General features: G+C 42.1%; 1 long non-coding RNA gene across 1 annotated transcript; it reads left to right on the top strand.

Moving 5' to 3' along the window:
- Nucleotides 1-5,830: 5,830 nt before the first annotated feature.
- On the top strand, nt 5,831-102,370 carry LOC115831242. Its single transcript, XR_004026768.1, has 3 exons — nt 5,831-5,965; nt 8,905-9,039; nt 101,607-102,370. It is a non-coding gene; the product is annotated as an uncharacterized LOC115831242 (long non-coding RNA).
- The last annotated feature ends 5,137 nt before the right edge of the window (nt 102,371-107,507 follow it).

Below are 107,507 nucleotides of genomic sequence, written 5' to 3'. Positions count from 1 at the left end.
CCCAATGGGGTGGGCAGAAAATTAACCTAGGTGGAACTCATCTATGAATACTTGAGTGTCTACTTCTTACAAATCTGTCTCTTTGTCCCTGTTTCTGACATAGGCATCCTAAGGGGCTCCTAATTTCTCAGTGTTCACAATATACTAGACACGTAGTGTAATAAGCAATCTATTTATATTATTTCACTTGATTTTTGACAATCATCACATTAAATAAATAGGGTCCAAGATTATAAATTAGGAAACATAGGAAGCAAAAGCTTAGAGTAATGACATTCAAAGTGTGATCTAAACGCTGTTAACAATCCACAAATTGGGTTCGGTGTATACTGCTCGGGTGATGGGTGCACCAAAATCTCACAAATCACCATTAAAAAACTTAATCATGGAACCAAATGCCACCCATTCTCTTTCTTTTTTTTTTTTTTTTTTTGAGACAAAGTCTCACTCTGTCACCAGGTTGGAGTGCAATGGCATGATCTCAGCTCACTGCAACCTCCAACTCCCTGTTTCAAGTGATTCTCCTGCCTTAGCCTCCTGAGTAGCTGGGATTACAGGCACGTGCCACCATGCCCAGGTAATTTTTGCATTTTTAGTAGAGACAGGGTTTCCCCATGTTGGCCAGGATGGTCTTGAACTCCTGACCTCATGATCCACCCACCTTGGCCTCCCAAAGTGCTGGGATTACAGGCATGAGCTGCTGCACCCGACCCACCCATTCTATTTCTAAAAAAAAAGAAAAAAAAACTGTTAACAGTCGACAATGAATTTAGAACAAAACTTGAGAGTTAGTATTGAGGAATATTTATAGCAATTTGGCATTGCTAAGATATTTTTATTGCATTTTGCAAAAGTATTGCTCCATAACAGATAGGAAATAGCAAGAAAGGAAGAACAGAAGAAGTGAAGGAAGGAGAAAAAAGCAGGAACAAAGGTTAAAAAAAAAAACAAAACTCTGATCCTTCACTGTAGACAGCTTGAGAAACAGGGGCTTAAACCTTTAATGATGAGTCCAAGTTCCACATCAAGCACATTCTAGAACCAAGATTTACACCCTATCCTGGCTTCAAAGCCCTTGCTCTTTAGCATACCACTCTATTACCTACTTGATAACAGTGATGATAAGTCAAGAAAGAAATAAAACAGCAATTTGATGACTATCATTATCCTCTAAAGATTCAGAAACTCAAACTTCAAAATTTGGGAGACTAAAATAAGAAGAGAGTTTACACCTAAGTCAAGATTCTGGCCTACAACCATCATCATTATTTATTTATTTATTTATTTTATTATACTTTAAGTTCTAGGGTACATGTGCACAATGTGCAGATTTGTTATATAGGTATACTGTGCTATGTTGGTTTGCTGTACCCATTAACTCGTCATCTACATTAGGTATTTCTCCTATGCTATTCCTCCCCCAGCCTTCCACCCCACGACAGGCCCCAGTGTGTGATGTTCCCCGCCCTGTGTCCAAGTGTTCTCATTGTTCAATTCCCACCTATGAGTGAGGACATGCAGTGTTTGGTTTTCTGTCCTTGCTATAGTTTTCTCAGAATGATGGTTTCCAGCTTCATCCATGTCCCTGCAAAGGACATGAACTCATCCTTTTTAATGGCTGCATAGTATTCCATGGTGCATGTGTGCCACATTTTCTTAATCCAGCCTATCATTGATGGACATTTGGGTTGGTTCCAAGTCTTTGCTATTGTGAATAGTGCCGCAATAAACATACGTGTGCATGTGTCTTTATAGTAGCATGATTTATAATCCTTTGGGTATATACCCAGTAATGGGATGGCTGGGTCAAATGGTATTTCTAGTTCTAGATCCTTGAGGAATCATCACACTGTCTTCCACAATGGTTGAACTAGTTTACAGTCCCACCAACAATGTAAAAGTGTTCCTATTTCTCCACATCCTCTCCAGCATCTGTTATTTCCTGACTTTTTAATGATCGCCATTCTAACTGGTGTGAGATGGTATCTCATCGTGGTTTTGATTTGCAACATCTTTTTGACTGTCATTATCATGGTTAACATTAATTGGGAGCTAAGACCCAAGAATTGTCCCCTGTGCTTCACACGAATTATCCTATAATCCCCAAGATAACCCAGTGAGGCACTATGATTTGGCTCTGTAGCATCAGAGCCAGGATGCAAATCGAGTGTGCTTGACACTGAGCCCTTAACCACTAGGTTATAATTTTCCTGTCTATAATCCATGATAGATTCACAAGAAGGTTTGGCAAGGCACTAGAATTTATTTGTTAATACCAGATGCTGGCGGCCGGGCGCGGTGGCTCACGCTTGTAATCCCAGCACTTTGGGAGGCCGAGGCGGGCGGATCACGAGGTCAGGAAATCGAGACCACGGTGAAACCCCGTCTCTACTAAAAATACAAAAAATTAGCCGGGCGTGGTGGCGGGCGCCTGTAGTCCCAGCTACTCGGAGAGGCTGAGGCAGGAGAATGGCGTGAACCCGGGAGGCGGAGCTTGCAGTGAGCCGAGATTGTGCCACTGCACTCCAGCCTGGGCGACAGAGCGAGACTCCGTCTCAAAAAAAAAAAAAAAAATACCAGATGCTGGGTTTGAATTTCATTCTAGAGCTGTGTGATCTTGGATCTGTTACTTAACCTCTCTGTGTTTCAGTTATCACTGTAAAATGGGCAGAACAAGACCAGCCTCAAAGGTTTATGGCAAGAATTTAATTTTTAAAAATGCATATTTGCACAGTCCTTGGCACATGGATAGTGCTCCATAAATGGTAGCTACTGGTAATATTAAAATAATAAATCAGTAGTTTTTAGGTTAACTCCAGAGTAAAAAAAAAAGTGGCATTTGATAATTTGTGGATTTTGATCCTCAATCATAGATTTTACTAAACTTTGCTTTTCACATTAATGTGTGGCTTTAAGGGGTTCTTTTATATTATGGAAGAGTGAAATTAACTTAATTCTTCCTATTTGCTATGATGCCACACTATTTCAAATATTCCCACTTAATTAAATTGCTGCTCCTTTAAATATTAAAATATGAAGACTTCAATAAACATTAGGAAGGTCTTAATTCAGGGAAAGGAAACCATCAGTTATGTGCGTTTAATTAATTATCAAGATTACCAAGATTTATGATTTGCATTTTAAGAATGTAAGTTCCGGGCCAGGTGCGGTGGCTCACGCCTGTAATCTCAGCACTTTGGGAGGCAGAGGTGGACGGATCACTTGAGGCCAGGAGTTCGAGACCAGCTTGGCCAACATGCTGAAACCCCATTTCTACTAAAAATACAAAAATTACCCGGTCGTGGTAGCACACGCCTGTAATCGCAGCTACTAGGGAGGCTGAGGTAGGAGAATTGCTTGAACCCGGGAGGTGGAGGTTGCAGTGAGCCGAGATCGCGCCAGTGCACTCCAGCCTGGGCGACACAGCAAGACTCCGTCTCAAAAAAAAAAATTAAAATATGATGTAAGTTTCAGAAAGCAAGAATATTTGCTTGTTTTGTTCCACAATGCCTAAAACGGTGTCTAGTGCTTAGCAGGTAGTCAATATATCTGTTGAATAAATGCATCTTATTGGATAACTCAGTCACAGCAATGCGTTCTTCTTTGAATTGGATTTAAGTTTGCCTTTTTAAAAGTGTATCTTTTAAAAAAAATTCACGTTTGCTCTTTCTCTGCTAAGAAAAATCAGCTTTACTACACTGGAGGTGGGACGGAGGGAAGGAAACAAAGGCATTCTGTATTCACCTGCATGAAGCAGAAAAGCCAGCCCGAAGCTACTGGCTGAGCTTCTGCCCTAGGTGCGTCTCCTGTGTGCAGCGTTGCTTCAAGGCCTGGCAGCTTCTAGGAGCCTACACCTCTGTCATCGCCTTCGGGGAGGGATAGGGCTAGGAGCTCTGTGCGGAACCGCGTCCAGCCACCGAGTCACTGACACATCACGATGAGTCAGGTGCCCTGTGCACCGGGCAGATTTGTCAGATCCGCTGCTGCATTATGGCTCGGCAGAGCTCTCTGGGTTCTCAGTGCCGTCCTAGGTCTGCAATGCAGTGCGGGAGAGGAGGAATATGGGCTTGTGGGGGCAGGGGCAGCGCCTGGACTCCTCCTGGGGCAGGACTCTCAGAAATGCAGGAAGCGATGACGCTGCTCAGATAAACCCTGGCGCTCTGCGCTGGCGTCCTGGCCAGGAGCTCCTCTGCCAGGGACGCGCCTGCCGTTTCTGCCTCCATTATCTATTTACTGACCTCTCATCTCCCCCGAAGATGTTCTCAGTTCTCAGCAGTCAGTGCTTCTCCTCCAGCTTCACTGACCTTTTTGTGGGGGTAATAAACTAAAGAAAGAAGTCTATGTTTAAGTAGATAAAGTGTGTTATGCCAGTGTCCTGGGAATCCGATACAGCTGGCCCAGGAGGGGCCTGGGGTTCTGCTTTGCTTTGTCTTCAGATAGTGGCTAGTTCTCTTGTCAGGCTGGAGTGCAGTGGCGAGCCTAGCTCACTGCAGCCTCTACCTCCCCGGATCTAGTGATCTTCCTGCCTCAGCCTCTTGATTAGCTGCAACCACAGGTGCCTGTCACTGCGCCCGGAAATGTTTCTTATAGGGGTCTTGCTGTGTTGCCCAGACTGGTCTCAAACTCTTGGACTCCGGGGAACCTCCCATGTCGGCCTACAGAGTAGCTGGGATTACAGATGTGCCACGGTGCCCAGCTATGTCTATTCTTGAAGGCTGTCCATGCCATTTCCATGGGCAGCCAGGTTTCCCTGTCACCAGACAAGATGATTTTCAAGAGCCCTTGCAACTCTAAAATTCTATGAACAATGATATTTTTTTCCCAACCTAGTCCCTTTGAGCCAAGAAAGGAACTCATTTATTGTATTAATTTAGACAAACCTACAAAGGTAGAAAGATTCTTATAATTTTATTTCATTAAAAATGAAATGTTTATATGCTTGTTTTTAAAGCAGAGTCACCTGGGAAAGTACAGAGCTGTTTACACTTAAATTCCTATTTGTAAGAGGGATATTCTATTCCTCAACTTCCAAATTGAACAAAGTCCTAATTTGGAGCCCAGTGCTTTGTGGCCTCTCACGCCCTGGCAGGGCCAGGGCCCCAGGGGAGAGGACCTGGCTGCTGGGTCAGCAATGTTTGAAGGCTCCCGTTTTATTTGCAGCCACAGCCAGCCAAGTTCATTGTGAGCAGCACTTCCTGCCTTGTTTGTGAGCTGCAGGCTGCATCAGGAAATAAAGTTTGTAAAATTGCATTCTCTGGCTGTGTTTAGCCCTTTGTTGAAATAGCCACATTATCTATGACGACAGTGACAAGGCCAAAGGTGAGAAAATCTACATGAATTATTCTCTCAAAAGTATTCAGATAAGGGTAGAAAAGACCAGATGTTTCCTTTCTAAGTGACAAAGGGCTTGAGAATAAAAGGTAGGAAGAACAACTTGAAAGATTTACTTGGGCTTCTTTCTCAGTACCTGAGAATATCACTAAGTTCCCCAAAAGCATTGCACCCCTGGATTCTAATCTGTTTTATTTTTATGAGACAGGGTCTTGCTCTGTCTCCTAGGCTGGAGTGCAGTGGCATGATTACAGCACACTGCTGCCTCGAACTCCTAGGTTCAAGTGATCCTCTCACCTTGGCCTCCCAAAATTCTGGGGGTACAAGCATGAGTCACCATGCCTGGCCATCCCTGGATTCTAGATCAGGGCCTGGCACATAATAGATGTTCAGTAAATATTAAACAGATGTATGAATCAGACAGTCCTGGGCGTCTACGTATCTTTATCTACCAAGAGTTTTGTGGGTTTTTTTGTTTATTTTTTTGAGACAGAATCTCACTCTGCAGTCACCCAGGCTGGAGTGCAATGGTGCGATCTTGGCTCACTGCAAACTCCACCTCCCAGATGTAAGCGATTCTTGTGCCTCAGCCTCCCCAGTAGCTGGGATTAAAGGCATGCGCCACCATGCCCAGGTAATTTTTGCATTTTTAGTACAGACAGGGTTTTGCCATGTTGGCCAGACTGGTCTCGAACTCCTGGCCTTAAGTGATCTGCTTACTGAGAGCTAATTCAAGAAAAACTGCTAAATTATAAGCTCCTGAAGGCAGAGATTGGGTCCTTATAGGACCTGGCAAAATTATCAGCAAAGGTTTCTTGAAATGAATTTGCCAAGAGCTCTTCTAGACAGGGGGAAAGTGAGGAAACATAAAAGCTAATAATAAAGATTGGAAAAGGACATATGTATGTATTGGACAAATCCAGCATTTCTTGAAAATTCATGTATTGATTCATTGATGACATATAAGCAAAGATAAAGTCATCTTTAACCGTCAATGTTAATACTTATTCAGTAAGAGAAACAGCATGACTCAAGTCAATGGATTTAGGGACATTAATTTGGCAGTTTTAGGGCAAAATTCTAAGTGGTTGATGATAGTGAAAAATTGAATTGCCTTAAATGCCTAACAGTAGGGAACTTGTTAAATAAACTATGATGCTTTCATGCAATTATGTTTTCAGATAAAATCATGTTTTCAAAAACTATATATGGACATGGAGAAATTTAAATGTGTTAAGTCAAAAAGATATGGTGGCTGAAACTGTTGACTTCCTACCCATACCACTTCCCTCTCCTTCCTAACACCTCTTAATTTTGGTGGGCTTTCTATTCTCTGCACAGCTGTGTGCTTCAGGGGAGGCAGTCGCCAGCCCTGCCCTGGGGAATGAATCATCAGTGAGTGGTGAATGTGAATTCCCCTGGCTAGTGATCTTCTGAGTCCGGGGAGTATGATTCATTCCAGGCCAGTGAGGTGGATGAGAGTGGAGAGGCTTCTGGAAAAGCTTCCCTCTATCTTTAAAAGCAGGAAACAAAGTCATGCTTCCATTAAATGTTAGGAAAACTTCCCTCTATCTTTAAAAGCAGGAAACAAAGTCATGCTTCCATTAAATGTTAGACTCTACATGTGATAAAGCCACCATGCAGCCAGGCCTGAGGCTGAGCTGACAGGCCTGGGAATGTGGAAAAATGCAAAGGCCCCAGCTGATTGATCTGCTGCTCTGTTGACTTATTATCCTTGGAGGCTGCAGGTCAGTGACCAAACACCCACCCACTGCAAATCAGTTTCCACTACGGCTGATTTGCTGGATTTACTCACTTCTTTTAACTATTTAGATATTGTTGACTGATTTTCATTTTGTCTTCATAACAGCATTTAAGGAATATTAAAATTGTCTCAATCCTAGCTCCTTGTTGAGTAACTGGAGACTGACTTTTGATGAGTTGTCCAGCTAAGTAACTCATCTTATTTCCAAACTTATTATGTGAGCTAATTGTTTCTTATAGTTTAAACCAATTGCAATATTGAGTCCAGGTTTTCTCTTAATTACAACTAAAAGTATACTAATGGGATACGTGTAGAATAAGAGAGAGAGAGAAATTGGGGGGTGTGGAGAGAGAGAAAGAATGAATTATTTCTGGGTTGTAGGATTGGGAATATAGCTGATTTATGCCTTTACTGTATATTCATCTTTGTATTTCTCTATTTTCTAAATTTTCTGTAATGAACATATATTGCTGTTATGAACAAAGTGGAAAGTTGTTCTTTGTTTTGAGATGGAGTCTTGCTCTGTTGCCCAGGCTGGAGTGCTGTTGCTCAGTCTGGGCTCACTGCAACCTCTACCTCCCTGGTTCAAGTGATTCTCATGCCTCAGCCTCCTGAGTAGCTGGGATTACGTGCATGTCACCACATCCAGCTAATTTTTGTATTTTTAAGTAGAGACAGGATTTTGCCATGTTGCTCAGGCTGGTCTCAAACTCCTGCCCTCAAGGGATTGGTCCTCCTCAGCTTCCCAAAGTGCTGGGATTACAGGCATGAGCCACCATACCCAGCCCTGAAAGTTGTTCTTAAAAACTGGTTTGAGGGCTATAAAAGGTATGAGTGCTAATCTCAGAGGATTGCAGAATCATTGAGAACTGACATCTAGAGCTTAATAAAGTGGTGGCTGGGCTGGTGAGGCTTCACAAACAAGGAGTGATTGAATTAATTCTAGAAGACTGAGTATGCGTAGGATGAGTAGGAAGAGGTGAGGCTTAGGACCTCTCGATCCATTGTTTGTGATTTGGTAGGGGAGGACTGAAAGGCCATATTTACAATATTTAGGCCAGGCGTGGTGGTTCATGCCTGTAATCCCACCACTTTGGGAGGCCGAAGTGGGCAGATCACGAGGTCAGGAGTTCGAGACCAGCCTGGCCAACATGGCGAATCCCCGTATCTACTAAAATACAAAAAATTAGCCAAGCGTGGTGGCGGGTACCTGTAATCCCAGCTAATCAGGAGGCTGAGGCAGGAGAATTGCTTGAACATGGGAGGTGGAGGTTGCAGTGAGCCAAGATTATGCCATTGCACTCCAGCCTGGGCGATGAGAGCAAGACTGTATCACACACACACACAAAAAAGCCACAATATTTATTGTCTCTTCCATGCATGATGCTTTACAAATACGTCATCTCCTTTCATCATCACAATTGTGAAAGTAGGTAGTATTATCTTCATTTTGTAGAGGTAAGAAGTGAAGCTCAAAGGTGCACAGAAGTAATAAATATTGGACCTATGATTTTAATGCACAGCTGGCATTAAACGTTGTGTGCAACACCCCTCACAGATGAGCTTACTGGAAGTGAAAATCAGAATATCAGAGCCAAAGAAAAGATTCTGACAAAAAGCTGTTGTGATTGTAAGTGACAGGAACCCAACTCTTAAGTACTTAAGAAGTACTTAAGCAAAAATGGGAATTTATTGCCTTAGGTAGCTAGAAAAGAATGGAGTGAAACCAGCAAAAGGCTTGACTGTGCCTGGGGTGAAGGAAGGTGTAGACTGTACAAGAGGTATTGAAGCATCTTTTTCCACCTTAGGAGACAGCTTCCCAAGGCTGGAAAGAGGGGAGTGCGGAACATGCCTCCACCATACCACTGCCCACCTCCTGTGACCTCTGCAGCAAAACCTGAAGACCCAAAGAGGCAGCTTCTCAAAGTAAAAGTGGAATGAAGGTCAGGTTGGTCTAAAAACCCATCCAACAATTTGTGGAAAGTGTTTACATCATTTTGTTATTTATATGTCATTGCTTTTTGCATCATATTGTTTGTCCTTACAACAAATCTGGACACAGCAAGTTGTTCATTTGCAGAGAAAGACACCTTACTCACACTTCCTGTCATCCAGCAGCAAAGAATACTGACCATAGAGTGACCTTTAAGTGTAAGGCTTTAATGAGCATTAGGCTCAATGCCTGTTTTCCAACCTGGTGCAAAATATTTATATTTTAGAAATTGTGATTTTTAACATTACTGCAAGAAAGAGGGGCTTCTATTTCCTTTTTCCTCTATTTAGTCCCTAGATTAAGGGTCGGCAATTTTTTTCTACAAAGGACCAAATTGTAAATATCTTTGACTTTGCAAACCATGTGATCTCTGTGGCAACTGCTCAACTGCCTTTGTCTTGCAAAAGCAGCTGTGGATGATATGTATGCAAATGAACATGGCTGTGTTCCAATAAAACTTTATTTTCAAAAACAGGAAGTCAGCCAGATTTTGTTCACAGGTCTTGGTTTGCCCTAGATCACTGTTTTTTACCCCCCAGTTTAAAATAATCATTTTTTGGTTGGTTTTAAACCCATGCCAGAGCAAGAGAATTTCACAATTTTCTATGGGTATACTATGTTTTAGTTGTTTGAATGATTGTCCAAAGAATCAGTCCACAATAGGAATTATTGTTACTTGTTTTGTGTTTCTGTTGGTTCCAGAGAGGAATAATCTTATCAAGTCATGTAAGTTAAAAAATTAAAATTAGTAAAACTATAGCAATAGAAAAATAAATTTAATGTTTTTAAACCTTGCATTTAAAAGGTAAATTTGGCTGGGGGCAGTGACTCACACCTGTAATCCCAGCATTTTGGGAGGCTGAGGCCGCTGGATCGCTTGATCCCAGGAGTTCAAGACCAGCCTGCACAACATGGCGATACCCCATCTCTACAAAAAATACAAAAATTAGCTGGGCGTGGTGGCGCACACCTGTAGCTACCTTGTGGAGCTGAGGTGGGAGGACCCCTTGAGCCCGGGAAGTCAAGGCTGCAGTGAGCCGAGATGGTGCCACTGCACTCCAGCCTGGGCGACAGAGTGAGACCTTGTCTCAAAAATAAATAAATAAATAAAATAAAAGGTAAATCTGATTAAGAAAAAGAAAGATGCAAAGTGAACTGTGAGTAGATGGAGGGATCATAAATTTGGGGGACCAATAAATATTTTCCTCACTGTGGTGGGGAAATTGATAGGTGAAATAATAGAGTAGCTGTTATTTTAAGTCTGTAGGAATTTTTGCCCAATGACAAATGTGGAATTCAAAACGCATTTATAGGTTGTGCCTGACTAGTTTTCTTTTTCTTTTCTGATTAATAACAATGTATTACTATGTGTTTAAAAAATCCAGACTTACATAGCATTTTAATAATTGTTCATATACAGCATTAAATGCACAACTATCTTATTTAAACTTAAAAAGAAACTCCATTTTGGTGATAGCTATTAGCATCTCTTATAGCATGACTAGAAAACATCCTCAGAAATATAAGCCTACCTCACATGTACATGGTAACCTTGGAAATTAGGGTGTGTTGGCATTATTATTCTTACCTTCAGATATAAAACAACATGGAGACTGATTTTTCCCAAGTCATATATCTAGTGACCTGCAGATTTTTGGACCCCAAGTCCACATTCTTATACTACACCACAGTTACCAAATTGCCTTTGTTGACATGTAGACTTTTCAATTTGCAATTGCTTTACACATTAAAAAAAAATTGTGAATAAGAGAACAAACTATTTCAGTTTTCAGTTGCAACTTAGAGAACAATTAAATAATAACAAAAACATAGTATGTGTTTTGGGTGTATCACTTAAATCAGTAGAATAAAGGGGTAGAAATAAATATGTATGTGGACTTTTTCTTCTTTTCTTTTTCTTTTTTTTTTTTTAATTTGAGATAGGTCTTGCTCTGTCACCCAGGCTGGAGTGTAGTGGTGCCATCACTGCTCACTGCAGCCTCAACCTCCCAGCCTCAAGTGATCCTCCCACCTCAGCCTCCGGAGTAGCTAGGACTACAGGCATCTATGTGACCACGCCTGGCTAATTTTTTTTGTATTTCTTGTAGAGTCTGGGTTTCGCCATGTTGCTCGGCCTGGTCTCAAACTCTTGGCCTCAAGTCTCTGGCTCAGCCTTCCAAAGTGCCAGGATAACAGGCGTGAACCACGACACCCAGCTTGTTTTGTGTACTTCTAGGGGCTCAGGTGAACCACATGAGTTCCTGGATGTGATTCCATGTTTCACAGTGAATTCATGTTTTTGACCCAATCATGACCATTTAGACTGTTTAAGAAGGCTGTGTACCAGCTTTAATATTGTATTTTATGATATTAGTGATCCCTGAATTTTATATGAAAAAATATTATTTTACTGAGTGATTTAGTAGGCTTGATCATTTTCCTTGCAGCTTTCATATTTTGCGACACACTGATTTAAGGACCAAGTCTATATCTGAATGTGAAAAATCTGCAATGAGGATAGCAAACAATTACATTGTTTTCATAGAAAAATTATTTGATAGTTTCCATGTATTGATGATTTCAGTCGAATCTATTCTGCATTTAACCAACAATCAGTAGTTCCCAAGCTACTCCTTAGTTTTAGCTTAAACACATAGTACATGCTTAATAAACATTAGTTGAATGAATGAATGAATAAATGAATGAATGAATGACTAAAGACTTTCAGGACCTGGAAGGGAGGATGTAAAGAACCCAGGGCCAAGTGTCATGCAAGCACCGGAGCATCTAGATCCCCTCCGGACACCAGCTTCCTTTCCCACAACCCAAATGTTCTTTTCCTTTTATGAATTTTCTTTAATCATGGCAAAATCTATATAATATAAAATATATCATTTTAACTGTTTGTAAGTGTACAGTTTGGTGTTATTCAGTACATTCACATTGTTGTACAACCATCACCACCAACTATCTCCAGAGCTTTTTCTTCCTCCCCAACTGACATCCTGTACTCATTAATCAATAACTCTCCATTCACGGTCCCTCGAGGGAGACTATTCTTGTTATTTTCTTTTTTTTTTTTTTTAATAGTTGCCATTCTAAGGGTATGGCCTAATTAGTTTTTAACTGGGCAAGAAAATGAAGCAAAAAGAGAGCAAATGAGCATGAGAATCCAGTAACAACCAAGCAGAACCATTCTACTTTTGTCTCTCTGAATGTGACATTCTAGGTACCTTATATAAGTGGAACGATACAACATTTGCCCTTCTGTGTCTGGCTGATTTCACTTGGCATAATGTCTTCAAGGTTTCATCAACATTGTAGCATGTGCAAGACTTTTAATTCCTTTTTTTTTTTTTTTTTTGAGGCAGAGTCTCACTCTGTCACCCAGGCTGGAGTGCAGTGGCGCCATCTTGGCTCACCGCAACCTCCACCTCCTAGGTTCAAGGGATTCTCCTGCCTCAGCCTCCCGAGTAGCTGGGATTGCAGGTGCCCACCACCATAATTTTTGTATTTTTAGTGGAGATGGGGTTTCACCATATTTGCCAGGCTGGTCTTGAACTCCTGGCCTCAAGTAACCCACCCACCTTGGCCTCCCAAAGTGCTGGGATTATAGGCGTGAGTCACCATGCCCGGTCCTTCATTCCTTCCTAAAGCTGAATGATACCCCACTATGTGCCATTGTATGTATGTACCACATTTTGCTTATCCATTAATCCATCAGTAGACATTTGGGTTGTCTCCACCTTTTGGCTATTGTGAATGATGCTGCTATGAACATGGATGTAGAAATATCTGCTTGAACCCCTACTTTCAATTCTTTTGGGAATATACCCAGAAGTGCCATTGCTGGATCTATGATAATTCTGTTTAACTTTCTGAAGAACTGCCATACTGTTTTTTTGTTTGTTTTGTTTTTGTTTCTTGAGACAGAGTCTAGCTCTGTTGCCCAGGCTGGAGTGCAGTGGCTCCATCTCAGCTCACTGCAACCTCTGTCTCCCACGTACAAATGATTTTCCTGCCTCAGCCTCCCCAGTAGCTGGAACTACAGGCACGCTTCACCTCACCCAGATAATTTTTGTAGTTTTAGTAGAGACGGGATTTCACCACGTTGCCCAAGTTGGTCTCGATCTCCTGGGGTCAAGCCATCCACCCGCTTTGGCCTTTCAAAATGCTGGGATTACAGGTGTGAGCCACCGTGCCTAGACTGCCATACTGTTTTTTTTGTTGTTGTTGTTGTTTACAGCGGCTGCACCATTTTACATTTTCACCAGCAATGTGCAGGGGTACTGATTTCTCTACATCCTCATCAACACTTGCTATTCTCTGTTTTGCTTGTTTTTTTCTTAAGAGTTTCCATTCTAAGGGTATGACCTAATTAGTTTTTAACTGGGTGAGAAGATGAAGAAAAAAGAGAGCAAATGAACATGAGAATCCAGTAACAACCAAGCAGAACTAAAGACTCAAGACTTTCTATAAGCAGCCACGGACTATCCCTTTGCCTTGGCCTGTTATGGTTATTCCTGAAGCAGTGAGATCTCAATACACTAATAAGAAAACAGAGGCACGCACCAGTTATGTTTTATGTCATCTAGGTTATGACTTCAAACTGTTATTCTCTGGAGTCATAAATAGAGCCTTCGGGTGAAATAACCTTATAAAAAGTCTTTGGGATTCAATGTTAACTATTTTTTTGCATAGAATCCAGGATCACTTCCCAAATCCCTCTCCTTCACAAAGCATACTCTTTCTGAATATATATAGCAATTTATATATAATTCCAAATATATATGGCAGTTTAAGAACATACAATAAGATCAAAGAATTCAGAAAAAATAGAGGAAACAAGCATTTAGATCAGGATTATCACATGTGTGAATTGATATTACTTTATACTATTTTTCTCCAAAATCGGTGGAAACTCCCCAATTCCAGCACTTGTTAAGAGTCCAGTGTTTAATCATTCCTTAAGTGCTCCCTTCCACTGCCCTCCCTGACACCTAAGCACACCCTTGGGCTCCCATGTCCTCAAAGTGCCATCTGCCTGACTACCACACCTGAGAGAGAACAGTACTCATATCAGAACAATTTAACCTTGCTATTGTTTCTCACTGACAAATGGAGTTTTGCTGCATATTTGTCATCCTCTGGCAACAGATGGTGCTGGTCTACTTCACAGCAATTCTGCTCCATCCAGGTGCCCTCATAATCCTCCTGTAGGGAACAAGCTTAGCTGTGTGTGTTCCCAGCTCAAGTTCTCTCTTCAGTGAATACAACCATGCTCAGCAATTGTTCCCAGGACATAGGCACTATACCCATCAGAATAGCTGCATTTGGAGGAACTTTTATAATAGCATCAGTTTTGTGCTAGTCCAAACCAGCTCTCTTCCACAAATTCTGGGGGCTGGGCTTTAGTCTTGGTTACCAGTTTGGACACCCATTTCCTCAAGATAATTTTTGAAATAGACTTTATTTTTTAGAGCAGTTTTAGGTTCATAGCAAAATCAAGCAGAAAATAGAGAGTTCCCATCTAGTGGTATACAGAATAGTTTACTGCTCCCAGAATCTTTCTATGTGCTGCCTATTCTTTCTCCCTCCCCACTATCTCCTGATCTTTTTATCTCTTTATAGTTCTGCCTTTCCTAGAATGTTGTAAAATTGCAATTATACAGTATTTAGCTTTTTTGGAGTGGCTGCCTTCACTTAACATATGCATTTAAGTTTCTTCCATGTCTTTGTTTTTTGAAACAGGATCTTGCTCTGTCACCCAGGCTGGAGTGTAGTGGAATGCTCTTGGCTCACTGCAATCTCCACCTCCTGGGTTCAAGCAATTCTCCTTCCTCAGCCTCCTAAGTAGCTGGGACTACAGGCGTGCACCCCCACGCCCAACTAATTTTTGTATTTTTAGTAGAGATGGGGTTTCACCATGTTGGCCAGGCTGGTCTTGAACTCCTGGCCTCAAGTGATTCACCCATCTCATCTTCCCAAAGTGCTGTGATTACAGGCACGAGCCACTGCATCCAGCTTGATAACTCATTTTTTTGGTATTTGTGGACCTAAGTTTTAAACTTTTTTGGGTAAATTCCAAGGAGTGCAATTGCTGGAATGTATGGTAAGAGTATGTTTAGTTTTCTAAGAAACTTCCAAACTGTCTTCCAAAGCGGTCGTACCATTTTGCATTTCTACCAGCAAGGAATGAAAGTTCCTGCTGCTTCACATCCTTACCAGCATTTAGAGTTATCTGTATTCTGAGTTTTGGTCATTCTAATAAGTGTATAATGGTATCTCACTATTGTTTTTGGCAATTGACTAACGAAATTTGATGTTAAGCATCTTTAATATGTTTATTGGCCTTCTATATATCTTCTATGGTGAGGTATCTATTTGGATCTTTTGCCTATTTTTTTAACTAGGTTGTCTATTAGTCCATTCTCACATGCTAATAAAAACATACCCAACACTGGGTAATTTGTAAAGGAAAAAAGTTTAATTGACTCACAGTTCAGCATGGCTGGGGAGACCTCACAACCATGGCGGAAGGCGAAGGAGGAGCAAAGGCACATATTACATGGTGGCAGGCAAAAGGCACGTCTTACATGGCAGCAGGAAGGAGAGTGTCTGTGCAGAAACTCCCCTTTATAAAACCATTAGCTCTTGTGAGATTTATTCACTATCTCGAGAGCAGCACAGGAAAGACTTGCTCCCATGATTCAATTACCTCCCACCGGGTCCCTCCCACAACATGTGGGAATTATGGGAGCTACAATTCAAGATAAGCTTTGGGTGGGGACATAGCCAAACCATATCAGGTTGTTTGTTTTCTTATTGTTGAGTTCCAAGAATTCCTCGTATACATATTTTGGATAGCAGTCCTTTATCAGATAGGTCTTTGCAATTACTTTTCTCCCAGTCTGTTGCTTATTGTCTTCTCTCTGCAGTGTCTTTTGCAGAGCACCTCAGGATAATTTTACTTCTGGAAACTCACATTTCTTCTATGCCACTGGGCCTTAGTATGGACCAAAATTACTCTGTTTTAAAATTCCTTCCCCAGAGACTGCATTCTTCTTAAGCAGATTGAACCACATCCTCCCTAATAACCAATTTTGAATAGTAGGGATTCAGGTCAACTCTACTTAGTCACAGAAGGCTCTGTTACACCCAAATCTGATGACATGCTGTCTAGACACCCACATTTGCCTGAAAGGGTCACACAGATGACCCATGACAGGAAAAACATCTGACTAAAAAAATTTCTTGGGGCCAGGCACAGTAGCTTATGCTTCTAATCCCAGCACTTTGGGAGGCTGAGGTGGGCAGATTGTTTGGGGCCAGGAGTTCCAGACCAGCTTAGCCAACATGATAAAACCCTGTCTCTACTAAAAGTACAAAAATTAGCTGAGCGTGCTGGCATGCACCTGTAGTCTTAGCTACTGGGGAGGCTGAGACAGGAGAATTGCTTGAGGCGGAGGTTGCAGTGAGCTGAGATCCCACCACTGCACTCCAGTCTGGGCAACAGAGTGAGACTTCATCTTAGAAAAACAAAACAAAACAAAACAAAAAGCAAAAACATTCTTGATTAAAATATATAGTTCTAAAACTATTCTGTAGGACACTGTAATGATGGATATATATAATTATGCATTTGGCAAAACCTATAGAATGCATAACACAAGGAGTGAATCCTAATGTCAACTATGGACTTTAATAATAATAACGTATCAATATTAGCTCATTAATTATAACAAATGCATCACACTAATTCAAGATGCTAGTAATAGGTAAAATTATGTGTGTGTAGTGGGTATATGGTAATGCTCTTTATTCTGTGACCAATTTTTCTGTAAATCTATAACTGTTCTAAAAAAGTCTATTAATTAAAATAAATACACTGCCTCAAATATATGTTTTATTTATATATCAATTTAGTTCATTTGTTTGAAGAATATTTTGCAATGGTAAAAACAACCATTAAGGTACTATCTTACATTTAATAAATGTTGATCAATTCATTAAAGTGAAAGTTTAATTATTTGAGTAATTACATGTGGTATCTTTTTTTTTTTTTTTTTGAGACACTTGCTTTGAGTCTTTCTTTGTCGCCCAGGCTGGGGTGCAGTGGCGCAATCCCGGCACACTGCAACCTCTGCCTCCTGGGTTCAAGCGATTCTCCTGCCTCAGCCTCCCGAGTAGCTGGGATTACAGGCACGTGCCACCACACCCAGCTAATTTTTGTATTTTCAGTAGAGACAGGGTTTCACCGTGTTGGCCAGGCTGGTCTTGAACTCCTGATCTCATGATCCACCCACCTCAGCCTCCCAAAGTGCTGGGATTACAGGCTTGAGCCACTGCGCCCAGCCTAAATGTGGTATCTTAAACATACACCTTTGATATTCTGCCTCCCCACCATCCCCCTCCCCCACCAGTTCTTTATTAAAGCAACTCAACAAACATAGAAGGAGAAATTCTATCTGCCCTCCCCCACTAGTTCTTTATTAAAGCAACTCAACAAACATAGAAGGAGAAATTATATCTGCCACTGGAAACTAAAAGGTATTCTTATACTTCTGAGATTGTGGAAGGCAAAATTCTTTTTTTTTTTTTAATTTAACTTTTAAGTCCAGGGGTACATGAGCAGGTTTGTTATATAGATAAACCTTGTGTCATAGGGGTTTGTTTTACAGATTATTTCATCACCCAGGTAGTATCCATTAGTTATTTTTCCTGATCCTCTACCTCCTCCCACTCTCCACCCTCTGATAGGCTCCAGTGTGTATTGTCACCCTCTCTGTGTCCATGTGTTCTCATTTAGTTCCTACTTATAAGTGACAACATGCAGTATTTGGTTTTCTGGTCCTGCATTAGTTTGCTAAGGATGATGGCCTCCAGCTCCATCCATGTTCCTGCAAAGGATATTATCTCATTCTTTTTTATGGCTGCATAATATTCCATGATGTATACATACTACATTTTCTTTATCCAGTCTACCACTGATGTGCATTTAGGTTGATTCCATGTCTTTGCTGTTGTGAATAGGCCTGTGGTGAACATACGCATGCATGTGTCTTTATGATGGGATGGTTTATAATCCTTTGGGAATACACCCAGTAATGGGATTGCTGGGTTGAATGGTATTTCTGTTTTTAGGTCTTTGAGGAATCACCACACTGTCTTCCACAATGGTTGAACTAATTTACACTCTCATCAACAGTGTGTAAGTGTGGAAGGCAAAATTCGAAGCGGGTCCCAACTCCCAACCCCAGATGTACATGGTTTATTTGTGGAAGAAATGCGGGAGTGTGGAGGGAATCTGTGACTATGATGGGATAATTGCTCCATTAATTAGACTGCATCATATGGCACATGGTGGTGGCATAATCACTCCCTTGATTGCATCACATTTTATGAGACTCCCATGGAGCAGATTGGAAGAAACTTAGAAGTCAGAGATTTGCTTCTGCTGACCTGGAAAAGAGCAAATGAACTGCCTTTGAAGGCCATGTGGCAAGAGACTGCAAGTGGCCTTTAAGAATTGAGGGTAGTTCCTAGCAAGAACACAGGGATCTCGGTCACACAGCCGCAAGGAAGTGAATTCTGCCAGACACCCAAATGAGCTTGGAAGAGGACCTGGAGCTCCATATGAGAACTGCAGCTATGGCCAACGCTGATTGTAGCCTTGCAGGGGATCCAGCTGTACCTGGACTCCTGGCCCGTGGGAACCATGAGATAACAAATGCATGCTGATTTAAGCCATTAAGTTTGTGGTACTTTGTTCCACAGCAAGAGGAAATGAATACAGAGGGTGTAGAGCGGAAATCACATTACAGAAAAGACCATGTGCTCTTGCTCACCTTTGCTGGGGAAGCCCGTGGACTCCATGGTCAGAAGCCTTGTTTGAGGGGGTCCTCTCACTGCCTCAAATCTCCTCAGGCAGTCAGAGGAGCAGATTCAGTGAGACTTGTCACTGACCCACTGCTGCCTGCCTCGATGGAGAGGAATTAGCACAACCGGAAGAGGAGCCCTGTTCACCTGCTGTGTGCCCTCACCCCCAGCCCCGCTGAGAAAAAGCTCAAGCCCTCCTGTTTATCAACTCTCAGACCATTTCCTTTGCGGAAATCCCAGAGCCAGAGCTCTGCAAGAACTTAAGAAACTTGTTTCAGCTAATAATACTAAATAAGCTAGACAATAATAACAAACCACTAGCTACAAGGGTAGAACTGTCTGGTGAAAACGAGGGCACCAGATTGACCACTCAGAACAAATGAACCTTTCTGAAACAGGAACCAGGAGAGAGTTTAGAAGAAATATTCTAATTCACATTCACAATGATTGGAGAGATCACTTTAAAAAATGTCTTTCATGAAAAAGAAATACTCTGAAATAATTCTTTGAAAAGAAAACCATAATTGTCAAAATATAAATCTAAATAACAACAGTGAATAATATAATAGACAATTCCAAACACTGAATGATATTGACAGAATGTGCACATAAGAGAGAGGTCATGAGAAAGGATAAGTATCTTGGAGAACAGATTTGGAAGTCCAATCTAAAAATAACGGGAGTTGTAAATGCAAGAAAAAAATGCAATGAAGAACAAACAATCAGTGAAATAGTAGAAAATACTTCCTCAGAGCTGAAAAAAGGGCTGTGTCTGTAGATTGAAAAAGTTCACCAATTTGTGATGGCCTTATTTTTCAAAAGCCCATTTCTAATGTCAAGAACTGTGAAGGCTCTGAGAGTTAACCATAGTGGCAAGTTAACAAAGCAAAGGAGTCTAACTCACCATCCTAGATATTCAGGGATGCAGAATGTAAATGTATAGCAACCATGTGCACTTTTTGGATAATTATACCTGTGAAAATACTCTAGTTAAATAAAAACAGAGTAAAATGACAAAAAAGAAAAAACCCACAATATACAAGTAGTAAAAATTTACAAGTAGTAAAAATTCAATGAAACATAGATTAAATCTAAATAAATTTTCATAAGTGAAATGTGATGCAGTTAAAAATAATCTTGAAAAAGAAGAGGTATATTATAAGAAAATAATTTTTTGAGCATCTGAAAAATTAGGCAGATTATTCACTAAAACCTTGAGGCAGGAGAGAGGGAGGGAGGAAAAAGTAAAAGCTTGCAGAAGGTCCCAATCACATTTCTTTGTTAAAATATAATAATAGGCTGGGCATGGTGGCTCACGTCTGTAATCCCAGCACTTTGGGAGGCCGAGGTGGGCAGATCACGAGGTCAGGAGTTCAAGACCAGCCTGACCAACATGGTGAAACCCGGTCTCAAAAATACAAAAATTAGCTGGACGTGATGGTGCATGCCTGTAATCCCAGCTACTCAGGAGGCTGAGGCAACCGAATTGCTTGAACCCAGGAGGTGGAGGTTGCAGTGAGCCGAGATCACACCGCTGAACTCTAGTCTGGGTGACAGAGCGAGACTCTGTCTCAAAAAAAAAAAAAAAAAAATATATATATATATATATAAAATAATCTACTGGTAGAATGAATATATAGAGCTGTCTAGTCCATGAAAAAAAAACAAAAGAAGAAGATATGAAAACTGGTTTAATGAAAAATAAATCAAGAGGGGAGAAATGAAATAAACAATAGTAGAAGGCCAGAAATAGTGGCTCATGCCTGTAATCCCAGTACTTTGGGAGGAAGGAAGATTGCTTGAGCCAGGAGTTTGAGGCCAGCCTGGGCAATATAGTGAGACCCTGTCTCTACAAAAAATAAAAATAAATTAGCTGGGCATAATGGTGCACGCCTGTAGTGCCAGCAACTTGGAAGGCTGAGGTTGGAGAATTGCTTGAGCCAGGGAGGCTGAGGCTGCAGTACAGCCTGGGTGTCAGAGCAAGACTGTCTCAAAAAGAACAAAAAAACACCAAAAAACAATGGTAGGAGAGGAGAGATTTCTGTCGTGTTTCCTCATGCGAGCCTGCCTTTAACCAGGGCCTTCCCTACAGGGAAGCAGCTTACGGGTGTTAAAAGGGAAGAACTCATGGTTGACTCCATCTCACTCATCTTTTCTTTTCCTGCATTTGGTGGGCAAATGAACTCAGGGCTTGTCTCAAGCTGTTTGTACTGCTATAGCAAAATACCACACACTGGGGCATTTGTGAAGAACAGAAATTTATTTTCTCACAGTTCCAGGGGCTGGGAAATTCAAGATCGAGTTGCCGGCAAGTTTGTTGTCTGATGAAGGCTGCTCTCTGCCTCCAGGATGGAGCCTTGTTGCCACATCCTCCAGAGGGGAAGAATGCTGTGTCCTCACATGGTAGAAGGTGGGAGAGCAAGAGAGCTGAACGCTGCCTTAAGTCTCCTTTATAAGGGCCTTTATCCCATTCATGAGGGAGGAGCCCTCATAACCCAATCACCTCTAATGGCCCTACTCCCACTTTTTAAAAAATAAACTTGTTTTTAATTTTTTATTTTTTTTGAGATGGAGTTTCACTCTTGTTGCCCAGGCTGAAGTGCAATGACATAATCTCAGCTTACTGTAACCTCCGCCTCCTGGGTTTAAGCAATTCTCCTGCCTTAGCCTCTTGAGTAGCTGGTATTACAGGCATGTGCCACCATGCCCGGCTAATTTTTGTATTTTTAGTACATACGGGGTTTCTCCACGTCAGTCAGGCTGATCTTGCACTCCTCACCTCAGGTGATCCACCCTCCTTGCCCTCCCAAAGTGCTGGGATTACAGGCATGAGCCACTGCGCCTGGCCAAAAAATCAGCTTTTATTCTAGGTTCAGGAGGTACATGTGCAGGTTTGTTACCTGGGCATGCTGCATGATGCTGAGGTTTGGGGTATGAAAGATCCTGTCACCCAGGTACTGAGCATAGCATCCAATAGTTAAGTTAGCCAATCCTTACCCCCTGTCTTTGCCTACCACTTCTAATAGTCTCTAGTTTCTATTGTAGCCATTTTTATGTCCATGAGTATCCAATTTTTAGCTCCCACTTATAAGTGAGAATATGTGGCATTTGGTTTTTCTATTCTTGCATTGATTTGCTTTTTTTCTGGATATATACCGAGTAATGGGATTGCTAAGTTGAATATTAGTTCTATGTTTTTTGAGAAATCTTCAAACTGCTTTCCATAGTGCCTGAACTCATTTACATTCCCACCAACAGTGTAAAGGAGTCCTGTTTCTCCACAGCCTTACCCATATCTGTTGTGGGGTTTTTTTGACTTTTTCATAATAGCCATTCTGACTGATGTGAGATGATATCTCATTGTGGTTTTGATTTGCATTTATCTGATGATTAGTGATGTGGAGCATTTTGTTGCATGTATGTTGGCTGCTTGTATGTCTTCTTTTGTAAATTGTTCATGTCTTTTGCCCATTTTTAAATGCAGTTATTTGTTTTTTGTTTGTTAAGTTGTTTAAGTTCCTTATAGATTCTGGATATTAGACCTTTGTTGGATGTGTAGTTTGCAAATATTTTCTCTCATTTGGGAGAAATCTGTTAATAATTTCTTTTGCTGTGTAGAAGCTTATTAGTTTAATTAAGTCCCACTTGTCAATTTTTGTTTTTGTTGCATTTGCTTTTCAGGATTTAGTCATAAATTCTTTCCCAAGGCTGATGTCCAGAATGGTGTTTCCTAGGTTTTCTTCTACATTTCTTACAGTTTGAGGTCACAAACATTTAAGTCTTTAATCCATCTTGAGTTAATTTTTGTACATGGTGAAAGGTAGGAGTCCAGTTTTTTTATTCTGCATATAGCTAGCCAGTTATCCCAGCACCATTTATTGAATAGGGAGTTCTTTCCCCATTGCTTATTTTTGTCAACTTTGTCAAAGCTCAGATGGCTGTAGATGTGTGGCTTTATTTCTGAGTTCTTTATTCAGTTCCATTAGTGTATATGTCTGTTTTTGTACCAATACCATGCTGTTTTGGTTATTGCAGCCTTACAGTATAGTTTGAAGTACAGTAATGAATGTCTCTGGCTTTGTTCTTTTTGCTTAGAACTGCTTTGGCTATTCATGCTCTTTTTGGTTGCGTATGCATTTTAGAATAGTTTTTCCTAATTCTGTGAAAAATGATGTTGGTAGTTTGAAAGGAATAGCATTGAATCTGTAGACTGCTTTGAGCAGTATGGCCATTTTAATAATGGCCATACATATTGATTCTTCCAATCTATGAGCATGAAATGTTTTCCCATTTGTTTTGTCATCTATGATTTCTTTTAGCACTGTATTGTAGTTCTCTTTGTAGATATCTTTCACCCCATTGAGTAAGTGTATTCCTAGATATCTTATTTTTTTGGTGGCTATTGTAAATGGGATTGTGTTCTTGATTTGGCTTTTGGCTTGAACTTTATTGCTATATGGAAATGATACTGATTTTCATATATTGACTTTGTATCCTGAAAATTTATTGAAGTTGTTTATCAGTTCCAGGAGCCTTTTTGTGGAGTCTTTAGGGTTTTTTAGTTATAGAATCATATTGTCAGCAAAGAGAGACAGTTGACTTCTTTTCCTATTTGGATGTCTTTTTCCTTCTCTTTCCTGATTGATCTGCTAGTACTTCCAGCACCATATTGAAGTACTGGAAGTAGTGAGAGTGGGCATCCTTGCCTTGTTCCACTTCTCAAGAGGAATACTTCCAGTTTTTGTCCATTCAGTATGATGTTGGCTGTGGGTTGTCATAGATAGCACTTATTATTTTTAGGTATGTTCCTTCTTTCTTGAGGGTTTTTTGTCATGAAAGGATGTGGATTTTATTGAAAGCTTTTTCCACATGTAATGAAGTGATCATATGGTATTTTTTAGTTCTATTTATGTAGTAAATCACGTTTATTGATTGTGTATATTGAACCAACCTTTTATACCAGGAATGAAGCCTATTTGATCACGGTGAATTAACTTTTTGATGTGCTGCTGGATTTGGTTTGCTAGTATTTTGTTGAGGATTTTTGCATCTATGTTCAGCAGGGAGATTGGCCTATAGTTTTGCATCTATGTTCAGCAGGGAGATTGGCCTATAGTTTTCTTTTTTTGTTGTCTCTTTGCCACATTTTGGTATCAGAGTGTTGCTATACTTCATACAATGAGTTTGGGAAGAGTCCTACCTGTTCGACTTTTTGGAATAGTTTCCATATTATTAGTACTAGCTATTTTTGTACATCTGATAGAATTTGGCTGTGAATCTGTCTGGTCCAGTGCTTTCTTTGATTGGTAGATTTTTTATTATTGCTTCAATTTTGGAACTCGATATTGGTCTGTTCAGGGTTTCAATTTCTTCCTGATTGAATCTTGGGAAGTTTTGTGTTTCCAGGTATTTATTAATTTCCTCTAGATTTTCTAGCTTTTGTGCATAGAGATGTTCATAACAGTCTCTGAGGATCTTTTGTATTTCTGTGAGATCAGTTGTAATTCACCTTTGTCATTTCTGATTGTGCTTATTTGGATCTTTCACATGCTCATCCATAAAGCAGGTCTCAATAAATTCAAAAAAATTAAAATCAGACTAACCATATTATCAGACCACAGTCAAATAAAAATAGAAATACCAAGAAGATCTCTTAAAATTGCACAATTACATGAAAATTAAACAACCTGCTCCTGAATGACTTTTGAGTAAGCAATAAAATTAAAGCAGAAATTTTATTTTTTTAATTTTTTTAATTTTTATTATACTTTAGTTTAGTAATTGCACAATGTGCAGTTGTTACATATGATCATTGCATGTTGACTTCTGCAATTAACTGTATTAGCATTATATATTCTAATGCTGTCCCCCCCCCCCCCCAAAGCAAAATTTAAATGCTCTGAAATAAATGAAAACAGAGACACAATATACCAAAATCTCTGGGATGCAGCAAAAGTAGTGTTAAAAGGACAGTTTATAGTGCTAATGCCTACCTCAAAAAGTTAGAAGCATCTCAAACTGATGATCTAACACCATCCCTGGAGGAACTAGAAAAACTAACCCCAGTGCTAGCAGGAGAAAAGAAAGAACTGAAATCAGAGCAGAGCTGAACAAAATTGAGACCCCAAAACTATACAAAGAATCAATGACATTTAAAATCAGTTCTTTGAAAAGATGAACATGATCAATAGACCAGTAGCTATATTAACAAAGAAAAAAAAGACCCCAACTCTTTAATACCACCACAACGACCATTAAATTTCAACACCTGAATTTTGGAGAAAACACATTCAAACCACTCTGTCTCTGCATTTTTTACTGAACATGCTCATCATCGCATAGTGACCAGTTGGAAAGTGAGTGAGAATCCCAAGATTTAGATTTGGGCATGAGCCCAAAGGTGTCTCTTATACCTCATGTCTAAACCATAGTCTTGATACGAGCTTTTACAGAGCTCTGTATTTAGTGCTTGCATAGCTAATCATGGAGTGGACATTGTTTTTCATTTGCTGGCTGTGGAAAGCCCATGGGAAAGAGAATGATGAGCTGGATCACATGATACATCTGGGGAGGGGGTCTCTGACCATATTAGCGTGATGACTAAACTGTTAAAATGTGAACACGTCTTAATAAGTACAGCTTCAGCAGCACAAACAATGACAACAGTGACAACAAAGAGAAATGGACACTTATACAATGTGGTGTAGACTTTGACCCAGAAATTCCTCTTACATAACTTACCTTTGGGAAAATACTTGCTCATGTGTTTCATGAGTTTGCAAAATCCCAATGATGTTTACTGCAGTGTTTTCTTTAATAGAGAAACACCACTGGGAGGAATCTTTCATCAAGAGATGACAGCTTAAATAAATTGTGGGATATTCAGTCAATGACTTCAGCCCATGGAAAAAATGAGATCGATCTCTATATAGTAATCATAAAATTCATTAGGTAAGGAAAGTACATTGCAGAACATTATCTATATTGCGATCATGTGTGTGTGTTTATCCTAAGAAAGAGGTCTGGCAGAGGCTGGGCATGGTGGCTCAGGCTTGTAATCCAGCACTCTGGGGGCTGAGCAGGAAGATCTCTTGAGGCCAGGAGTTTGAGACCAGACTGCTCAACATAGTAAGACCTGCTGTCTCTACAAAAAAATAAAAATAAAAATAATAATGAATAAGTAAAAATTAAAAAAAGAAAGAGATCTGGCAGTATATTATCTCTGGTCTCTGGAGACTGTGGGACTATAAGGGGTATTCACACTTTTTTGTATTCCTGTATTGTTTGAATTTTCTACAATGAGAATGTTAAAAAAAAATTAAAGATAGTCTAATTAATGATAAAGTAGAGTGTATTAGTCTGTTCTCATGCTGCTAATAAAAACATACCCAAGACTGGTTAATCTATAAAGGAAAGAGGTTTAATGGACTCACAGTTCCACATGCATGGGGAGGCCTCACAATCATGGTGGAAGGCAAGGAGAGGCAAAGCCACATCTTACATGGTGGCAGGCAAAGAGAAAATGAAAACCAAGCGAAAAGGGCTTCCCCTTATAAAACCATCAAATCTCGTGAGACTTATTCACTACCATGAGAACAGTATGGGGAAAACAGCCCCCATGATTCAATTATCTCCCACAGGGTCCCTCCCACAACATGTGGGAATTATGGGAGCTACAATTCAAGATGAGATTTGGGTGGGGACACAGCCAAACCATATCATACAGCAAGTCCTCGAATAATGTCTCTTTTCCTTTCATTCAACATCATTTCCTTATAATGTTGATGAGAAGAAAAAATTGATTCCCAGCCAGGGCCACTGTCTGTGTGATGTGTGTGTTCTCCCCATGTCTGTGTGGGTTCTTTCCAGGTACTCCGGTTTCCTCCCACATCCCACAGATATGCACATTAAGTGAATTGTGTCTAAAATTGTCCAGGTAAGGGTGAGTGGGGGTGTATGTGAGTGCGCCCCATGATGGGATGGCATCCTGTTGTGAGTGGGCTCCCACCTTGGACCCTGAGTTTCTGGGAGAGGTTCTGGCCACCAGTGACCCTGAACTGGACTAAGCAGGCAAATCATGTTACTTGTTTCGATTCATCTTTCTTAAATGTTAGGTAGACCTTACATGTATTTCAATGTTTAATATTAGAAGTGCTTTGGGTCTCTATTTGAAAGTTGGGTTATGTTTTTGTGATCAGAAATATGCCAGAGGATCTTAACTCTTGTTTATATCAAGTAGTCTATGATCAAATTGATTTCATTATATATCCTTTCACCTAAAGTTGAAATTTTCAAGAACCTATTGACAACATTAAGTGCGAAACCACTGTACCAGATTTTTTTTTTTTGTACACAAAGAAAAGCCTATAGTGTAATTACTTGGTTTCTTCCATCATTCTGTGTCATTAGCAATGTCACAGAGGCATTTTCCTAGTTGGTTTCTGTAGGATAGATACTCCTTTTTTTTCTTTTTTTGTTATGGAATCTAAGAATAAGTTCATGGGCTCCCTCTGGTTATTTTGTAATGTTTAGATTCCTCATATTATATACTTATTATCATCTGATAACAATATATTATATATAATTGGATACTGATCATCAGAGCATAATAGGCTGTGACAGAAAAGTCTAAAAAATGAGAAGATATATATTTCTTCCAAGTGATTCAAAAAGCTTTATGGGGATAATCACAGAAAATATTAATAGAGTACTAAAAACAAAGTAGAGACAGATGGTATGATTATTTTATGAGTGAGAAAGTGAGGTTTTGGGAGCTATGTGCAATCCAGCAAAATGGAAGTCAAGAATATGTGTAAAAACTTTCCATTGTTTTCCAAACATTCATCCAAGTCCTTTCCCTCTTCCTGAAACATATCTGGTCAAAATTCTTGGTAGTTCTATTTTTTTTTCTTTTGCCAGTAACTATGATGTCACAAGCATCAAAACAATTACTATATGCTTATTAATCATTTCAACTTGTCAGCAAGGTTGTCTTATGTCTGTGGCCTATATCTGCATTAAATTTTTTTAACATTTATTTATTTATTTATTTATTTAGAGATGGAGTTTCACTCTCGCCACCGAGGCTGGAGTGCAATGGCATGATCTCAGCTCACTGCAACCTCTGCCTCCCGGGTTCAAGCGATTCTCCCACCTCAGCCCCCGAAGTAGCTGGGATTACAGGCGCCCCCCACCAGGCCCAGCTAATTTTCGTATTTTTAGTAGAGACGGGGTTTCACCATGTTGGCCAGGCTGGTCTTGAACTCCTGACCTCAGGTGATCCGCCTGCCTCAGCCTCCCAAACTGCTGGGATTACAGGTGAGAGCCACTGTGCCGGCTACTTTTATTTTTTTAGAGATGGGGGTCTCACTCTGTCGCTCAGGCTGGAGTGCAGTGGCTAGATCATAGCTCACCACAGCCTTGAACTCCTGGGCTCGAGGGATCTTCCTGCTTCAGCCTCCTGAGTAGCTTGGATTACAGGGGCATGCCACCAAGCCCGGCTAATTTTTAAAAATTTTTACGTTTTGTAGACGGGGCTCACTTTTTTGCCCAGGCTGGTCTCAAAACTACTGTTTCACGTGATGCATTATTTTTTAACCTACAGCAGTGCTTCAAAGTCACAGAGATTTTTGTCTTAGATCATTAGCTAAACTGCTTCTATTTAGAATTTTTTGTTGTTGTTTTCTTAAAAAAAAAAAAACAAATCTAGAAATAAAGGTAGGAACATTTATCGTTATTTTTCCCCCAAGGTTGAGAACAGTCTCTTTCATCTGTTTTCCAGAATTTTAATAACTGCTTCACAGCCTCTCCTGTGGGTTAGATGTCCTGAGTGTGCTGATGTTTGCAACACTTCCCTTTTCTGCTGTTTGAATCATCTGTAACTTCACAGGGTTAGTAATAAAGTCGGCTGAAGGGCAGATTTCATCCTGACCCTGGCAACAGTCACTCTTACCTAATGCAACTGACTCAGGCTTCTCCTGGGCTCTTTTTTTCACCCCACTAGGCAGATTTCTCTCTATATATGGTAATAATGCTCCCAAGCAGAGGCCGCTGGCTTCCCCAGGAAAACTGGAAAGTGAAATCACATACCAGAAACTTTGTGGTACTGTGGCCACGGTCGTTTTTCTGCTACTAAGGGTGAAAGTCGATTATTAAAGCAATTGCATCTTCCGAGAGCGATTTTTCCGCATCCCTCCGGGCTTAGGGGCTGCAGGGACCCAGCCCGCACACTCCACACGCCCTGCGGATGACTCACTGCGTTTGCATGGCCGCAGGCGGGCTCGGTGGTAGTGACGCGGCCCCGGCAGCCCGGGAACGCAGGCGGGCTGCACCCTCTGGAAGCCAGCTCGGGTCTCCGCGCTGTCCTTCCCAGCATCAGAAATGCTGCTCCTATTTGCATAGTGCTTGACCTTAATTGGAGTCCTGTTACCGCCCGCGATTCTCATCAAAACTTAGTGAAGTGTGGGTCAGTGATCTAGGCCCTTTACTCATCGGGGAAACTGAGGCTCAGATGAACGTCTTGCCCAAAGTCACACCTAAATCGCACAGCTTAGATGTAAATACAGAATTGCAGGGGAGGCACTTTGCTTGTGTCGCTCCATGCTGCGTTTCACGTTTTCTTTACAAGGGCCAAACACCATCTGCTTTCATATAATAAACTTCCATTCCACTTTAAATATATAGAAAGCAGCAGAGAGGAAGTTCAAGGGAGGGAATGAGCAAGCATGTATGGGAGTCCTGTTTGTGGAAACATCACTCCAAATCAGTTAGCTTTTTTTCTAGTGAAGTTGATCAAAAGAAAGCCCAAGTTATTCAGAATGCTGAGATTTAAGGAAATGTGTAAAAATATTTATTTCTATCTTTTTAATGTGATCTCATTAGTTTTAAATATCTGGTCTTCCTTGCTTTTTTGGGAGAGGAAAACAACGTATCTTGGAAACAGTTACCTAAAAATAGTAGAAGCTTTACCAAGGGAGCTAGGCGTGGTGGTTCATGGCTGTAATCCCAGCACTTTGGGAGGCAGAGGCGGGCACATCACTTGAGGCCAAGAGTTCGAGACCAGCCTGGCTAACTTGGTGAAACCTCATCTCTACTAAAAATAGAAAAATAGGCTGGGCATGGTGGTGTGCACTTGTAATCCCAGCTACTCAGGAGGCTAAGGTTGCAGTGAGCTGAGATGGCGCCGCTGCACTCCAGCCGGGGCCACAGGGCGAGACTCTGTCTCAACAAACAAACAAAAAGAAACTTTACCAAGAGTGTTGTAAATAGAGGTTTTTCTTCAAATTTCATTTTCAAACGCAGCAATATTTATTTTGCTCTCTGGATATTGTTAGCAAGTGTGTAGGAGAAAACTGAATGTTGTTAGAATATTTAAAAATATGCAGCAGTCTCACAAGCTTCAGTAAGTTTTAAGTTCCTTTGGGTGGGTGGGATAGTTATGACATCAATTCAAGAATACTCACTGTAGAGTATGTTAGACAAAATACACACTCAATGGATGTTGATTAAAACCATTCTTACTCCACTGTTCAAAGCAATTCAATTGTTGTTGTTGTTGTTTTTGTTTGTTTTTGAGATAGAGTCTTGCTCTGTCACCCAGGCTGGAGTGCAGTGGCGCAGTCTCGGTTCAATGCAAACTCAGCCTCCTGGATTCAAGAAATTCTCCTGCCTCAGCCTCCCAAGTAGCTGGAATTACAGGCACACACCACCATACCCAGCTAATTTTTGTGTTTTTAGTAGAGAGAGGATTTCACCATGTTGGCCAGGGTGGTCTTGAACTCCTGATCTCAGGTAATCCTCTTGCCTTGGCCTCCCAAAGTGCTGAGATTACAGGCGTGAGCACCGTGCACAGCTGAAATTCAATATTAGAGTCAGGTTTGAAGCCCACTGTCAGCTTCATTGTACTGTTGATTTAAGAATAGTTCTATCCAGAAGAAGAAGAATAAACTAGATGTCTCCATAAAGTAACTTTTAGTCATGTTTCTCAGCCCTGTCTGGATTGCCAAGGCATTTCTAAAAGGGGCCAGGTGCAGTGGCTCTTGCCTGTAATCCTAGCACTTTGGAAGGCCAAGGCAGGAGGATCACTTGAGGCCGGGAGTTGGAGACCATCCTGGGCAACATAGCGAGACCCCATCTCTAAAATAAAGTAAAAATAGGGCCAGGCACGGTGGCTCACGCCTGTAATCCCAGCACTTTGGGATGTCGAGGTGGGCGGATCACCTGAGATGAGGAGCTTAAGACCAGCCTGGCCAACATGATGAAACCCCATCTCTACTAAAAATACAAAAAATTAGCTGGCTGGGCATGTGATGGGCCCCTGTAATCCCAGCTACTTAGGAGGCTGAGGCAGGAGAATCACTTGAACTCAGGAGGCCGAGGTTGCAGTGAGCAGAGATTGCGCCATTGCACTCCAGACTGGGTAACAAGAGAGAAACTCAGTCTCGAAAAATAAAATAAAATAAAATAAAATAAAATAAGCCAAGTGTGGTGTTGTGCGCCTGCAGTCCCAGCTACTGGGGTGTCTGGGCTGGGAGGATCGCTTGAGCCTGAGATGTTGAGGCTGCAGTGAGCCATGAGCCATGATCGTGCCACTGTACTCCAGCCTGGGCAAAAGAATGAGAATCTGTCTCAAAAAATAATTTTAGAAAAGGGTGGCAAAGGCTGTATGGCCTTTGGAAACAGTCTCATTGCTATTTACCTTGATCATATCTTCCACCTGCACAATTCCCACTGCCCTTCCCACCCGCACTCCCCTTAACCCTAAATGCAAAAAATTAATGAATTAATTAATTAAAAATTAATACATTGTAATCAATATAGCCTCACTTTATAACACTATCATTACCACCTTCATTATCTGTTCCCGCCACTATTTTTCACCTGGACAAAACACAAAGACGTCAATCAAGCAAACAACTCCAAAAAAAACAGACAAAAAGCAAAAGTACCTGTACCCCAATTCATTAGTCCGAAAACCCTTCCGGCATTTTTCAGTGGACTACAGAGCGATATTAGGCATACAAATTTGTGTTTCCTTTTCTAAGTTCAGAAGACAAATAGAAATGTATGAGCCACGGTGCTTAGTTTTTCCATATTGTGGCTCTTATTTTCCGAGCGGGATGCAGAGAAAGTAGTTCTTGTCTGCCACCTAGTGGACAAAATTGGATTTGCGCCTTGCCACTACGCTCTGGTAGCTAAACTTCAGAAAAATACTGCACTGATTCAAATAAAGATTGATGGATTCTACGAGATGATTCTACTTTCCGAGCCTCAGAGCTCCACAGGTTGAAAAAAAAACAAGATGATATAATGCTGAAAATTCGTTGCAAAACAGAACAGGAGTTGATGCAAAATCAAGATGGGAAGAAAACCACACGGAACCACGTAATAAATAGCTGTGCTTGGTGAGGGAATATTATTGTCATTCATATGAGTCAATTGCAATCAGAATACTCTGGGGAACAATGGCTTTAAATGGCCCCATCCTCCAATAAAGCAAAGGAAACAAGAACGTATGCTGACTTTCAAATGAGCAGAAGTTCTTGTAATCCCCCTGCTAAAAAATTTGAATAAATTTAACCCAACTCTTTCCCTTATATCTAGTAAGTCATCTAGTCTTACCAGTTTTTTTCTTACTGCTACTAAGAGTGAGCAATAGATGCTTTTCCATATCAGTTTCCATCTTAGCTCTGATCAGACTACACACACTGTCGTTAGATTCATCTTCCTTAAACTTCTGTCACTATTTTTTGAAAATACCCTAGAACTCAATTTCCCTTTCTTTCCAAATACCTCCTCCATCGGATTTCACTGTTACTTTAATCCAGTGTCATCCTATCCTTACATTTTCATTTCCCTGGCCCATTGAAGGAGTGTTGCTCATTGCAGCCTTTGAGTCTTCAGATGAGTTCCTGTCCTTCCCTCCCTTTCCCAGACAAAGCCTTTTCATCCTGTAGGATCCGGCCCAGCTGTTGCCCTTCCATGTCACTCTCCCTTGTCTGTGTAATCCTATGGGGGTTATAGGTTATATTCTATAACTGTGTGCTTGTGCAAATACTTGTCAAATGGTTTACTATTGATACACAGGCTTTAGTCTCATCTTATCCAAAATCTATTGGGAAATATTCCAGGCCAGATACCATTTCTTATCCCTTTGCAAGCCCTCATCGGGGTCTACATGTTTGGGAGCACTGTGAACTCAGTAAGATACTTGTCGACTGGTTTTATCAGCTCATAATTCTGCAAGGAAGATGGAGCTGGTATTGTAATTCCTGTTTTACAAATGAGGATGCTTAAGTCCAGAGCATTTTCAAGACTTGTTCTTGGGAATGGCAGTGTCAGGACAGGAGCTCTGGGTATTCTCTCCTTGTCTAGTCCCCTTCCCAGTGCACCCCACGGTCATCATACTGATAGAGTGATGCACTAAGCCTGTATTTATTTTCAGATCGATTTCTAGATAACGAGCACAAGTTTACATGGTGAGGAGCAGCTAGACAACAGATGATAATCAGGGTGTGTGCTTATGCAGCCTGTGTGGCAATTTCAGTTCTTTCTGGGTGGTGATGCCACACTTTCAGCCCACACCCATTTGTCCTTTTTGAAAACCACAAATGAGTGCTTGGGCATACATGACATTCTCCAGCACAGCCCTCTGTACTCATCCAAATACATGAACTGGCTTGTTTACTCCTTTAAACCACAGTGTCTCCAACTGCTTCCCACCCTCCTAGCCTGCTGAAAGGTCTCCTGTGGTTTTGGAGCTCACAGGCCCATGAGGAATAATTAAAAACCACTGCTGTGCGAAAGGATGTTTTAACAAGCGTTGTCAGTGAATGACCGGAGTTGGGGAGAATTTCTAGGTAGTTCCTCCTCTGGCCACAGGATGGATTCATTTTCCATCTGGAATTGCACCATGAAGCCTCCTTGGATGCTTTTGTTCTTCCATGCCTGGCTTGGACCCTGAGGCTTGGGTGTGCTGGACAGGAGCACAGGGAAGTAAAATGAAAATATCGTGTCTACACTCAGGGAGTTCAGAGGGATGGCCTTGATGAAATCAGTCCATTAAATACCTAGAAAAAAGATGTTAACAAGATTGTTATGCAATGCTACTGATTTAGAATGACCGTGTTTATTAATCAAACAAAAGCAGTAGAGAGAGGCATAAATTGATTGTTTAAGGAAAATCTAAATGCATAGTTGTAACAAGTGACTTTTTTTTTTCTTTCTGCTTTGAGACAGGGTCTTCCTCTGTCACCCAGGCTAGAGTACAGTGTCTCTATCACAGTTCACTGTAGCCTTTATCTCCTTGGCTCAGGTGATCCTCCTGCCTCAGCCTCCTGAGTAGCTGGGACTACAGGTGTGCACCACGACACCTGGTTGATTTTGTACTTTTTGTAGAGGTGGGAGTCTCACTTTGTTGCCCAGGCTTGTCTCAAACTCTTGGGCTCAAGCCAGCCTCCTGACTCGATCTCCCAAAGTGCTGGGATTATAGGTGTGAGCCACCATGCCCAGCCACAAATGACTTTTATAATTGCAACTAAAAGTGTCATGAAATGCAATATTAGTACTTCTATTTTATGATAATACTATTGACATATAAAGAAGATTGGTTTTCAAATTTACAAGAAAAAAAACCCCATTAAAAAGTGGGCAAAAGACATGAACAGACACTCCTCAAAAGAAGACATACATACGGCAAAAAACATATGAGAAAAAGCTCAACATCACTGATCATTAGAGAAACGCAAATTGAAACCACAATAAGATACCACCTCATCCCAGTCAGAGTGGCTATTATTAAAAAGCAAACAAACAAACAAAAAACAGATGCTGGCAAGATTGCAAAGAAAAAGGAATGCTTTTACATTATTGGTGGGAACGTAAATTAGTTCAACCATTGTGGAAGACAGTGTGGTGATTCCTCAAAGACCTAGAGGCGGAAATACCATTTGACCCAGCAATCCCATTACTGGGTATACACCCAAAGGAACATAAATCATTCTATTATAAAGATACATGCACGTGTATGTTCACTGCAGCACTATTCACAATAGCAAAGATATGAAATCAACCTAAATGCCCATCAGTGATAGACTGGATAAAGAAAATGTGGCACATAGCCCCATGGAATATATGCAGCCATGAAAAGGAACAAGATCATGTCCTTTGCAGGGACATGGATAGAGTTGGGAGCTGCTATCCTCAGCAAACTAACGCAGGAACAGAAAAGCAAACACTGCATGTTCTTGCTTAAAAGTGGAAGCTGAATGATGAGAACACATGGACACATAGTGGGCAACAACATACACTGGGGCCTGGCACGGGGGTGCAGGGGGAAGGAGAGCATTAGGAAGAATAGCTAATGGGTGCTGAGCTTAATACCTAGGGGATGGGACGGTCTGTGCAGCAAACTACCATGGCACAGGTTTACCTATGTAACAAACCTGCACATCCCGCACGTGTACCCCTGAACTTAAAAGTTGAAGAAAAAAGAAAGAATATTGGTTTTCGACCGAGTTATAAAAAAGTTTCATGATAAAAGTGGCAAGAGATTTTAAAATGAGAATTGAAACCAACTAGGAACTTGCCATGTAATGTACCAGATACAGAGGACTCAGGAAGAGCCCAGAATTATTCCCACTGGGAACTGCCCAGATGGTGACGACAACACCAAGTACAACTGCAAACCTCGTGTTCTTCTGTTCTCCCAGCAGGCCGGTGGGAGGGAAGACCAGCTATTCAGAGCCCTCTTTTGTAGGCTTAGAAAGTCAAATGTCTCCCCAACCCCACATTCCTCATAGCTTGGTGGTTGTGGTGAGGGTGGGCGGGTCCCGGTTCTGAAGCCAAGGCCGTGTGACTTCGCTATCCACTGAATATCCATACACCAGTGTGTTAAGATACAAACTCCAGGCCGGGTGCTCATGCCTGTAATCCCAGTACTTTGGGAGGCCGAAGCAGATGGATCACGAGGTCAGGAGTTCAAGACCAGCCTGGCCAAGATGGCGAAACCCTGTCTCTACTAAAACCAGAAAAATTAGCCAGGCACAGTGGCAGGCGCCTGTATTCCCAGCTACTCGGGAGGCTGAGGCAGGAGAATCGCTTGAACCTGGGTGGCAGAGATTGTAGTGAGCCGAGATTGCACCACTGCACTCCAGCCTGGGTGACAGAGTGAGACTCCATCTCAAAAAAAAAAAAAAAAAAGATACTAACTCCACCCATGTCATAATAATATTGACCATTCAGCCCTTGGAATATGTGTGCAAAAATATTATTTTTCTAATCTTATGTAAATTCAAATGTTTTCTGAACAAGTTTCAATGGGAAACCTTGGGGAAAAAATCCACTGGGAAATGTCTTGTGGGCTGGGCGTGGTGGCTTACCCCTGTAATCCCAGCACTTTGAGAGGCCAAGGTGAGAGGATTGGTTGAGTCCTGAGTTCAAGAGCAGCCTGGGCAACACAGTGGTACCCTGTCTCTACAAAAAATTAAAAAATATTAGCTCGGTGTGGTGGTGCACACATGCAGTCCTCGCCACTTGGGAAGCTGAGATGAGAGGATCAGTTAAGTCCAGGAGTTGGAGGCTGCAATGAGCTATGATGGCGCCAGTGCACTCCAGTCCGAGTGACAGCAAGACTCTGTCTCTCTCTCTCTCTCTCTCTTTTTTTTCTTTGAGACAAAGTCTCGCTCTTGTACCCCAGGCTGGAGTTAAATGGCGCGATCTTGGCTCACAGCAACCTCCGCCTCCTGGGTTCAAGCACTTCTCCTGCCTCAGCCTCCTGAGTAGCTGGGATTACAGGCGCCTGCCACCACGCCTGGCTAATTTTTGTATTTTTAGTAGAGACAGGGTTTCACCATGTTGGCCAGGCTGGTCTCGAACTCCAGACGTCAGGTGATCTGCCCGCCTCGGCCTCCCAAAGTGTGGGGATTACAGGCATGAGCCACCATGCCCAGCTGACTCTGTCTCTCTTAAAAAAAGTCTTTTACTATAAATTTCATTGTGTATGAGTTAGTTTAATTTTAAGGAATCTTCCCATCACTTCACGCAAAGCTTAGCTAATGAGGAAGACAAAAGACTAGAATCATGCCCATGGTTTTTTAGCCTTTTATCAGCCAACGACATCTGCAAAGCCACTTGCTGTGCTAAGTAACTAGGATAAGAACCTGTATGGCCTGGAATGTCTGTCTAGTCAGTAGACCTTGGACACAGACATTACAAAACCATATAACCAGAAATGACAGGTTGAAAAACATGTTTGAGGTTGTTGCTTATCTTTGATTTTTCTCAAACCTATCAGAAACTATATTCCTTAAGTCCTGGAAGCAAACCACATCTTTTCCATTTAACATGACAAGCTTGGACTGATAGATGGTGTTGCCATCCCCATGAAACAGTGGAACATCAGGTTTCCTGCTGACAGAAAATTCTGGGTGGGTTCATAAGACCAAGTCAACTTAGTAGAAAATCCTGTGTCGACTTTTCGTGTGCAAGGCTCTAGTTTCTGATTTCTTGAGTGCCAAGGGGAAGATATTGCCATAGGAAATGAAAGCTTGATTGATTAGAACAGAGTTCTGCATTTTAAAAGATTCAATTGCTGGACTTAAAGGACTACACTGAACTCTCAAGGGGGAGACTGCTCTTCTAATTCTTTTCTCTCCCTAGGCAGTGGTGACTCTTTTTCCCATGCCTTGAAAGAGCATGTTGTGGACAGTCATACTGTGGGAATAGCTTCATGTAAAACATCCCTCGGGTCTTGGTCTAACCATGACCATCTATTAGTCATCTATTAGAAAAGGAAAGGCTTCAGAGATCCACAAACTACAGACAAAGCAAGAAATGTTTTCTCACTTCACATGACTTTGGCAGGAGTGTACTCTCAGTAGCACAGCTCCCACTTCAGTTAGAAAAGTTAAAAATTAAAGTGCATTTAGTAATAGCCTTGCAGGCTGCACTGGCAGGCTCCTGGACACACCATACCTCTGTCTAACTACAACTGTGATTTTGGTGTCTCTCTGTCTGGTTGGCACATGGCACAACAGTGGGCAGTCTCTAGCCTTCTCTTGAGGCAGGCCCTGGGCTGCTGATCTAGACTGTTTCTAGTTCAGACGGTGATCCCTGTGTCCAAGTCCCCTCTAAGTCAAGCCGTAAGTGGCTCCAAGCCAAACTGAAACCTTAACTCCCAATGGGACCCAAAAATAAATTGGATACTCAGAGATGTTCTAGGCAGGAAATTATTCTGGGTCAAACTTCTTCATTCCCAATTCATTATAAACTGCACTTGCATAACAGGCTTATATTAGTCCGTTTTCCCACTGCTATAAACAACTACCCAAGACTGGGTAATTTATAAAGAAAAGAGGTTTAATTGACACAGTTTCTCATGGCTGGGGAGGCCTCAGGGAACTTACAGTCATAGCGGAGGGGGAAGCAAGACCTTCTTCACAGGGCAACAGGAAAGAGAAAGTGAGCAAGAAAGGGAAAACTGCCTTATAAAACCATCAGATCTCGGGAGAACTCACTATCGCGAGAACAGAATGGGGGAACTCTTTCCTGTGATCCAATAACCTCCTATCAGTTTCCTCCCTCAACACGTGGGGATTATGGGGATTAAAATTCAAGATGAGATTTGGGTGGACAGAGTTAAGCCATATCAAGGGTCAATCAATTGGTAAGGTTATTTTTGCCTTTTATAAGTTATAATATTTAATTTCTGTGATTTTGACTAGATAAAACCTGCACACGTACAGAATCCATAAACCACAGAAGAGTACACAGCGAAGTGTTTCTTTCTTACCCCCATTTCCCAAGGACCCAGTTTCCCTCTTTGGGGACATCTGTTTTTACTCTTTCTTTAAGCTTCCGGGGATGATAATACATGCCTACACCCACACTACACATACACAGATAAATACATATGATTTTTCATCAAATGATTGTATACGGTACAATGTTAGTCCTAAATATTATTTTTTAAACCTAGCAATATTACCTTGAAGCCATTCTTTTTGACTGCTGTATAATATTCTGCTTCATAGATATGTCATAACTAATTCAATCAGTTTCCTATTGACGGACTTATAAATTGTTCCCAGTATTTTGATATTACAAACAATTCTGCAATCCACATCTTTGTACCTACATAATTGCACATGTATATATTTGTAATATAAATTTCTAGAAGTCGATATGGCATCTTATTATAATTAATGATTTGTTACCTGTTTTTACTGATGCATTAATTTCTTTCACTATGTAGTCAGTGTTTTCTTTTTCTTTTTTGTGATAATGTGAAAAATTAAATTTTCTCTAGTGGTCTGTTTTTATAAGAATATAGTATGCCTTATATAATGACTCTATTTCTCTGATTATCATTTGTGTATTTCTTACTATAATCAACGTTGAATTCAATGATTTCTACTTAACTCCAGCCTTCCCTCTACTACATGATTTTGTTTGATTTTTGCTATTTTTCTTAGTATTAATATTTATATATTTACATAAACTTAAATTTTTTGGTTTATCAGCATTGGTGCTTGGCTATAGGATATAAGGAAATCTCCAAACCTACATTGTTTTCCTCTTTCTATCCTCTTTCTCTCTGAAATTTTGTTATTTATGTAGTATTTCTGTTGTCAAGAATTCTTTCTTTATCTTTGGTATCCATTAGCTCTACTGGAATATGTCTCAGTGTTGATAATTTGATAAAATGCTTTTCCTAGAATAAGAGGTGCCATTTAAGATTTAGACCCAAGCCTTCTACTAATTCTGGATCTCATTAATCTATCATCTATATTTGTTATTTTTCTCTAACCCTTTCCAGCTCTCATCTACTCCCATTTCACCTCCTCACTCTTCTCACTCTTGTCCTCCACGTCTCTTGCTATGTTTTCAGCGGTGTCTAGGCCCATCGTGCTATTTCTGAAGTCACCTTCATAATTCTCCTATTATTCCATCTAATCTTTCCTTATCATTTGGCTTTAAACTCTTGTGAGTTTGTGATGAGATATTGATGCTAGTTTTTAACTGGTCTGTGGCACACTGTTTTCGTGATATTTGTTTTCCCTTCGCCTACCGCCATGATTGTAAGTTTCACTGCTTTTAAATTTGTCCATCTCCTCCACCTCCCCCAGCTTCTTTTCCTCCATTTCTTTCTGCCTTTCTTCTTGTAGGGTCTTTCTACAGATCCTGTGATACTTCCGTAGCACTCGTCTTCATTAGGATGGGCTTCCTGAACCAGCAATTACCGGTGGTGAATGTGGGGCGGGGGACAGAGCCATCTAACTTTGCTGTGAAGTTCCTCTTTGCAGAGTGGTATGTGTGAATGAGCTCTCTTTTCCTTCTCTCTGCCCAGCAGAGATTGGCAGCTGCATTGCCATTGGCCATGCACACCCCCTTGCATTTACCCTGCCTTGTGGGCAGATGGGATAATGGTGATCCATTACTCAACTCTGCCTCTTGTGTTTCTGGAGGACAGAGGAAAGGAGGCATTGATAGCTTTATTCTGCCATTTAAATACTGGAAGTCTGCCAGGCATGGTAGCTCATGCCTGTAATTCCCAGCACTTTGGCAGGCCAAGCTGGAGGATTGCTTAAGCCCATGAATTTGAGACCAGCCTGGGGAACATAGCAAGACCCCATTTCTAAAAAATTATTTTTTAATTTAAATATTGGAAGTAAATTGGTAAGTTTTTATTAAGGTTTGGTAATATGGAGAAAAGAGCAATGGTCTTGAAGCAAAATGAGCCATCCCGCCTCTTACTAGCTATGCAACTTTCAGCCTCTCTGAGCTCATACTTTGTTGTCTGAGATGGTAATGAAGCCTTTGTAGCCTGGCTCCTGGGGTTCCTGTGGGCAAGAACAGCAAAATGCATGTGAAAGTACTTTCCATGAAATTCACTGTATAAATGTGAGAAAATTTTAAAATTATTATTAATCATAACTTTAAAAAAAAGCAAAACCATCATCTCTTAAGGCCTATTTTAATGCTGGTTTCAAATTTACAGGCCTCGAAATGCAGGAGGTTCATAAAAGCATTTTGCTCACGCTGAGACTTCCATTGTTTGTCAAGGGAACATTTCAAATTTTAAAAGCACCCGCCCTTCTAAGGAGCCATCTTCATTTTTAAAGAGCCCCAAGTAAACCCTGCATGATTTTATTATCCATGTTTATCAGTGTTTCTTCCTCATAATTACAGCTTTAAAATAAGCTCTCCATTATTTGTAGAAACTCTTTAAAGGTCCAAAAATAGCTTATCTTAGAATTCACCAACAGCATCCCAGAGCCAGCCTGAGGGAAAGCTCTAAAAACCTAGGATAAACTGCCATGTTCTTGCTCTGAGGTGGGGTTCTCAAAGTGTCTTTGATTAGAATCTAAATCTGATTCAATTTCACTGACTATCTACTACCAAAAAGAAACCCCACTGGTGAAGAGTTTCTTACAGTTCCAGCACCCTGTCATATGAGAAAACTTTTTGGAAGAGCGAGAAATTTTGTGCAAAAATATAAACTGGTTGTTTTTAAGCTATGCTTCGCAATATGTTTCCTCAGTCCAGATAGTTCAAATATAGATCAAATATGTCACTGACAATTTACAACATGTCTCGTAGGGTTTATAAAAATTAGAGAGATGATTTTCCTTTTTTTATTGATTATTATTTCTTTTTATTTTACTTTAAGTTCTGGAATACATGTGCAGAACGTGCAGGTTTGTTACATAGGTATACATGTGCCATGGTTGTTTGCTGCACCTGTCAATCTGTCATCTAGGTTTTAAGCCCCGGATGCATTAGGTGTTTGTTCTAATGCTCTCCCTCCCCTTGCCTCCCACCTCCGTGACAGGCCCTGGTGTGTGATGTTCCCCTCCCTGTGTCCATGTGTTCTTATTGTTCAGCTCCCAATTATGAGTGAGAACATGAGGTGTTTGGTTTTCTGTTCCTGTGTTAGTTTGCTGAGAATGATGGTTTCCAGCTTCATCCATGTCCCTGAAAGGACATGAACTCATTCTTTTTTATGGCTGCATAGTATTCCATGGTGTATATGTGCCACATTTTCTTTATCCAGTCTATCATTGATGGGCATTTGGGTTGGGTTCAAGTCTTTGCTATTGTAAATAGTGCTGCAATAAACATACATGTGCATGTATCTTTATAGTAGAATGGTTTATAATCCTTTGGGTATATACCCAGCAATGGATTGCTGAGTCAAATGGTATTTCTGGTTCTAGATCCTTGAGGACTTGCCACACAGTCTTCCACAGTGGTTGAACTAATTTACACTCCCACCAGCAGTGTAAAAGCGTTCCTAAGATAAATAATTTTCTATTTTATTCACCTTATTGAACTTTATAAAACTTTATAAAAGGTGTAAATTTCGATAATTCACCTTCAATAATTCAATAAATATTTAAGAATGCTAATTCTAGAGCTGCGATGGGCAAATGATGCTATAGAGAGGACACCAGTGACAGGATTTAACGTTAATTTTGAACATGGGATGTGCCAGGCATTGTACTAAATATGCGTGACTGCAATAAATCCTCAAAATATTATCAAGTATTAACTTACGTTGTTGTAATAAACATCTTTGATATCTCTGTGGATTACAACGAATATTGATTTGACACTCATACTACATTAGGACTGAGGATCAGCTGCAGCTCCCCTGAGCTGGGCTGGGCTTTTCTGATCTTTTCATTCCAAAAACCAGGTTGAAGCCACTCCCTGAGACAGCAAAAGAGCTGGCTGCAATGCCTCTGAAACCTTCTGCTCAGACATGAAAAACATCCCATCCAATCTTGTACCATTGGCCAAATCGAGTCACAAAAGAACGAGAAGGAACAGTACATTCCATCTGTTGAGAAGGTTGGCAATGGCAGAAAGAGTTCAAATAATTGTGAATAAAGAATGCAATCTGTGGTCAGGTGCAGTGGCTCACCCCATAATCCCAGTACTTTTCGAGGCTGAGGTGGGCGGATCACCCTAGGTCAGGAGTTCAAGACCAGCCTGCCCAATATGGTGAAACCCTGTCTCTACTAAAAATACAAAACTTAGGCATGGTGGCTAATTGGGTACAGTGTTCACCATTTGGGTGATGGGTACACTAGAAGCCCAAACCTTGCCGTTACACATATACCCAGGTAACAGACCTGCATAGATACCACCCGAATAATACTTTGGGAAAAAAAGAATATAAGGACACTGGGAATGAATGGGCAACACCCCTAACAACCTCTGCTTAGACGAGGCAAATCATTTACCTGCTTGTGCCCCTTCTTGGCAAGTGACATAGCCAAACCCAAATCAGTGAGATGAGGGTAATTACAGGGAAATCTCAAAAAGAGGAGAAGAAAATGAATACTTATGAACAAATGATATAATCTTCATGCCTCATGTAGCAGATACTGTTATGAGTCTTTTGATGAAGGAAATGGAGGCTGGGCATGGTGGCTTGTGCCTGTAATCCCAGCACTTTGGGAGGGCGAGGCGGGTGGGTGACCTGAAGTCAGGAGTTTGAGACCAGCCTGGCCAACATGGCGAAACCTTGTCTCTACTAAAAATACAAAAATTAGCTGGGCATGGTGGCACACTCCTGTAATCCCAGCTACTCGGGAGGCTGAGGCAGGAGAATAGCTTCAACCTGGGAGGTGGAGGTTGCAGTGAGTTGAGATAGCGCCACTGCACTCCAGCCTGGGTGACAGGGCGAGACTCCATCTCAAAAAAAAAAAAAAAAAAGAAAGAAATTGAGGCACAGAGAGATTGAATGGTTTGCCCAAGGTCCTACAACTGCTTAGTGGTGGAGCCAGGTTTTTATCTAAGGCAGTCTGTCTGACTCCAGGATGTTAAATTGCAGATTATTTCCCAGATTCCTCCTCCAGAGCACTCTCTCTCTCTCTCTCTCTTTCTCTCTCTCTCTCTTTTCGGAATTTCCCATACCATCTTGTCTAAGTCTTCAATAAGCTATTAATGAAAAGAACTTTAGTAGAAGATTCAAAGATGGCAAATCATAAAGGCTGTGTGAAATGATGTTACGGGTTTCTTCAAGAAAGAACTCATTAAATTGATGCCAGTTGTAACTTGTGAGATCATAAAGCTTAACATAAGAATATTGCAGACAGGAAGGTGATCCAATCACAGCGTGTTCAGTAATTACATTCCTTTAGAGGAGCTCCCAGTTTCCTCGGAATTGCTGTGCTACGCTTTCACCCAGAACCTGGGAATATAAAAACCTGAAGTATCATATTGTGGAAGGGATTCAAATTTCTGAATCTTACACCCAGATAAGGAAATATTTTAGGACCAATCCTAAACGATTTGTCAGTATCAGCCTAAGTCTCTGGATTCAAAAGTAATCCGGCTCTCGTTAAATATCACATTCAGGAAAACAGCTTTTAAAGCCACATGTTACAAACCCATCATGGGCAAGTGTTAAAATTCCAAATGAGCTTTCCTTCTCATCCTTGACTTTTCATTGTTTTACTACTCTCATTTCTTCACATCTATCTCAGATGTGCCTGGTAGAAGAATTTCCTGTAAATCGCATTCCGATTTGTTACCAGGAAGGCACTGAGCTTAGATCTGTTATATATCGAGGCTCCCAAACATTGCCTAAATAAATGTATTACCATATAGATTAAATCAAATTTAAATAAAGTCAAGAGTGGCCTTGGGGAGAGTCATATACAAACATAGCTGACACCCTGAATGATGTGAATGGGAAGAGCAAGGGGAAGAGTAGCAAAGACTGAGCCTCAGAACCCTTCATATTCTTAGAGGCTCCTCCCGGCTAGGGGCTGTTCTGGTCCCAGCATACCAGCTGCCATGATTATTAGGGGGAGTAATCAGGTTGTCAATACTAAAAGGGGTGTTGCTAATGAATCAGAAAAATGATAAATGAGAAGTTTAGACTGTTGTCACTGTATTGGCTAAAGAGAAATAATCCAACGAGGCTAATTTGTAGACTGTGCACAGTTGTATCAACTCAGATTATGTAATTCTTGGAATATCACATCACTGGTAAAAGTATTATTGTTGGTTTGATAATTTTTAGCATTGAAGGAGATCTGCATGCTGTACAGAGGTCTGTTGTGGTGGCTTACGTCTGTAATCCCAGCACTTTGGGAGGCCAAGGCAGGAGGGTCACTTGAAGCCAGGTTTTGAGACTAGCCTGGGCAACAGAGCAAGACCCCATCTTTACTAAAAAATAAAAATAAATAAATAAATAAATTCCATATCTAATCTAGACCATAAGTATTAGACACCATTACTAGTAGTGCTAGGCCTGCAGCAGCTTCACAGGCTGTGAAGACTGGAAGAATGATTATTATCTTGGTGGCTAGGGTGAAGTGTAAATTTAAGATGATGAGAGTCCCATGATAAACATTGATAATATTACGCCTTTTAGACGTAGTAGTGAAGATATTAGGTGGAATTGGTAAACTAGTATCTTTAATAAAGATATAATGAAAGCTAGAATAATATTATTATAAATAGAAGGCCTATTGGTAATTATGAGTAATTATAATTTGAGTCAACATAATTTAATTTAAATTAATTACCCTATTCAACTCACTCTAATCCTCTATGGAGCCATTTATAGGCAAGTCCCAAGGCTAGAATGGAGACTAAATAAGTGCTATAATAAGTATTAGTTTTAGGCTGCTTCTTTGGAAGTCTCAATCTAAAGTCAGCCATGATTAGGTTTTAAACATAAGCACATTTACATTCTAGACTTTCTTGCCCTAGGGTGCTGAAAACAGGAAGGAACTTCCTAAGGATGTTGATCTGCTTTTGATGGAAGCAAGAACTGAGTATTCTGTGACCCTTAGGAACCCTGCCTGGAGACCTGGTTCTTTGGAGCTGGCTCTGTACTGCCTTATGGAAGTAGTCAATCAGGGCTGGGAGAATGAGAGGACCATGGTGCACCTATGGCCAATGAATTGGGGACAATCTGGTGCTATGGCTTGGGCAGGACTCCCACACCCTCCTGGAGAAAAGTGAGCAGGTGTCATTGGTTTTTATCCCATTGGGATACCATTGGCAAGCAGCTATCTTTTCTCTGAGAACTTCCTCGCCTATTGAATTAGTGGATGGGTTAACTACTATCATGAACAATCTCCAATTTTTAATAGCTTAATGGCATATAACTTTTCCTTCCTTCCTTCCTTCCTTCCTTCCTTCCTTCCTTCCTTCCTTCCTTCCTTCCTTCCTTCCTTCCCTTCCTTCCTCTCTCTCTCTTTCTCTCTCTCTCTCTCCTTCCTTTCTTTTCTTTTCTTTTTTTCTTTTCATTTCACTTCTTTTCTTTTCTTTCGCCTTTCTTGCCTGGCTCTGTCACCCAGGCTGGAGAGCAGTGGTGCAATCTTGGCTCACTGCCGGGTTCAAGCGATTCTCCTGCCTCAGCCTCTCGAGTAAGTGGGATTACAGGCATGCACCACCATGTCCAGCTAATTTTTTGTATTTTTTAGTAGAGACAGGGTTTTACCATGTTGGCCAGGCTGGTCTCAATCTCCTGACCTAGGTGGTCCATCCACCTTGGCCTCCCAAACTGTTGGGATTACAGGCGTGAGCCACCATGCCTGGCCAGAACATTTATTTCTGACTCAGGTCAGAGTTTGACTGGCTATTTGGTGGACAGCCTCCCATGCAGTGGTCATAGGACCCCATGATTCTTCTACCTAGTGCCTCTGCCATTTTGTGGAGTCCTAGTGGTCTTCACTGGAAGATTCTGGAAGTGGTGCCCATTGCATTGCTCACATTCATTTGGCCAGAACTTAGTCACAGTGCGTCCATATAATTGTCTGAGAAGCTGTGCAATGTAGTCCTGCTGGGTGCCCAAGAGGAAAATGAATGGGTTTGAAGAACATGATAAGAAGGACTATGGGGCCCAACACACCTATAGGTAAGAACCGAGTGATGCCCACCTGCTGTAAAGAATGCAACTGTTAAGCCAAGCAGTTTCTCTTCTCTTAGCAAAAGAAGTTCTGAGCCCTTGGCAATGTCTACGACACTCTACACAATCCAGCCCTCACCTACCTTTCAGGTTTCATCTCTTGCTGCTCAGCACTCAGCCTTCTCGCCTTCTCTGCCCTGTGCACTTAACACTCTGACCACACCGGACTACTGGCTATTCTTTGAATGTGTCACACACGTTCACACCTTTGGGCCTTTGCAAATGTCATTTCCTGTCTGAGACTCTTTTCCTCCACCATAAGACCAGCTTTTCCTCCACCATAAGACCAGCTCAGACATATCTTCTCTGTGAACACCTTCCTTGAACTTCCTCCCCCAAACAGAATGAGTTACTACCTTATTCATGCACCCAAAACCTTCTTGATGGTATTTTATTATAATACGACATTGCATCTTTTTAATTTGCTTCCCTGTTTGCCTCTCCCCCTATACTGTAAAATGTTGGGAGAAATAATTAAGTGAGATAGATAGGTTAACTACTTGTAAGGAACAATATGCAATTTTTAGTAGCTTAACGGCACAGAAAGCTTATTTCTCACTCAGATCATAGTCCGATGGGGTATTTGGCCATGCAGCAATTCTGGTTCCCCAGGTTCCTTTCATCTAAGGGCTCTCTGCCTTACTGTAAAACATTGGGAGAAATAATTAAGTGAGACTGATACCCAAGAGTCCTTAAGGATATCAGCATCTCAGTGAATAACCTCTTAGCAAGTATAAGTTAATAATCAGGCAGAAATTCTTGCCTACGATATAGTAAAAAACCTGAGTTTTATTTAAGAGAAGTTGTAAACTATTTGGGAATGTGTTCTAGATGTATCATTCATCCCTGGAGAAATATAAAAGCTAAAAGAAAGCATAGGTAATCCATTTCTGAGGCCAAGACAACCATGATACTGTATGCTTTGCACTGCTCTCCACAGCGGTGGCTGACATACACAGAAAAGAATAAAACTGAGATCGGTGAGGGTCTCTGATTAAATACAATTTCCACAGCATTTGTACCGAGGAACCCTTTAGTTTTGGAGAAATGCAGGACAGAAATGAGCTTTCATGAACATTTCATTGCCTGGTCTATGTGAAGGAGGTCCTGTCACAGGGGAATGCGGGAAGCTCTGGGCTGAGTTACTTTGAATCTTTCTTTCTCAGTAAATGAGCCTGAATTTCCACCTTATCAAGGTCAACATGGATAGCTACAGTTCAAAGAAGATTTTTCCATTACCATAATGGATTGCAATAAAAACCATTGGCCGAGCCTCTTCCTCCTCATCTTGGCATTTACAATCCTAGGCTTAGTAACTTTCAGAGTAAAATGAGTTCACCTTTTATTCAGACTTTTATTTTATGCAGTAATTTCATGTGCTTGTGCTTATACAAGCTCCCCATCTCTCTGGTTCCCTCTCTCCTGGCTCTGATTTCCCTACTGCCTCAGGCCAGACCTTCTAAGACAATCTTTCCTAGCAGCCAGTGCCATGGTTGTTGCTCCCAGGACTGTTAAAAATAGACCCTGGTCTGCTGCTTCGATCCTTAAAGAAAAAGAGACGAGATCATTTTCCGCTTGGAGAGTAGATCCAGACTGTGAGTGATTGGCATTAGGGCATTCAATTGCAGAAGAAACAGGTGTTAAAGAGACTTCTCCCATCTTATTAAGCATCCTTTTCACACTTTGATTCACAGACTTGTTTCAATTCTCATGACTGAATAGGCAACCCTGTAATTTGTCAGCTACATCCATTTTTCCACCCCCTGGCAATAGTTTCTCTTCAGTTTCTGCCAAGACTGTCTATTGTCTCCATAAGTTTCTGCCCAAGGTAAGTGACAGAAGGATGGCCGTATGAAATTAAACAGCAAAAAGCAACAGGCATGTAATTTAACAGAACTACCAGGCAGGAACATCAATCTGTACTTTTATTTGCATTCTGGTAATGGGGTTCCTCCCATGGCTTTTCAGGTGTTTTCTGACAATAGCTTAAAGTCAATCAACTTTTAATCTTTGGAAATGACCCTTTGACAAAATAAGGAGCAAGGTGGCGGTATGTATAAAAAGGAGAGAGAATCCTAAAGTGAAAATACTGAACATCAGAAATCAGGAAGATATTGATTGAATTCCTTTCAAATCTTTCAGCCACAGTGTAAAACATTTTTAGCACAGGAGGGGTGAAAACCACAAAACATGTTTATACCTGAGTAAGCTAGAGGTTTGCAAACACCCTGTTACAGACATCAGGATCAGAAGGCAACTTCAGTTTTAAATACCCCAACTGAGGAAACAACAACGGCTGTTCATGGAAAGATAGGTATTTCAGAGAGATCCGAGTCCTAATTCTAGTTCTAACATTGACCATCTCTCTAACTTTGAATAAATTTCTTTATTTCTCAAGACCCCAGTTCCTTCATCAGCAAAGTAAGGAAATGGAACGAGATGATCACCAAGATAACTCCTAGCTCTAATGCTCTGTGAATGCCATTGTCTACTCTGTGTCATGTCATCTGGAAAATCAATTCTGTAGAGTTATAGTGACCAGCTTATGCCACTGGAAAATGGCAACAACTGTGAAATGAATCCCTTGTTGATTTGCCTTAATATTTTCAATTTGGAAAGAGTCTGTGTGAATATGTGTATATACCTTGGTATGGGCCACGTGCCTGTTGTAAGGTGTTATATTCAGGTTTAAAAACCTTAAAGCAACCAAGTAAAGCCATTGCATTTAGGAGACCAAAATCTAGAGGATCCACCCTATACAGACATGATACCTTTCTTTCTCTCCTTTATTATTTTTTTCCTTTAAACTATCCTTCCCCTTTTCTCACTTCACTTTCAGAATCCAGGGAGGACTCCTTCAGACTAGTGCACTTCTGTGTAACAGATTTCTAGTGCTAAGGTTCTACTGAGGCCTGGAGGGACTGCCTTCGTCTTCTCAGGGAAGATTAGGGCCAAAGGAGAATGGGAATGTGCCAGTCTGTGATAAGGCTCGCCTGAAGCAGGGGCAGCAGGTGATGACACCCAGGAGGTGAGTGAGCAGTTTTAAGTTCTTAGGCCAATAGACTTCTGGTAGCCTTCAGAAGTTACCCTGAGCAAGTTTCTTTCTTTCTTTCTTTCTTTCTTTCTTTCTTTCTTTCTTTCTTTCTTTCTTTCTTTCTTTCTTTCTTTCTTCTTTCTTTCTTCTTTCTTTCTTTCTTTCTTTTCTTCTTTCTTTCTTTCTTCTTTTTTTCTTTCTTTCTTCTTTCTTCTTTCTTTCTTTCTTCTTCTTTCCTTTCTTTCTTTCGAGTTTCATTTTTTCACCCAGGCTGGTGGAGTACAGTGGCATAATTTCGGCTCACTGCAACCTCCGTCTCCCAAGTTCAAGTGATTCTCCTGCCTCAGCCTCCCAAGTAGCTGGGATTACAGTCGCCCACGACCATGCCCAGCTAATTTTTGTATTTTTAGTAGAGACAAGGTTTCACCATATTGGCCTGGCTGGTCTTGAACTCCTGACCTCAAGTGATCCACCTGCCTTGGCCTCCCAAAGTGCTGGGATTACATGTGTGAGTCACCACACCCAGCCCTGAACAACTTTCTTTAATGTGGCCTCCACCTTAGATAGCGAAGACCAAAATGCTTCTAAACCCTAGAAGGTGGAGGCCAAGCAAGTTTCTTTAATGTGGCCTCCACCTTCCAAGGTTTAGAAACATTTTGGTCTTTGCTATCTAAAGTGCAATATGCAAAATCAGTTCTTTTCCAAACAGATGTTTTTGCAGAGCTTATTATTCTTCAAGCTGGTTGTCTGAACTTAGATGTGCGATAAATTCCCCTATATGTGTTTTAAGTAACAGACATTATTTTCTTTTTAGTTTCACTTTTATAACAGAGACGAAGAGCAGAAAAACAATTTCAGAAAAGAAATTTTATTTATTTTCTATTTGTTATTTTTATTTTTGAAACAGAGCCTCATTCTGTCATCCAGGCTGCAGTGGCACAATCACAGCTCACTGCAGCCTCAAGTTCCTGGGCTCAAGTGATCCTTCCACCTCAGTCTCCTGAGTAGCTGGGATAACAGATGTGCACTATCATGCCTGGCTAATTTTTTACCTTTTTTTTTTTTTTTTTTTGTAGAGATGGGGTCTTGGCCGGGCGGTGGCTCATGCCTGTAATCCCAGCACTTTGGGAGGCTGAGGTGGGTGGATCACGAGGTCAGGAGATCGAGACCATCCTGGCTAACACAGTGAAACCCTGCCTCTACTAAAAAAATACAAAAAATTAGCCGGGTGTGGTGGCGGGTGCCTGTAGTCCCAGCTACTCGGGAGGCTGAGGCAGGAGAATGGCGTGAACCTGGGAGGTGGAGCTTGTAGTGAGCCGAGATAGCGCCATTGCACTCAGGCCTGGGCAAAAGAGCGAGATTCTGTCTCAAAAAAAAAGGAAAAAAAAAAAAACGAGATGGGGTCTCACTATGTTGCCAGGGCTTGTCTTGAACTCCTGACCACAAGGCCTCAGCCTTCCAAGGTGCTGAGATTACAGGTGTGAGCTACTGTACCCTGATAATTCCAGGACTTACTTTGGAAGGTTTTTTTTTTTTATTACTGCTTCAATTTTTCTTTTCTTTTTTTTTCTTTTTTTTTTTTTTTTGACACAGTGTCTCACTCTGTCAGCCAGGCTGGAGTACAGTGGCACAATCATGGTTCACTGCAGCCTCAACTTCTCAGCCTCCAGCAATCCTGCTGCCTCAGTCTCCTGAGTAGCTGGAACTACAGGCACACACCACTATGCCCGGCTAATTTTTGTATTTTTTTTTGTAGAGATTGAGTTTCATCATGTTGCCCTGGTTGATCTCGAACTCCTGAGTTCAAGCGATCTGCCCACTTCAGTCTCCCAAAGTGCTGAGATTACAGGTGTGAGCCACTGAGCCTGGCCCAGAACAGGAATTTAAAAAATAAAACTCCATGGCCCAAACTGAACCTAATGCCCAGGATTACCTTGATGTCTGCTGTTGGACTAAGATTGTTGGTCTATTGGTCTTTGGCTAGTTTTTATGTGTGAGCCCAGCAGAGAGCCAGGCACCATGATGCGTTCAAGAATGTGAAGCCGGGATCCAGCTTGCAGCTAAGCGGATGCTGGCACTGGAAATGCGGTGTGGCTGCTGCACTGGTCTGAAGCTCATTAGATGTCTACTTGCTTGAGGCAGTGAGGTGACTGGAAGCAAACCCAGCCAAAAAGAAAGAGACAACCAGGTTTGCAGACTTAACCCAGCAATCAAACCTTGCCTACAGGTTGAATGAGATGATTTGGAATCTGTCTCTCTGATTCTTTCTTTTTTAAATTTTTTAATATTCTATTCTATTCTGTTCATTTTATTTTATTTTATTTTATTTTATTTTAATTTTATTTTTGTATCCCTCTGATTCTTTTCCTGGCTGTCTTCCAATGAAGTCCTATTTTATGAACAATGTTTCCCTAAATAAGGACTGTTTTCCTATAAGCTCTCATAAGACATTGGAGACACAAGAAACAGGACTCAAGGGCCCCATCCAGTGAGATGACGAGCAGTGGTCATGACAGCCTTCAGGCAGAGCAGCAGGTGTGCTGAGCAGACGATGTGGGTGACAGTGCCAAGTGGAAATGCCTCAAGCAGCATGTAGGAACTGCAGGTGAGGCTGTTTTCAGCAGGCATAGCAGTGCTCAGCAGGGGCTGATACTGCAAAAGGGAAATATATATATTCTAGAGACAGGGTCTCACTCTGTGTCCCAGGCTGGAGAGCAGTGGCATGATCATAGCTCACTGCAGCCTGTAACTCCTGGGCTCAAGGGATTCTCCTGCCTCAGCCTCTCACATAGTTGGGACCACAGGCATGCACCACCATGCCTGGCTAATTTTTGTATTTTTTGTAGAGATGGGAGTCTCACCATGTTGCCCAGGCTGGTCTCGAACTCTTGGCCTCAAGTGATCCTTCTGCCTCGGTCTCCCAAAGCGCTGGAATTACAGGCAATGCGCTACCATTCTTGACCCAAAGGGGAAATATTAATGAACCCTGTAGACACATTCTGAAGCCCCCCAGAAATATTCAGGGCAAGGACTGAATGCAGGGAACAGGTGAGGCCATGAAGCACCAAAATTTTCGTGACAGAGGTTAAGGTTTTAGTTTGTCCTTCTGGAGTTTATAATCTGGTTGAGAAGGCAAGACCATCACCCCTGAAAAACTTGAAAATAATGAAATATAGGAAGTGATCAAACACTAAATTGCTTTTTAGATTTTTTTCAGCCTAATCACAGCAGTCTTTGAGAAAGAGGTGGAATCTCACAAAGACTTAAAGAGAGGGTGGGATTAGGGAAGGTAGAGGGTCTTCCAAAAGCATTAAAAACTGTGGGCTAGAAACAAGTACCTCTTACAAGCACACTGAGCCCTTGCCATGTGCCATAAACTGTCTTAAGACCTTTCTGCCATGTGCGTTTAATCCTCACAACAACTAATACGGAAGGTTTTATTTCTACCATTGCACAGAGGTGAAGATTGGAGATTCATATGGAGCGATGGCCCATGCCCATGCCGTTAGGATGGGAGAGCTGAGCGAAAGGCAGATGGCAGATCTGTCTGCTCCCGGAGAACAGAGGGGACAATGCAAGACAAGGAACAGGGATGCCACAGAACAGGCAGGAAACCTTGGGAGCCATGCCCAGAGGCTTGTGAGCAGTTTTGTAGATAAGGGAAAGTCACTGGGGATGTTTTTGGAGGAAGGCTAATATATTGATTGTGGTTGGGCTGATTAATTAGGAAATGGGAAGGAAAAGCCTGAAAATAAAGGCAGTTTAGCAAGAGCATAAAATTAATAATCTAGATATCACGGACTATGAAGGAATGGTGAATTGAACATTTGAAAGGAAGAAATGACAGGCTGTGGTAACTCGTTCTTTTTTCTCTCTTAGAGGCAGTTTCTTGCTCCGGCACCCAGGCTGGAGTGCAGTGGCCCAAACACAGTTCCCTGCAGCCTCAACCTCCTGGGCTCAAGCAATCCTCCTGCCTCAGCCTCCTGAGTAGCTGGGACTACAGGCAAGCACCACCATGCCTGGCTAATTTTTAAAATTTTTTTATAGACACAGGGTCTCACTCTGTTGCCCATGCTGGTCTCAAACTCTGCGCCTCAAGTGACTCTTCTGCCTCTGCCTCCCAAAGTGTTGGGATTGCAGCTGTGAGCCACTATGCCCGGCTGATTTGTCCTTAATAAGGACCACACATCTTATGACACCAGAAGACTCTCCAAGGAAATGCTGCCTTCTATCTGGCGGGCCAGGTTATGGCAATGCTGGGCCAAACTGTAAGTCCAGGCCAGCACCAGAGGCCAGGGATTTCCCCAATCACTAATCTGAAATGGAAAGTCAAGCTCAGAAACTCATTACAAAAATGAACCCAGACACAGGTGGTAGTAAAGATCTTTCTGGGACGCCAGAGTCCTCCTCAAGTCCAACCAAGGGTGTGAGCAAAACAGAAGACCTCTGTAGACTGGAACCAGGGGTCCCCAAAGTCTAGCAAGCACAGAACTCAGACAAGGTCTAGGATTTTGTGTGTCTCTGTTTCAAGCAAGGAGATTAAAGGATGCAATTAGTAGCCTGGCTCTTAGAACTGTAGTTTTAGCTTAGCTGTATTTTAGAGAAGTCTCAGTCTTTGAAAGAGGCTAGCCTCTATTTTACATATGTCGTATTCCTGGGCTAGAGTGATCAATAAGCGATAATGCCCTAATTCTCATCCTGGAATATATGTGAGTGTGTGTATGTAAAATTGTCTGATGTTAAAATGTATCATTAATTTATTTTCCAGCACCTAGGTTAGACTATAACTATGTGATATATATCAAATGAATTTCATGGCTACAATCCAAATGTAACAAATGAATCATTTAAAATGATCTGCCTATTGGTGATGCCAAATTTTTCATTTTCTTCCATTTTATAAATGCATCCTATCTCAGCTCAAAATCAATCTATTAACCTTGAAAACATTTTGAGCTGGAACAAAGGTTAGCAGTGAACTTTCCGACCTTCCACATGATATTAGTCATAGTTAGCAATTATTATTGGCTTTGAGCGATGAGGAACCAGATGAGACAAGACTCGTAAAGTGGCAATGACCAATAAACTAAACTTCAGAGACTGCAGGGAAAATGAAGAGCATGCAAAATCTGGGTTTTAAACCCCAAGCCTGTCTGCTACAAAGCTCCTGTCTTTTTAAAACAAATTTGAAAGTCTTGGCAGCTATTCTGATAAATTACACGTAACATACTCATCTAAAATCCTTGTGTTATGAGATAAGGAATTCTGTTTACTGGATTTGAAGGGTAACTGAAGTCTGAAAAAATAATGTGTCTGCTCTCAAAGCTTCCACTGGGATGAGTCTGATGGATTTCCCAGGTGCTAGAATTATTTTCTCTGCCGTGAAACAGGAGGAACAAGGCGGATAGAAGCTTAGCATTATTTTTAAAATTAAAGTCAAAATGAATATCTCAACTAAAATTGCCTGAGGAATACATAAATATATTATCCTCTGGATGAATTTTGTATTATATTATATAGATTTTAACACAATATAAAACATAATATAGATACTTTTGGATTCATGACATGAAAGAACAGTTAATGTTTTGCCCATATGGGACATAGGAAAATACTTCTCTTAAATTCCTCAGCCGTGTTTTATAGATATTCTGCTTCTGTACCACTAAGAGTATGGAAACTTGTTACTGTAAATGGAATATTTTTCCTCAATTGTTAGTTAGACATGAAAAAAAATAGTGCCATCTTTCCTGTAAAAGAGCCTCACTTCATGGAATTTCAAAGTATTTTCTGTTGTATTATTTTTCTTAATTTAAAAATATTTTCCCAAGGCAGGCAGATCACCTGAGGTCAGGAGTTTGAGACCAGCCTGGCCAACATGGTGAAACCTTGTCTCTAGTAAAAATACAAAAATTAGCTGGGCATGGTGGCTGGCACCTGTAATCCCAGCTACTTGGGAGACTGAGGCAGGAGAATCACTTGAACCCAGGAGGCAGAGGTTGCAGTGAGCAGAGATGGCACCATTGCACTCCAGCCTGGGTGACAGAATGAGACTCTGTCTCAAAAATAAATAAATAAATATAAATATGTTCACATGTGCACCATCTCATTTTATTTGCTGTCCTTACATATGAAATATCTATTATATATATAATTTTATAGTATTATCTACAGAAGAAAAAAAAAACACTAGACTGACTTCTCAGGCCAAATGATAAATATCTTCTACTTCCAGATTTAAGTACATTTTTTTCTCTTCTTTTCTTTTTATTTTCTTTTCTTTTCTTTTTTTCTTTTCTTTTCTTTCCTTTTCTTTTTTTTCTTTTTTTTTTTGAGACAGAGTCTCGCACAGTTGCCCGGGCTGGAGTGCAATGGCACAATCTTGGCTCACTGTCACCTCCGCCTCCCGGGTTTATGTGATTTTCCTGCCTTAGCCTCCCGAGTAGCTGGGATTACAGGCGCACACCACCAAACCCGGCTAATTTTTTGTACTTTTAGTGGAGACGGGGTTTCACTATGTTGGCCAGACTGGTCTTGAACTCCTGACATCTGAGTAGTTATAACAGGAGAGGTGGGTGGACCTATCTGATATACTTTCCATGGGTCCTCTTAAATATTTAATACATCATGAGGTTCATTGTAGATTCTCAGTTCCTCTTGAATTGAAAATTCCAGTTCCAATGGAACTCCTCAGAAAATGGAAGGAGCCTCCATTTCCAGAAAAGACCCAAATAAGGATTATAAGAATGAGCAATGGACCTAAGCTATTGAGGGCACAGAAATACATTGGTCTCTGTCTAGGAAGAGGCTACAGGGGCCAAGTCAACTATAAGGATTTGCAAATACAGCCTGGGCACCATGTTGAGACCCCATCTCTACAAAGCATTTTTAAAAAATTAGCTGGGTGTGGTGGTGCGCACCTGTGGTCCCAGTTACTTGAGAAGATGAGGCAGGAGGATTGCTTGAGCCCAGGAAGTCGAGGTTGCAGTGAGCCTTCAGTTCATGCCACTGCACTCCAGCCTGGGCAACAGAGCAAGACAATGTCTCAAAATTTTTTTTTTTTTTTTTTTTGATACGGAGTCTTGCTCTTGTTGCCCAGGCTGGAGTGCAATGGCCTGATCTCAGCTCACTGCAACCTCCACCTCCCGGGTTCAAGCAATTCTCCTGCCTCAGCCTCCCGAGTAGCTGGGATTACAGACACATGACACCATGCCCAACTGATTTTTGTATTTTTAGTAGAGACAGGGTTTCACCATGTTGGTCAGGCTGGTTTCAAACTCCTGACCTCATGATCCACCCACCTTGGCCTCCCAAAGTGCTGGGATTAAAGCGTGAGCCACTGCGCCCGGCCTAAAATTTTTTTTTTTAATTAAAAAAAATTTGCGAATAGCTTTGAGTCCTATTGTGAAAGAGGATTAATCCTGGGTACACTCATGGAAGACAGGCTAATCTATTAGTGTTTTACCCCTGCAATTCTCAGAGAAAGCAATAGAGGATTAAATTCCAAACCTGTCTGAAGTTAGTGTTTTACTAGGAACATGTTTATAAAAAAATACTAGAATTTCCTTTTACTATCCCTTTGTAACAAGTAATAACGTATATGCTTTGCTTAAACTCTTTGGATGTTTTGAAATGCTTTGGTTTAACTAGCAAGTACTTTATTAATGGCAGCTCATCCCGTAGATCTTTTAATGATTTGGCCTAAGAGCAAAATTAAACTTCCTGGATTTGATTTCTCTAAAACATATCCACCAAATGCAATTGCCCTTTCTGTCAAATAAGCCCTTCCTGGTATATAAGTCTGAAGTGATTTTTTTTTTCTCTCTCATTATGGTTGTTCCAAGATTCTTGACATTCTCTAAATCATCTTTCGCTGAGTACAAGAGGTCCATGAGGAAGTCAAGATCGATGATAGACTTCATCTGTCTTGAATTTTAATGCAAATGTCTGTTCCCCTAATCAAACAAAGGTTAAAAAAGGAAATCAAATTAGCTTATTACAAAAGCCAGCATAACTGAGCTGACAAGAAAAATGCTTTCTGCATAAAAAGTCTTTAATCAATACCTTAAATAAGAATGTCACTGGAAAAGAAGAGTTCATATGTGGTCAGTTTTAATCTGCAAATCAATACGTTCTTTTAAATAAATATTTGACCACAGTTGCTCAATAAGGCATGTCCATTAGAATTTCTTTCTTTAAACCAAAATGAAACAAAATTATAGCATAAATGTAATGTTCAGGGCATAACCTAAACTTGTGAGAGAATTCAAGGTTAGGGTTATTTCACCATTTAATCGTTGGGTATTAAATATTGGTGAGATTCTCTTTAGTACCTTGTCCCAGATACTAGTAGTCTACGTAATTTAGCTGTTCAAAAGTAAAATGATGTTGGAAAATACATTACTTATTAGAGTTAGGTCTAAGGTGCAATTTTCCTAGTCTAGGTATAGTTTACCTACCTGAAACTGTTTAATCAAATAACATACAAGCAATATAGTCCAAACATCAGCAAGTTTTTAAACGAAGTCTACAAAAATACAGTCGTGGCAGATGACTTTTTATAAATAAGTATACTTTCATAGTATTCTATCAAAACTATAATTACTAATATCTGATAAGCATTTTTTTTTTTTTTTTTTTTTGAGACAGGGTCTCTCTCTCTCTGTTGCCCAGCCTGGAGTGCAGTGGCATGATCTTGGCTCACTGCAACCTCTGCCTCTTGGGCTCAAGCGATCCACCTACCTTAGCCTCCTGAGTAGCTGGGACTACAGGTGTGCAACCACCATGCCTGGCTAATTTTTGTATTTTTGGTAGAAACAGTGTTTTGCCATGCTGCCCAGGCTGGTCTTGAACTCCTGGACTCAAGTGATCTGCCTGCCTCAGTCTCCCAAAGTGCTGGAGTTACATGCATGAGCCACCGTGCCTGGCCAATGGCACTTTCTGTAAGCATAGTAGCAGCCGTATATGTTGGTAGGTCGTTTGTAACACTACCGATGGCAGTGGCGGCCCAACTGGAGCAGCAGCTGCAGGGATGCCAGTTGCAGTGAGGGAGATGTGGCCAGGGCTGTGTGCTCAGTGGAGCCAGCGGGCGCTGGAAACAGGCGGAAGCCCTGCCCCCTACCGAATTGGTGGGGCGGGAACCCTGTGCTCCTGGGTGCAGCTGCCCAGCCATGGCTCCAGACCCAGACATCCCTGCACTCTCGGGTGCCCAGGAAGCCTCCCTGCCCTGGCAGGCTCAGAAGTGCCTGCTCCCTCTCTCTTGTCTCTTCCTGCTTCCGGTGCCCACTCTGATCTTGAAGCAAAGTTGAAGCCAAGCCTGGGCGCTGTCGTGACCTAGCCGGGTGTGCACACACTCAGGGCTGCAGTGACACACCATCCCCCTGGCCTTCTCAGCCCCCTCTGAAACTTCGGGCACTGACAAACTCTGAGAGGGAGGCCCGGGGGCTAGGGAAGCTCAGCATGAACAGCCTGCGTGTTGTGGATGGCATGTTTATGGTGGCAGGAGGCAGACAGGTTCCTAGGTGGGAAGGAGAGGGTCCCTGGTGAAGCCTCACCTTCAAGCCAGGGATGGCCTAAAGCCTGGGGGCTGGAATGCTGGTTCCAGATGGAGTCCAAGACCAGGAGTGAGAACTCAAGGTGCTTTTTCCAGGCCCAACCATGGCCACCCACGGACCAGTCAGCATGCACTTCCTCCCTTCTGAGCTCATATAAACCTCAGACTCAGCCAGACTCATACAGTCGTTGGTGGGACCTGCTTGTGGAAAGGGGCTACCCACTGTAGGTCTCCTGAGAGCTGTTCTGTTGCCAGTAAAGCTCCTTTCTACCTTGCTCACCCTCCAGTTGTCTGCCAACCTCATTCTTCCTGAGCCTGAGACAAGAGCTTAGAACCCCCTGAATGGCGGACTGAAAGAGCTGTACCACAAGCAGGGCTGAAACATGCCTCCCTGCTCGTCATGTTGTGGACGATGAGGAGAGAAGAGCTGTGGCCCTTCTGGGATCCCAGACCTCCTTGAGCCAGGGATGTGATCTGCTGAAACACCCTCTTTGGGGCTCTGTGGTTCCTGGTGTCTCTGAGCTTTTGGGCACCATCATGTTAGCCTTGTCCAGACACTGGTGCCTGCAGCAGAAGCCGCTTGTTGTATGTCTGGTCCAGCCGCAGCCTCGCACAGAGCTGGCACCTTGAGCTGCCCAGCCTGCCTCAGCCAGCACACCTGGTTGTATGCAGTGGCTGGACCCCCAGCTCACTCGCTCTCACACCCCTTGCTGTTCTGCACCTGACTTGCCCTTGGCAGGCGTGGGATCCGGGCCGGGAGCATCAGCCAAGAAGAGCCTGCTGGGCCGAGTAGGCAGAAGGAGCCCAGGGGGCGCGAACAAAACCCAAGCAGAGGCGCTGCCTGCCACAGAAGTTTCGGGGTGGCAAAGCAACACCCAAAGGATCCTGTGACACTGCCAACATGGTATGGAATCTTCTACCTATTGGATGTGTAACCTTGTGCAAATCAGCTAGTTTTCCATACTAGAAAGTACGAATGCAGATGGTGTCTACTTCAATGGTTGTTTCAGGGATTTAAGGACATAATGTATGTAAAGATGTTAACATAGTGCCTGATCTATTGTAAATGATGGCTGGTAACTCTTATTAATGGCTGTTACTTGAATTGTAATAGTAAACATATAAAGAAACAAAATTTAATACACAGTGCTGACTTTAACAGCCCAGTAACAGCAGACAATATAAATAAAATACGCATTGGAACAACCCATCATACCATTAGAGATACTTAACTTCATAATTTACCATCTTTCTTTGCTTTGCTTTCTTTCTCTTTTGCCATCAAATGAGATAGTAGAACATATGCTTTAAAAAATACTCCATATCAAATAGTAATTGTAGAAAGACAGCATAATAGCTTATTAGAGAAGTCAAAATAACCAAAATACACAAAGGTAATAAAATTGTTCCTAGATTTCTGCATTTAAAGTTGTTTAAAGATGTTTAAAGTTATTCTAGGCCAGGCACGGTGGCTCATGCCTATAATCTTAGCACTTTGGGAGGCTGAGGCTGGAGGATCACTTGAGGCCAGGAGTTCAAGACTAGCTTGGGCAACCTAGCAACACTTCATCTCCACAAAAAAATTAAAAAAATTAGCTGGGTGTGGTGGCATGTGTGTGTAGTCTCAGCTACTCAGCAGGCTGAGGTGGGAGGATCACTTGAGCCCAGGAGGTTGAGATGAAGTGAGCTGTGATTGCACTGCTGCATTCCAACCTGGGTGATAGAGCGAGATCCTGCCTCAAACAAAGAAATAAATAAAATAAACTTGGTTTAAACATTGAATACATAGCTTTTCTCCCTTTAATCTCCTTCTTTGAGATATAATTTCTTTTTATTCTATTATGGGAATTTCTTTCTTAAAGAAGTTTTACAAAGCAGATTCTTTAAAAGCATTGGGTTGCTTAGTCCTGACATACACAATCAATGAAGATGCAAAATTTATTTCCTTGAAAAAAATACATACCCTTCTCATTTGGAGATAATTTTGAAGTGGTTTCTGCATAGAGTAGGAGGTCTTTCTGTAAGTATCAATGAAACAAACAAGGAAAGCCCAAGGTAAATTTACACAACAAATACCTGCCTCTTGGCAACATGAGGAAGCCTCTTGCCACTGCTGCTACAGCTCTTTCATTTAATTATTCTTAGGTGACCATGTCAGGATTTCTAGACAGTATCTTTGGATGCTAAGTGCTTTGAATGTTTGAACTGTATTAGTCAATGTAAAACTCACGCTCCTGAGTATTAGAGATAGTGCTCCAGTGAATTATAAAATATGCTAATTAAACAACAATGTTTTTAAATGGGACCCTTTTCTGATCTATTAGGGTACCTAATTTAGGGCCATGAATACATTGGCATTATGACTTTTTAAATGAAGAAAGCAATGTTCATGGCCAACATATGTGCAGTCATTTCTAGTTGACAATGTGCTCTATTTAATCATCTCCACATGTATTAACTGATTTAACTCTCACAGGTAACCTGTGAGATAGGTTTTATTATTCGCATTTTACAGATGAGAAAAATGAGTCTTTGAGAGTTTGTGTCCCCAGTTCCACAGCTAGAAAATTGTCAGAACAAGATTTTAACCTGGGCTCTTTAGCTTTAAGTTTCTTTCTTTTGCATTACATACATTGATGAAAATTTCCCAACTTTTCCTCATTTGTATTTGAAAAAGCTGAATATAACAGAGGTCAAAGGTAGAAATGGCTCATTCAAGATCAGGTGCGGTGGCTCACACCTGTAATCTCAGCATGTTGGGAGGCCGAGGCAGTTGGATGGATTAAGTCCAGTAGTTTGAGACCAGCCTGGGCAATATGGCAAAATTCTATCTCTACAAAAAATACAAAAATTAGCTGGGCATGGTGGCGTGCGCCTGTGGTCCCAGCTACTTGGGAGGCCCAGGCGGGAGGATGGCTTGAGCCCAGGAGGTTGAGGCTGCAGTGAGCCAATATTGCACCACTGCACTCCAGCCTGGGTGACAGAGTGAGACCCTGTCTCAAAAAACAAAAAACGAAAACATAAAACAGGAAAGAAAGAATGAAAGGAAGGAAGGAAGGAGGGAAGGAAGGGTGGGCTAATGCAACTGTCTTTATGGTTTTTCAAGTAACAATATTTTTAACTTTCATGTGTATGATTTTGAGGTACTGGCATTGGAGGCCTCTATAGTTACAAATGTTCTGTTTCTGCTTTGAAACGGCAAAATTCAGAGCTGAAAAATAGACAAGTTTAAGTTGCTCGGGAATAAACTTTCTGTAATAAAGTATTTTGTGAATGATCATGATGTTCAGGACTTCAGCATTTCCAATTGTCTTGTAAATGTAAGATGCTCCCAAGTAATGAAGGGTGACCTATTGAGGCTGGCAGATTAGATATCAGGTAATTAGATTTGTTCATGAGCTTATCTAGTACTGAGCAACAATTGCAAGGTTAGTCCCATCTGGGATGAATCCCATTTGCTTTCTGGCCGCTAACTTGGATAAGTCAAGGTCACTACATTCAGCCTCCTTTCTTTAAGCACATACACTTCCTAGAAGGGCATTGCTTTCTTTCACATGGGAGCACAACAAGTAAGTTATTATTAGTTAAGGTTTTCATTATAAGATGCCAGAGATGCTACCTATTCATAGATTTGGTGTAGAAATGAAGCTGTTTTGATGCCAAGGATAGAATTACATAGTGTTTCAAATATTTCCATGCTGGGCATAGTTCTGAGAGCAGAAAGAAAACGAGAGAGCTGACCTCTCTCTGGCCTAGGCTCTTTCAAACAATGTGACTCGTGGAATTAGTTGCAGTCTTCAATCAATCAATAAACAACCAGTAACTATTGATTCCTTCGTAAATCATGTTCAAGGCTATCATATATATGATAAGAAAAAAACTTCTACTCTCAAGGAAGCTATAAGCTAATAGAGGATATTTGAAAATATTTGAGAGCAGTCAGTGAGCTGACCCAAATCAATGGTGTTTGAATCTTTGCTTTAGGAACTCAAGTGAGGGAAACAGGGATTTCAACTGAGGAGACTCGGGTGACCATTTATGGATAGCATTGAACTAGGTTGGGTGGCATGCGAATAAGAGGCAAAAATAAAGGATAGTCCTGAGAAGGAAATCCACAATAGAAGGGAAGTTATATGAGTTTGTTTTGAGGGACTGGAGAAAAGGTTCCTACCTAAAATAAAAATCTGGAATATTAGGATGAACCCATTTGTGGAGGGACTGAAATTACAGGCTGAAAAACCTGGGGTTCGTGACAAAATGCTACCAGCAATTTTTTTTTCACCAGCAACTTTTGAGGGAGCAGATGCCCAGCTGAAGGTGACATGTCAGAATGACTGAGCTGGTGGCAAGCTGATATGAAAAGGGAGGTGATCGGAGCTTGCCGCTGGAGGCAAGGAAGCCTGCCAGGAGGTGTGGCAAAAATTCAGGACTGTTTTTTTTTTTCCTGTATGGTTATAGTTAATGAAGCTAGAGACTTAATTGTATCCAAGGTCTCTCAGCACAAACTTTGCTTTGGACCAGTAAGCTCTCTGCACTCTCTACTTCAAGGGTAAGATGGAGAATTGCCACAGATTGCTGACTCCTTCCTCAAATCCGGAGATACCATGTCAAAGAAAGAAAACTAAGTGAATTAAACAGCTGTGACTATCAGACAGTGGCAGTCAGAAAGTGACCAAACCTTCCTGAAACCTGGAGAGTCAAATGGTGGGGTGTGGGGGAGGGCTAGTTTGGGAAGAACAGCAGTTGTGTGAAGGTTGCCTGGAGTGGGAGAGGGCCAGGTGGTATGAGAGGGAAAGGGGCTGAGAATAGTGGCAGAATTGTATTCTCTTCCCTTCTCTAAAGGGGCCATTGTTAATCTGATTGCTGCCAGGTGGCAAGAAAGCCAGCCTGAAGCTGCAAGGTTAGGCTGCCCCAGGGCAGCTCAGGAGCTCAGCTGGTATGGGAAGTTAATAGATGAGAGAGGGAATTAGCAGGCCTGGAAACTTCACACTTCCCCCAAGGGCAAAGCCATTATCACAGGGACAGAAGATGGCACACTACAAATCAGTGCAGCTCACAGCAGTCCCTGATTAATTCTGAGGTTCCCTGGGGAGAGGGATGGCTGGAAGAACAGGGAATGTTTGAGCCCAGATTACAATTCTAGGGCCTCTCTAGCCTAGGCCTATTAATACCTATGGGACAGAAACTAGATCCTAGGTTTTCATCCACCTCTTCAGGTAGACATTACTAGCAAAAGCAACTGTTAGTCCTATAAGAATAAAAAGCAAAGATGGCTGAGTGCGATGGCTCATGCCTATCATCCTAGCACTTTGGTAGGCCAAGGGAGACCAGCCTGGAAAAGAAAAAAATTGGAAAATTATCCAGCTATGATGTTGTGCGCCTGTAGTCCCAGCTAGTCAGGCGGCTGAGGCAGGAGTATCGCCTGAGCCCAGGAGATTGAGGCTGCATTGAGTGTGATTGTGCCACTGCACTCCAGCCCAGGCAACAGAGCAAGATCCTGTCTCAAAACAAACAAACAAACAAACAAACAAACAAACAAAGCCCAGCAAAGACATAAGGGAAATTCCCAGGCATCTGAGGAGTGTAAATATAATGAAAGGCAGCAAATGGGCAGAACTCTCCTAGAGGAAGTAAAATCAAAAGTAAAACAGATTGAGAAGGTAAAATAAATACAATTAATATCACCAGAGAAATAAAAGAGACTATTTTAAAAAATGCCACAGAAACAAACAGGTATAAAGAAGCAATTTGAAATATCAACTTTAAAAATATAATTATTGAAATGAAAGATTTATTATTTAATGGATGATTGCATAATGAAATTGATAAAGCTGAAGAATAAATAAGATGAAAGACTGGGTCAGGAAATTACAAAAGTGGCTGCGCATAGTGGTGCATTTCTGTAATACCAGCATTTTGGGAAGTTGAGGTGGGTGGATCGCTTGGTCCCAGGAATTCGAGACCAGCCTGGGCAACATAGTGAGATCCCTTCTCTCTTTCTCTCTCTCTATATATACATATATATTTTTTTGAGATGGAGTCTTGCTCTGTCGCCCAGGCTGGAGTGCAGTGGCACAATCTCGGCTCACTGCAAGCTCTGCCTCCCGGGTTCACGCCATTCTCCTGCCTCAGCCTCCTGAGTAGCTAGGACTACAGGTGCTCGCCACCACGCCCGGCTAATTTTTTCTATTTTTAGTAGAGACAGGGTTTCACTGTGTTAGCCAGGATGGTCTCGATCTCCTGATCTCGTGATCCGCCCGCATCGGCTTCCCAAAGTGCTGGGATTACAGGCGTGAGCCACCGCACCTGGCCTTTTATTTTTTTTTAAAGAAAACATTAGGAACGCATACAAAGAAAGATTGAGAGACTAAACTACAGGGAGGCAGAAACAGAAGCATCAACACCCATGTAAAAAGAGACCCCAAAATAGTGAAAAAACAAATGGAGGGGGTGAAATATTTGAAGGCATATCAACAAATATTTTCCAAAACTAAAATGTTGGAACTGGGATTAGAACCCAGGAAGTCTAGCTCCACTATTTGAGCTCTTAACTATTCAGTTTCACTCAATTAATCAATGAGTAAACTTTAACTGGAAGAGAATTCAGCCAGGTTCTGAATGGAAGCTGTGTGTAGTATTGTACTATACCAGCAATAACCAACAAGCTTGTAGTAGGAAATAAGATACTATTTGTAATAGCAACACTAATCATATCTCAGAATTAGCCGTTAGGGAAAAAAATAAACTGTTCAAGGACTACTTCTTAAAAGGTTTGGCCTGGAAATGGTGCATATTGTTTCTGTGGGGCTTAGTGTGAAAGAGGTTGGTAGACATTTGCAAAAGTACTGTGAAAAATTCAGCTAACGATGATTATCTACATAAAGTTAAACATCCGGCTATTTCTAAATATCTTTATGAATTATGTCATAATGCAGATAAAGAAAGATGAAAAATGGGCATACATGCAGACCTGTTTGTGCAGTGTTTGTTAAGGCTTGGAAGTCAGAACACATTGGAGCCCTTTCAGTTTAGCCACTGAAACCTCCAAAGGTAGACTCATCTTCAAGGCAGTTATAGAGGATGCCCTGGAGAATTAATTTATGGCATGAAAGAGTATTTGGAGGAAAATCCTGCCAAGTACCTAATGCAAAGTTCCTAACTATGTATGTCTATGAAAATTATACTATATGCAGACATACCTGGAACTTAAGAAATATGTGAATGAACTCAAATAGAATTGACTAGAGGTTCTTAAGTGTAGAACACCCGGCAGAATACTCAAAGGAGAACTGATCACCCTTCCTATCCTTTCTGTTAGGTTGTGGACTATGCATCCATAGCACTTGGATAATGATTAATAAAGCATATGCATATTCATTGCTTTTTAAAAAATTTTCTTAGCAGTCCTGGAAATGATTATTTTTTATACTGAAATTTAGAAGTGTAGAGTTTCAAAGTTGGAAGAAACCTCAGAGATTCTAGAACAGTCCGCTTGTTTTGCTGATGAGAAAAGATAAATTGCCTGTCTGAGTTCACAAGGGAAGGTAGTGGTTGAGACAGAATTTAAACCTAGATAATCTAAACCCACATTCCGGTATTATTAATACCTTCTGCAAAACAGGCCTTTTGTATTGTTAGGGGCATTGCTGGAAGACAGGGTATGGAGGGGAGGTGGGTAGTGCTGGCAAAAAGGAGGTATTCATTGGCAGAGGGAAAATTCCCAGTCAGTTTAGTGCATATTCAGTGCAGTTTGGTGCAAAAAGTAGGTGCCTATTCTTTTTTTTTTTTTTTGAGACAGAGTCTCGCTTTGTCACCCAGGCTGGAGTGCAGTGGCACGATCTCGGCTCACTGCAGGCTCTACCCCCCCGGGGTTCACGCCATTCTCCTGCCTCAGCCTCCCGAGTAGCTGGGACTACAGGCGCCTGCCATCTCGCCCGGCTAATTTCTTGTATTTTTAGTAGAGAAGGGGTTTCACTGTGTTAGCCAGGATGGTCTCTATCTCCTGACCTCGTGATCCGCCCGCCTCGGCCTCCCAAAGTGCTGGGATTACAGGCGTGAGCCACCGCACCCGGCCCAATAATTCTTAATTATTTACAGAAAGGAAAAAAAAGACAGACGTTCACTATGTGCTGTGTGGCTCAGGGTGAATAGTCACATTACATTCAAGGCTCAAAATACTCTAAAGCACCAACAGCTTGGCCAGGCATGGTGGCTCACCCCTGTAATCCCAGCACTTTGAGAGGCTGAGACAGGCGAATCACTTGAGGCCAGAAGTTCGAGACCAACATAGCGAAATGACCAACATGGCAAAACCACGTCTCTACTAAAAATACAAAAAATTGGCCAGGTATGATGATGCATGCCTGTAATCTCAGCTACTAGGGAGGCTGAGGTGGGAGAATCACTTGAACCCAGGAGCCAGACATTGCAGTGAGCTCCCATCTCTACTAAAAATACAAAAAATAATAATAATAAAAATAAAAAAATTAGCCTGGTGTGGTGGCATGCGTCTGTAGTCCCATCCACTCGGGAGGCTGAGGCAGGAGAATTGCATTAATTTGGGAGGCAGAGGTTGCAGTGAGCCGAGATCGTACCACTGCACTCCAGCCTGGGTGACAGAGTGGGACTCTGTCTCAAAAAAAAAAAAAAAAAAAAAGGAGTCAAAACCCTGTCTCCACTAAAATACAAAATTTAGCCAGGCATGGTGGTGCACACCTTGTAGTCCTAGCTACTCAGGAGGCTGAGGCAGGAGAATAGCTTGAACCCGGGAGGCAGAGGTAAAGTGACCGAAGATTGTGCCACTGCACTGCAGCCTGGGTGACCACAAGACTCCGTCTCAAAATAAATAAATGAATAAAAATAAATTAAAAAAAAATAAAGATCTGTGTGCTCCTGGAGGGCAGAGGTTAAGTCTTCTTCCCTTAGGTTCACCCAGCATTGAGGAAATTGCATGGCTGTGGTAGGTACCCAGTGTCACATGCTGCAGAGGCCTGGGTAAGGGTAATGAAAGTGTCACTGATGGTTCTGGGTGACTCAGAGCACACGCTTTCCCCAAAGCCTACTTCTGGTTAGCTGGTGTTACAGAGGCCAAGGGAAAATTTTGTCTTTGCCTTCTGGAAGTTTTACTAAAAAACCAACTGACAAAAGGCAGGTTAATAAGAAAGAAGGCATGCAAATTTATTATTAATTATATGCATAGGGGACAATACAGATGACCCCACGCCCTCAGTGAGGCTAAGAAGCTTTTCTCTCTCTTTTTTAAAATTTAATTTAATTTTATTTTAAGTTCTGGGATACATGTGCAGGAATGCAGGTTTGTTAGATATGTAAATGTGTGCCATGGTGGTTTGTGGCACCTATCAACCCATCACCTGGGTACGAAGCCCCGCACGCATTAGCTATGAGGTTACGCAAAGAATGTGGGCTCAGAGCATGGCCGCAAACAGGTTATGGTCGTAAATCATGTGACGGTGGCAAGACAAGTTATAGAAGGGAGAGAAGAGGGTGGCTGGCTAGCAAAGGTGGCCTTGTTGTGTAGATGAAACCTCATGGGGCAGCAGCCCTCAAAGAGAAGAGATGGTATATGCTTCTTTTAGACCTTTAGAGATGTCAGACTCTCAGTTCGTCTTTCCTGGATCCGGACAAGGGAGGGCCTCAGAGAATGCATGGCTGCATGAATCAGATTTTCTCTATAGAGGCAAAGCTCCCCGCAAAAGACAGCTTCTTAGCTACTCTTCTATTTCCAGCCCTTCTGAATTGCCATCTTGAAATATGTCAAAGAAGTAGGCTTTGGAGTGAAGTATTTTGGTTTCCTTCAGTATCCATGCCTTTCCTCAAGCTGGGGATGATTTACTGCTGCAGAGATTCTTTCACTCTCTCCATAAGTGGTGAGAACACTTAGCTGTAGCCTCATGGTATAGAGCTCTAACGAGTCCCCCAAAGCTGTGGGAAGAAAATGAAGATGTTTTGTCTGTGACATTATAGAGAGGTTTGTCTCAGGTGAACCCTGGCTAAAGGACAGGAATTTCTGTCGGGTCCTCCAAAGGCGATGAGAGCCAGAGCCAGTGGTTCAGCTTCCAGTTTTCTGAGTGGTGGGGAGGGGTTTGCAGACACACAGGAATGGCACCTCCATCCTTTTGTGAGCCTTTCCTGTGTGTCGTTCTGCCAGTTGATGGCCTGCTGGAGTCTGCTGGTGCCTGTCAGTGTGCTATTCTGCCACTGTGTTCCTCTCGACGTCCCTGCTTGTGTATTCTTCCCAACAGGGACTCGGGGTTTTTATAGGCACAGGACAGAGGCGTGGCGGGCCAGGGTGGTCTTGGGAAATGCAACATTTGGCATGAAAACAGAATGCCTGTCCTCACCTAGGTCTGTGGGCACAGGCCTAGGGGTGGAGCCCTCATCAGGGACCCCACCTTCTTCTCCCAGCACTTCTCTGCCCCGCCTCCTGTATCATTTGTGTACCCATAGCTTAGCTCCCACTTAAAGTGAGAACATGCAGTATTTGGTTTTCCATTCCTGAGTTACTTCACTTAGTGGCCTCTGGTTCCATTTAAGTTGCTGCAAAAAGCATTATTTATTTTTTTATGGCTGAGTAGTGTTCCATGGTGTGTGTCTGTGTGTGTGTGTGTGTATATGTGTGTATGTATATATATATATGGAGAGAGAGATTGTGATATACATATATCACAATCTATGTGATATATATGTGTATATGTGTATATATGTATATATATGTGTGTGTGTATATATATATATAAATCTCTCTCTCTCTCTCTCTCTGTCTCTCTCTCACATACTCTTTATCCACTCATCAGTTGATGGGCACTTAGGTTGACTCCATATCTTTGCAATTGTGAATTGTGCTGTGATGAACATGCATTCAGGTGTCTTTTTTGTATCATGACTTATTTTCTTTTGGGTAGATACCCAGTAGTGGATTGCTGGATTGAATGGTAGATCTATTTTGAGTTCTTTGAGAAATCTCCAAACTGTTTTCCATAAAGGTTGTAGTAACCCCAACAGTGTCTAAGTGTTCCCTTTCCCCTGCATCTGCACCAACATCTATTGTTTTTTTGACTTTTTAATAATGGCCATTCTCGCTGGGTTAAGGTGGTATTTCATTGTGGTTTTAATTTGCATTTCCCTGATGATTAGTGATGTTGAACAGCTTTTCATATGTTTTTTGGCCATTTGTGTGTCTTCTTTTGAGAAATGTCTGTTCATGTCATTTGGCAACTTTTTAATGGGATTATTTGTTTTTTTCTTGCTGATTTGTTTGAGTTCCTTGTAGATTCTGAATATTAGTCCTTTGTTGCATGTATAGTTTGTAAATATTTTCTCCCATTCTGTAGGTTGTCTATTTATTCTGCTGATTATTTCTTTTGCTGTGCGGAAGCCTAATTTAATTAGGTCCCACTAATTTACTTTTATTTTTGTTGCATTTGCTTTCGGGGTCTTGGTCACACATTTTTAGCCAGGACAATGTCCAGAAGAGTTTTCCCTATTTTATCTTCTAGGATTTTTGTGGTTTCAAGTCTTAGATTTAGGTCTTTAATTCATCTCAAGTTAATTTTTGTATATGGTGAGCGATACGGATCCAGTTTCATTGGTCTACCTGTGGTTATCCAATTTTCCCAGCACCATTTGTTGAATAGGGCGTCCTTTCCCCAGTGTATGTTTTCATCTGCTTTGTTGAAGATCGGTGGCTTCCAGTTATTTGGCTCTAATTCTGGGTTCTTTATTGTGTTTCATTGGTCTAGGTGTCTACTTTTATATCAGTACTCTGCTGCTTTGGTTATTATAGCCTTATGCCTCTGGCTTTGTTCTTTTTGCTGAAGATTGCTTTGGCTATTGGAAGTGAGGAGAAATAGATATTAGCTTTCAGATGTTCTTTTTGGAATTTAAATGACATTTGAGACAGTCATTGTCGTGAAAAATGGTCTTCTTTCCTGTAATGGATAATGCATTAACAAGGAGGAGAACAAGAACAATTGTTCTCGTTGGTGGGTCAGTCCTATTTCTCTCTTTCTTTTCCCTGTCATGTTGCCCAGGCTGGTCTTGAACTCCTGGGCTCAAGTGATCCTCTTGCCTCGTCTTCCCAAAGTGTGTAATTACAGGCATGAGCCGCCGTGTCCTATCTTTATGTAGATAAGGCAAAAGTCTCTTCCAGCACTTGATGGTCTCTGGATTTTTAGTGTAAAATACTCATAATGCCAGGGAACCATATTTTGTGGTGAGATATTTTGATTTCTTTCACTTTCCTTCTCACTTCCGTTTGCAAGACTCAGGCCTGGCTCTCCAGAAACGAAGTCTAAGGACAACTGGAACACTTCTCTCTTTCCCAATTTCAAGGGAAACTGCTCCCAGTTTCAGGGTGAGGTTGAAGGCCGTTAGGCTTACTACCTTGGTCCTCCCTCTCAGACTCTTGGATGGGGCCTGAGAATGTGGTTTCTAGGAGCTCTGATTTCCATTCCTTTGGCTGTTTCCTCTACTCTCATGCCTGAGTAAGCATGAATCCTCTTTGCACCATGTTTTATATAGTGTTATGCATAAAAACAAAGACATTGTTATGGCATTGGAAAAAATATAAATGGTGGTTACAGCACTTCATTCAGCAGAGAGAAATAAATACCGTGTGTTTAATTTTTTTTTCAGCAAACCATTCCCATGATCTATTTTTCTGACTGCAGAACATCAAACACTGTTAAAGAATTATAAATAGCATGTGAATCAATTTGTAACATTGCCTTCTTACATGGGCTCTTTAATTCCTGGTAATGATTTAATATACAAACATGCCCGGTGCACCTGCCTTGGTGAAATGCAGCAATTTCCCCTGTCAAGTGGTGTCTGATTTCCTCCCTCTGTTGCAAATGGGCTGTGCTTTCTTCCCTTTTTTCTTCTGTATTACTGATCCTATACCTCTTTCCAGTAGCTCATGTTTATCCTGTGCATTAGACACGCTTCTAAGTGATTTTAGCATCTGCTTAATTTGCTGGGGTGGTGTCTGGAAATGTGATCAGGTTAGGGTGAGCAGCCGCACAGAAGTGTTCTTTCCATCTGAGCTGAGGTTGGGAGATCACACAGGCTTCTTCTATGAGTATAATACAGAGCGTTTTGCTAGTGAAGCATAATTCAGAACTGAATTTATAATGAAGATATAATTTGTCTCTGGTGCATAAATACCAATATGGCGGGGCTGAATCCAACACACATTTTTTTTCCTTTCTTGGTGTTAAAAGACAGAATGGGGTGGGGGGGAGTCTTTTGAAAGAAATAACAAAAACTCCAGGTATGCTCACTGGGTGGGCTGAGATGAGGGTCTTAGGTTTAGTGAGCAAGTCCAGAAAGTTTCCATTCTGATCAGGTTCTGCTCTTTAGAATTGTTGGGTTTGGAAACAATTTTAACCAGGTCAATTGAGACGAGCAGGGTTAGGGAAATTATTCATCTGTAAACAAAATATTAAAACCTAAGAAGCCTGTGAATATACGATGTGATTAGATTTCCTTTATTATCTGACATTGGCTTGAACCTCCCCTTACCAGGAAGAACATTTGCCTCTCCCAAGGCAGCCCCCTGGTGCGACATGTCTGTGGTGTGCTCTCCACTAAGTCCTCGTGTTTGTAGGCACTGTCTCCTCTCTGAGTCATTGTCCCGTCAGCTCTGTTACTACTGACAGCTGCCCTGGGCACAGCGATTCTTCACCGCATCCACCTAAGCTACCTCCACTGTGGCTTCAGAAGAGACCTTCTTCCGTGGATGGCTCACAGGACAGTTGATGCCAGGATGTCATGAGCCACAGAAAGAGAAGAAATGTTTTGCCAGAAGCTCAGCATAAGTCCCACACCCGATTGTCCCTGGTTCCTGTTCCATAATCTACCGTTTCCTTCAAGAATTAACGATGGAAGTATCCACTTCCCTCCGGAGGAACCCACTCCTACACCCAGGGTAATGACCTTGCTCTATGTCTCCAGCAGGATAATATATTTGGAACATAATGGTTTGATATCAGTATGTTCTGAGTCATGTATTCATTGACAACATCACTTAGGAGAATTGATGCACTAGTCTGTGTTGGTCCATGACAAGCTCAAGCCAGTATTTTCCACCATCTCTGCTCTGCTGTGAAGAATCTTCTGAAAAGAAACACAGGTCCTTTCTATCTCCTGCCATCTCTCCAATCCAGATTTTCCACCAACAATTTCCAGAGCACAAACATCAGTGTGCAGAAGGCCCTCCAGAGTCACACAGAGCTAAGAACACTCCAGTACTCTCCCCGGAGACTATCACCCCCACCACCATCAAAAGGCAAGCCATTCTTAAATGGCTTTAGCTCAACTAAGTCTAGCAATGTTCTAATTCTTCAACCAAATTTCTCCTCAGTGTGAAATATTGCATTCAGGTCAGTGGTCACTCCAAAGCAGCAGGGACAATCTTGCAGTGTTTTCTTTCAAATCCATACAATCAAAGGATTTCCTTAAAACAAAATTCAGTCTGCAAAAATAGTGAAAGCAGACCTTCAGACTCCTTATAGAGAAAAACTTTTTGTGGGCTCAGAATGGTTCTTCTTTTTTTCAGATTCTAACCATTAAGTTCCAAAACAAATAATAATACAACTTTGATTGATAAATCACTATGTAATGTACTTAATAATGAGAAAAAATATTTTGAATAGTTTGTTAGACATTTTTTCCTACTTTGGTTACATGGAAAAGCTGAATTAAAATAAAAGTAATTAAAGCCAAAGGATTGGTGGGTAGGGATGGGTTGGGAGAAAAACCTAAATATTTATTGATCATCTGCTATCTTCATTGCTGCTCTAGGTAATTTAGATAGGTTATTTTATTCTACCCCTAACATCCTGTGAATTAGACCTTATTATAGCTACTTGAAGATGAATGTAAAACTGAGACTCAGGGATATTAATTATCTTTTTCAAGATCATGAAACTGGTTTGCAAGTGTGTGGCTTGGCTTCAACCAGGTCTATAAGATTCCAAATCTCCTCTTCTTTCCATACTACCATTTTAAGCTTAGGGAGTATTTTCATTAAGCTGAGAAAGCCTAGTGGGATACTCTTCTCTACCTTGGACTTTTGCAAACCTTATCATACAAAACAAATGTGACCCTGTACCTTGGCCAATCAAGACTTAACTAATTCATTCAAGTCCTTACTATGTGCAGGTCACCATTGGAATGGAAGTCACAGAACCCAGTGCCAGTGGGGAAGCCATTTCAGCACAATACACTTTCAATATTCTTCAGATTGGGCCACATGCAGGGGCTCACATCTATAATCTTAGTGCTTTGGGAGGCTGAGGTGGGAGGATTGCTTGAGGTCAGGAGTTTGAGATCAGCCTGGGCAACATAGTGAGACACTGTCTCTACAAAAATTAAAAATAAAAAAACTAGCTGGGCATTGTGGTATGTGCCTGTAGTCCTAGTTACTGGGGAGGCTGAGACAGGAGCATCCTTTGAGCCCAAGAGTTCAAGGCTACAGTGAGCTATGATCATGTCACTGCACTCCAGCCTGGGTGACAGAGTGAGACTGTCTCAATAATAATAATAATAATAATAATAATAATAATAATAATACTCAAATCACACTTGACTCCTGGCTGCCGATCCCACCTACACTCCAATCCCCCTGAGAAAATACATTGGGTAGCAGACTTGGTTCATTTGGGGCATTAAGAGAATTTGAGCAATCAGAAGACTCACTCCCATGTTTCTTTGCCATTTTCCACATTCTCATCATTTTCTTGTAATTGTGTAACCGACTGGATTTTAAATTGTGGGATTGTAAATTTTTAATCAGGAGAAAATAGTCATGGATAGACGTAGGTGAAGGAAAAGATTTATGGGGCTTTCGGGAAACTTACAGGAAAATGCCCTAAAAAGTCATCATTTGTTATTCTCAATATTGACTTGTTAAAAGTGAATCTCATTACCTTTGTTTTATCTGGCATATTTATGGAATATGTTTATTTATTAATGAATTTTTCTGGAGCAAATGTAACAGACACATGGGACATTCTGATAGTCACTCAGCTATATGGCTGGGTATATTTATTACTGTTCAGAAATGCAAAGTTCCAGGAAAACAACTGAAAAGCATTCAGTTCTTTAAAATGCATGCATTCCATGAATCATTTATTCAGGGGATTAAGAAGAAAGATATTTGAGTTGGTCTGTGGTCAAAAATAATCTCTTCCTCAGCATTCTTTCCAGAATTGTTCAGAACAATTTTCTTCAAATGGACAGAGGTGGATATGAGGTTGTAGGAATACTTCCCTTCCATCCTCTGAAGATTCTCTGAGAAATCAACTGACAAAAGGCAAATTAATAGGAGAAAAAGCATATAAGTTTATTGATATGCATGGGAGTCTGACATAAGATCTCAAAGAAATGGCCAGAGGGTTGATGCTTTTATACCATCTTGAGGTTACACAAAGAATGGGGGCCCAGAACCCAGCCCAAAACAAGTTATGGTGGTAAATCAGGTGACAGTGGCAAAACAGGTTATGGAAGGGAGAAGAGGACCCCTGGCTAGCAAAGGTGGTCTTGTTATGCAGCTGAAACCTCACGGGTAGCAGCCCTCAGGGAGAAAAGGTGGGAAATGTTCCTTTCAGATCTTGAGAGATGTCAGACTCTCAGTTCATCTTTCCTAGATCTGGACCAGGGAGGACCTCAGAAAGTCTGGCTGCAGGGATGCAGGCTTTCTCTGGAGATGCAAATTTCTCTGCAAAAGACAGCTTCTTAGCTACTTTTCTATTTCTAGCCCTTCTGAATAGCCATCTTGAAATATGTCAAAGAAATATAATTTGGGGTGAAATTTTTTGGCTTTCTTCAAGGTCATGGTACAAATAGGTGGGCACACTGGCTAGGGGGTTTGCTACCCAAGTTGCTATCGATCAGCTTGATCTGGTCAAGGGAAATGTGGAGGAAGCAGGCTCTATTATCCCCTCTCTTGGATCTTTGCATGCCCCATTGCTTCCATGCCTGGCACATGCTGGTGGGCATCACTGAAGTCCTATGTGACACCAGAGGAAGGGGATGGTATCACAAAGGGAGATGGAGTCACAGAATCAGAGACTGCCACATCAGGGAGGACCTGCAAGCCATTTCACAGCCAGCTCTCTTCTTCCTTCTTCTCCTTCCTTTTTTTAAAATTCTTCCTTCTTTTTTCTTTCTTCTTCTTTTCTTTTTAGTGGGCGTCTCTTTCTGTCACCCAGCCTGAAGTGCAGTGGTGTATTATGGCTCATTGCAGCCTCAAACCCTTGAGCTCAAGTGATCCTCCTACCTCAGCCTCCCAAGTAGCTGGGACTATAGGCTTGAGTCACCATGTCAGCGGCATTCAAACCAGAGCGACTCCATCTTGAATAGGGCTGGGTGAAATAAGACTGAGACCTACTGGGCCGCATTCCTAGGAGGTTAAGGCATTCTAAGTCACAGGATGAAGTAGGAGGTCAACACAAGATATGGGTTGTAAAGACCTTGCTGATAAAATAGGTTGTGGTAAAGAAGCGGCCAGAACCCACCAAAACCAAGATGGCAATGAGAATGACCTCTGGTTGTCCTCGCTGCACGTTGTATGCTAATTATAATGCATTAGCATGCTAAGAGACACTTCCACCAGCACCACTGCAGTTTACAGATGCTATGGCAACATCAGGAAGTTACTCTATATGGTCTAAAAGGGAGAGGAACCCTCAGTTCCAGCAATTGCCCACCTTTTTCCCAGAAAACTCATGAATAATCCACCCCTTGTTTAGCATACGATCAAGAAATAACTATCAGTACAAGCAGCTGAGTGGCCCACACCACTGCTCTGCCCTATGAAGTAACTATTCTTCATCCCTTTACTTTCTTTTTTTCTTTTTAAAATTTGTATTATTTTAATTATTTTTATATGCAGAAAACTCAACAGTGTATATTTAACCCAGCTTAGTGGCAAGTTATTTAGCCTTTGCCTTTTCAAGCTTGGTAATGCGAGCCGCAGACTTGGGAGTCATTGCCGCCCCAGTGACGGCGGATCTCATCCTATCTGTCATTGTAATTGGTCCTGATAGCTTCCACCAGCTTAGCTAAAGCGCTTTATCTTTCGAGTTCACCTGTGTGAGGGCGACAGTGGTGCAGGTCTTCCTGTGGACTCGACGGCCCCGTCTTACCTTCCCCTTGATAATGCAATAAGGGACCCCCATTTTACGACACAGGGCAGGCAAGAAGACAACCAGCCCGATGGGATCCACGTCGTGTGCTATCACCACTAGCTGAGCTTTCTTGTTCTCCACCAAGGTGGTGACGGTGTTAACTCCTGCTCAAAGGACACATGGTCTCTTAGTGGGGATGTCCCCTTTGCCAGCAGCTTTCTTCTCGACCCAGGCCAACAGCCTCTGCTTCTTCTTTTGCTTTGTCTCTGGTCTGTACTTGTGGGCCAGCTTAAGCAGCTGAGTAGCTGTTTGGTGGTCCAGGGCCTGGGTGAACTGGTTAATCGCAGGAGGCACTTTCAGCCATTTATAGAGGATGGCTCTCTGCTGCTGCAACCTGATATAGCGGGGCCATTTCACCAAGTGGGTGAGGTCTCTTTTGCGCTAGATGTCCTGTCCCATGCCAAAATTCTTAGGTCTTTTCTCAAACGGGATTCACCACTTTCTTGGCCTCCTGTTTCTTCACGCCAGCAGGGGCCGGAGCCACCTTCTTCCCCTTAGCCTTCTTTCCTTTTGGCATCTTGGGCGGCAGGAGGAGACAGAGCTGTCCCTTTACTTTCTTAATAAACTTACTTTCACTTTATGGACTCGCCCCAAATTCTTTCTTGTGCAAGATCCAAGAACCCTCTCTTGGGGTCTGGATCAGGACACCCTTCTGGTAACAACTATACCTGGCAGCTCCCTTAGTCTACAGATTTGGAAACCGAGACCCAGAAAGGGTCACTGACTCTTCCACGATCACTGCGTAATTGCCAGAACAGATAAGACTCCACCTGGAACTTTTTACCTTTCCATCCTGAGGCGTGAGCTCTCAGGGTGCTCATCCAGTCTCGACTTCCCTCCCCTTTAGCCTTTACCTGCTAGAGCAGCTGCTACATGCTGAGCCTGAGCCTGCACATCTGAGAGCCTGCCCAGTGATGCTGGATAAGAAATGCTGCTGCCCAGACAGGGGGATCAGTGACACTTTGTCATAAAAAAATCCGAGGAAGTAAATAATCCATGCTTAAATAGGAGACATCCATAGACAAGTATGTGCACCTCAGTTATGAAGATAGTACTCTGCAACGGGGTCTAAGTGGTGTTTCTTACCTTGTAATTGCAATCTGAGGACTTCAGTGGAGTTCTAGAATCTGGGGCTGTCCTTGGGCCCTGCTTAATTTATCAGCAACACCTCAAGCCTCACAAAGAGAAGGCTGCGTTTCTGGTTGCTGTGGTCTAATTGGCAACAAATCTCTCTGATCTCAATTTCTTTTTTAGGAGGGGGCCCACATGGGAATCTTATTAGGCTGTGGTTTTTTATGTGTGTGGGAGACACTTCTCTTCTTCCCTTTTTAAATTCTGATCAACAAGCCGTTCAAGGCTATCTCATTATCAAACCCTCACTGCCCTGGAGATTAAGGAAGGTGGAAGAAGAGGCGTAGCAAAGTGAGGGCCTTGGTCTGAATTTGGCTGGCAGACATTTCAGCTGGCCCTAACGAACGATGTTTAAAATAATTTGAGACAATGTTTAAAAATCAATGATCTTCTATGAAAATCTGGATTTGGGGTGTCTCTTTAAATAAAAATATCAGAAAATCTGGCTGCACTGAGCCCAAATTCTCAGTGGCAAGAATAATCAGGGGCTGACTGGTCTCTGTGCAATTTAGACCAGCTACATATTCTCCCTCTCAGCCTCCTGGCACCATATGCACTGGAGTTTGCAACCCTTTTTGAGCAGGAAATAATAAAAGCCACTAAACCACATCTCCACTAGAGTTCATGTATTGTATTATTTACTACAAATATTTATTGAACCCAACTCTATGCCAGGGTCGATTTTAGTTTACTTTTTATTTTTATTTCAATAGTTTTTGGGGTAGAGGTGGTTTTTGATTATGTGAATAAATTATTTAGTGGTGATTTCTGAGATTTTGGTGTACCCATCACCCAAATAGTGTACACTATACCCAATATGTAGCCTTTTATCTTTCAATCCCCTCCCATCTTCCCACCTGATTCCCCAAAGTCCATTATATAATTCTTATGCCATTGCATCTTCATAGCTTAGCTCCCACTTATAAGTGAGAACATACAATATTTGGTTTTCCATTCCTGAGTTATGTCACTTAGAATATTGGCTTCCAGTTCCATTCAAGTTGCTGCAAAAGACATTATTTCATTCCTTTTAATGGCTGAGTAGTATTCCATGGTATATATATACTACATTTTCTTTATCCATTTGGTTGATGGGCACTTAGATTGGTTCCATATCTTTGCAGTTGTGAATTGTGCTGCATTAAACATGGTTGTGCATTTATCTTTTTCATATAATGACTTCTTTTTTGGGGGTAGATACCCAGTAGGATTGCTGGATTGAATGGTAGTTCTACTTTTAGTTCTTCAAGGTATCTCCATACTGTTTTCCATAGTGGTTATACTAGTTTACATTCCCGCCAGTCATGTAAAAGTGTTCACCAGGGTTAGGTTTTTTTTTTTTTTCTGAGACAGAGTCTCGCTCTGGCGCCCAGGCTGGAGTGCAGTGGCGCAATCTCGGCTCACTGCAAGCTCCGCCTCCCCGGTTCATGCCATTCTCCTGCCTCAGCCTCCGAGTAGCTGGGACTACAGGCACCCGCCACCACGCCGGGCTAATTTTCTTTGTATTTTTAGTAGAGACGGGGTTTCACTGTGGTCTCGATCTCCTGACCTCGTGATCCGCCCGCCTTGGCCTCCCAAAGTGCTGGGATTACAAGCGTGAGCCACCGCGCCCGGCCCACCAGGGTTAGTTTTAATATGAATCTGTTCATGACATTGAACACTCGTTCATCAAACATTTCTTATGGTAGCGCTATTCTAGGCACTGAGGGTGCAGGGGTAGACAAAGCAAAGGAGTTCTCTGCTTTTGTGAAACTCGTGTTTCTGCACGCAACTCATCAGTGTGCTTCAAGTCTCTCACCCTCTGTCTACTTGCCTCATTTCCTACCACTTCCTTCAAGGTATCGAGGCTTTTGCGGCATCAACCATTCATAAATGGCTTGGTCCAAGCCTGCAGAGCTTGTGAATGGCAGCGTCAGGCTCAGACTTAGTCCCCCTGATTCCTGCACTCATAGTCTCTGCTCTCACCACTGCATCTGCCAGAGATTGATAAGATACCTGAGCTTCTGTCAATCGAGGCTGTACAGAAATATTTTCAGTGGTTCGTTTACAAAACTTCCTCTTTTGACAGCATGGCTGGCTGAATAACGGTCCTCCAAAGATGTCAACATTCTACTCCCTGGAACCTGTGAATATGTTACCTTATGTGGCAGAGACACTTTGTAGATGGGATTCATTTAAGGATCTTGAGTTGGGAAGACGATTCTGGATTACCTGGGTAGGCCCCATGTAGTCACAAGGGCTCTTATAAGAGAAAGACAGGAGGTCATATGGGAAAGAAGACTGCCCTGTTGGCTTTAAAGATGAAGAAAAGCAGGCAAGAGCTGAAAGATGCAGGTGGTCACTAGGAGCTGGAAAAGGAAAGGAGGGAAATACTCCCCTGGAAACTCCAAAAGGAACCCAGCCTTGCAGACCCATTTTAGACTTTTTTTTGAGATGGGGTCTCACTCTGTTGACCAGGCTAGAGTGCACTGGTGTGATCACAGCTTACTGCAGCCTCAAACTCCTGGCCTCAGATGATTCTGCCACCCCGCCTGCCTCAGCCTCTCAAGTAGCTGGGACATCAGTGTATGCCACCACATGGGGCTAATTTTTTTTTTTTAATTTTGTAGAGATGGGGTCTCACCATTTTGCCCAGGCTGGTCTCAAACTCCTGGCCTCAAGTGATCTTCCTGCTGTGGCCTCCCAAAGTACTGGGATTACATGCATGAGCCACCATGCCAAGCCTCCATTTTAGACCTCTGACCTCCAGAACCAGAAGAGAGTATATCTGCGTTGCTTAAAGTCAGTAGGTTCGGGGTAATTTGTTACAGCAGCAATAGGAAACTGATCAGTGTAGCAGAAAGGTTGCCTCATCTGTGGAATGTGAGCTTTGGGCCAGTTTATTCTCAAGGCCTTTCTGGTCTGTGTTCTAGGCCCAATGGGTTGGGGTCTTCAGCAGCAGATAGGATCAATCAAGGCCCACAGTACTGACTGGGCATGTTTGGAGCTTCTGAAGCTCCCGGTCCCTAGGATCACAGACATTCACCTAGTGAACAAATGCTTTTGGTGATCAGTCAAAAATGCAACCAGCATTTTACTGGCAGGGTCTTAAAAGCACATGACTCATTCAGAAATACAACATTTGGTCGATGGATATGCCAGACTTTCAGGTAAATTTAATCAATGAACAACCACTCTTTTATTTTCCTCCAAACTAGGATTTCCTATTACATTTCATTCCATTAGCCTTGATATAAAGTGGCAGTTGATAGCAAGCCATATCGACAGGCCCTCCCAGGTATAATGTAGTAGTTACCTTAAATCACTTATTCACCACATGATTCATGGCACACAGAGGAACAGGTCATCACTGAGTCTTTAAATATAAAGCTAAAATAACAGAACACTCAAAATCTTTAATGTCTGTGATTTAATCCACCTTAATTAGAAGGCATGTGATGGCCTCTTCACATCTTGAATCATAACCAACAAAGTATTTGTTCTTACTATGATAAAGGGTAACAGGCAGGTGCTTCCAGCAGGTGGGGGTGGAGGAAGTGACAGTGCCTGATTTTGGAAGACCAGCCCCCTGTGGGCTTCACAGTAAGAATTCACTCCCACTTGGCACAGCTGTCTTCCTTTGATGCAAGGGATGCTGCAAATCATTTTAGATCAACAAACATTTCTTGATCAACTACTAAATGTAGAAAGGCCAGACATTAGGGGTATAAAGCTGAATAGGGCTAGATCTATACCCCAAAGAAAGGAATTCAGTATAGCAAAGAGATATCTGCACTCCTATGTTTACTGCAGGACTATTCACAATAGCCAAGATTTGGAAATAACCTAAGTGTCCATCAACAGTCAAATGGATAAAGAAAATGTGGTACATACACACAGTGGAATATTATTTAGCCATAAAAAGAAGGAAACCTTATCATTTACAAAAACACAGATGGAACTGAAGGACATTATGTTAAGTGAAATAAGCCAGGCAGAGAAAGACCAGCATCATATATTCTGACTTATTTGTGGGAGCTAAAAATTAAAACAATCGAACTCATGGAGATGGAGAGTAGAAGGATGGCTACCAGAGGCTGGGAAGGGTGGTGGGGAACTGGGAGTGGAAGTGGGGGTGGTTAATGGATACAAAAAATAGAATGAAGAAGATCTACTATTTGATAGCACCATAGGTTGATTATAGTCAATAATCATTTAATTATACATTTAAAAATAACTAAAATAATTTAATTGTACATTTAAAAATAACTGGGCATGGTGATTCATGCCTGTAATCCCAGCACTTTGGGAGGCCGAGGTGGGTGGATCACCTGAGGTCAAGAATTTGAGACCAGCCTAGCCAACATGGTGAAACCCCTGTCTTTACTAAAAATACAAAAAGAAAAAAAAAATTAGTGAGGCATGGTGGCAGGCACCTGCAATCCCAGCTACTCAGGAGGCTGAGGCAGGAGAATCACTTGAACCCAGAAGGCGGAGGTTGCAGTGAGCCAAGATTGTGCCACTGTACTCCATCATGGGCGACAGAGTGAGACTCTGTCTCAAAAAATAAAATAAAATAAAATAAAAACCAGAAGAGTGTAATTAGAATGTTTGTAATACAAAGAAATGATAAATGCTTGAGGTGATGGATACTCCATTGACCCTGATGTGATTATTACACATTGAATGCCTGCATCAAAATATCTCATGTAACTCATAAATATACACACCTACTATGTACCCACAAATACATATTTTAAAAATTTGTAAATGGATGAACGAGACTCAGACCCTGCCCTGGAGGATCCTTGGTCTCAAAAGGGAGAGTAGAAGTTATGATTCTGGTAATGTTTCTCAAGTTTTTGAATTATTTTCTCACTGATGACTTATTTTGGTTTAGAAATATGGCTGATGAGAAAGCTAATAGTGACTTAGGAAGGAAGCTTCTAGGAGTTCTGTGTGCACAGCAGGGTCACAAAACAGATTTTGGGATTGGAGAAGGAAGTTGACCTGGAGGTTTTTTTCTGGTTGCTGGAAGGTGCTTGGGGAGAGGAATTGTAAAGTTAGCAGAACCTGGTCACTTGAGCCTAGGAGAATGTTTCCTGGTGGTCTTTGCATGGTGTTGGATTACTGTTGGGCAACGTGCAGTTGGAGAATCTGAGAAGGAATTAAATGAGAACAATAGAAAATCCAGCTATGCATGAAAAACTGAGGTAGGCACACTTTGAGAGTGAAATGCAAACATGTCACAAGGGAAAACAAGGCAGACCTCTGTCAGCAACAGAGCAAAGGAGATGCTTGAATTCCCCCAGGTTTTGCTTTTCTGAAGCACATGAGGATGGAGCACTTTGACCTAACCTCATTCCTATATGTAAAGAGTACATCAACTCTTTGGGCATGTCACATGAGCAATCTTCCCATGAAGTAAATGGTCAGTATTGGTGAGAACACTGAGATATGAAACAGCTCAGTCCTTCCTTGGCCTCCTTTCCTCGCCAGGTGATATGGTTTGGCTGTGTCCCCACCCAAACCTCATCTTGAATTGTAGCTCCCGTAATTCCCACGTGTTGTGAGAGGGACCTGGTGGGAGATCATTGAATCATGGAGGTGGCTTTCCCCATACTCTTGTCATGGTAGTGAAAAAGTCTCATGAGATCTGATAGCTTTATAAGGAGAAACCCCTTTCACTTGGTAAGATGCGCCATTCATCTTCTGCCATGACTGTGAGGCCTCCTCAGCCATGTGGAACTGGGAGTCCATTAAATCTCTTTTCCTTTATAAATTACTCAGTCCCTGGTATGTCTTTGTCAGCAGCCTGAAAATGAACTAATACACGAGGGCTTGTTAGAGTCATAGAGCAGTGGCCCACCTATAAGTTGCAACAGCATTTTGTGTGTAAGGCATAGTACTTGGTACCATGGGGTTGATGAGGTTAAGAGGCAGGCTCTGCTCTGGAGGAGTCTGCAGTCCATTTGGAGTTGTCGGGGGGCTGCCCATCCCTGGAAAGAGAATCATATATTTTGAAACCAAAATACCCATCAAAGTTTACAAACTATCAGGCCTGTAAGAGTTGAGTTGAGGACAGAGGGCTCAGGAAAGCCTTCGTGGAAGAAGTAGCCATTTTGCTGGATTTTTGAAAGGACAAACCAGATAACTAGGAGATGACTTGGGCTGATAACCGGGAGAACTCTGAGTGCTTTCTTCTGCAAGTGATTTGCATACTATTGTTTACTGGTACATAGCACAGTGTTGCAAAACAAGCCCAGAATCAATCTTTTTCCCCTAAAACCATAAATAGTTGTGCTATGCATGTCTTTGTATATGACTTTTTTTTTAAAGATACATAATCTTGAAGTAAGATAGGTCAGAATTCAAACCACAAATCCCAGCTCTGCTATTTCCTACCACTGTGGACAGGGCAGCAAATGTCCCTGAGCCTCAGATTCTCCATTTATAAAATAGGGTAATACTGATCTCAATATCTTATTAAATTACATTTAGCCTAAAGCTGCCTCTTTACATATTTTAAGTCTGACCTCAAGGTTTCTCTGTACATAGTGAACTGTAACCTAACTGGATGTGTAAACATTCTGTAACCTATTCATGTTTTGGTCAATCAAACACAGCCAACTGTTCAAACTGTGTCCAAATAAGGCAACTGTCAAGTTGTAACCAATCCGGTTGGTTCTGTACCTCACTTACATTTTCTGTCCTTCACTTTCCTTTTTCTATACATAAATCTTCTTCCAACACATGGCTGCTTTGGAGCCTCTCTGAGCCTACTCTGGTTTGGAGCTGCCTGGTTCATGAATTGTTTTTTGATCAGTTAAACTCTTGTTAAATTAATTTGTCTAAGGTTTTTCTTTTAACAATGTTTTTATAAGGATTAAAATGAAAAAATATGTAAGGTGCCTAACTCAGTCTGAAAATTATAGTTTGTTTAAGGTAATGATTAAGTAGCTATAACAAAGACTCCCAAAGCTACAGCATTTAAGAAATAGAGGACCAGACATGGTGGCTCACACCTGTAATCCCAGCAATTTGGGAGGCCGAGGCAGGTGGATCACCTGAGGTCAGGAGTTTGAGACTAGCCTGGCCAACATGGTGAATCCCCGTCTCTACTAAAAATACAAAAATTAGCCAGGCATGGTGGCGCATGCTTGTAATCCCATCTACTTGGGAGGCTAAGGCAGGAGAATCGCTGGAACCTGGGAGGTGGAGGTTGCAGTGAGCTGAGATTGTGCCATTGCACTCCAGCCTGGGCAAGAAGAACAAAACTCCATCTCAAAAAAAAAAAAAAAAAAAAAAAAAAAAAAGAGACGTTCATTTTTGTCTCATGTTAATAGCTCCTAACAATGATTTGAGTTGGTGGGGTATCTCACTTTATTAAGTTTATCAGGGACCCATGATCCTTTCATCTTGTTCTCTGTCATTTCCTAGGGAAGAGATATACAAATGATGGCTCCCAGACTGTTTTTGCAAATAAAGTTTTTTTGGCACCCAGCCACACTCATTTGTTAACATACTGTCTACAGCTGCTTTAACAGGTAGAGTTGAGTAGTTGCAACAAAAACCAAATGGACCCCAAAGCCAAAAGTATTTACTATCTGCAACTTTTATTATTTTTTATTTTTTGAGACAGGGTCTTGCTCTGTGGCCCAGGCTGGAGTGCAGTGGCACGATCTCGGCTCACTGCAACCTCTGCCTCCCCAGTTCAAGCCATTCTCCCACCTCAGCCTCCCAGGTAGCTGGGACTACCGGTACGTATCACCACGTCTGGCTAATTTTTGTATTTTTAGTAGAGACAGGGTTTCACCATGTTGGCCAGGCTGGTCTCAAACACCCCACCACAGGTGATCTGCCCACCTTGGCCTCCTAAAGTGCTGTGATTACAGGCGTGAGCCACCACACCCAGCCATTTTCTACATCTTTAGTAGAGTTTGCTGGCCGAGGCTTTGTTATGGGTTTGTCCATGTTTCAGCTCACTAGGAAGAAGGGCAGCAATTTCCTTTCAGGGTGGAAGTTGCATACATGACATCAGCTCACCCTTCATTGGTGAGAACTTAGTCACGTGGTCATACCTAGCTGCCAGGTAGCCAGGATAAGCAGTGTGGCCTTGGGCAATGAGATGCTCAGCTCTAATCATATCACTTTGAAAGATGGGAAGAATTAATTCTGGTACAAACCAACAGTATCTGTCACATTTGTCCTCAGTGTGAGCTCCCTTTCCCTTTCCCAAGTATCAGACTACCCAAAAAATCCACAGTTCTCGTTCCTTCACTGCAGTGCCCTCTAGCTTCTGCTCCTGGCTTTCCTGAATGTCTCTGTTGTTGCTTCTTATCTCTAATGTCACCCAGTTCTCATTTAATCTTAGCGAGTCCGGTTGACCTTTTAAAAAAATGGCCCTATGATTTATGACAGGGTATTTCAACGCTGGTGCTTGACATGAAATTCTTTGTTTTAGGAGCTGTCTTGGACAATGTAGAATGTTGAGTCGCATCCCTGCCTTGGCCCAGTGGATTTCAGTAGCATCCCCCTGTTGTGACGACCAAAAATGCCTCCAGATATTACCAAATGTCCCTGGGGGGACAAAATTGCCTGCGGTTGAGAATCACTGACTTACAGGTGGATGGGATCTCTACCTTTTGTCCCACCATGTTTTTAATGGTCACTAACATTTTTGTTCAAAGAGAATTCTTCCTTTATCATGATAAACCTCTCTTGGTTTTACAAAGCAATGCTATTTGACTAAATTTAACTTCTTAGGTATTGAGTCTGTATTTCTAGATGTGAAGCTTTTTAACTCTGCGGAGTTCTAGGTAATTATTTCACCCAGATAATCCTATGAACACTAGAATCTATTCTAAAATATCAGAGCTAGGCTATGGATCAGGGGAGACTTTGAGGCAGAGAGAAGAGAAGCTATTTAATTTAGGAGGCAAAAAGCGGGGGCAAGAGGAAGAGAAGCTCATTGAGAAATAGTAAAAAAAGGACTTACTGGAATGTTGTATTCATGGGCAAGAAAATGCCTATTCATTTTACAGTGTGCTACATGATATTCCAGACCTCAAACTTCAGGATGCATTAAAATCACTTGGCACTCTTGTTCAAATGTGTTTAACCCCCTTCCAGAGATTCTAGTTCAGTTGATCTGGTGGCAGGAGGTGGGGTGGGCAGAAATGGAAATTCTGATGCCATTGATCCAGTTTTAAAAAATACTGTCTTAGACTAACTTTTCAGAAATGTTTAAAAATGTTTCTATGTTCATTTAAATAATAGCTGTCAATTGTGATTGAGGAATCAGGCCAGCATGAGTAGTTTATTTTGTCACTTAGTCCAGGCTCTAATTCATGGCATCTATGCCAAGTGAGGAACAAAGTGGGGCTTTGTTAATTGCCTGCCAATACCTTGTTTCCCAGCACAGAACTCTCTAGAAGCTGGATTGCACCATGTGCTTTAGGCTGGAGCTAATGTTTGGCCTTTTATTTCCTCCTCTCTGGATTTCTGCCTATTTTATCTCTTGTCTTTCCCTCCAAAACAAATCAGAGGCAGGGCCCTGCTACTGTAGCACCAGGCAAAGTCTATTGGTTACACCCTCCAGTGACCTAGGAAAGGGAGCAGGACAGAGAGGGACCATTTTGGGTTTTAAAGATAAAAACTGGAACCAAAGGCAACAAGTCCTAAGTAGTTAATAAGGAACCTTAAAATAATGAGAAAAAGAATTTTTTGAAAGTTAAATAAGTGACTCTAATGAATTCACTTTAGCATGTGATACCTAATCTCATTCTTGCCTGGTATCAATGACCAGTCAAGGCTCCTTTGCCCATGGCGAGGGCAGTGTTTGGGCCAGCCAGACTCCCCTTGACACCAGAAAGGAGAGGCCAGGCCTCCTGTCCCGAGGTGGAAACCAGTCCTGTTCTTCCTGTTGCATGGGCAGTTGGAATCCAGAGTGCACAAGAGAAGATAAAAGTCATGCTTTGCAAGGGAACCGATCTTTAACACAGCAACCCTGGCTGATGAGGCTTAGGTTTTCACAAAGGAGATCTGCCTACTCCTCAGGGTTGGTGCAAGGAAGAGGGCAGAAAACGAATCTAAAATGTGGACAGGGCGGGGCGTGGTGGCTCACACCTGTAATCCCAGCACTTTAGGAGGCCGAGTCACCCAGATCAATTAAACCCAGCAGTTTGATACCAGCCTGGCCAACATGGTGAAACCCCGTCTCTACAAAAAATACAACAATTAGCCAGGTGTCGTGGCAGGCGCCTGTAATCCCAGCTACTTGGGAGGCTCAGGCCTGGGAATTGCCTGAACCAAGGAGGTGGAGGTCACAGTGGGCCAAGATCACGCCAGTGCACTCCAGCCTGGGCAACAGAGTGAGACCCTGTCTCAAAAATAAATAAAATAAAATGAAATGTGAACAGGAGTTGGCTCCTGTAGAGACCAAGTCCGAAATGAGATGCAGGGGAATAAGAACCTGACCTTCAACTCTTTCTCCTTGCTTTTACTCCTTTTCTCCCTTTCTCTTTCTTTTTCCTTCCTTCCTCCATCTCTTCTATTTTTTTTCCTTTTAAAGACCAAAGACAAATTTTTCATATAGGCCAACCTTAAGACAAGCTCAAGGAAGTAGCATTGTTCACACCTCTCCTTTTCTTCTTGTTCTGATATGACCCCAGTCTAGCTTGGGTTCAGTGTTACCCCCTCATTTTGATACTCACACACTGTTTCTCTATCTCTCTCCCTTCCTTCCTTCCTTCCTCCCTCCCTAGTTCTTTCCTTCCTCTCTTTCTCTCTTTCTTTCTCTCACCCTCTTTCTCTTTATCTCTCTCTCTTTCTCTTTCTTTTTTGATAGGATCTTGCTCTGTTGCCCAGGCTGGTCTAAAACCCCTGGCCTCAAGTGATCCTCCTGATTCAACCTCCCAAAACATTGGGATTACAGGCATAAGTCACCATGCCTGACTCCTACACACTCTGATAACAGCAACTGTTACTGAGCTGAGCACATAGTAGGAGCCTTGTAAAAGCACAGAGTCAGTCAAATGCATACAGGCTGTCTCAAGTTGAAGCAGCTGTGTCCGAGAGGATTACTCAACGCTAAATTTCTTCTGTCCTGTGTATACTTTCTCTCTTGCTCCCACTTGCTTTGATCACCCACCCATCCTCAGAGATGTGTGTCCACCTGACCTGCCTGGCTCTGGCATTTTTACGAGGTGGTTGTGTTCTGACGGTGATCATGGCCCTGGTTCTAACTCTGCCTCATCCTCCCCATAGTGAGCCAGCTTTTCCCTCCCACCCTGCCCTCATAGCCTCTGGATTTGCATTGATTTGTTTATCTCTGGGCTGAGAGCTGATTTGGTCTTCCCTGGCTACATGGCTGAAGTAGGGCTGGTTGATACAGAGGTGCTCAGTCTGTCCTTAAGACCAGGGATGGTGTGTTAGTTTCCTAGGACTGCCATAACAAAGAACCACAAACTGAGCAGCTTCAACAACAGACATTCGTTGTCTGAAAGTTCTGGAGGCTCCAAGTCCAAGATCAAGGTGTTGCAGGATTGTGGGCTGTGAGGAAGAATCTATTCTCGGCTAATTTCTTGGCTTCCGGCACTTTGCTGGCGATCTTTGGGATTCCTTTTCTTATAGAAGCATCACCCCAGTCTCTGCCCTCATATTCACATGGCCTTCTCCCTGGGTGTGTGTCTGTGTACAAATTTCCCCTTTTGATAACGACACCAATCATATGGGATTAGGGGCACATCCTACTCATGTGTGATTTTATCTTAACTAATTACATCTGCAGTAACCTTATTTCCAAATAAGGTCACATTCCAAGGTGCTGGGGGTAAGACCTCCACATCTTCTTGGGGGACCCTTAAGAGATGGTGACTTTTCTGTCGCCATCTTTCACGTCTGTCACTTGCATCTATTAAGCTCTTTCCTGGGGCTGAGACTAGAGTAAAACAAGTGAGAACTCATAGGGAACAATAAATTTAAGGGGACATTAAGTAGCTCAGCAGTCAAGATAAATTATATTTTAAATGAAGTGGGTTTTTAAAAAATATATATATTGTGTCTTTTTTTGGTCTCTTTTTTAGTGTTTTTAATTTTTTTTTTTTATTTTTGAAGCAGAGCCTCACTTTGTTGCTCAGGCTGGAATGGAGTGGTACAATCATGGCTCACTGCAGCCTCCATCTCCTGGACTCAAGGGATCCTCCAGAGCCTCAGCATCCAGACTAGCTGGGACTACAGGCATACATATGCCTGGCTAATTTATATATGTTTTTTGTATAGATGGGGTCTCTCTGTGTTGCCCAGGCCTCAATCAGTTCACCCACCTTGGCTTCACAAAGTTTTGGGATGACAGGCATAAGTCACTTCACCCAGCTGTGAAATGTTTTTAAATGTGAAAGTCAGTGGAAAAAAATCCATGATGAACAACATATCAACATCATAAAGAAAGGCAGGATCTGCCCCCACGCTTGCACGGTGGAGCCTCTCTCATCTCATCCCATCTTTGCCTGCCCCAACATTGGCTTAATGGGGACTGAGCAAGCCAAGGCCCATCCCGCCCCCTGTAGCTGGAGCCCTTGCCTCTTGTTACCCTTGACTATAGTTTCTTTAACTTCAGAACACAACCAAAGATGCTTCGCTGGATTTTGGAATTCAGAAGGCTTGTTTAACACTAGGTTTGAACCTTATTAATTTCCTACTTCAGTGATTCTCTGCCAAGTCTTTTATACTCCTCTCAAGCTCTGTGTTTGATTAGAATACTTTCACTCCTTGAACTCAGACACTTCCTGGAGGGGGATCTTGCTGATTAGTTTGATGTCATGGGGCCCTGTCAACATTCCCTCATCTTTGCTGGTTTTTTTTTTTTTTTTTTTAATACCAAATGAAGGTGCACTTAGGTATGGAACTCTCTCTCTGGGTGGCGCTCCTTCCCTGGCCTCCTGTAGGGTTGGACCGGAACCCTCTCGGTGTTCACTTCTAGGGTCAGAACGCATCTGGAGCAGGATTATGAAGTAGCATTTCCCCTGCAATTTGTCAAACTCGCCAACAACTAGAGAAATCACCCTGATTCCTGAGAGAGAGATTACCAGGAAGCCTTTTTCAGGGGCAGATGGGGTTATTTTGCCAGTGTAGCAGAAAAAAGGTAAATAGCAGGTGTAAACCAAAAATAAAATTCTAAGCCTCCAGAATGACTAAATGGATCTCCCTCTTGGCCAAGGCATTCCAAAGTAAACCTGAAAAACTAGTTCAAGCTGTGATGGGAAGAGGGGCTTGTTGGATAGATCTCCTTATGCCCTCCTCCCTTTGGAATTTAGGCTCAGCTGACAAGGGTTAACATTAAAACAGAGATCTTAGGACTGACAAAGCAGACTCTTTGTAGTGGTAAGACACCAAATTCCAACCTGACTCTAGTATAGCATCACAGGACAGATGGCAGGCCCTGAAAGACACTGAAGTATTTTACTACAAAATAGGTTTCTTTGACATCTTTTTAAATGGCCCTGAAAAGCTGTCTTTTGTGAGGAAATCTACATTCTGTAGAGAATCCTCTTCCCTTTCTAGGTCTTTACCTCATCTGGGAGATATTTACCTAAGGGTTCGGCAAGTTTTTAGGTCTGATAAAAGACATTTGTTCTCTATTCTCTCTACAGCCTGGAGGCTTCATTTGCATAATGAAATCCTTGGTCTCCACAACCCCTTATCTTAACCTAGAAGACTTTCCTTTTTGTTGATTCCAGGTCTTGGATAATAACTTAACTCTTTCAACTGATTGACAATCAGAAAATTTTTGAACCCACTATGACCTGGAAGCCGTACCCACCCTCCCAGCCTGCCCCCCACAACTGCTTCCAGACCCAACCAATGTACATCTTACATGTATTAATTGATGTCTGCCTGCAACTTCTGTCTCCCTAAAAGGTATAAAATTAAGCTGTAACCCAACCACCTTGGGCACATCTTCTCAGGACCTCTTGGGGCTGTGTCACGGGCCTTGGTCACTCATATCTGACTCTGAATAAACCTTCTTAAATATGTCATGGAGTTTAACTCTTTCCATTGACACAGGTGAGTTTGTGTTGCTCACTGCTTGCTATGTGTTACAGTAAGAACGAGATGATCCATTTGCAGAGCTTTGCCTTTTCTGTGGCCAGGTGGGCAGGTGAAGAGACTTGACTTGCAGGCCAGTCATTCCATCTGTTCCCAACTCTTCCAGCCTCCTTCTGGGATCCTGTTTTTCCTGCCATCACCCAGCTGAACCCAAACTTTATTCTTTTATAACACACTCCCAGCACACAAATTTATGCACCTACACCAAATTCACTTGCCAGCCACCTCATTCAATAGCTGTGAATATTTCTGTAGGCTCTTTCTTTTGTGAACTGCAAATAATGACCAGCCTAGTCTCCATGGTTATATTGAGGGGGAAGAGATTCTCTTTAGTGGATTTCTTTTATTAATTAATGTTCTATTTTTTCCATTCACTGATACCCTACATTTTATAGCTTCTAGGAAAATTATACTTGGTACAGTACTTTTACCCTAAATGTGTCCATGTGCAGGAAATAGTACAGTAATTGACACCCAGTTAGTGTTTAGTTAATTGTAGTTCTAAATAATGTGTCTAACGAAGAAAATTTGGAAATCACTTTGCTTAAGAATAAGGAAGTTTTGCAGGGCAAATGTATTAGTCTGTTCTCACGCTACTAATAAAGACATACCAGAGACTGCCTAATTTATAAAGAAAAGAGGTTTAATGAACTCATGGTTCCATATGGTTGGGGAGGCCTCACAATCATGGCGGAAGATGAAGGAAGAGCAAAGGGACTTCTTTTTTTTTTTTTTTTTTTGAGACGGAGTCTCGCTGTGTCACCCAGGCTGGAGTGCAGTGGCGCGATCTCGGCTCACTGCAGGCTCCGCCCCCCGGGGTTCAGGCCATTCTCCTGCCTCAGCCTCCCACGTAGCTGGGACTACAGGTGCCTGCCACCTCGCCCGGCTAATTTTTTGTATTTTTAGTAGAGACGGGGTTTCACTGTGTTGGCCAGGATGGTCTCGACCTCCTGACCTCGTGATCTGCCCGCCTCGGCCTCCCAAAGTGCTGGGATTACAGGCGTGAGCCACCGTGCCCGGCCGAGCAAAGGGACTTCTTACATGGCAGCAGGCAAGAGAGCTTGTGCAGGAGAGCTCCTGTTTATAAAACCATCAGATCTCGTGAGACTTCACTCCCTATCAGGAGAACAGCATGAGGGTAACCACCGCCATGATTAAATTACCTCCCACTGGCTCCCTGCCACGACACGTGGGGATTATGGGAACTACAATTCAAGATGAGATTTGGGTGAGGACACAGCCAAACCATATTAGCAAACATTTGAGCAAATGTGCTATCAATATTAAGAAGACCAACATCTAGGAGGCAGCACACAGCTAATGCAAGAGCATTGACTTGGAATCAGGATTGCTAAGAGCTCCTTGCAGATCTGCTACTGGGCGACTAGTTAACAAGTAACTTAACTTCTCTGGGTCTCAGTTTCCTCATGTGTAAAACCCAGCGGACTGGCAGAACCACTAGCGGAGAGCTCTTCCGGCTCTAAGTCTGTGACACTTTGATGGCTCTTGTTCCTGGATGAAGGGACACCACTGGGAGAAATTGCTTCCTCCATAAGTCAACAAATTGGAATTAAAGTGCCTGTGATTCACTCCGTGAAGTTCGGTGCTGCCAACGATCACAATTCTCATGAACTCAATAAATTGTGCAATATTCTGGAAACAGCTGCCTCTCAGGGGTAGTGTTTAAGTCATCCAATTGGGAAAACAGAGGACACAAAATAATCGTAAAATGGTTTCAGGGAGACATAAGACTGACAGAAATAGAATCCCTGTTCTTTCTGGAATGGAACGCTGCTGTTGCACCACAATTTCTGTGAGTTGGACCTAAAAGGAATGCCTTTACTTTTCAGGACTTGCTTTTTGTTCCTTAAAGAGCCAGGAAAATATGAAAGCAATCGATTTTCTCAGAATTCCAAAAGAAAGATACTGCTGTTTGCAAGACAAAGAAAAAAATTAAATGGAGATGGCAGCCTGTGCGTGCTGTTCCCTTCAGCAACGAGCAAACTGTGACCCAATTTGCAAGCCCTTGCAGGTTTGCAGGGTAGACCCTGGCGCTGTCTCTTCCCATTAGTTTCTCTGGCAGCAGGACTGGCTGGGAGAAATTGGCTCAGTACATCACTAGTTATATTACACAGCAGCTGTGGAAAATTATTAAACTAACAGAGAGACAAATGGCTTGGGAGAGAATAAAGTCAGGAAGTCTGGAAACCCCCATTACAGTACATCATGTTGAGTTTCTTCTCCCTAGATTAAGACCCTGGTTCCTAAATGAGAATCCAAATTGCAGCTAAACTTACTTTACTTACCCATCTTCTTTTAAATTTGTTTCTCATTTTTCTTTGGCCAGTTGGAGATCATAGAACATTGTCCCATCTTATGCCATTTCTTTCCACTTTGGTCTTGGACCATCTCTTCCTCTGTGCTGTCACTGGAGACATACAATTACACACATTCAATCTCATGTGTTCCTCATACACGCATACTCATGTGGAAACCCTGATACTCTGCACACACATGCTCACATGCAAACACGCCCTGTCTCACACACACTCATGGATGTGCACACACACACTTTTGCACAATTTTTTTTTTTTTTGAGATGGAGTCTTGCTCTGTTGCCCAGGTTCAAGTGATTATCCTGTCTCAGCCTCCCTAGTAGCTGGGATTATAGGCTTGAGCCACCACGCCCAACTAATTTTTGTATTTTTAGTAGAGACGGGGTATCACCATGTTGGCCAGGCTGGTCTTGAACTCCTGACCTCAAGTGATCTGCCTACCTCGGCCTCCCAGAATGCTGGGATTATAAGCATGAGCCACTGTGCCCGGTACATTTGCACACACTTTTGAGACTCCAGTGTCTGGGCTCTGGTTGAAAGGCCACTCTGAATTTTTTTCCACTCTTTGTGGTAGTTGGAACTATGTCTACTCCCAAGAGTTCGGACCACTCTGCTGAGAGTTCAGCATGTTTGTAAATGTAATTGGTTTATTAAACGGTATGAATTTAGTGAGAAACACACAAGAAGATTTATTTTTCCTCCAAATGCAACCTTACAATATGCTCTGTTGAATCTCCATTTCATTTCTCCCACAGCTTCTCAGTTATAATGCAGTTGGGGACCAGGAGTGGTGGCTCATGCCTGTAGTCCCAGCTACTCAAGAGGCTGAGGTAGGAGGATTGCTTGAGCCCAGGAGTTTGAGGCTGCAGTGAGCTATGATTGCGCCACTGCACTCCAGCCTGGGTGACAGAGGGAGCCTGTCTCAAAAAAAAAAAAAATAAATAAAATGCAGTCAGGTCCAGATCAAAACTTAAATTTCTTGTCAGATTTAGTGCTCATGTCCTTCTCCAAGAGCTGCCAGGCACTGAGAGTCTTGTCTAGAGGAGAGAGGAGTGGTTGGCTTTTTTATTTCTTTCACCTTCTGCTTACAGCCCTTGTGTAGTTGACATGAAACAAAGTGATTAGAGAAAAGGGACAAATGCTTTTATTTAGCTGCTGTTGTTGGAGCTCTCTCGGCTGTTTTTTTTAAGATGGAGTCTCGCTTTGTCGCCCAGGCTGTAGTGCAGTGGGGCAATCTTGGTTCACTGCAACCTCCACCTCCCGGGTTCAAACAATTCTCCTGCCTCAGCCTCCCAAGTAGCTGGGACTACAGACACCTGCCACGATGCCCGGCTAATTATTGTATTTTTAGTAGAGGAGGGGATTCGCCATGTTGGCCAGGCTGGTCTTGAACTCCTGACCTCAAGTGTTCCGCTCACCTAGGCCTCTCAAAGTGCTGGGATTACAGGCTTGAGCCACTGCTCCTGGCCTTTCCTGGCTATTGATGTCCATAGATGGAAGCATCAGAAACCTGACTCTCCAGTTGGGTCACAGGTGGGTGCTTTGGAGGGTGATGTGCTTGCCTCCCCATGTATAGTTTTCTGATATGGGGAGCTCATCTGGCTTGATGTTTCTGGCTGCACCCCTCAGCCCCCATGCCCCCTGGCATGCTCACAGCAAGTGTGGCTTGGGTATTGTCCTGGGAAGCCTGGTCAGAGCTTTCCACATTCTGCAATGTCCAGGGCAGCTCTCACCTCCTGGCCATGCCATGGGGTGGAGTGTAGACCTCGTTACTGCTGCCCTCTGTTCTCCATGAAGTGCAGAGGAGCAGGTCTGCTGCAACAGAGGCTGTCCACCTGAAGACCGCCTGCCAGTGAGTCTTGCCTTCACCCCTAGTCTTCACAAATGATCCTTTGGAGCCCCCCTGTATGTGGCTTTTGGGAGGGCATACCCATGTCAGGCAGAATTGTAATCCAGCCCCAAGATGCCTGTCCCTGATGTGGACACCTTGCACAATCCCCAAGATTACAATTATGATGGACTCAGCTCCTGCAATAGGTCCCTGACATATGGCACTGTCGACTTTAATAAAGGGATATTATTGGTCGGGTGTGGTGACTCATGCCTGTAATCGCAGCACTTTAGGAGGCTGAGGTGGGTGGATCACAAGGTCAAGAGATCGAGACCATCCTGGCCAACAAGGTGAAACACCATCTCTACTAAAAATATAAAAATTAGCTGGTCATGGTGGCACGCACCTGTAGTCCTAGCTCTTCAGGAGACTGAGGCAGGAGAATTGCTTGAACTTGGGAGGTGGAGATTGCAGTGAGCCGAGATCATGCCACTGCACTCCAGCCTGGTGAAAGAGAGACTCCGTCTCAAAAAAAAAAAAAAAAAAAAAAAGAAAGGAAGAAAGAAAGGGCTATTATGGAGAGGGGTCTGACCTAATCAGGAAAGTGCTAAAAAGGGGCTGGACTCTTCCTGGAAAGGGATTTGAAGCATGAGAAGCGTTCAACATGGGAGCTTTGCTGGCTTTGAAGATGGAGGGGTCATGTGGTGAGGAATGTGGGTGCCCTCTAAGAGCAGCCCGTGACTGACAGTCAGCAAGGAAGTGGAAACCTCAGTCCTACAGCTACAAGGAACTGAGTTCTGCCAACAACCACATGAAGTTGGAAGAGGACTTGGAACATCAGGTGTGAACCCAGCCAGCCAACAGCTTGGTTCCAGCCTTGTGACACCCTGAACGAGAACCCAGCTACGTGGTGGCTGGACTTCTTACCTACTGAGCCGTGAGCTAGTGAATTCATGTTGTTTTAAGCCACTAAGTTGGTGCCAATTGTTAGAAAGCAATAGAAACTGAAGAGTACATTGCCCCTTCACCTGCTAGTGGGGAAGAGAGAGAAAAGGCCCCAGCACCTTTCATCTAAGTCAACAACTCCCAATTCCAACTAGTTTTTTGCAAATATGATCTGGGGGCAAATGGTGGATTGATTGTAGCAGGGTCAAATAGTCTTGGAGAAGTCTCTGGCTTCCATCCAAGTCAATTATCTTTAGGGGCCATTAGTATTACGGTTTTCAACCTTGGGTTTTTGGCCATAATTCCCAGACAACAGAAAAAGTCCTGTTCAACATCCTGCTACCCATGGGAAAAGCAGTGGTCCCAATATCCTTATTCTTTTATAACCACGATGTTGAACAAGTATGGCTTCAGGGTGTAATTATTAAGCCATTTTATTTTTGTCTCCTATCACTCCTTTGTTCTGTGGAGCTAATTAGTCTCTTGCTCCTGGATCACCATGACTTTTATGGTCACCTTCAGGGAATGAAAAGTCTTCTAATCAGTAATTAATGTCTCATTCAGAGACATCGCCAAAACTTGCCACTTCATTCAAGGTTACAGCTATACCCTTTTCCTTACCACTGTAGGTGCTGGGAGGGAGGGGAGTGGTTGACTTTGATTTTTTCCAACTTGAGCTTTGATTTGCCAGCCATATCCCCCGACACTCTGGTTTTCTATCTCTGTGAGATTAGAGGAGAGAAGAGAGGACAAGGAAGGGAATGCCCCAGGCTTGCCTTTACCCAAGGTAAAACATCACCCACATAGGGTGTATCTCTAGAGAACCCACGAGAGCCCTCATCAGTCACTGTAAAACGTCAGAGCCCAGAGAGTGAGAGGCCAGCCTAGGACAGACTCAGTCACGTGGAGCTTTCCTTCTCCTTCCCTCCTTGTCCATTTTTCATTTATTTGGCCCCATCTGCTGGAGTGTCTCCGTGCCCCTGCCCTAAATGTTCCTGATTTCTGTCTCCTCTTCTTCCTCTGAGGGATGTCTCAGGGGTAGGTGTTTCTCAACATTCTGCCTTTTACTTTCTTCTCCCCTTTTTGATAGTCTAGCTGCTGTTTGTTGTGTTTGTTTGTTTGTTTGTTTTTGGAGATGAGGTCTCCCTATGTCGCCCAGGCTAGTCTTGAACTTCTGTCCTCAAGCAATCCTCCCACCTCCACCTCCCAAGTAGCTGGGACTACAGGCACACGCCACCATGCCTGGGTGATTTTTAATTTTTGTGTGTGTGTGTGTGTGTGTAAAGACAAGGTCTCACTACATTGCCCAGGCTGGTCTCAAACTCCTGGGCTCAAGTGATCCTTCTGCTTCAGCCTCCCTAAGTGCTGGGATTGCAGGTGTGAGCCATTGTGCCTCTTTGGCTGGTGTTTTTCATGTGTTCCTGGGGCTTTGACTCTTAGGTTGAGGTGAATGATTTTGTTTTTATTTATTTATTTTTATTTTTTGAGATGGAGTCTTTCTCTGTCACCCAGGCTGGAGTGCAGTGGTGTGATCTTGGCTTATTCCAACCTCTGCTTCCCGGATTCAAGTGATTCTCCTGCCTCAGCCTCCCAAGTAGCTGGAATTACACGTATGTGCCACCATGCCAGGCTAATTTTTTAGTTTTAGTAGAGATAGAGTTTTGCCATGTTGGTCAGGCTGTCCTTGAACTCCTGACCTCGGGTGATCCACCCACCTTGGCTTCCCAAAGTGTTGGGATTACAGGCATGAGCCACTGCACCCGGCCAGGTGGATGATTTTAAAATCTGCATTTCCAGAACTCCCTCTCCTCTGAGCTTCAGTTCTGTGTTCCTGATTGTACATTGGAGATCTTGACCCAAAAGGCCCACAGCCTTCTAAAGTCCCACATGTTTCAAAAGAAAGCCATCGCTCTCCTGCCCCCTTCCACCTCCCTCTCAATCCTTGTTTTTCTTAACTGTACCTCTGTTCTCCATCCACCCAGGCTGCCCAACGTCTGACTACTCCTTCTTCCTTAGTCTCTACATCAAATCCACCAAGTCCTTCCATTCTGCCTTCGCAATGGCTTTTTGTTTTGCTTTTTAATCTTATCAAAATTGAATTGTTAAAATTTTTATTTGCTTTATTTCAGTAGCTTTAGGAGTGAAGGTGGTTTTTGATTACATGAATGTATTGTATAGTGGTGGTGTCTGGGCTTTCAGTGTACCCATCACCCGAACAGTGAACATTGTACATAATAATTTTTCATCCCTCATCCCCCTCCCACACTTCCCCTTTCTGAGTTCCAATGCCCATTATATCTCTGTATGCCCCTGTGTACCCAAAGCTTAGCTCCCATGTGTAAGTGAGAGCATGTGGTATTTGGTTTCCCATTCCTGAGTTGCCGCACTTAGGATGATGGCCTCCAGATCCATCCAAGTTTCTGCAAAATACATTATTTTCCTCTTTTTTTAAAATGGCTGAGTAGTATTCCATGGTGTGTGTGTGTGTGTGTGTGTGTATGTATGTGATATGGTTTGGCTGTGTCCCCACCCAAATATCACCTTGAATTGTAGCTCCCATAATTCCCACATGTCATCGGAAGGTCCCAGTGGGAGGCAATTTAATCATGGTGGCGGGTCTTTCCCATGCTGTTCTCGTGGTTGTGAATAAGTCTCACAAGATCTGGTGGCTTTGTGAAGGGGAGTTCCCCTGCACATATCTTCTTGCCTGCCGCCATGCGAGATGTGACTTTGCTTCTCTTTTGCCTTCTGCCATGATTGTGAGGCCTCCCCAGCCATGTGGAGCTGTGAGTCAACTAAACCTCTTTCCTTTATAAATTACCCAGTCTCAGGTATGTCTTTATTAGCAGCATGACAGCTGACTAATACAGTGTGTGTGTGTGTGTGTGTGTGTGTGTACACACCACATTTTCTTTGTGCACTCATCAGTTTATGGGCACTTAGATGATTCCACATCTTTGCAATTGTGAATTGTTCTGCAATAGACATTTGCATGCAGGTGTCTTTTTTATATAATGATTTATCTTTCTTTGAGTAGATGTCCAGTAATGGGATTGCTGGACTGAATGGTAGATACACTTTTTGCTCTTTGAGAACTCTCCAGACCATTTTCCACAGAGGTTGTACTAATTTACATTCCCACTAACATTGTATACACTTTCCCTTTTCATCAAATCTGTGCCAATATCTATTATTTTTTGACTTTTAAATAATGGCCATTGTGATGGGGGTAAGGTGGCATCTTACCACAGTGGCTTTTGAATGGGACTCCTCCTCCCCATCACAGCTGCTTGTCCCTTGGTCCAAAACTCAGAGGCAACAGTCTATCTTTCTATCAATATGCTTTTAAAATACATACATACATACGTAAATATTTTTGTAGACTGGGATCATACTGCTCATGTTATTCTATAAATTGATTTTTTTCCCGCTTAACAATATATTGTGGAAATCTTTTGAAGTCACTTCATATTCATCAACAATAGTTTTCAAATATTATGACAGTTGAAGACTTTGAGTTTTGCCTTCTGTTGTTCAGACAGAGTTCTCATGGTCTCTTTCTCCTTTTCAGTTCCTGGTGACCTGAATTCCCATGGAGGAAAGAGGAAAAGGACATTATGCATAGGAGATGGCATCTCATGTCCCTGGTGAGCCAAATTCCATTAGGAAGATGGTGCGGTGTGAGATGGACCTGGACCTGGATAAAATGGGTGTTTAACAAGTATTTGTTGAGTAGGTGATGGAGGAGGCATGACTAGATGCAGAGTCTAGCTGAGTTGACAAGAGCTAACACCAGGTGTGGACCAGGACAGGGGGACCTTAAGCGAAGACACCCTGCCAGATGTGTCTTGTTCCCTTGACTGTTGGGAGGCCCTTGGTGGTGGGGTGACAATCCCCCAGTCTGAGGATTTTCCTTGGATGCTGCCTCTCAGTGCTAAAATGGGACAGTCCCAGGCAAACCAGGTCAGTTGGTCACTCTACTCGGTGAGTCCTGTGCTGTGTTCAAATTTTCCTCTTAACAGATGTGGATGGATTTCAGAAACTTAGAAACCACCATTTCTCTGTGGGTGGGAGGAGAGTTAAATCTTCTCACCAGAATCCTTTTATGTGTGTGAGAGAAATAAATATCTATCCTTTTTATATCTCTTTTGTTTCGGATTCTTTGTCACTACCAGCCAAATCCAATTCTTACATAAACGTGATACTAATTAAATTCATTTGCATAAACTCACCAGTTTTATTCTTAATTACTGTGATATACAATCATGAAGTATGTACCCTAAAATACCACTGTAAGTTTTATTTGATTACAGCATTAAACTTAATTTACAGAAATGCTTGGCTTCTTTCAATAGCTTGTTGATTATATAGTATGATCATCTTCTGATAACTTACAAGAAAAAAAATGGAAGGACCCATATTCCTTCCAGCTTGTGAATGGAGGCCCAGGGCACCAGGCCCTGCTATTGAATTTGAATAAATGGGATCTCTTTTGAACAGAATCTGAGAGATGGCATTAACATATACCTCCTGGCCAAAGTGCATTACATTTAGCCTTTACTGCAGACAGTTGTTTTTGGAGACACAATATGACCTTTGGTATATCTGCATCTGTGAAACAATAAGCCATTCTTTAAATGAAGATTTTGCTGCATTACAAATGACTGGAGAGGGTTTTAAAAATTATTATTCTAGTGCTGGTCTGCTTCCCTTCTTTCTCTTAAATAATCTGCTTTAAGCATTCAAAGGGTCTACTCATCTCAGGACATGACTATAGCTAATTTGCTGAGAGCCTCTGAACATACCCCAAGCCTGCTTAGGACATCTGCAGGGAAGTTAAATCATTTTAAGTGGAGGAATTAGGCTAATGTTTTCTGCTAGGAAGAAACCTTGAATCTGGTATTCTGAACAAGACTTCAAATGGTGGAAACAAATTATGCTGTAGATATACAAAAGAAAAATAAATCCATCTTATTTTACTAGGAGCTTGACACTTTTATTTAGAGAATTTATATTTCTGAATGCTTTCTTCATACCTTACGGATGCATTTCAAATGTGGGTGTTAGGTTGATGATCTACTTCTTAAAAACAGATCAGGGACAAAGAGGAGATTGGGGCCACTTTAGAATAAGAATGAAAGAAAAGAGAAGATTTATTTAACAATGAGATGAATCTGAGCAAAATGAATCTTTTTCTTGCAAAAGCAGGCAAATTCTGATAGGCTTGAGAGATTCTGAATGAAAAAAATGTTCTTTTGCAAATGACTTTTGCACCGTCACTATCTCCCCAAGACTTTGTGTTTTTTCTTTTTTGAGAGAGGGTCAGGTAGGCTGGAGTGCAATGGCAATCCTCCTGCCTCAGCCTCCGAGTAGCTGGGACTACAGGCACACTCTACCATGACCAGCTGATTTTTTATTTTTTGCAGCGACAAGGTCCATTACCTTGCACAGGCTGGTCTTGAACTCCTAGTTTTAAGCGATCTTCCCATCTCAGCCTCCCAAAGTGCTGGGATTATAAGTGTGAACCACTGGCCCTGCTTCCCCAAGACTTTAACATGGAAAACCTAAGTGGGAATTCTATATAATGGACCATGATCCACTATACATCAGTTACAGATGTGCACATTGTTGTGTGTGTTTTCATAAGCTTTCCTATGTGGACGTTCAACACTGAATGCTACTCGCTATGCACGTAGGATGAACGGTGAGCTGAGGTTATTTGCTGGAGACAGCCTGGGGAATTACAGCCAAGGGGATAAAAGGTAGCTGCAGGGTAGATTCTGATTGGCTTTTAAATGATTGCTATAGGGCAGCTGGTGGTGCTGAGAGAGGCGAGAGAGGTGTAGTTCGTGAACTAAACAGGCAGAGTTGCCGATCCTCATTCACTCCTGGGCCCTGATGAAAGCCAAGTTATCTACACCATGACCAACTCAGTGCAAACTATTTCCTCAGTGCTGGGGGTCTGTAGGGGAGAGCCCATCTCTGGGTGCAGACTTTGCTGGGAGGAGTTAAGACAACAAGTAGATGTCCGAATAAAAATGAAGCCCACGCCCTCCCCCATCTCACTGCTCTTGTTTTTCTCTGCTATTAGCCATACTTTGAATCTCAGCCTCTCACCATGGGATACCATAAACTAAGAGATCTAGTGAAATATTCTGAAAGTGCATGTTCTAGAAACTGCACGTTCTTTCCTTTCTTCAAAGGCATCTGGCAACTGACTTCTTCACATTGTTGAACAACTATCAGAAGGGGTGAGGGCCAGGCATGGTGGCTCATACTTGTAAACCTAGCCCTTTGGGAAGCCGAAGCTGGAGGATTGCTTGAGGCCAGGAGTTTGAGATCAGCTGGGGCAACAGAGCAAGACCCCAACTCTGCCAAAAATTAAAATATTAGCCAGGTATGGTAGTGCACAGCTGTAGTCCCAGCTATTCAGGAAGCTGAGGCAGGAGGATCACTTGAGCCCAAGGAGTTCAAGGCTGCAGTGAGCCATGATTGCGCCACCATACTCCAGCCTAGGTGACAGTGCAAGGCCCTGTCTCAAAAAGTAAAAATTTAAAAAAGGGAAGGGCAAGGAATCACACAGTTGCTCCTGGCTTTTCTAGGCTGTACGGTCTGATTGTCGTCATGCATGGCTAGGCCAGCCCGTGAATCAGACTCCAGTCCTGCTGTGTCAGATTCTGGGACTGCTTAGAATCTCTGTGAGCTCATCTATAAAATAATGGTTCAGAAAAATTGTGAACCACTAGCTGAGTCCCTTGTCTCATCGTGAATAAGCGTCATATTCTCCCTCCGTGCCAGATAGCATTATTCTTCCTCTTAACATCTTGCTGGAGAAGAATAGTCCCTGGGAGATTTCAATCTTGCACTCTTGGAGGGCACCCCAGTGTGACAATGAGCTCATTCTTGCAAGGGTATGGTCTATATTGGCGTTTGTTTCCTGATAGTGATGCATCGTCCCCAATACCTGTAACCCTGTGGTACTCCTTCCAGCTGGATTTCTCCACTGGGCTAATTCAGAATGCAGCATTTCATCTTGAGAGAAAGTCCAACTTTTTTTTGTCCTTTACTTAGCCTCCCAAGGATGACTGCAGCCAAGCAGGTGTCTATGACCAGAGCTTATTTGCACACCTATATTTATCCTAAGAATATGAAATGTGCAGTAGCCCCCATCCTCCCTCACAAAAGATCTATCAGCAAAAATAAAGTTCATGTTACGCTTAGAAAGATCTTCAATTGTTTTGCGAGTGGTTTCTCATTTCCTGAGACATTGAGAAAGTTTGACCTAAAAAGGTTGCTTTTTAATATATTTTATTGAAGAGAGAAGGTGATGCTCTTGTCACTAAGCAACATGAATAGGGAAGAGCGCCTATGGTTGTTTGTTGTATAAATGGGACAATAATGAAGATAACGAATTCTTGACCCTTTTCTATTTCTTTATAAACCAGCCCGAAATGCTGTTTCAGTGTCTGAACACATTAATATAATGGGAGAGACACTGTTCACACCCTGAACCTTGACCTTTGCAAGCAGAGGGGAGAATGCTGGTATACTACTTGTTTTATGAGAAAGGCCAGCCTAATTTTTATCATTAGGTTGGAGGCATGAAGTACACCTCATCGCTACTTCAGATATTTATTCTGGGATTTTGTTCCTTGGCTCCATTTCAAAGGCTACTTGACCAACTACTTTGTGCCTGTAATTCAAAATGTTATCTGGGGCTGTTTTTCAGTAGAGGGAGGCACTTAGAGTCAGAGAGATACATGGATCTGTTTTCCTACTGAACAGATGAAGAAATAGAGTGTTCAATGGGTTTGTCTAATGTCTCCACACTGAAACAGGCTCCAGGGCTCTCACAAGAATTTACTCAGGTTAATATGCAAAACTTGGAGAGCCTAAACAATGGATTTCCCATAGTGAAGTTTCTTTCCTGAAAAGGGTAGTAAACTTGGACATAAGAAGAAAAAAAAAAAGACTTACATCCAATATTCATACTTACATGGCCCTTAGAGACAAGACTTCTCTCCTTTCTCACAATACAAAGTCATTTTCATTCACTCATTCATTAAGGCAGTCATTTATTCACCCAATAGACATTTATTGAGCACATATTACATGCTAGGTATTGAGTTGGGAGCTGAGAATTCCAAGATTCTGAATAGGCCAGTCTCTGCTTCAGAGAGCTCCAAACCCAGTGAGGGAGAGAAGATCGTTTCAAGCTGATAAGCAACACTAAATCAGTGTGCAGCCATGTACCCTATAAATATATACATCTACTATGTACCCACCCCCCAGGAAATTAAAAATAAAATACAAAATAAAAAAAGGAGTTAAGGATTTAAAAAAAATGTGTGTTGAATGACAGTCAAGGATGGGATGAAGATTCAGGAATGCCTCCTGGAAGAGGTGGCTGGAGTTGTGTCTGAGAAGAAGGAGTTATCTATGTGGATTTTGAAGGAATAGGAGAGGAAAAGGCATTCCAGGCTGACAGTGTAATGGATACAAAGGCTGCCAAGTAGGAAGCAGTGTGCTGTGTGAATACGTAGCTCAGTGCAGGTGCAATAGAGAGGCAGAATAGGGTAGTTGTTGAAAGCCTTCTCTGCATAGACCTGATACAGAGACCTTGACCAAAGAAAGCTCCACCTCCATATCTTAATGATTGCCAAGGGAGGAAAAGAGATTGTGTAGAATTGTACACTGGCTTTTAAATCTTCCATTTGGGGGTGACATTGTTTTGCCTCTCATTTCACTGAGTAAAGTAAGTCACACCATCATGCCTAACTTCCAAGGGGACAGGAAAGTATAATCCTGTCATTTGCCCAGAAGGAGGAAAAATGGAATAACTGTGATTACCACAGCAAAGGAACTATTAGTTAGATATTATCAGAAAAATGTAAAATTCAAGCTATTCTATTTGATGGGTATTATTCCTTTTTAAAATCTGGTTCATAGATAACGTCCTCGCCAAAAAGTATCCTCATTTTTTTCCTTGGGTCGTATTTCCAAGTCATTTACTTTGGAGGGCACAGGAGGAAGCAGTCCTTCTCAGTATGAAACATTCTTTTGTCGTGATTGGTTTCCTGAAGTGGTCATCTGGTTCCACTTATTTAAAAATCTACCTGTGTTCATACTATTTTACCGGAACTTTGGGAGCATGGTGTCCCATTTTTGGTGATCTACGAAAAGATAACAATGAAACTCTCAGCTCATCTGCAATGGAAGATGGGTGTAATTGACTGCTATGCTCTTACCTCTTGCCAGGTGGTATTTACTATTACTCAGTGTTTGTTTGGGGTATTGAACAGTATTGATCAACTCAGCTAACCAATGTATGCCAAGACCATAAATTTCATAGGATATTCTAAAGTTCACCTCCTGGAACAAGGGAGCCTGAAGTTGGAGCCTGAAGGCTTGCATTATACTGTAGTGGTCTCCTGAAAAGATTGCTTCTTCTGAAGGGTGTTTTGGTGTAAAG

Source organism: Nomascus leucogenys, chromosome 18 (genome assembly GCF_006542625.1).
Source record: "Nomascus leucogenys isolate Asia chromosome 18, Asia_NLE_v1, whole genome shotgun sequence".
NCBI classification, from domain to species: Eukaryota; Metazoa; Chordata; class Mammalia; order Primates; family Hylobatidae; genus Nomascus; species Nomascus leucogenys.
Note: the sequence above shows the minus strand (reverse complement) of the source record. Positions and strands in the feature narration are given on the sequence as shown.